Genomic DNA, 144,179 nt, shown 5'->3' with positions numbered 1-144,179 from the left:
TCATGGGTGCCTCCTGCGCTGGCGGAGCAGAGTCTCCCCCTTGCCCTGCCCCAGGGTCACGCACGGCGGTGGCACAGGACAGCTGTGAGGTATGGATAGACTCGGCTGCAATACACTGATCTCCATCTACGGAGGCTGAGGTTCGGGCAGTTCCCAGATTATTTTCGTCACCAAGACACAAAAATAAGCAAGCTCGTAGCAAGAGAAGAGGAACACATCTCTACTCTTCGAGCTGTGCCTTCCAAAGAGCTCCACACATCAATGCCGTGTGCCCAGGTGATGTTTCACACCAAACAGATATCTGTGTTCTCCTCCCACCTCCCCACCCTCTTTTTTTCGTGAGAGTTCTCTATTCAAGACGTTTGAATGTTTTGAATGAGCTTCGGAGAACATTGGAAGCTTTTATCTCTGCACACAGACACTTCGTTGTTTACCTATATTAAACAAAACATGAGCAGACAATTTAGAAACGGTAATAAAGTTCTGCTGGGAAAGGTTTAGTGTTATGGACACCCCCATTAAAGATGGCTGTGGCTGTTTTCCTGCTGTTCCTTATTCTGCAGCCTGTAATACCAGAACGTTCGCCGTACTGAAAGCGTGGCAGTCATGCATGGGAAATGGCCCTTGCAGGTTGGGATTGCAGCACACCTGCGTTTTCACGTGCCCGTGGAGACTCTATAAAACAGATTACCAAAACGTCCTGGTCATCTTGCACCAATTGCAGGCTTTAACGGTTTGTTTTCTGCAGACTGTGGGCTCACGTCCTCTTGCTGTGGCTCCCCTGGGCAGCATCCCCGGGGCGAGGACAGGCCGGGGTCACGGCAGGGCTGAGGGTGGGGGCATCCCCCAGGGCAGGATGCAGGCAGCGACCTCCTCGTAAGCAAAACCACAAGGATGCTCATCTTTCGTGAGGACGTGTCAATCGGCATTTGGAGAGAATTTGGAGACCCTCAAATTCACAGCACAGTATACCGTAAAACTCAATTACTACTGAGCAGTTTGTACTAAGTCTAATTTCAACGGCAGCATATAAAAAGTCAGTATCTTTTTTTAACACAATGCTTTGTATGCCCTTTAGAAAGCCATCAGGACCGAGCCTTGATAGATGATAAAGCAGAGCTGTATACGGCTTGTGTGGGAAAGAAATGGAGTAATGGGAGTAATTCCCACAAAGGGATAAGAATTACATTAATTGGAAGTCAAATGGTGCTATTCCAGGCTTACAGCAGACAACACACACCTTGGTCTTGCCTGGTTTTTAAGGTAATCAAAAAAGCAGCACACGAGAGCTGTGGGCAATTCGCTGTTGGAGGTTGCAAGGGATGCAATCGCACTGTCTGCACGTCAACTGAGTGCACAAGTGTGGCACCATCATGTTAACGTGACCAAAACGGCCCGTCCCTTGCAAAATGCTGTACAGAAACAGTGTTACACAAAGGCGGTAGAAAAAGAAATAATATTTCATGTCTTTTCATCAGATTCTGAGATAGCACGGCTTCTGGAGAACCGCATCCACAAGCGGCCTCCTCAGCAGCACGCTGCAGGGGCAGTCTCTGGTACTATTTAGTTATTCCAGGAAACCTGATGAGTCAGTGAATCCTGTAACTGCATCTCCTCACGGCTGTAAATCCCCGACTGGAGGCACAGTGAAATTTCCTGAGCTCCCAGGTTATTTCAAGAGCCAGCGCTCATTGCTGCCCGGATGGCATTCACTGATGCAATTATCAGTAATTACTCTCCTTCATTTGGGAGATTAACCAGAAATCGTGGCACTAGTTACACAGGAAAACAGAGATGACGCAGGAGCGCTGCCCGGGAGGGACGTGGTGTCATTCCCTGCACGTGCCATCACACTCCACCCCATGAGGGTTTTCTGCCAGGACGTGCTCTCCAGGAAGAGCTGGGCTGACGGAGAAGCTGGGGGCCTGATTCTTGGTGCCAATGCTGTCTAAAAAAGGTAGAATCTTAGAATCACAGAATTGCCCAGGCTGGAAGGGACCTTTCAGATCACCGAGTCCAACCATAACCCAACTCTGACAAAAGCCACCACTGACCCACGTCCCTCAGCCCCACGTCTGCCCGGCTGTCAAATCCCCCCAGGGATGGCGACTCCACCACTGCCCTGGGCAGCCTCTTCCATGGAAGAGAAAAGAGGGTGAAGCTTGTTGCGTGTCCAGAAAGTGCCTGCCTCCTGCTACGTCCATCCCCAAGCACTGCTCTGCTCAGAGCGACCAAAACCCTCAGCCGGGACTGAGCAAAACCGGGCTTATTTACAATTTCTGTCCAGCAGGAGACCTGCTATTTCTTCCGCCGGTACAAATGAGATGAGTAGCAAATATCCTTCCCACCCGCCTCTCCACACGCACCGCACCGTGGGAAGAATCTCTAATATATCCAGTTATTAAGGCACAATTTAGCAGGGGTTTTTGCTTTCTCAGGCTAACAAAACAGTATCAGAGAGCTTTTTTATGATGAATATAAACACGAATTGAAAGTGCTCTTGTAAAGTTTGAATCGAGTTCTCCTGAATAAAAGGGAAAAGCCAAATTGTCCCCAGTTGCTTAGTAACCAGCCAGAGCTCATTTCTCTTCAAGGGAAACCAATTAGGCCTTTTAACCTATTTTAATTGGGGGGGGGGATGATCTATAAAACTTAAATTTCCTGGCTGTCTTTCTGGTCTTGAGGGTGCCCTTTTCTAGGGGAACCCATACAGGTAATTTCAGGCACATGCTCCAGAGAAGGTGTTCCCAGACTCCTCTCTAGTTGACTTCTCCAAGGTCTGTCCACCTTCCCCTGCAGGCCACGAGACCGTTCTCTTCAAATACAGAATTGAAATAGAATCTTGAAATAGAATCTCTCTCTCTCTCCATAAAATATTGTAAAACTACAGACAACCACTCTACATAAAAAGCAACTATGATCAGGTACGTATACATCAGGAATCAATTAAATATTTGTAAATAGGTCTCTGAAGTACCTGGGAGCTGGAGCTGTGGATATGGCAAGGTAGACAACCACATTTTCGAGATTTTGGAGATGTTCCTTTTGGTTTGTGGGTGCGGGTGTGTTTCCACTTGTCTGCCAGGTGCTGATTTCCTGAAAACTAAGAAAGATCAGTGTACGTTTGCGGGTTAAATTTCTGAACTGAACTTTTTAGGTCGGGCTTGTGGTATCTAAGAGGATATTAGATGATTTATTAGGTCCTGTCCTGCTCAAGCTCAATATAGTGACAAATTTGCAATTCATCTTAATTCTCCCAAAAGTAACTATGCACAACGGTAACAGGAGACGTTGCTTTAACTCAGCCCTAATAGACGAGAATATTTGCCAGGCTGCCAGGAGCCAGTTCCTAACCCTGTGAGGTTTTCCTGCCGTCTCCATCAAATTCAACCAATCTGGGCTTGAGCAGTTTATTTATATAGAACATTTATAGATTTTGATTTCTATTTATTTTCTTGGAGAACGGCGGCTAGTAATCAGATAACTGGTTCTCGGGGCATTGTGCGTGTGCTGATGGTACCCGCAGCCGCGAGGAGCTCCCAGCTCCGGGGGCGGCCGCACCGCCATCGACAGCCCTCAGCAGGGACAACGCTGGAAAAGCAAATTCTTTGACACCAAATTGCAATGCCTGGAGCTCTCAGACGTTTTCCACACAACACCCAACTACCTCGACACACAGGCGGGAGGGCCTCACGGGGAAAGGATTTCTGCTTAGAAATCTCTAGAATTTGTCTAATTAAACGTATCGCTATTAATACGTGTTTTGAAGTCACAGAAGTACATCATTTTGTGTTCTGTTTGCTGGTCTGCAGCAGAAGATAAGGGAGCAGCTCTCTGGCGCCCACCCCGATGACATTAATCGCCCAGGTAGGTGTACACACACACCTCGTTAACCCCTTCCCTGCCCAGGGAGCACCAGCAGCAGCGTGGGGAAAGGAAATGACAATGGATGTAATTAATTGTGTTCATGAGCAGACTAGTACCCGCCGCTCTCTTTGTTAGAAGACAAAGCCACAGCTTGCGATGATTAGTAGCTCTTATTATTCATCCCGTTGTCACAGATCTGCTCAGTATTGCTGAACAGCGGCTGCAATATGAATATTTATGATTAACAATCCTGAAAAATTCTTATTTTGGCTGTGCTTTAAAATCAGCTCCAAGAGGACAACAAGTTATAGCACGGCCAGCCAAAACCCACACGTAATGCAGGAATTCTTTCAAAGCACGTCTTTAATGAACACTGGCCATGATTTTGAACTGAAATCCTGATCTTGGAAGCTTTTCCAAAGACACAGAAGATGCCCAGGAAGAATAGATGATGCGTGTGGGCATGAAGAAGAAGCTGGAGAAAAATCCTCCCCCACAAGTTGCCACACACATCTTCAGACTTCTACCGCAGGGACTACTTAACCTCTAGCAGAAGCTAAATTAATAGCGAGGGTCAAAACCCACTGATCATTGTCCAGGGATGCAGAAGAATATTTTTCATGAACAAACCCGAAATGGAGAGTGAATAGCTTCCTTACAGATAACTAAAACCGTAAATATAAAATGCATTAACCAGAAATCATGAACTCAATGCAAGAACAGGGCACGACATTCTGATGTTTTTCTGTAAGACGCTAGCCTGCGTACCTGTAAGGACCCCTTCTTACCTTAAATATCTATTAATAAACTGGACCTAGGCAGGAATTTTTCTAAATAATTTTTAATCTGGTCTCCCTCCTCTGCCACATACAGAGTCCATTTTCACATTCATCTCTAAACACTTACATTCTCTATACTGCTACTTTAAATCAGTTTCACTCATCTGAATTTCATGCTATGCTCTGAACACATCCTAAGACATTTATCTTTCAGTTCCTGGTCTGTACTGATGCTCTTTTTATTTATTCTATCTGATATTCTCAAATAAAGCAGTGGATCTTCAAAAGAAATCTTCAATCAAAGCGCAGTTCAAACTAAATCATGGTTCTGGCCAGGTTAAACATGTGACTCGCCGTCTCTAATGGAAAGATGGTGGTGGAATATTTCACTATCGGCCTCTAAAGGAAATTCTGGTGACTGGTAGTTTTCTATTTCATTTCTATTCCCTCTCATCTTCTCGGACTAAAATGTAACATTCTTCTTTTAATAGAGAGTACTTTGATGTTGCTGGGGACTTTGGGTTCAGCTAATTCTCGAAGATTTAACATTTATTTTTCCTGTTGTTATCATCGGCTTGGAGCCCTGAAATAATTAGGTGCTAATTCTGTTCCAGCAAAGCAACAAGTATGGGACATTTTTGGGGGAAGGGCGTGTGTGAAAGGAAACAGAAAACAGTCCTTCTAGCTTCCAAAGGTGATGAGACAAGGCAACATGGCCATCTCTGGCATGCCTTTCACATAAACTGCGGGTTAGCAGAGACTCAGATTTGGGGGAATTTTAGGAATATCGGTAGCCACACCAGGGGTTCATTGCTGCACATTAATTTATACACCGTAATAAGGAAATCCTCCAGGAAGACTTCAACTCTGCCTCCTGGGACGGGAGTTGGTGGCTACGGTGCCTGGAGGAATGATGGAATGCGTTCGCATGGGTTTGAACCCCGGATCCGAGCCCAAGCGTGTGTCCCTGGGTGCCCAGCCAGCCAGCATGCAGAGACTGCAACTCTCTCAAAGCCTCGCAGTAGTGGTTTTCTTTAAATGCCACTTATCTTTCACCACTAACTTCTTCCAAGAGTGACGCCGCAAGGGGAGCTGGACTCCCCCCGTCGCCGTACACCTGCCCTCCCAGATGGAGCGAATAGGTTGGGCCAATCTCCATTGAAAACTCTGAGTTTGGTAGAAACCAGCCGGGCAGACGACGGGCAGGAGAGGATCTGCTCTGTGGAGCGGGATTCAGCCAGAGTGACGGTGCCCTTCGCTTGAGACTGGCAGATGAAACACTTGGCCCACCATTCACCGTGTCAACAACCGCTCCAGAAGTAAAACACCTCCCCTGGAGCAGTTCGGTTGTAAAAGTTTAGACTCAAAAACGTATGAAATAAGTACAGTTTTGGAGTCTGGAGAAATCATTTGATAAAGTAACCACATAAGCTGTAGATATCAAGTAGATATCAAATACTTTCCACTCTCTGCACTCCAAGACTAAAGCATGGTTTATTTCAGTTCATGGACTATAAACACCCCCATGATATAATTACCATTGAAGGGACAGAGTCCCTGTGTGACCCCAGGGTGCTCCGCGGGACCAGGCACCTTTCCTTGTTGTCATACCTTGAAACCCTAGATAATTATTTGTTCTCAGAGACATCATCAACTGGGAGAAGTGTAAGCTCCCATCTTGCACTACTGAAACAAGTTTAACCTGATGTAGGAAAAAATTAGAGCTGCCAGTTTTCTTCCTCCTGAATGTCACTCTGAGCTGGAAAACCATTCTGAGACAAATGGAGATGGGAGAAAAACGTCCCATCCAGATTTTTCCAGCAGAGGATATTAAGAAATGGATGAAGCAGTTGGGTAGGAGGTGGTGCTAAAAGAATCGCCGGGTGATGGGCACTACTTGAGAGGAGAAAGCTGGTGAGAGGAAGGTCGTGGAAAGGATCATCTCCGTAGGATGTTCCTACCTGCATTTTTCCTTCTGGCTTTAGCATGGATAAGACCGTATCTGCCACTGCCACCTGCGAGATGAGCATTACCGTTACTCCACTATCTCAGGAGGTGCTGATAAGATAATCCTGTTACATTTCTGAGTTGCTAAAAATATGAGTTTTCTAGCTAAACGGTCATGAGTTTTCTAGTCAAAATAGCCGCTGACAACAAGAAGAAAATTGGAATAGGCCAATGTATCTGGGTTTGCTACATAGACCTTTACTGAACTCTCCGTATTTCTACCTTCTAAATGTGATAAATTTATTTCCTGAGATTTTAGGGCGTTGAGAATTTTTACTGATTTTTCATTTTGAGTAATTTATATGGTATAGCGGCAGCCTAATAGAAGTGGGTGTAAGTGGAATAATATCAACCATTCCTCCCCTGACGTTCAAAGAGTCCAAAAACCTCAGGAGGGCAGATTTTCAAAGCTTCAAGTCTGAAAGCAGTCAAATTATGGGGACGTCACCATGGCCTGGTCTCCCCATGACCAGGGCTTGGGCAGGAACATCACTGGGCATGCACAGACCATTTCCGGGGACACCACCCCGCAAGGCTTGGGCCGGTCTCCAGTACATCTTGAGTCAGAGCCTGACTAATCAGTTAAGAAGGAAGAGATCTTTTCATGTGTTTTTCCTGAAGGTCTCCTTTGAAGTGCTGATCCAGCCAGGGTCTGACCTCCCTAAGTTATGCAAGTACAAATTTACTTCCTTGACTTCAGTGAAGTCAATTCACTCTTCCACTATTTATCAGATTTAATAAGACTTTTTAACTTAGCAGAGTCATTCAACCTGAATAAAAACTCTTCAAAGGATTGATGCCAATTACCGTTCCCTCCTCACTGCAATTACCACGTTTGGGTGGGTTCAGGTTGCACGTCCCCCTCTGCACGTGCAGCTCTCGTGGAGCTCGTGCTCCTCTGTGCTTCCAAGGCCGCCAAATGAAAAGGCAGGACAACTGCGTCCAAACGAGAGAACGATGTGAGGTTTTATAAGACAGAGAAACCTGTGCTGCTTTAAGTCAGAAAAGGTCTTGCGTTCATTGCTGTTGCAATGAAAGCTTGGACATACCCCCAGGAGACTCTGGAGCTACAGCTGGACCTTCTGCAGCATCTGGGTGCAGAGGCAGAGCGTGGTCCCTTCTCCTCTAGCCAGGGGCACCCCAGGGGTGAGTCCGACCCCGGACAGACAGGGGGTGCTCACACCGACGCTCTACAACTCTTCTCTCTCACTGAAAATTGTTTGTGAGGTATTTAATTTAGAACTCAGATTTTTTGCAGAGATGCTGGAAGGCTGAAGGAAAGCCAACAGCTTAAATTTACATCCAGCTGTTTGTTTTGCCTTGCATCCCAGCACAGCTTTTGACCCTTCTTGGAGAAACCCCGACTTCCATCGTCAGGTTTCAGTCCTTTGAGACTTTGGTGGAGCTACTGATGTGCACCAACGCTTGCAAGCCTGAGGGCTCAGCTTCAGACCTCTTTAGTGCTGTTTGGAAGGTCAAGGCACTAAAATACTTGGATTGAAAAATGTTAATATTTTAAGTACTCACATTAAAATAGAAGACCTTTGCACTTGTCTGATTTTAAAAATTAATTTCAGTAGTTATTTTGCCCATAGTTTTTTCCAAAGTATAGACCCCCCGAGATTTACCCAACAAAATTTCCACGAGCCTTTCTTCTGCGTCCATTTTTACTGCTGTGTTTGCTGTTATAGATGGTGCTTCTTTTAACATGCTTTAATTAATTCATTGGTGATTTGGCAAAAACATAAAATGGAAGATTCAGGTTAATAACAGATTTAAAGAACGAAAGAGAAAGGGTCAAGTAACGTTAGGTATTTTGTTGAAAAGATCAAATCCATTATTCAGAGGACAGACACATTGCTCTAAAGGCGAGCTGAAAGCACGCACAACATGTACCCTGTCACTTTATGGTTAGAGGACTTGCAGAATATAATGTTGCCACATCAAAAAGGGTAAAAATGCTGCTTTTTCCTGTTTTTAAGAGAGCTTGTCTCCTTTCCGCTTGTTTCATGTTGTTCTGCTCAGAAGCATCCTCTGCAAAGGGTGCTCACATGCTACGTTGAGAGAAAAGCCTCTTTAAAATACCATATTTTTGTGGCTGATGATGTGCGTTTGTACAAAAATTGTAAAAGAGAGAGGGATAATTGGGATGCTGTAGAAGAAGAATTGGAAACGTTTTAGAAAAATTACTTACACAGAGTCAGTAAAACATCTCTGTTCTTTACAGGTGAAGAATCAAAATATTTTATCCAGACTTCTGTCAACCTGAGGAAAAGCCATTTCTTAGATAACATACATGAGGGGAAAATATGAAAATTGAAAGCGTATTTCAGAGGGCAGTATTCACTGCTTAGTTAAAAGAAGGGCATCAGACAATTAAAAAAAAATAATAAAAACTAAGGAGATAATTGTCTCTGGTTTGTACCCAGCATAACTCCACAGCCATTGCTGGAGTTGCAAGAACAGAAAAAGGGTGAAACCACACTTCATTCCTCCACTTGTGGTAGCGCAGGGATCTAAGACGTTGAAGAAACATCAGAACTTGGAGGAAGAGGATTCTAATGTCCAAGCAAGATCCAGAGCTTGTTTTGCCAAGGACTGTGGTCTACGGCAGAGCGAGTCCTGAGCACGTCTCCCCTCTGAGCGGCACCACGGCCAGCCTCGGGAACAGGGGACATTCCAGCCCCGGAAATATTTCATATTTCACTTCAATATTCACGAGAAAAGGAGCAAAAGGGTTTGCAGATACTGCTGAAGTGGGTGACCATACTTACTTCTAAAGATATTCCAAAAACATGTTTGGCTTTAGTCACGCATCTCGAAAAACGACTGACAACACTTGGCGACTAAAAACCATGGAAAAGTGTAACAGCAACTTACACAGAATTAGGACAAATTCTCCACGTTTTTTAAGTGTGCTACTATCCTCTTTGGTGGTATTTTTCTATGGCATGCAGCTCACCTCCTTGTGAGGCTGTCAGAAAGGTTACTATATGATTTTCTTTGTTTATTTTTAAGGCATATAAATTGCTCTACTAGAAATTAGCTTGAGACCAGTGTGCATCACAGACACACCTCACATATACGTCTCTACACTAAGCTACCTGAATTGTTCTCGTATTAGGAATGCAAGGCTTGAGTTATTTCAATTACAAAAAATATTGTTATCTATATCGAGGGCCCATTTCCCAGCCTTTCATCAGCAGAGGGCTTTTGTGAGGGGTGGGCAATGGACAGATGTCTGATCTGTTGACGATGATGACGATGGCAGTTTATTCACCTCTGGCTGTTTACACCCTATTTTTCAGCCCGGGACATCAATGGGCTGGTTAGCAGGGATCCAGCTTTGACGGACAAGCCCATCTAGGTTTATGATTTCATGATGTTAACCTGCTCAGCTCAATGCAGAAAGATTAAACTCCGTGCTACTTGTTTTTGATAAGGCAGGGTTTCTGCAAAGACGGACTGCGTTTGTACCCAGAGATATGAAATACAAGAATTTTGGCAAGGAATAGAAGGATTTCTGAAAAATTCTGATCAAATAGACAGCTTCAGTAAGCTTTGAGGGGAAAAGGAACAGTTTATATACAAGGTATGTGTTGAGAGGCCTTAATTAAGCATTTGAAAACCAGCTGATGACTGTCACAGGCAGCCTGACTATGCAAGGGTATTCGCAGGGAACGATCACAAGTTTTCCCTCAAACTATGTGAGATGAGATGCTGACAGGTGATGGGAATTTCATGCATTAGCCACAGAAAACAGAAGTATTTGCCTCCTGAATTGAAAAAAAAACCCAACCCACTAAACCTCGGAGAGCTGTTTTTCAATAACCTTGTCTTCCAACATCCACCCAGGAGTAACTCGCCAGCAAACACACAAGCCAATTAAGTCTGGACACATTGCAAAAAAGAAATATCAGCCAACAACCTTTTTCTGGTGACAGATTTCTACCATTTCAGTGGTATATAAAAAGGACAGCAATGCATATCTTTGTTTATCCAAAGCAACAGAAAGGGCCAACTCATTATACATCTTCTCCATCTTCATCCAAAGAGCAGCTGCTTGTCCTGCCCACGCTACGTTCTGCAACGGCGAGTCCATAAGCTGGAGCCAATTTGGACCAAACTCTGCTATTCTGTGCCCAAAGGCACACGTGAACCTTGGACTCCTCTTGCAACAAAAGCACCCGTTGCAACAGAAAGCATTTATTACTTTTGTCTGTTGTACGGAGGGGTTCTGAAAACTTATGAGCAACATGGATTATTCTCAGGAACTTTAAAGTTCAAGTCATTATTCATGTTCTTTTATACATTGTGTTGAGGCTCATACATTTTTTTGCAAAGCAGATGAATCTCTGCTCAAGGTTTACCCAGAGGCACAATGATCTCTGCCAGCCAGATACAGATGAGCACTCTGCGCATCAATAACACTTACCACGTCAGTTATGACTACAGAAGACAAAGTACTTATTCTAATATGGATCACAATAAAAAAGCATAGATCATAAAACTTGGTCAAGAAATTTGATCACTGAATAAGGCGATAGCTTTGAAATATATCTGCTCCATACACAACCTTAAAATCACTCCCAAGGCAGTTCAGGTTGCTAAATTGAAAGTCTCTGGCGAGTCCGTAAAGATTAACGTGGTAAGCTGTGCTAAATACCATTACGTGCCACCGTGATTGAGTTAAGCAGCACCGCTAAAATTTGGTTATGATAGTGAAGGAAAACTAGACCGTGATACAGATGTATGACAATTTTAATTTCAAATTTTGAAAAATAAATTTAAACTAATTTGCTGAAGACCATTTAACGACATGGGAAATTAGTTTCCCTGAATTAACTTATTATTGAATCCTTTTGTTTACGAACATAAGAACCCAACAGCGCACGAGAGCTCAACGCCTGAGCGTTTTGCTACCTTTGTGCTGCAAATTATACATTGCTACATAAGCCAGAGAGAGTCTGAAAGGCTGGGTATAAACTGGTCTGCAGCAGCTGCTCTTTGGCCGTTGAAACTGCTCAAAACAGTGGTATGGCGGTCTGTGGGTTGGGGTGTCCACCCCCAGGAGACCTTCCCTGGCACCAGACAGGGACCTCCCAGTGAGGACTGGGCAAGGCCAGGGCTCGCGGGGGGCGGGCAGGGCTCAGACTGGGAACGAGCCCGTCGGGAGGATGCTGGTGGTGACTTCCTTGTAGGCAAAAAACATGAGGTTGCTCATCTTCTGTTTCGTATTTGTTTGAAAAGATCAGGACTTCCAGCCCATCCTTTCACATCTCCAGTCCCTCTACCAGTAACATCCTACTCAGAGCAGAGTTCAGCATCTTGCGCTAAAGTGGTTTCTTCCCTGCTAGAGCGCAAACTCTCTGAATGAGACTAAACCCATTGAGATGATGGAGAGCCTGTGTCAGATACATGAGTGGGAAACCCACAGAGATCAGCGCGGAGCCCTCGTTTCAATCCAGGAGTGGTTCTGGGGAAGCCAGTAAGAGCCTCCACCGAACTGGGGTCCCAACACCACTCTGAAACGCCGTGGTGGGAAATGTCAGGGAGAATCCTGCGAAGTCGAGCACTCTCTTGACACGGGGCAGCATAAGAGCCATCCTCCGCATTAGTGAAAACCTGAACACAACAACAACAAGGCTGTTACGTGGCAGAAAGGGGCTGAAGTGGCCGCGGTGACCCCCCGCTGAGCGTCTGCACACAGTGGGGGCGAAGGGGGGCTCAGGAGGGATGCTGAAGAGCTGCCGGGCAGAGGGAGAAGCAGCAGGAGACACCCGCCGAGCAACAGGGGCCTTGGCAGCATCACCTATGCACAGAAACTGGAAAACACAAAGGCAGAAAAAGAAAGAGAGAAGTGGCGGATGAAAAGGGGTTTGAAGTATGAGCAAAGAAAGCCCGGCCGCTTGAGCCTGGCTGCGGGGAGGGAATCGGCGCCTCGTGCCGCCCGTACGAACAGACCTGCATCACAAAGCCTGACTCCGTCTCCGAATTTCTCTTCCTCAGAAACCTAATCTCGGCTAAATGCCGGAGTGACAAGTGTAATAAAAATAACACTATAAAATGCATGAAGAATTTCTTTTCCTAAATATCAGATTTTAAAAGCAAAATAAACATTAATTCTCTGCTGTCCTGCCAGCGACACTGATGTGATTCATGGCTATTCCGCTGCACAAGGCTATGTTCTTTTCTTTGAGAAGAAGAATATAAATCTTCAGATGAGCTATCAAATGGCTTTGTGATTAATTCTGTGTTATCCTTGAATTTAATGCCAATATGTGGGAGGAAAAGAGGAATATCCCACAGAAGAGGAAAGCAGCATCAGGCAAACTCGGAAGCTCCCCAAGGTTAGTCTGAAGGAGTTTCTTTCTGATCCCTCCTGGGAGTGGGACCAGGGAAGTGCTCATCCCCCTGTACGGGGCACTGGTGAGGCCCCACCTCGAGGGCTGGGTCCAGTTTTGGGCCCCTCACCACAAGACAGACCCCGAGGGGCCGGAGCGTGTCCAGGGAAGGGCAACGGAGCTGGTGAGGGGTCTGGAGCACAAGTCTGGTGAGGAGCGGCTGAGGGAGCTGGGGGCGTTCAGCCTGGAGAAAAGGGGGCTGAGGGGAGACCTTCTCGCTCTCTACAGCTCCCTGAGAGGAGGGGGCAGCCAGGGGGGGTCGGGCTCTTCTCCCAAGGAACAGGCCATGGGACAAGGGGAAACGGCCTCCAGTTGTGCCAGGGGAGGTTTAGGATGGATATTGGGAAAGGCTGTGCAGACCCAGGCCCTGCCTGCCCCACTCCTGAGAACCCCCATCGCTGTCTCGGGAAAGGCTGAACATTCTCTTTCATCGTCTGTGGAAATCTAGTAGGACTTTCCTAATTTCAATTTCAATAGGCATGGAAAATTCTTTTTATTAGGTGCGAGTTCAAAATTAAAGAAAAGAAATGAAGACATGCCTACGTGTCTGATATCAGCACGGAATTTAACGGAAAGTGGTAAAACATTTTACATCAGCTCTTACTTGCGCAGACCACAAATTAGCCACTGTCTGCTCGGCTCTCAGGGGGTTCACCTTCCTCTGATCGCTAGGTTGTACCCTGTTAAGAAGCACCATGTCAAGTAAAATGGATCAATAGCACTGACGATATGTGACTCCCCGGTAAAATTCACCCATAATTTTATTTTTGAAGTCCTTGCTCCTGTAAAAAGGCACTGACCAATGTGGGAAGTCGTCTTTACAGGAACAACAGCCCAAAGGGCAGCCCCTGTCCCGTCCCCAGGGGACCTGGGGCAGGGACCCCCCAGCCTCCAGCTGTGTGTGGGAAATGTCCCTCTTGCTGAGAGGGCTGGTGTGGGTTACAATTACCACGAGGATGGGGATTTTGTTTTTCATGTTGTCACCTGTGCGTTAGCAGCTGGAGAGAAGCTGCCAAGCCCTCCACCGAGCCAAGAAGCTGTCGGATCACGTTAAGGCGCATTGAATGCTACTGACAGATTGTGAATGAATATTCATGGCCATTATTCTGCAGTCTGCACCCTATATATGCATTATCTGTAAAAAATAAATAAATAAATAAATAAATAAAAGTCTGAACTGATCCCTCAAGCCTGAGTCACAAATTTTTATCAAAATCGAACGTGGTTAGAAATACCCGAGATGGCAGGCTGCATCGTCCTTGGCACGGTTTGCTGCATCCTCGGGCATCTTGGTCCCCAGCAGCGTAAAACACCCAGGTTCCCCAGGGAGAGGCTACAGATGGGTGTCACGGACAGAGCTCTTGTACGAAAAGAAATAGTTCCACGTTTCTGGGTATTTAGCGAACAGAAGAGTAGTGCTCAGGGCCCCTCTGCTCGTTTTTTACATCAGGAGGAGCAGCCACCCCCCGGGAGCTCCCCCCACAGCTTTCAGCCCTCTAGCCCCAGCAAGCTTTTAAGAAACTTCTGGGAATTTTCTCAGAAAGGTCAGGCTTTTTATTTGTCATGACTCAGAAACCAACAGAAATCAAGGTCAAAGCAAGAACGGCCAAGACTTCCTACAGTTTAAATTGGCGTCTTTTGCTGTCTGGGCTCCGGAAAAGAGACTGAGCAGTACAATGGGAAAATTGCTGAGGCCACAAATTACTCAAAACCAGTCAAAGGTCAAAAAAACCAAATAGACTGTGAGGACATTTAGTGGGTACCAAACCAGGTCAATTGGCAGGATGACGGTGGAGGAATCCTCATCTTGCCAAAGACACATTAGTATAAATTTTGGAAGATTTCTTGTGGTCGTGTAGGGATTAGACCTGGGAATCATTTGTAAGAGCAAGCTCATTTGCTTACTGCTTGCTATTGCTCCTTACAAGTAAAGTGGTAGGCAGCATAAAAACAGAGTAGAAATCAAACACTATGAAGAATACCTTAGTATCCTACCTGCTGCAGAATCTTTGTCCTAACCTAAATTTATCCTTTTCTAGACTAGACCCTGTACTTGGAAAATGCACTCAGTATTTCTCACTGTCTCAAAAGAGCTGGGCAGACATAGGAAGTTATCTGTGCCAATAATTAATCAACACATGAAAAACCAAAAAGATGGGATAACTGAATTCAAGAGGAAATAAATAAGAGGGTATCCTGTAGAGATTTATGGGATTAGAAAGAGAAGACTAAGAGACATTAAGTATGACACTTATCTGTCTCGCTGTATATAAAACACCAACAATTTCTAACACTAAATTAATTTTACTTTTGACTTATTTTGTTTTGCTCAAGAAAAAGCCTTTTCAGAATAAAGCATGCCATCCTACAATGAAAGCATTTGAGACATCCATGGAGGAGGACCTGACAGGAGTCATCCCTGCGAGCCCACGGGTGATGGCGCCAGGGCTTGTGCCTCCCATCTCCAGCACACCTCCCGTGCCCGGGGGATGTACGTGGCCTGCTCCCATGGTCAGATGCTTTGGAGCAGGGTGCCACTGAGGACCTGGGCTCCGCAGGATTAAAATAGTAAATATAATAAATAAAAATCAGCACTCCTCCTAGCAATGAAAATACCCCAAATGCTGTGTTAGGTTAGAGCAAATAAGGAAGACAGACCATAATTCATCATGGTAAAATTCAATGATTAACTATTTAGGTTTGTAAGAACTAATCCTAGTGGAGGTTTTTCTCCACGACACCTGAGCTGATGATCAGAAGAGAAAGGCAGAGTAATGGACAAACATGGGCCATTACCCAGAAAAGCAGGGCCTATACTCCAGGAGTTGGAAACCGAGAGTGGGTTTGGCCCCTGTAGGCAGATCAAGCAATAGTTAAGTTTTCATATTGATTAACTTGCCACAGTGCAAAGCGATAACGATACGGACACTTCTCTACGAGTCAGAAACCCATCTTACAAGGCCGGGGTCAAAGGACTGGAGCATGAGTATGTTGGGCGTTCATGTAAACTAACGAGCAGAAGGCGGCTTTAAAATGGGCCAGAACTGAGCTGAAACAGTCAGTGCAACTCTATGCAGCAGTCAAGAAAACTCCCTTTGCATCAAGCAAAAGTGAGAACAAAAAAAAGAGAGCAAAGCCCCCATGTTTTCCAAAAGAGCTTGTCCAGGCTGCTGTACAACCTCGAAGATTTAGAACCTCAATGTTTAGGAAGGTCCCAAGAGCGTCACAGGAGAAGAAGAATGACCAAAATATTCCACTTCCATCAATTTTTCAGCTAGGAGGCGTCAGCCACACATCTGCCATACCTGCCCTATCCGTCAAGGGGAGAGGAAACTTTAGATCCATGTAAGACCTGTCTCTTTAAATTCGATTTGTGCTTTTGAAAAACCTCCACAAAATTTTAAATGAAAAAGGAGAGGAGTCGTGGCTGGTATGCTCAGGAGTGACGCACATGAAGAGCAAAGAGACCCCCCCATAAACAACAGCTAAACTTCCCCATGGCGGGGGTCAAACAGCGATGGTACCGGTGAGCGCGTGCTGTTACTTGGCAGTTTGAAGATCGAATGCACCCTGAGGTGGAGGTTTACTGGAGAAGGCCGACATGTGGGATAGCGGCAGGAAGGGGTACGCTGTCCCTCAGGGTGCCAGGCGAAATCCTGCCACACACCTCTTCATCCATTCCTTGGAACACTATTCCCTTTCAGACAAAGGAACGTGAAACGGAAATTAGTGGCCGTGCTGCAGACGGCTAACGCGTGAGTCAGAATTACTTAAAACATCATTTAATTAGGTTTTAATGTTTATTCCATTTTGCTTATGATACAATTTTTCTACCTATTACAGTCACAGAAATAAATGATTTAATTTCTCCAGCCTGCACTCCGGATAAAGTATCGTACTTGGAAGCTATGGAATATATATGTTAATCAGCTCCGCTGCTGCCCATGCCATTACCAGCCCTAGTCATTTGTTTCCTGTTGTCATTCTTGATTACGCATTTTTAGAACAGATTACTGTAATAACAGGGGGCGGGCAGGCAGTTCCCCTGCCACAAGTGTCCTTGGATCAGTCTTCTGATCGCAGGTGAAATATATATTTCTAATCAATTCCCCGTCTGCTTTACGTTTTCTGTAACTTTTCGGTTTGGGGAATCAATTAGTGATTCCGAGGAGAGGTAGTTTGAGCTTTAAAAACAACATTAAGACACACTATTGAAAGAGCAGATGAAATAAAGCACCGGGACTGCTTGAAAGAGCAAACCGAGGAATCGAGTCACTTTTTTGTGCCTCCTAATTCAGCACCCTTTGAAAATAAACCTGCCCAACCTCGGAGCCAGGGACCTCAAGCGAGGTCCTGCGAACACCAGCCTTTTCCTGCTGCTTTGTTCTGGGACTGCTTCTTTGGGTTGCCTGTTTAGTTTGTTATCGATTTCTTTGTGTTTTAAAACCATCCTGAGCAGACCGTCCTCCTGAGCGAGTCTCTGTGCGGAGCCGGGCTGGACCCCGTGTGCGGCTCCGTACAGACGCACGCGCAAGCCAACGCGGCTGCCGAAACGGCTGTCCCTTTCTGCGCGTCTCTTCAGCAAAGCTAAACCCACGCTGTGTACTGAATGCAATACCCATGGGTTACAAATACACGCTCGTGTACAGTTCACAGCACAGCATGTGTAGCTGCCTCCTTTGAAGCAGAGTAATTTGGGGCTTTTGATCACGTACACCCTGTCAAACTCCCACAAAAGTCGGTACCTCACACGAAAAGCCAACTAGCAACTGCCATTGATGAGCGAGTACGTACCCCTGTGACTGTTAAACTTGTCAGAAAGTCACCAATTAATAACGCAGACCGAGACGAACGCACCGCTACCCAAAAGGCATCGTTACACTTGGATTTCCCTCTTCCTCTTGACCAGCCTTCAGACACCACCTCCTTCCATTTCTGCCACTGAGCAAACATCCAGCTGCTTCCCATGCCAACAGGCACTTTACGACCCAAACTGCCCGGGAAGTTTCCCCAGAGCCATGGGGAGCCCGGCCGCAGCCAGGCACCACGTTGCACAGCGCTCGCCTCGGCTGCGTTGCGTCTCAGCCTTTGCGGTTGTTGAGGCCGGAGCAACGAGAGACTTAATAGACACAGGGATGACTCGATGCTTTCCATCAGCTGAAACAAAATGGGATCGCAGGCAGTCAGAGCTGATAATTAGAGCATAAACCCAGACTCGGTAACAAAGAGCAGCAGAAAACCCTAGATAGATACAGCTGGAATAAGGGAATAGGATGTTTCATCCCATTTCTTTTATTCACACAGTAGAAAATGACTCACTCTCTCAAAACATTCTCTCCAACCTCTATTTTTGGAGCTGTGTGTCGGGGGGAGAATGGACCCCTTACATCCTTCTGAGGGCTGGCAACCACCGCACTAGGTCAAGACCTTGCCATAAGCCACTGCATGGACACAGGCGGCTGCTGCAGGTGGGACCGTGGTCACCCACCTGCCGAGGAGCCATGGCACCTCTCGGTGACACAGCACAGAGCAGCCTTGGCTCCGCTGCCACCGGAGGGGTGTCCCAAGGCACCGTCCAGACCTGCAAGGGCTGAGCCAGGGCAAACGCTGGGTCTCGTGTGATGAAGTGGGAGCTTCTCGTCCACTGAACAAGACAACCTGCTGGATTTGCACAGTTAAGTGGCCCCTAGGGCACTGTCTGAAGCCAGATTTTGGAATCAATCATAGAATTGTCTAGGTTGGAAGGGACATAGAATTGTCTAGGTCGGAAGGGATATAGAATCATAGAATTGTCTAGGTTGGACGCAACATCTCCCCACTCCGTTTCACCTCTTGAGGCACAGGCTGTCTTAAAGGTCTCTCTGGTGAGCTTTGCAGTCAACTCTAACAGCAGAATACTAAAGTATAAATTATTTTCTACTCAGATGTAAGCAACGCATCCCATAGCAGAAGCAGCCCGCTGGGTAGCCCCATGGTGGGTGGAGGCAGGCACCCCAGCAAGCAGCACTGGGAGCAAGCTGCCCCTCCGCGGCTCCTCCCACAGACCCACACCACCCCCTCTCCCCGAGTCCACACACCCCACGGGGCGAGGAGGGCACCAGCCCCACGGCTGACCCTTTCCAGTGACCTCACTTTGTAAACACCGCGATTTCCTTCATTTCCCCCACAATGCAATAAGCCCCCACGCACCTGCAAGAACAACTCGGCATTTATATTCAATAAAGGGCTTTACTGCAATTAATGACTTTCCTTCAATAATTACTTCACTTGTTTTGAATTAGGAACCGTGTATCCACTGATAAATTGACCGATTTGAAAGATTGATTCCCACTGTAGCTTCTGCAATCTGCTTTTCGTGCAGCAACGCATCTCGGTGATTCACACCCAGCAGCCCCTGAGCTGGTGGGGGGGGAGAAGCCCGGTCCCCCAGTTCCACCAGTGTCACCTTTTCCCCGCCATCCCCACCAGGGCGGCGTGGGGCACGGAGCAGCATGGGGACACTGCGCCCCAGGACGCAGCGCTGCACGTGGGAGAAACACGGTCTTGCTCCAAAAACTGCCTCTATACATCTGAGGCCAAAGCTTCTCACTTTTTCCAAAGTCGAGGGCTAGTTATTAATATCTAATTAATTTAGATATTAATCTAAACCCTGGCCCAGGTTGCCCAGAGCAGCTGTGGCTGCCCCATCCCTGGAGGGGTTCAAGGCCAGGTTGGACGGGGCTTTGACTAGCTGAAGATGTCCCTGCTCGTGCTAGGGGGTTGGACCCGATGGCCTTTAAAGGTCCCTTCCAGCCCAAACCATTCCACGATTCTGTGACTCTATGAACTTCTCAGCCCATTTCACCCTTGTAGATCATTCTGCCGGATGCTCCAGGTTTGCCTCATCCTCTGGCAACTATTGGGATGTCTGGGAGACGCCTGCCAGTGCTTCCCATTGCAAGGCTCCACGATCATTACCTAATTCCTTTTTCAAGTGCAATTATTGGAAACAAAATTTTCTGCGATCCATATTTACCTCTGGCGCTTCGCTACTTTTCAGTGTGGGTTTTTTTTGGTTTTTTTTTTTAAAAATCTTTTTGCTCAAAAATGGAAAGCCTCTTAGAGCAGCGGCAGAGCTGCAGGATCTCTGCGCTGGCCTGGGGACGCGCGAGCGGCCTGGGGCACCCAGGGGCTCTGGGAGAGCCAGCGCCCCACTGCCCCATGCTCGGACCCAGCTGGATTTGGGCGCTTGGGGTGGTCCAGCTGGAGGGCATGGGGCTCGTCTCCCTCTGCAATAGCTGCTCCTTGCAGGAGAAACACGCGTAAAAATAGTATGAGCGGTTAAAACACTCCATTTGTCAGTAAGACGACCTGTACTAACCAGATTTAGATTTACATCAATTTAATCATTTGAGATTAGCACGGACTGTTACTGAATGTGTGTTAAGTGCCCGTCTATAAAGGCATTTAACAACTGGAAAGTTTTACAGGGATCAGACAGCTTGCCACGCGTTTCCAGGCAGCGTCCCACCAGCTCGTGGCCGAGGCGCAGGGGTAAGGGGTCGATGCCAGACAGCCCTGGAAAGTGCTGCTGGATTTAAGGACACGCCTGCAGGCGTGCTTTACAGCGAATCCTTCTCCCATCCATTTGGTACAATCCTGCTCCATCAGAACAGTCTCATTTGAAGTGTGCTGTGGTGCAGATTTATGATGCACCAGGGTAAGTCTCTGAGTGTATTTAACACCTTCTGAGCAGCGCTTCCAGCTGGCCGGTCTCTAATGAAACGGCTTCACCCCTTAAGGCATTTGCTGTTACATTAAAAATATGTTATGCCATATAAGTGGCTTGCACAGCCACACATGCGCGTGCAAAGGCATTTTAAAAAAAAAAATCTCTTTTTAAACTTTTCCCAATTCTTAAGTCATCCCAGCCCTTGTCTGATCTGCCTCTTTGCATTTTCCTTCCCCCCCACCCTCCAACGTTTGCAGGAGATGTTATTATACGCCGGCTTCCTTGACAGGAGAAATAAAATCCTGACATAGAATATTTTCACAGAGCTTTTTTCAGGTTAAATGTAAGCAGATTTGGTATGGAGAAGCTAATCCTTTCAAGGCATATTTAGCCGTCTCCCCAAGGAGCGGATCAAGTGGTGCGTATTTCAGAGCTCGCCAATCACATTAAAAAACATTTCATTCCGCTGCGGATATCCCTAATGCCTCCCTGCATGACACGGGAGCCCACGCAGGGATTTCAGGCCCTTTGCCCCTCCTGACCGGTGCCATGGGCAAACCCGTCCCTCCTGGACGGGGCAGGGTGGGAGTGTGGGGCCTGAAACCACCCTCTGCCCGCCGGGAACCGGAGAAGGAAAGCACAATTCTGCCTCACACGTGTAGTCCGATCATTCGTGTGATCAGTTAAGCAATTTGCTGAGCTATTGAGAGGAAAGACCTTGCAGACATTCATTCCCTACTCTAAGCTACGCCGGTTTGCTGCCAGACTGCTTGCCAACTTTTCCAAGACACATGAAGGTTTGTCATCTCCATGTGGCCCTTTTCCACTGGTTTTGCTGAAGGCAAGGGATCCCAGGCTGGCCGGGGCTGGCAGGGCCCTCTGGAGCTCACCCAGTCCAAGCCCTGCCAGAGCAGGGTCACCCAGAGCAGTTGCACAGGAACGTGTCCAGGCGGGTTTGGGATGTCTCCAGAGACGGAGACTCCACACCTCTCTGGGCAGCCTGTGCCAGGGCTCTGCCGCCCTCACAGCAAAGAAGTTCCTCCTCATGTTGAGATGGAGTTTCCCATGTTCCAGTTTGTGCCCGTTGCCCCTCGTCCTGTCCCCGGGCACCACTGAGAAGAGTCTGGCCCCATCCTCTTGCCCCCTGCCCATTAGCTCTTGCTGAGCATTGATGAGATCCCTCTCGGTCTTCTCTTCTCCAGCAGAACAGCCCCAGGGCTGGATGAGCCGCTCCCTGCGAGCTCTGAGTCCTGGCAATGCCTTCCTTTGGGATGGACCTGGGTTTGGCCCCAGGGGAGGCAGCTCTGTCTCCTGCGAGTCCTTCATTGCTCTACAGCCTTTCCACTGCGACGCGTGTGTGGAGCTTTCTGCCTGGGAGAAGGGCTGTGTTTTAATTTTTCATTTCCCGTGGGAATTGGAAGGTGATTGAAGGCTTTCTCTTGAATGTTCACTTTCACTGAACCAAAATGCCTACCACCATGACCAAAGAGGTCTGTGAAAGAGGTGAACCTGGGCTTCCTAGCAGGGTCCCGCTGCTGCCCATGCCACCGCTGTGGAGCATCAAGCACTGCTTCTGCCAGGGGAGCTGGAAGCCAGGCTGGGGAGGGAGCCTGCCGGCACTGCCAGGAGCCAAAATGTTTCTTTTTTTTCATAATTCCATGTCCTAGAAAACTGATAGGGCTCTGTGGGTGGTGAGGAGAAACAGAGCAGAGTAAGGAACTCGTACGCAACTGTCCGCACTCAAACGATGCTCTGGAGGACTTTGCTGGCCAGTAAATGGAAAGGGCAACCAAATTACTCCCAAATACGCTCCAGTATTCTGACACAAAAAAACCGCCCAGTCTTCTTCTCTTTTCTCATTGAACCATATTAAAAGACTAATAAGGAAGATGTGATCTTCAGGAAAAGGGCATACGGGATTTCTATTAAGAAGTCTATAAGCCTAACCAGATCAGCAATACCAGCGGTAATAAAATATCTTTCTGTGATCCTCACAACTGAGATTAAAGCCTTCAAGCAGCCCACAAGATTAAGGAAATTAATTCCATAAAGCATGATCTGTTACCCTTTCTGGACTTGGCTTAGGCACACAGTCAATCAGGGACAAATATTCTCTCCTACTAAGAAAAAAATTTTTTTTACAGTGACGCTTCTTTGCAAAAATGAGAATTTTTAGTGATAACAAAATCCAATTTTCTTTGACCTGGTTTCTGCAGGACAGCGACTACAGGCTGGCTGTTGTAGATCACCCCTCAAACCCCCGAGCCCAGGGTTAGCTCAATCGCTGCCTTCTGGCTTCTGCTGCAGGCTGGAGGAGCGAGTCCCTCCCTGGCATCAGGACACCCATGTCCTGCTCGTTCCACTCACACCACATCGGAGTGCACGGCGCCGAGCACGCCTTGGGGGACAAACCCTGCGCTTTCCAACCAGCTACAGAGAAAAACAATTTTTCTGGCATGAAACAAACTCCATTTTGGTTTGACTGAAAAAGCACGAAATCTACCCGGAGATGCTTTCAGGCGACTTCAAGCCAGATCGTGTTTTCCACTTTATCCACGTGTGCGCAAGGCGTCCAGAGCCTTCTCCAAGCCACCGCTTTTCACCAAGACCTGTCCCTGGGCATCGGCCACAGCCCATGGGCCAAGTGGCCACCACCGCTGCCCTCGGGCTTTGGGTGTCCCAGGGCAAGGGCCAGAACTGGAGCAGGAGGGACAACAAACCAGGAGAGTCCGTTCCAATCATAGTTTAAATATTTCTTCTGAGGGTTATTAGAAAGATTAATGCTTGTGCACAAACTTGTTGAATTAGTCCCCAAGTTAATTGAGGATTGGATAATTGTACAATTTCTATATACATAGTTAAGTATATATATCATGTAAATGAATAATAATAGAGTAATATTTCTTCTATTCCTAAACAGCAAACTTGTTATTAATGCAGTTTTAATGTAAAATGCCATGTACAAAAGTGTCATCCAATAAAACAGTGGTGCCCAGCCAGAGAACAGGTTGTGCCACGTCGTCCCCGCCACTGCCGGGGCTGCCAGGGGCAGAAATGCGTCTGGAGAGCTCGGGGGGAAGGGGGGTTGGGGCCAAAATTTAGATTTTTGAATGTACCTTTCATCCACGCTTCGCCCTTCTTGCAACCTCCCATCTCAACCAGAAGGGCACGGCTTCAAACACCTCTGCTACCAGGTTTGGATGTTTTTAAATTATTGCGGCAAAGTTGAACAAGAAAAAAAAAAATTAAAAAGAGGGATGTCGGGCACTGAAGAGACACCGGAATGTGCAAAGCCTAACGGGAAGGAGCAGCGGGGCCGCGGGCCCCATCCAGCACAGGGCACCGCCTCCGCTTGAGACACTGCCAGTGTTGAAGGCAAATTAAGAGCACATTAGGAGGAATCTCAACGTTTTCGACAAAAGGTTACGGAGGAGTGATGCAGGGCAAATGGTTTCACTTAATACACACTTACAAGTATTGCAGAGGCATGTAAGCATCAATTTGACAAAATTATCACAGGAGTAAAAGACCCCGGGGAGCCAGCGCAGCTGGGAGGGAGCACAGCTGATAGGAGCAATGCAGATGGTAATGGAGATTTTGCTTCGCTAAGTGACACGGTGTCAATAAAAGTGGGAATTATAGGAGAGCGATGCAAATTTTAACACCCAAAGCGATGGAAAACCCTTGCCTGGCCCATGGGGATGCTGCTCCTGCCTGGCGCTGCGGGAGTTCGTGTACCAGCCTCCACGGGAAGACGGGGAGGCCAAGAGATGAACCTGCACCAAGGAGACTTTCCACTTGCGCTAGGGTAGGAAACAGAAAAGACAGTAATTCCAGTAGGTGCGAGAGGATAACGAGCAATGGCTGCGTGCACAGACAGCAGGGTCTCGGCTTGCCCTTTTGCTGGGTCAGGAGCAAGGAAGCTGAAATTTTGAACTGGAAACCACAGTCCAACTGAAATGAGAAGCAGCATCTTAAAACCAGGGAGTTTTTCCCCAGGAATGTGGCGCTTTCCCACCCTGCGCCAGTGCAGAGAGGAGCAGGGGCAGCAGCTGCGGGAAGCGGCACATCTCCATCGCTCCCCACTTTGCCTCCCTGCTTAATTGGTCGTAACGGCGGCTATTTCTTGTCTGGAATAAATGAGGTGTCACTTTTCTGGGACAGCGCTGTGGAAGCAGCTGTGTGCTCACCCTCCCAGCATCAGCCGGTGAAAAAAAAAATAAAAAAGCTCTGAAAGCGCTACGGGAAAGGAGACCAAAGGCGAAATCTAATTTGCCTTGTACCTCCAACGCCCTCCTAGAACAGCTGGGAACTTCTCCCCGAGCATCCTCTGGTTTGACACTTAACTATTCCCAAACCAGGCAGCCCAAAAGCCCAACAGAGTCGGTAACTGGAGACGTGGCACTGGGGGAGGTGGCGGGGGTTGGTCAGAGAGCGGAGCTCCTCGGAGCACCCACAAGAGAAAGGACAGTGGGGGATGCCCCGATGCCAGGTTTAGTCCACGCCTGCTGAACAACCGGCTCTCCCTCACCCGCCAGAGATGCGAAATCTACACCAGCTATGCTTGCAAATGGAATTAATTGTTCTCAGCACACCGTTTCCAAGGCTCTTCGAGCATGTGTTAGCTCCGGCCATGCGAGGGACGTGCCCAGGCAGTAGCACAGGAGACGGCACATCCCTCCTCTACTCGGCAGATCGTGGTAAAACACCCCCGGCACGGCGGGATGGGGCTGGGCGGTCAAAACTTCCCACCCCCGGGGAATCGCCCCACCAGGGCACCCGGCGTCCGCGCCGGGAACGCAGAGTTCTCCAAGTTAACACGGCGAGGAGCAGGTTTTTGGCAAGAGCTCTCGCGCTCGCTCTCTCTCTCTCAAAGAGCAAAAGTAGCTTAAATGGCAAGTCTAAAAAGACCTTCCTCATTAAACGGGTTTATTATTTCCTGAGCTCTGCTTAATCACCCTTTTAAAGCCTCCGTTTGCTAATTGAATGCTTCCCCTTTTATCAGGCGATAAAAAGGAACGAGGAGTAGTTGGAAAAGGTTGATTATACATATGTACAAGTACACTGGGTTGCTTAATGAATCTGGTAGATGAGAAATTTCTATTTACCTGAAACCAATCAGCTGCTTTGTTACCCCTGTTTTCTGGGCGCTTTTCACAGTTTCCTTTGCAAAAGGCCTTACGCATCAAACGGGCTCCTCGTGGCCGTCAGCCGCTCGCGGTGGCCGCAGCTCGGGGACACCCTGCAGCCACAGGGCCGGTACCCGCTGCCTCCCAGCGCCTCTGCGCCCACGCAGGTGACAGAGGGTGGGACGGGGACAACCGCAGCGAGCCACAAAGGCAGGGCAGCAGCAGGACGCCCCACACCCAAGCGGCTGGGACATTTCTCTGTGTCTGAGGGTTGACACTTGCCGTCTTGTGGAGTATCTCAACCCATGCAACGGGGAGCTCACTTCGCCTCCGTCTCTAACAAGCCAGATGTAGCAAGTGTCACTGGGGATCGAATGAAAAGAAACACAAACATTTGGCAAATACACCCATAATATTTACAAGTTATGTGCTCTGACCCCGTTCTTTCCCTGTTTTATTTGCTCTGAGAGTATTTGCATGAACTCACCTATACAACTGTTTGCAAAAAGCTGACTCCAAAAGATGCCTGTGTGTCATAGCTGCCGGAGAAGAGAATTTAAGGTCGCGTGCCCCGGCGCTGCCATCACAGCCGCGCTCTCCTCTCCGCACAGCAGCGGAGAACTGCTCAGCCCCCCCGCAACAACCAAGAGAGGGAAACCAAACCCAAAGTCTGCGTGACTGCAGCTTTGAGAGCTACTGAAGACGTTCACAGGAGGGTCACGGCACAACCCATGAGGCGGGAGCTGAGCCGCGCGGCGCGTGTGCCGAGAGGGCAAGGCGAGCCGGGCGACCCCCCTGCCCTGCCCCAGCCGCCGCGAGCAGAGCTGGCCTCGAACTACCGAAGGAAGGGATTTTTCCAGCGCATCATGGGAGAGAAATTAAGTAAAAGCGCATCTGGGCGCAGGGACAGGCAGCCCCACGGCGTGCTGCGGTCATGCTGTGACCCAGAGACAGGGCGCGGGGGGGCGGCAGCCGGCGGAGCCAAGAGCAGCCGTCAAAGCCCAGCTCCCGGCTCTCCACGGCCAGCTCTGTGCCACCACGTGCAACCATGTCCTCGTGCCATGCACTGCACTGTGCTTTTAAAGGTACCAAACGCCTTTATTGCCAGAAATATTTTGATTGCAAATGCAATTCAGCGCCTGCGTGTTTGAAAATTATGAAGTAGGAAACCCAAACCAGACATGCTGCAGTAAGGAGCGCTACCTGGGGCGTGGGACTAACTTGGAGGAACAGGGAGGCGAGCAGGGAAAAAGCCCCTCCTCTCAGTTAACAACAATAATTTGGGATGGCTGCCCCATCCCTGGAGGGGTTCAAGGCCAGGCTGGATGGGGCTTGGAGCAACCCGGGCTGGTGGGAGGTGTCCCTGCCCAGGGCAGGGGGGTAGGAACAAGATGATCTTCAATGTCCTTTCCAACCCCATCCATTCCGTGATTCCGCTGCTGCTGCCAGTAGGGCGCAGGAACGGAGACAGGCCTGCAGGCTCAGGCATCCCTTTGCACCACCATCACCATGGTATGGCTTCTAAATCAAGCCCGGATATAATTAAAAAAATATTATCCCTTTTATACGAAAGGATGCCCCAAATCCGGGCTGCAGATATTGGCCCAGCCGGGGGACGTCTGCAGGATTTGCCAGAGATTTACCAGCGGTGGAGAGCGCTTCGGAAGGAGCTGGCTTTGCTAAATAGCTAGGCGGTTTTGAATAAAGTATCCCTTTTTTTATCCCGCCGAGCATAAATTATCAGTTATAACACATAATTGCAGCGAGAGAGAGAGAGAGGAAAACAAAAGTTAAACGAGCTAAACTGTAAACAGAGACCCTTTTTGAAAAAGATAAGTACGAACTAAGTGAACCAAAACTGGTTTAAACACAGGGGAGAGTGGATAATCGAGTTCAGGAATTAAAGTGAAAAAAACCACAGGAGATGGAGTTTAGAAGGACGTCTATCGAGCAGCATACCAAAAGATCAGGAAAGTCAAGCCAAGGATAATCCGATCCCAGCAGGATTTGTGCAAAGTGCTGTTCTCTGACTACAAACGCTCTGCTCGGACCTGTTTACGACTCTTACTGTTATTTTGGCTTGTTGATAAATGCTGCTGCACTTAGAATCATAGAATTGTTGAGGTTGGAAGGGACCTTTAAGATCATCGAGTCCAACCTTTAGCCTACCCTGACAAGAGCCACTTCTAAACCATGTCCCTCAGTGCCCCATCTACCCTTTTTTTAAACACCTCCAGAGATGGTGAATCCACCACCTCCCTGGGCAGCCTATTCCAATGTTTAATAACCCTTTCAGTGAAAAAATGTCTCCTAATATCTAATCTAAACCTCCCCTGACGTAACTTGAACCCGTTTCCCCTCGTCCTATCACTTGTCACCAGGGAGAAGAGGTCAGCCCCCATCTCTCTACAACCTCCTTTCAGGGAGTTGTAGAGGGTGATAAGGTCTCCCCTCAGCCTCCTCTTCTCCAGGCTAAACAACCCCAACTTCCCTGCGTGGTGACCGGTTTGTGGAAGAATGGGAACTTATGATGGATTATGGCGGACCGACCAGATGCTTTTGCGTGGTGGGATCCTGCCCTGAGCCCACACAGGAACCCACCAGCTTCCAGCCGCCCACCAACAGCTTGTCCAACCCCAACGAGTGTTTCAGCTCCAGCCTTTAAACCGAATTATACGTTTAATGGGGGCGCTTCAGCTCGGCAGCGTTCAGGGCGGCATGGGCAACGGTGACCGAGAGACACGACCAAAAAGATGTCACTGCCGGCCCCGTTCCTGCTGTGGGTTGGGAGCAAGGGGGCACAGGCTCTCGCTTCCCTGTGCCGTTTCTCCTGTGGCTAACGCAGTGCTGCCGCTCGCCCGGGAGCATCCTGAGGGGAGGAGATGGTAGAGGTAACAGCCGTTTTTCTGCTGGTCTCCATAAAGCAGTACGATGGCCAATTTGTTAGCGCTCCTTTCCAAGCGTGTTGCCTTGACAAGGCTGTACCCACACGCTAATGCGTTGCAGGTGGGGCTCGTGCTGGATTGCAAAATGGTTTTACACCAGCCTGAGCTCAGCGGGGGACTAGGCCACCCGCTAAATGCTTTTTATATTTGCCGTTTTGGAGGACAGGAGCTTTGTCAGTATGTGTTTCATCACGGCAGCCGTGCCAAAAAACACCCGGGGGAAGGCGTAGAGCCCAGCACGGGCTTTCTCCTGCAGCAACGCCATGGCTGCTGTCTGCCGAGGGGAGAGGAACCAGATCAGGGTCTGAGGGACCACGGCTGGAGCCCTGCCTACCGCAGACCCGCCTGCCAGGCCTTCCAGCATCCCGTGTTAACGTGGGACATGCATTTCCACAGGTAGGGCTCAGCCAGCTCGTCACCTGAGGACGCGCTCTCTGCTATGGTGTCCTCTGGTAACACCGCTACCAAACGACACGCCGATTTGTGAAATAATTTGCTTAAAGACAAAACTAGTTGTCCCGTAGTAAAGCTTGGACAATTCAGGTATGGCTGGGAAAAACACTGGTGCGCAGCCCAATGGCTGCACAGAAAAACGGGGAGTCTCTAATTCCAAGGGCTCAAGGGGCAGCGCGTCCAACAACCCCGGCGCTCGCACAAACTGAACCATCACCTTGGGGCAACGTGTCCAACATCCCCATCCCTCCCACAAACTGAACCACCGCCTCGGCCCCCGGAGAGGAGAAAGGGTGCTGAGGGAACCGGTGGATGAAGTTGCCAAGCCACTACCCATCACATTTGGGAAGTCATGGCAGTCCAGTGAATAGCAGCGATAGGACGAGGGGGAACAATTTTTACGCTGGAAGAGGGGAGACTGAGATGAGATGTGAGGCAGAAATTGTTTGCTGTGAGGGGGGTGAGCCCCTGGCCCAGGGTGCCCAGAGCAGCTGTGGCTGCCCCATCCCTGGAGGGGTTCAAGGCCAGGTTGGACGGGGCTTGGAGCAACCTGGGCTGGTGGGAGGTGTCCCTGCCCAGGGCAGGGGGTGCCACTGGATGGCCTTTAAGGTCCTTTCCCACCCAAACCGTTCTGTGATTCTATGATGAAACCTATGGTGTGGGGAAACGGGTTATTTCTTGAAGACTTTGGAAATGCTGAACTGCCTCCAGCCCCTTGCTTAGCAGAGGTGGCTCAGGCAGTGGACGTTCACTGCTCCATGTTTTCATCTTCTACGGGGAGCAGCAGAGCCAGGGCCAAGCACACTCACCCTGGTTAACAAAGGAAGCTAAGGGAAACCATCCCAGTCACTGGGGGTTTTCCTTGTTTTTCAGGCCCTGCTGATGCAGCGCGTGGAGGCTACGCTGTCGGCAAAGCATTTGCCCGGCCTTCAGGCTTTACACGCATTCGGTTGCTTGGTCTCCCTCCCAGTCCCTGATTATCTGATTTTCTGTGGCTAGATGGAAGAGAAGAGCATCTTGTTTAATTAAAAAAATTTCCCTGAATTGCTGGGAAGATGCAGGGATGCGGTGTGAAGGTATACTGTATATTTTCTTATTAAAAGCATCATGTCAGAAGTACAAGAACTAGAGCTATTGCATATTTCATATTAGACTACCCTTAGCAGCATGCAAGACAGCCACGAAGATTGCTTTAGAAATTATTCCGGCTATGGAGCATCAACTAAAGGTGGCTCAATTTATTATTTTTTTTTTAAACTTTGGAGTGATGTCACTATATTCATAGATATATATATGATATATATATCATATACTCATTTGCTGTAAAGCAGGCATCAGACTCCAGCTGTAAACCTAACACACGGGTTGGGTAATTACCGTTACTCACGGTAGCGGCTAAGACCATTTAATAAAGTATATACATTTAGCATAGCAGTCAGAATAAATGTTTGTTTATAGAAATGGAAATAAAACCCATGTGCAAAACCATCTGCTTCTGTCATTACTGTCAGAAAGATCTGAGTTACTACCAGCCACCGAACCATCAGCTTTACCACGGGTTTGCATCGGTGCGATTGAAATTGCCAAGGGCATCAGCCGCAACAGGTTCCCCAGTGTGTTTTGCTTTGCTTGGCTCTTTTTCATTTAATTGGGAATCAGGTTGGAGCTGGCTGGACTGAAAAACCGTGTTTATGATACGCTTCAACCAAAGTCACCCTTTTGTTAGGCTTTTGCAGGTTCCCACAGTAGCCCTTGAGGATGCTCGTACGGGAGCGGGGTCCTCGGTGCCCCGCTCTTTCTCCCCTACACCAGGGCCAATCCCACAACATGCCTCAGTAAAGGAATACATGGATTTTTGCCTCTTCCTGCTGGCAGACAGTCTGCTAAATACACATCAAAGAGCCACCAAGAGAAAATAAGTGAGATTCAAAACAGAACGTTTTTCTCTTCCTGAGAAGTGCAGACAGACCAGTGGAATAAGACTTATCATCTTGTCTGCTGTTTCAAAATAAATATATTAAAGAACGAACCAATAACCCCACCTCCTCCTCATTCTATCCAACACCACCAAATACCAGTTGGAAGACACAACGGGTTTATCACCATGAAGATTTTGTCATGGAAAAATAATCACAAGCTACTTCTACGCCCCGAGAAATAGCTGACAGCTCCGCCCAAGGAAACAAAATTCTTTTTTTCCCTCGTAGCTAAAGCCTAACAACCAAGATTAAAGACATCCAGAAACACGGCTAGAGATCTAGAAGCGTGTATTCCATGCAATGAGAATTCCCACCCGAGGAGCGACGGGCACCAGGAGGCGCGGTGGGATCCCGCCTGGCAGCACGGTCTGGGGTTGCGACGAGCGGCGGCAGCCACCGGCGCGGGCACGAATAAATCAGCGCTGGGACGTAAACGCACCATTCCTTCTCCTGAATGCGTTTCAGCTTACTTCTGGCATTCTGCATAATTTGTGTTATAATTCCCAGCATATAAAGTAAACAATCTTGCGGCTTTTCTGTTTTGTTTTGTTTTTCCCTAGGATCTCTCCTGCGGCAAAACTTTTCTCCTAACAGAGGACAAGTGCGGAATACTTAAAGAGACCAGCAACGCGGAGAGGAAAAAGTTGCCTTTTCTCTTCCCGATCATCACTTGGGAGAACGACACACACACTCACGGCACAGGCGACCCCCACGACGAGCGCGGCAGGGCACAGCCAAGGCTGCAGACCTTTGCTGGAAAGGGCAACCGCGTCTTTTAATGGAAATATTCTGCACTGGGTAGAATAGCTCTTTGGAAAGAGCCGAGGCCACGGTCCCGGATAACACGGGTCCCCGGAGAGCCGCTCTTTCACGGCACGGCCCCGGGGTCACGCTGGGAAACCCACAGGGTCTACGTGCTCGAGAGCGGCGCAGGTGCTCACTGGTCCTTTCCATTTTAACATTTTCCTACCCGCAATTAAATAAACGTGTGGCCGTAAATCAGACGTATGACTGACACCCGACGTCAGCACCGACTTCGAGATCCTCGGCAGTTAAAAACTTATTCCTGCGTTGATGCTGTGACAATAAGAGAAAGCAGGGGACAAATGATAGGAACAGGGGATTAATGAAATTACCCGATGGCATTTCCAAAGTGAAATTTTAAAATCAAAATGAAAAAATTTTAAGTTCTGATACCGTGGGCTGGTATTGCCTCCCCTTCCTCCGACATCTCACCCAAGCCCCACGGACCCACTCCAACATCAGCAACGACCCTCCGGCACAAGGTACAAGGAAGACCCTTTGGCAGGTTATAATTCAATCAGTTTGTGTTTTATTTACTGCACTGTATTTTGTGAGTCTTGCTTAAATTTAAAAAAAAAAAAAATTGTCAGAAAAAAAAAAGAGTCGCTCATGCAGTTCATGGAAACAGCGAGCAGAATATTCATGCTCTTAATTTCAGTACTGAAATTAGCAGCTTGCATTTTATTTTAAATTAAAAAGTCAAAATAGATTTTTTTTTTTTTAATTTAATTGCCTAAAGCAAATGCTTTAAAATTAAAGCAGAGCACTGATCTGCTTCTTCCAAAGCAACCCAGGGCAGCAGCGATTTTGGTGTAACAGTTTCGAAAGCTGACGTTCTAGAAAACTCCCCTCATCCATGGAAAATGCAGAGACTTCAGCAACATAAAGAGATGGCAGAGACTTGAAAGATTTAACGCTTTTTCGTTAGCTAATATTGGTGCTAATGGGCACTGACGAAGGCGTCACCTGTAGGTGCATCTGCCACCCGTAGTCCTCCCCTGCGAAAAGCCAAACCCCCCCAGCGCTTCGCCCCAGCCGGTCTGCGCTGAACGCCAGGCTCAGGACCATCAGTTCTGCTTTGCTGGGACCTTTCATTGCTCATCAACGACGCCAATTTATTACTCGCTCAACCAACGCCTGCCTAAGTGATGCCAATACAAAGACATTAGTTTACGTTTTGGTCGGCAGCGGGGGAGGAGCCCTGCGGGGGCTGCGCCCCGACACAGCGTCCCCGCAGGGACCACGGGGGCGAGCTCCACGTGCACGGGCCCCGCTCCCCAGACACGGGAGGAGAGTCAGCGGAAAGGCTCAGCGGGCAGATGAGACCCGATGAGCATCCACGCGGCCTTGCAAAGGGAAACAAGGGCAAGCGTAGGGTGCTGCACCTGGGGAGGAACAACCCCCTGCACCAGGACAGGCTGGGGCTGACCTGCTGGAGAGCAGCTCTGTGGAAAGAGACCTGGGAGTCCTGGTGGACAACAGGATGACCATGAGTCAGCAATGTGCCCTTGTGGCCAAGAAGGCCAATGGCATCCTGGGGGGCATCAAGAAGAGCGTGGCCAGCAGGTGGAGGGAGGTCATCCTCCCACTCTACTCTGCCTTGGTGAGGCCGCACCTGGAGTACTGTGTCCAGTTCTGGGCTCCCCGGTTCAAGAGGGACAGGGAACTGCTGGAAAGGGTGCAGCAGAGGGCTACAAAGATGATTAGGGGGCTGGAACACCTCTCTTATGAGGAAAGGCTGAGGGATTTGGGTCTCTTCAGTCTGGAAAAAAGACAACTGAGGGGTGACCTTATCAACACTTATAAATACTTAAAGGGTGGGTGTCAGGACGATGGGGCGAGGCTCTTTTCAGTGGTGCCCGGGGACAGGACAAGAGGCAATGGGCACAAACTTGAACATAGGAAGTTCCACCTAAACATGAGGAGGAACTTCTTTACCCTGAGGGTGGCAGAGCACTGGAACAGCCTGCCCAGAGAGGTGGTGGAGTCTCCAACTCTGGAGACATTCAAAACCCACCTGGACGTGTTCCTGTGTAACCTGCTCTAGGTGACCCTGCTCTGGCAGGGGGGTTGGACTAGATGATCTCCAGAGGTCCCTTCCAACCCTATGATTCTATGATTCTATGAAATGCAAGGCAGCCCTCTCCCACATCCCCCGCAGCCCCGAAGGGCCGCCGTCCCCGGGGGTCGTCAGTCCAACTGCACGGATGGAAAGTTGTCCTGGGGGGAGAAGTTACAGCATCCCTCATAAGCAACGCTTTCAGGCCAGAATAATATGTGGAGATTGCCACGGTGGAGAACAACATCTGCTTAGCATCATAGAATCCTCCAGGTTGGAAAAGACCTTTAAGATCATTGAGTCCAACTATTAACCCTCACACTGCCAAGCCCACCACTGACCCACGTCCCTCAGCACCGCGTCTGCCCGGCTTTTAGATCCCTCCAGGGATGGCGACTCCACCACTGCCCTGGGCAGCCTCTTCCAATGCTTGACAACCCTTTCTGTGAAGTTTTTCCCACTATCCATCCTAAATCTCCCCCTCAAAAAGCAGCAGAGGGCGAGGGCTGGCTTTGTACCATTTTTGCAGACACCACACAGATACTCAGTGACCCAAAGAAGTAAACGTGCCAGCCCCACCATCGCCACAGGACGCTATGTCCCCAGATGTCAGATGAAGGCTCCTTTTGGGCTATTCCCCAGCTCGGCACGAAGCCCGGGGGTATGTTCTCCAAAAACTATCTCCAGGATAAATATGGATGGAGTACATCATCTGTCTTATCTGTGCCGAATTCAGCTGTGCGTGTTTGGAGTTCCCAGGTGATTATATATTTGGATGTTTCAGTGCTGAAAGTTATCTTATCTTTCTGGTAAGGAGGCCAAACACTCGTGAAAGCTGTGGCTTTTCCGATAGAGAAAGGAGAAGAATTTATAACTCGCAAGAATTAAACACCGTAAGGATGTCTCATAAGACAGCATCCCACCCCAGGAGACTGGTGCTACAGTTAACAAGCAGTAACTGCCCCCACTACTTGCTGCAAGCTAATTAAACACAAAGAAACTGCCTAGGGAATGTATTTTTTCAGGATTTTCACACACACACCCACCCCGCCTCTACTGCTTGTCAGCAGGGGATGGAGGGATGGCCAGGTTCCAAAGATGCAGTAACACACTCAAAAAGAAGCGCAAGCCCCAGCAGAAGCAGTTCAGGTAGCCAGCCTAGCTTTTGGCTTCTCGCGGGTCGAAGGAGGACAGGAGGGACCTTCCAGAGGAGCTCATCCCACCCAGAAAGGTGTTTGCTGGAGGTGGTGGGCAGCAGGAGGCACGGCCTGGATGGCCACCAGCACTGACCGACCCGACCCTCGTGCAGTAACACCGTTCTGATGCTGCTCCCCTCCAGCAAACAGTCACACGCAACTCAAGAAGAGAGAGGCCTTCCTCCCCGTTACTGCCCATCACCACCTCTCGCCGCCACGCGCACATCAGCGTCTTGTGCCGCGCTGAGCGGGACGGGGGCTGAAACGACACGGGTCCTCCCTCTGGAAGGTATTAGATGAGGACAAGGAAGAGAGAGCTCTCCAGTGGCCTGTAAGTAACACATTTTAATTAAGGCCTGAATTTCACCTTAGGCCACTTACAAAAGCTTATGAATGAATTAAATGCCTTAAATCTCCTCTAGGATTATAAGTATTAAGCGGCAACAGAGTGGAAAGAAGAAACATCGCACATGGCGCTGCCAACACCAGCTCATCCGCATCGCTCCAGTTCTGAAGTTTCTATTGTAGTTATTTTATGACCTTCCTCAACAAAACACCCAAACCCATTTCCTCGGAGCAGGGACAGGTTGTGGCAGGTCCCTGTGCCTCTTGGCACCCGTCACCCTGCTCCCAGCAGCATCGTCGCCCTGTCACGGGCTGCAGGGAAGGGGATCTCCCCCACTTTGTAACACAACAGCTAGTCTGATTATTCTTGAGAAAATATCAGCAGCTTTTGTTTATTAAATAAAAACATACTGTTGCAGTTTGTAAGAAGATGTGTGCAGGTTAGACGTATCAACCTCCAGTTGACTACGTTTGAATTATTAAATCAATATTTTATTCTTTTAGGAGGAAAAATATCACGTCTTATGGAAAATTACTTTTCATACCAACAAAACACAGGCCTTGAACATCTCAGCCTACTGTGCTTACAATCACAGCCTTCTCAGATGTAGAAGGTCGTTATTAAAAATGCTCTTTAAAGTTAAATATATTCTTGTTTTTCATGCGGTGCCTGTTCCAACTGGAAACACTGCTTTCCTGTGATGCCAGGGAAAAAGTTTTTCTCTCCAAAGTAGGAAAAGGAGAAATATATAATAGAAAAAAAAATAAAAATAAAGACTTTTTGCTTCATGAGGCAAAGCCTGATGTAAGAGCACAGCAACCCCAGGCTGGCAGCTTGGCTTGCAGACTTTGGGCTGGGCTACCTGGGGTGTCCCAGCACTCGCCTCTCCCTCCCTTGCCGAGTTGTTCCACTGCTTTTTGGGCAGTTACGACTTGATTTAGCGTCAGTAGCTATTTACAGTGCCCCCAAAGCTGGGGGAAGGCGGCGAAGAACGGAGCCTCCAACAAGAGCTCTTGGAAGTTCTTGTTTTGTTGTATGTATTCAAGGAGGAGACGAGACACTGCGGAAGGAGTTTGAGGAAGGGTCAGTGGAGGTTTTCCTATCAGGAAGGACAACATTGGGATGTAAATCTCACTGCAGTCATGCTCTGCCATGAAAGCAACAACAGAGAGGATTTAATAGAAGAGCTGCTCTAGCTCAATACATAATAGAATAATTACTGACACAAGATGATGCTGCGTTAAGAGTAGGTTTGATAAACACTGGGAATTGCATAAAAGAGCTAGTTTTATATAAGGAAAAAAACCCAAATAATTTTGATTGGTTAACCCCGAAGTGGCTTGGTTCAAAGTCAATGACACCTAAAGAAAAACAGATTCCAACAGGCAAATGTGGAAAAAATTAATTTAGAAAGATACAGACTGGTCCTTACAGCACAGTGACTCATGCGTAGAGTAGAACTGGAGCCTCTTCAGTTGAAATGGCATCTGAAATTTGCATCTCAAGACAGAACGAGAACTCACAAGGACAGGTTTGCTTTCTCTCTCCAAAAATAACAAGCTCACAAAGATGGGGCAGTGTTCAGAGCCTGCAAATAATGAAAAGGCTGAATCAGCAAAGCTTACCTTTTTTATCAGAAGCTCTCTCAAAAGAAATCAACTACAGAAGACGTTGCGATATCTATCTTGAAAATCGTTTTCAGAGTTAAATACTGACAAATTATTCAGTTTTGTAAGCAGAAAGAGAAGAAAAGGGGGATGTGTTGTGATCTTCAGTGAAGATGAGAGGACAGGAACAGCTGTCTAACCCTAGTTTAAAAAAAGATAAAAACCTGCGTTTTTCTCCCCCAAGGTAAATGCTGCTGAACACCGGGCTATGGAAATACAAGGGATCAGAAAGGAGTTGTAAGCAAACCCGGACACTTCTGATATGATCGCAATCTAAAGTTCTTCAATGGGGAGAAGCAGCAGGAAACAGGTGGAGAACACCCGGTGGTCTGAATTCACGGCAGGGGAGGTTTAGGTTAGACATTAGGAGGAATTACTTTACTGACAGAGTGGTCAGGCACTGGAACAGCCTGCCCAGGGAGGGGGCTGAGTCACCATCCCTAGAGGTGTTTAAGAAACGTCGAGATGTGGCACTTCAGGGCATGCTCTAGTGGCAGAGACTGTAGGGTTTTTTTGTGGGGGTGTGTATGGTTGGACTCGATGATCTCAAGGGTCCCTTCCAACCATGAAGATTCTATGAACAATACGAATGGAACAGCTCACAGCTCCATGGCTGAAGCAGGGCAGAACACCAATTTTTTTTTTTTTTTTTTTTTTTGGCAATTTGTAGGCAAACACAGTCTATGCAATGCATCTGGGCTTCAGAAGAGCTTTTGAGGAGGACATGACACCGGCAGCTGCCGGGTTAGATGGAGGCGTTGGAGTCCATGAGAGGTGGGAAGGAATTGGAAGAAGCATCACGGGACAGAAACGGCAGGATGTGCTGCAGGAGAAACCCTGGGGTACACGGCATCGGCATCAAGGCTTTGCACAACCTCCACCACCTGGTCAGGAACCCGACTCAAATGTCAAACAGCAGAAAGCGATAACCTGGCGGGTAGGATGGATAGCAGTGGGAAACATTTAACAACCAGAAGTGTGAGATCCAGCACCTGGGGATTAACTTCTGCTAAAACAAAGGGGATCATCAAGCAGAAACTTGAAAGACTTAGAGTTACTTTACACCTGTGCGGTAACTGCATCTAATTACCATGTTTTGCTGTGATCACTGGGAAAACCTCCATCGTTATGGACTGTGGTAGGTACAAAGAGAAGCTACAACACAATTGCAAAACTGAGCGTCTAACCCAAGAGGCTGGCAGGAATCTGCCCGGTGAGCGATGGCGGGGCAGGACACCTACCAACGCACCGGGCAAACGACCACTAAAGGAGGGAAAGAACAATTGCTACGTGTTTTCTATGGTTGCATTTGTACTGGAAATTAGATAAAAAAATAATTTCGTTGGCATGAAAGGACCGAAGTCTGGGAAGGCGTCAGGTACGTCTGCAGGGATGCAGGAGAACAGGACAGAGCTGAGAAGCGCAGACCAGAGTCCCTGCTTCCTTTGCTGCTTTCCAAATCTAAGCATTTATGCCCCAAGAGGTGAAGCTTCAATCTGCTGATGTCAGCAGGAACTTCAACAAAACCTTTTATCTACGCGTTAATTCCAGGTTATCAGTTATTAGGAGATTCGGATGCTTAGAAAAAATGTAAGCCTACTGTTCTCAGTGTCACGTACATGCAGCGCCCACCGGGGCCCACGTGCTGACACGCCGAAGTTGGGTTCCCAACACTCGTTTCCTACATCCGCCTATTGCATTTACACGGCTACATGTTTTAACTTGCACCTTGAAAAGACAGCTTAACGCACACCAAAACTACAGACCGCAGGGTTCGGCATTAATATCTCCTCCCGCGCCCCCCCAGTACAGGATGCTTGAGGAAAAATAAAAAAAAAAAAAAGTCCAATTTATAGCGATTTTGATAAACCATAAAGAATTCAGTCAGGGGTAACCTGAGTGTCCGGTTTACTGTCTCAAGGCAACTTTTCAGAAACTCTTCAGAACTCTTCAGGTCTCGCCCTGAAGAAAGGTGCAAAACTCGGTCCCATTTTTGAGAAGCATTTTTCTGCGTGTCTAGGGCATTTGAGAAGCATTTTTCTGCGTGTTTTCTTTCCCAATGTGAAGACATTATTAAACGTTACAAATTCAAGACAAGTAAATGGAAGAAAGCCACGAAAAACTGTCTGGATACAAAACAGCTCCGATGATACAAGCAAACTTGCCAGAAGTGTATTCATTATGAAAAGCGTGTGGAGAGGCAACAATTCCGGATGTCACAGCCACTGCTGAAGAAATACAATATATAGATATTTCATTGACGGTTGGAAGGATAAATCAAGTTAAATTGCTCGCAGAAGCAAACCCAAAGCATCTTGCTGTGAATCTAGAAAAGTAAATTCGTAGTCTCTTGGGAGCATTGCCATCATTTGTTTTCATTTCTTTGACTTCTCTTCATTTATGCTAGAGATTAGCTCTCCCAACAATGATCACAGCAATATAAAAACGTGTTCCCAGGGGAATGGGACGAAAGTAATATTTACTAAAGTAAACGCAAGTGAAGAAATCAAAATAGGAAGAACAAAGTTTTTGTTTTTTTTTTTTTTTAAAAAAAAGCCACAAACTACTTAGGAAAGAGAAACAAAATGACTTTAACTGGTGCTGAACCACTAAACATCCACCCAAAAATCTGTAGCATTGTTAGGAGGCCAAAAAGCAGAGAAAAAAACCAAGGCAAAATCCATAAAAACTTGCCATCAACAGTCTTTTTTATGTTTTTCACGTTACCCACATTTTTCAGAATTTATTCGCTATTTTTCATTTTTTCCTAAAGAAAACAGACGAATAAGATTATCACCTTTGTTTTTCCCCTCCTATTTATCCCATTTTTAGCCAAATCCAGTCCTGCTAAGGATGTAAACAAACAAATTACTCTTGAAATAGCATTATACAAACGAGGTGATTATTACTGTTTTATCAGCATGCGAAGCTAATACGCAACAGGCCCCAGCCTCTGGCAGGCCATTTCACCTCAACTTAGCCTCAAATTACAACTTCCTTAATTTTTAGCATTTCGTTCATAGGGGAGGCAAAATCAGAGCTCCCTTTGGACATGCACCAGCACAAACTCATTCTTCTTCCTTCAGCAGTTTCCCGATGACCCAACCTACTCACAAACACATCGGCTCTACGTGTCCCGTTTGGTTTTTGGTTTGTGTTTTGAGGTTTCAGGGCTGTTCTCTCTATGCTGTTGGTGGAGCCAGGAACCATTACACGCTTTGTAATTACTTTTTTTTTTTTTTAACCAACTGAACATTGAGAAAGAGCAGATATCCAAAACCCCAAGGCGCTTACCTGAGCAGAAGAACACCAAGTCCACCGCAGATACGGAATCCCAGAGTAACTGAAGGAAGACACGGAGCAACCAGAGACTCCGACAAGAAGCAACAAACCCAGTACCCAGACGAGCATCGCCGTGGGAGCGCAGGGCAGGCACCACACGTGTCCAGCCCAGGCGGCCGGGCAGGGGCGAGGGCCCATTTCCTCCTCCTGGGCCAAGACTGGGAATTGCTCTGACAAAAGAGCCAACGTTTTCAAATATCTAAAGTTTCCAGGCAAATTCAAAAGTATATACATTGCTTTCCATGCCCACGGGGGTCAAGCCATAATGGACTTAAATTGCAGCAAGAGAAGGTCACTTTGGAAGAGTAAAACCCTTTCTGCTAAGAGCAGTCAAACACAGGAATCCACAGCCTGGGAATCACCAAAACCTCTGTTTCTGCAGCTTTAGAGCACCAAAACAGCCAATGACCTGCCAGGAGCGATTATACACAGCTGAGGCTCCTGCACACAGGGAATGGCTTAAAGGAACAGCACGGTGTTGGGTTTGGGGTTTTTTTCCCTAAAATATTCCAAGTTTAATTTCCGTAACTCCTTCACCAAAGCAGACCAGGATCTGGTTTACTGAAACACGGCAGAGCTGAACAAGTGCTCTAGGATCAAAGTATTTTCATTTTGATAAAAGTTTTCCTGTTCCTAAGAAGTTCAATAAGCTGAAAGTTTCACCAAGACCACCAGCTCGTTTCTGAAGGCGTTTCGGCTCATTCTTGATGCCGCATTCCCAAACTCATTTTTAGTTCCGGCCTTTGCTGCTGCGGCAGGCTTGGGCTCTGCTGCAGACTGCATTTCAGTTTCTTGGTACTTTAAAACACAGCAAAGGCTTTCTTCCTCTTCTGACAAAGAAAGACTGTACTTATTAAAAATCTTGTTGACTGTTCAGTTTTCGTTATTTTTTCACGTTTCAGCCCCCACAGAAATAGCAAATTCAAGGCCATTATGCAGCTTTATTGGCTCCTTTAGGACCACTTAGGTTCTTTCTAGATTTTTTTTCCCCCCCCAACTTTACCAACAACAGAAAAGGCAAGCCTCCCTCACACACACCTTTTTTTCTTTCTTATTTTCAGAAATTCGGAGTAATTTGACCTTTTCCTACTTTCAACAGCCAGAGCACGGCTGCTCATCACAGGCTCAGGAGAGGTGGCCCCAGCACGCCCACACCAGAAGCCCCGAGTCTCCTCTTGGCCAGCCCCGGCCCAGGTGGTTCCAGGCTGGGGCTGGGACCGGGGCAGGGCAGGTGGGACTCAGCTGAGCCCATGACTCCAAAGATGGATTGCACTTGTTTGAATGGGGCAGGTATTAGGAAACATGGTGGTCCCTGGAGAGCTGAAGATGAACAAAATGTGTAAAAAAATAATTTGAACGACTCAATCACAATCCACCCAGAGCGCTGCTCTCTTGAAACCGCTCTAGAAAAAAAGTCAATGGGTTACTCAAGTCAGGAATAATTAGATTTTCCTCTTGGTTACCCAGATAAAAGGAAGAGTGCCCTCATTTTAGAAGGTAAAAAGAGAGTCCTGGAAATTGACTCCTAACTCATGAAAATCAGTTTATTCTCATTTGCTCTCGTGGAGCTGTTCAGGTCTAGTAAACATCACGTCCCGCTGTGCTCACCCCCTCCCGGTGTGATCCTGCAGAATAATGATCTCTCTTTCTAGACTTAACTGCACTGGGCTTTTAGGGTTTTTTTTTTCAGTCTTACGTTAGCATCTCCTCCTCTCCTTGGTGTACTCTACTGATGGGGGCTGACTCCTCTGGTCTGGCACAGGTGAGCTCCATTCCAAGCTATTTTCGATGAGGTTTTGGGGATGATGCAATGGTGGGCAGGTCGGTTTGTCTGTCCTTGCTGCGTCTTGGGCAAGGCACTTTGAGGTGCGCATCCCAGCATATGAAAATTTAGATATATCGCAGGAAAGAAAGAACTAATTCTGGAAAAACTGTATTTCCTGAGAAAAAATAACCAACTCTGACCGTCTAATGGGGCCTGGCACTTTTCACCGTTTCCCAAAGGAGCTCAAAGCTGTGTGTGTGCTCTCTAAGGGAGCTGCGCGGATCCACGCTGCCGCCAAAGCTGCACCCAACACCCGGGAGTGCTCTGCAGTGGCGCTGGGGCATCGTGCGTGACTCCACAGGTGACCTCCCCCGGCCTTCGATAGCTACAATTTCCTGACACCCACTGTATGCCCTTAATGTACGATGGTCACACGTCTGTGGCCATCATTTGTGTGCGATTTCCAAATCAGCCATGAAGTTATCCCCAGAGACAGACTGAGCCTCCTGCACCTCCCCGGTCACACTGCGCAGGTCCTCCCTGGGAAAACACAACCAAACCAAGCTTCAGGCGTCCTTTTTCGCTAAGAGTTGCTGGATTTGCTAAGAGGGACAGCCTCATTTTTCAGTGCCTGGAGGCCAGACCAACATCACCTCTAGCCGGGACAAAAAAGGCCTCGCCCACCCGTCTGCAGGACAAATGGACGGACATGGAGCCAAGCTTTTGGACGCACCAAAGCCACCTGCAACCTTCAAAGCCTTCCTGACTGTAGAGTAGTTATATTTTATTAGAGTAATATATAAACAATAATCATTAGAATATTAAGAGCTATTCTGTGCTCTATGCTATACCAACTGAAAGGATGATGTGCGCATATCTACTCATCTCCGAATGCACTAAAAGGTTGTAATAGGTTTTCTTTGACATATTAGACATAGAATCATAGGATAGTTTGGGTGGGAAGGGCCCTTTAAAGGCCATCTAGTCCAACCCCCTGCCATGAGCAGGGACATCTTCAACTAGACCAGGTTGCTCAAAGGCCAGAGCGGACGAGGAGCAGCGTCCCCACCACCACCGATAGGAACAAATAACGGCATCCCGAACAAGGTGCTCTGTGATTTAAGCTAAAATCTAAAACGGTTTTGTTGTCTCTCATTGTTATCCAGGTTTCTCTTTCAGCTTAGCAAAACTATCTCTACAGATGAACAGCAGAAGGTAACATGGAGGACGGGCTCTGCTGTCATCTTAGGAGACTTCTGATGAACAGTGAAAAGCAGTCACTCCCAAGAAAGTAATTTTTCTCATGTATTAGTAACAAGAGAGGAGAATATTTTAATTTGAGGCACGTGAAGTGAGATCAGGATTTGTTAAGGGCATTGTGAAATGAACAGGCCATAAAAATATTATTTGGGATGAGATCAGACACTTCCACAAACTTGAAGAGCTTCTGTCAACGTATTTTACCGTGATGACTATGATTATTTTGCACTACAATGTGCCTTAATATACCCATTTCCTTCTGTTGTACCACGGGGATGGTTGTGTTTACTTTAATATTCCTCCATTTTAAAGATAAGAAAACAGAAATGAACTTGGAGCTTTCTGACAAATACGGCTCGCCACCGGCACTGAGCACTTCTGTGTTTCACAGAATTTCCCAAGAAAATCAGAGAGATTATACACTTATTATGATACTTACATCATGACGAGGATTTCTGACATTGTCAGGAAATGCTAAAATCAAGGAGAATCCCCAGAATATTACTACCCCATTTTATTCATATTTGGAATAAGGGATGGCAGCACACGGCCTAGATATGCACATACATTTGAAACAACAACAAGGGGTACAAGCCACTGAAACAGAGGAGTTTTCACTCATAAAAGCAAGATCTCATCCGTTTTCTGCACCTTACTTTTGTTTTGTTTTGTTTTGTTTTTTAAACAGGAACATTTGCAAAACCTTATGAAAACCCCTATGAAGTCTGCCTTCAGGTCTACCAAAAAACCTGCGTCTTTTTTCTGGGTCACTACTGCCTCGTCCGACCACACGTACCAGCGAACAGCATCGGCCTCTACGTAAGTCGTGACAGATTCCTAAACCACATGGGAGCGGGAGCAAACCCGGCTCTTCCAGAGAGGTAAAAATAATTGTTAAATAAAGGTGTGAAAGTGGCTATCACAAGACTTGCAAGCCATGTAAAAGCAAATCGCATCTACCAGCTTGCACGCCAGCTCGCGCGGTCCCGAATACAGCCCTTGCGTGCAGAGGTGAGAAAAACTGTCAGCATGGTTTGAGCTGGGCATTCCGACACAGCATCGCGTTTCCTCACTCACACCAACAGCAACTCTGGGGCAGGTCTTGCTCTCATAGAAATAAATTACAATATTTTTCATATAGAAGTTCGAAACTCTACATCCTTTCTAAAGCATATCTTATGTTAAATACCCTTCTTTGAATTCTTCTGAGTTCATTTTTCCAAAGCAGTATAAAATACCCTTTATTTCCTCGATTATAAAAAATATCCAGCACACATCTAAAGAAAAATTACCATCATTTGGAGAAAATATCAAAACCACTCCTACCAAATAGAAATCTACAAAACTAATGAGTAATAACTTAAAAATTAGGTCAACTGAAAAAAACGATTATGATCAGAGAGAGGAGAGTGTGTCTCTCCCGTAGCGTAACGGAAGGGATACAGTGATGTCCAGCGGAGCTGTGCTGACCTCCTCCAGCCGCGATAGCCTGCCTTCGCAGCCAGAGCGACCCCTTTGCTCTCAATAGGCTCAGAACTCCAACTGATATTAGTGGAATTTGCATACAAATCATGAGCGGTACAACTCCCGCTGCTTTTCCACCTCTCCAGTAAACACCAGGAGACCTGCGCTACTTTACCAATATCTCAAAAAGTTTAGAAACTTAACATCCCCCCCCGAAAACTGGCTTAAAATATTTATTAATTAAAAAAGTTAAATATTTATTTATACAAATATGATGAGAAAAATCTCATGCAGACTTTTCACATACAGTAACACAACTGAAATCAAAGGGTGATGGTTTTACAAAAGAACTTCTGTCTGGGAACTGGGAGGGAGAAGTGTTGCTATCGCCCGTGTGCCCGAACGCACCACTCACGGTAAGGAGGAAGCAATTTCTGAAACTTAAGAGTTTTCCTATGGAACATATGCCAAGATTTTCACACTCTTCACTAAGATTAACAATTAATATCTTATTACTACTACTCAGAGAACGGGACAGAGACGTATGAACAGCGGGAGATGAATTCCTGCGTACCACCGTACCTCTAAACACTTTATGGTAATGCATAAAGTTGCCAAAAGATTGCTTTAGATAATTCCCCTAAATGATGAAAATATCTTGAGATTGTTATGGATGGCATCTGCGTCTGCTTAATTACAAATCTGCATCGGATTCATAATTTGTGTATATTACAAGTAATTTGCATAATTAAAACAATTAAGGGATTGACATATCATGGCAATTAGAAATGCATCAAACTCTGGATGTTGTACAAAAAAGAGCTTCAATATGAAACATTAATTCTTTGAGAACAAAATATCCTTCAGATTCCTGCAGAACAACCTTCACAAATTCAATATATGTCCAATAAACTCTGTTTAGAGAAAGTTTTTCTCCGGGATCTCCGCTCCCTCGCCAAGCTGTCGCAAGTTGAACCCCCAACGCTTTAGCCTTTGTTTGAATCTCCTACTGCACTCCCAGCACGGACTTGTGTACTTATTGCCAGTTTCAGGAGGTTTTATCTCATTTTCCGTAGCCTTATCCTGTTTTCTTTGTCCCTCTTTTTAAGTAGAAGTATGAACTGATTGAAAAAATGCTCTTGGTCCTTCTTCTTCTGAACGAGGCGAAACCGCTGATCTCTTCCGTATTTCTCCGCAAATTCCTTAAACGTTGTTCTGCAGAAAAGAGAGACATTTTACAGCTGCGACCTTGCCAATCCCCTCTCGGTCTCTTCACCTGGGTCTCGCTTCACTTTTCACACAGACACTAAAAGAGGGTGTTCTGGGGAATATTGGCTAGGAACGTGCCGGTAACCCCCAGGATGAGGGAGGCGAGACCATGCCAGAGCTGCCCGGGCTTCGGATTCACGGATCAGCCGGCAATACTTAACTTCCAGTTTTTGGTTTAGAAAAACCTGGGTGATAGCCGACAGGGCAATTTTGAGTCATTAACGCAGTATTCGCTGCAGCCCAGGTTACTGTGGCTTTAATCTATGCCTTATGGCCAGTATTTCAATAATTAGCTTCTAATAGAGCAGAAAACCACACCCGCGTCTCGTTGCAAACAAATGCATTTCGACTGTCAGTAGTACACGAGGCCTCATGAAATACCTCGCTCGTTTGAGCTTTTCTAAAAATAGCAAACAATTAATTGTAACTTTGAGTGACGGGCACAATGCAATTGAAACGCGCAGGCAGCTCTGCCATCTCAGTTTTGTTCTAAAAATCTTCTTATAATTATCACTTCCATAGAGCCTGATGTGTTGTTTGTATCTATGTGTCTAGGTAGGTCGGGCTGTACAATTACCTGCATATTTTAGTAGAAAAAAAATGATATTTCTTAGTTTCAACAATTTAACCAGACTTCTACTACATAAATCCCTTTATTTTCATATAATATACAAATGATCGAGTGCTATCCTAAGCACTACATTCGCCACTGTGCAGTTTTGGATCCATCACTGAAAAATCAATGTAGAAAAATGGCATTGCATTGCACGCTTTATTTAAATTTAGCAATGTGGTATTAATACTAACTTCGTTAAATTATGTTTCCCTTCCATCAAAATCAAACCTACCCAGAGTTTTTCACTAGTTACAGCTGTATGCCTAATATAAATGAGATTTAACATTCAGGTACTGATTTTATATAGCTAATGTATGTGTGTGTTCTATAATTATACCATATATATGCATATAAAATAAATGTGTTATGCAAAATATTACACATTCTTAATGACAGAGAGAGAGAGAAAAAGGAAGAGAGAGAGAAACGGTACGTTCCCTTTTGCAGTAATATAAGAAAATATTGTAAAATATTAGGGCAGAAATGTCAATGCAGCATTTTAACAATGGATGTAGACGCCTGCTATGAAGAGTAGGTTCAGTGTTACGGCATCCCAGGGCCGATAACACAGGCAAAATGAGAAAGTTTATCTTAATGAATCTTCGTAAGGCAATGCCATACCTTGGCGATAACTTGGATTCTTCAAGGAGCTTTTTAAATTCTTCTTTGGCTAACAACAATTTATTTTTCTTTTCTTTGTACTCTTCTCTGATCCTGGTCTTGACAAACTGTTCAAATATCTTTCCAAGAATAAGGAAACAAGATAGAGCATTTATTAATAAAGCTTTTATGGTATTTATGCTTGATCAAAGGGCTGGCAATCTCACGACCTACAGTTCTTATCTGCCCTCAGTATAGGCTGACTCGCAGGCAGCGCAATCTGCTTCGTGTAGCACTGATCGTGTTCTCACAAAATAAGTAGCTGGAAAAGGTATAATTTGGACAGATAACATCTTCATTCAAACATCAAGTGCAACATAAATCAAGATTTCCCGACTTGAGTGTCTTGCTCGCATTTTCATGCCTATAGCACTACTGTCGTACATCTGTACAACTGACTGCATTTATTTAGTTTGGCTCTCGCATCCTTCCCAACTTGCTGGAATTCCTGAAAACGTCTATATTGCTAAACACCAACATTCTGTAGGTTACCCCCAAAAAGCCCGAAGACCTTTCAAATCAGTTGTCAGAAACCGCGAGCTTACACATGATCCCCTGTACTCCTACACCCGAAAGCTTTCATGTGTTTGGAAGGGTCGACAACCTCCCTCTAACAGTATTTGGCAGCTAAATATGCAGCAGGGTGCTCAGCATCAGGATTTTTGGTGTCTTGGAAAGGAGTTAAGGAGTTCGCTATGTCACAAAAGTCTGCCAACTGCTTGAATCACATTTTTAACACCAAAAGTCTGGCCCTGCTGGTTTCACGCTCTAAAAACTGTGGCATACTAAGTCGTTGAATAAAAGGAGCTGCTCCCCAAAATGCTATTAGTTTTCCATATTCACCATCTTTTCCATCTCAAATTACATACATTAAATATGATTGCTACGGTTACTACCACGGTTGCTTTCTCATCAGCCATGAGGATGCACAGGTGCAAATCTACATGTCATGAAAGGTAAAGTAACCAAATTACAACTGGCATTTAGTATAATATGTGGAAAAGGGAAGAAATAGCACTGGAAAAGTAAACATCAACAAATGGCCATGAAAGAAGTACTACAAAAAACCTCGGAAATCTGAATATATTATACTGTCTGCAATTGCACAGGTTGAATGTAAGAGGAGATGGAAGAAATGGAACAAAGAAAGCAGGCGACACTGTTATTGCTCGCCTTTCTGCTACCAGTGAAGCTATGATGAAGGTAATAAATCAAAATTAACAGGTAGCTCATTATTTTAATACAGCTGGTCCTTTACCCTTCATTGTTCCTTGCTTAAACATAGTAGCATCTTTCAACTGTTAACAACCCCTTGGAAAATATTGGTAAGTAAGCAGAGCGAACCACTGATGTTCAATACAGATCGTTAAGGTCCTCGGGCAGCGTAAGGGCACCCACCAACAGCAGGGCTTCCACTCCTGGAAGTCAAACTCACCTCGACACAAGCTCAAGTCAAGAGGAAGTTCCCTCAGATGTTTGGAGATCACAGTCAGAACGCTCGCCGTGCCCGTCCCAACCCACCCGCCTGACCGTGGAGGGAAGAAAACTGCGGTACAACCAGCCATGCTCTGGTACTCACTCCCTCCTTCCTTCCCTCCTTCCCTCCTTCCCTCCTTCCTTCCCTCCCTCCTTCCTTCCTTCCTTCCTTCCTTCCTTCCTTCCTTCCTTCCTTCCTTCCTTCCTTCCTTCTTCCCCTTCCCTCCTTCCCTCCTTCCTTCGCTCCTTCCTTCCCTCCTTCACACCTTCCCTTCCTTCCTTCACTCCTTTCACTCCTTCATTCCTTCCTTTCACTGTGAGCCACTTCTCACCTCTAGCCCCCTCCACCATAAATTCATTTGCATAATTTAAGCAGCACTCAGACGCTCGCTATTCAGGTCACACAGTCAGTATCCGTGAAGGTAAATGCTTCCATAAACCTAAATAATGTCTTCTACTAATTTGAGTTGCACTCCAAGAAGTACTTTCATTAAATCAGGCATCTACTCTTGTCCGAGTCTAACTTTCTTCTTAAACTACTTCTTAGAGAAAATGGGGGCTAATTAAACGGCACTACTCATAATGAACGTCTAGAAGTCTTAATTACAAGTGTAGTATCTAAAATATATTAGAGACCCGGCCCGCGCTCCCAAGCTTACTGGTTTTTTAACCCTCTTTTGCAGAAGAGCACCTGACCATCACCCTCTTCCGCTTGGCTCTGAGCCTGAATTACTGTCACTCACGGAGCCAACCTCCACCTGACGATGGGCTTCTACCTACAGCACTGCCAACCACTTGCTTGTCATAACTCCTTTCCTTGAGTATTAAATACATCCCACACACGAGGTCCCCCCTCAGCAGTGCTTCAAGCACATTATATTATGTGTATTCATGATGTATTTTTATTATCTCCAGGGCTGATAAAATGAAAGAAGTAATATAGCTTGACTGACTCATCAAGGTCTAGGTTTTGTCCTTGCCGATTACCCGAAATAAATACAAAACTCCCTGCTTAGTCTTTTGTTTAGAGGTATTTTCTGTTCTAGCAGTTTCTCTTACATTTTCATTCCCATATTTCCATATTATTTTCTTGCAATTTTTTCTTAGGAAAGAAAATACTGGAAAGGTAGAAAATGAAGATGTATGTGGCCAGTCCCTCAGTAAATACCTACGGGAAGCTCTCTGGAGAATCACAAGACAATATGGGCCCCAGTGCAATGGAACAGGAATAAGTCCATTTTTCATTGTGTTCATTTAAATAATGGACAATTCCATATTCAAAATTCTTCCCTCTGCGGGATGACAAAAGAGCGGTAAGGAAGAGAAATCACTACAGAACAGAAGTGTTCGCCTTCTCCACAACATCCTTGCATCTCTCCTAAATCTTTTAGACTTATTTGCAGCCCACAGGCCCTTTTAGATCCCCAGTGATAATTAATGCCCAAATAAACGAGGCAGCAAAAGCCCACTTCCCCGTGCAGCTTGCCAGGAAAACAAAACCCATTCAAGCAGGTACCAGCGTCGCCACAGTGCTCTATCCATTTATGTCTAGCAAGTTTAGTTATTGCAAAATACAGCAGTAAATACTGCCAAACTCCCAGAAGATATTCCAAGCAATAAAAATGAAGTAGCCTCTCTACAATATTTCAATAATCCAGAGTGGAAACATTGCCTTGTGGCCATTTCCCTTCCCGCTTCCCAGTCTCCGGGGTTCAGCAGGGGTTGGTCCTACAACCCAGGAGCCGGCAGCGCACCTCTACAAGCAAAACCACTTGTTACCACTCGCTTTTCAAAGGCGAGAGCACTTTCTTATGAGCAGCGCCGACATTACGAGTCTTACTGAAAAACTCAAGACAGAAATTTTAATTTTATGCAATTCTTTTTATCCTATCAAGATAATTACTCTGTTATTACGGTTAATCTGGGAGATGTTCGCTGCCAATCAGAAGCTACGCTGGAGGTAACGCTCACCTGTTTACGTTCTTCTGGATTTAGCAGAAGGTAGCGTGGATCAAATACTATTTTGTGCAACTCTTTTTCCCATGTAGAAAATGCTGAAACCTGTGAAGTACACAAACACAGTTGCATTAAGGAATTTTAATAAGGATGTGAAAGAAGGAAATGTTCCAAGGTGAAGCAAAAGAGTAGTTCAGAAAGCTAATGAACCCTCTAAAGGATGCCTCAGAGCGGTTGGAAGTTGAATTTTAATCTGTTTCTGGCAATGCTCTGGTCGCCCCCACACCATTAGTATTGATTTGCTCTAGGACATCTCAGCGAGTAACTGGGAGACGCTCATTCCATATTTTTGATGGAAAGAATCTGCAGCAGAATGGAAAATTCCCATTTTATCATCCCCTTTGCACAACAGCAGCATCAATTTCCATTTAAGCAATTATCTCAGCTTTAACTCCCTTCCTCTCCAAAACTTAAATTATAACCCAAACGAGGCCGTCAGTGCACGCACACACTCCAAATCTGCAAAATCCCCTGGTTTTGCAGTAAATGCGCCGCTTTTGGGCGGCCGCCCAAGCACAGGGAAGTGTCCTCTCCTGCGGAGGCTCTTCCACCTTCTCCAGAACCTCCTTGTGGTGAGTGAGCTGGGAGGACCACCAGGAACCCACACAGGTCCCTCGCTCTCCCAGACCCCTTTGCCCGGGATTTTATGGAACAACATTCTGGGAGCACAAGACTGAAACCCCCAGCCTGATTTCGGTTCCTCGCACAACATCACTGTTAATTAGATTGCTACGGAAAACTCTGGAATAACATGAAATATTCTCATCACTCCATCTAATAATAAAGAGTAAATTCACTAAAACAAGTATGCGAAGTATGATTAAAATAGAGTAATTAACACTCAAACAGGAAAGCTCCAATGAAGTACCTCTCATGCTGCCTTCTCACAGCTCGCAAGTCATCTCTGTGCCCATGCAGGTGCCCAACCCCTGAGGTTTGGGGTTTCCCCCACCAGGAGGATCAGCAGCAGGAATTCTCTTTTTTTCAGGATGCCTTTTATACTCTCCCTTGGCCATCAGCTTTGTTTCTAGTACAAAGGCCAGTTTGGTGACAAAGCTACTTCAGCTTGGGCTAATCTATCATGTAATCATTTAATTATGTAATTATCATGTAATTATCATGTAATTATTTAACTTCACATGTTGCAGACATACACCTAAATTCAGTGTTGGCTACAGATATTTGTAATTTAATTCTAGCTACACCCGTCATATGCTGTTCAGGATACTCATTTTTGAGCTCTCAAAACGCATATAAAATATTAGTATTCTGACTAATCTTCCAATGTGTATTGTATCGTGGTCTTCTTCCCCACGATGGGACATGTGTCCGGGGGATGGTGGGGGTGGCATCTCTCCCCAGAATAAATAATGATTTCTGTGGCCTCGTATCACCGCAGAGGAAAAGGGAGAGAGATCTGAGCTTGCCGTGGGCTTCCAGTTCTCAGCTCCTGCTCCTAACCAGAGTGCAAAGAACAGGGGAAAAAATCAGATGGGAAGGGGGCGTTAGGGACCCTTGGCCCCTCTTTTTTTTCCCCAGTATTAAGAAGGTAAAATCTCGAGAAAAAATATCATTTCGAGTCCTTAAAAAAGTCTTGTTTCACTGGCAGCACCCTAGCAAAGAGACGACTCTCCTAGAAATGCAGCCTGGAGAACTCGGGTATTCTGATGCCGGGGCTGTGAGGGAGCCAGGAAAAGGCTTGGATTTGCTCAGGATTTCGTGAAAATTTTTGAACTTCCAGGAGGATATCCGAGATTACATCGTTACATGGGAAAACTTCCCACGACTTACGAACAGTGCTGTTGTCTTGGAGCTACACCAAAATCATGCTTTATTTTCAAAATGTTACAACGTCCTTCTGTTGATATAATTTATGTAGGAAGAATCGGAAGTACATGGAAGAACCCCATCTAGTTCAAGCTCTTTGTAACGCCATCAAGTAACTTCTTGAGAAATAACATTACACGGAAATGGCACGAGATGTTTGTTTAAATAATCAGTTTAAAATAACAGTAATGGCCTCACTGCATTTCAAGCAATGCCAACCAGCTAGTGCCAACCAGCGGCTTGTCTGGGCATCGAAAATGCTCAGGGCAAAAGCACAGTAACCTATTATCTATACATTTGTAAATAATAGCCGAAGCAAACAGTAAATTCCCTGACTTCCTTATTTTTATGAGCAAGTCTGACTCTCCCACTTGAAACGCTTGAGGAACCCTATTACAGAGCATCCCTAATACTTTCAAATTTTGACTTACTGCCCCCTGACTTAAAATATGCCAGCAGGAGTCTTCAACCAGTATTCATTTATGGTGCTTCTGCATCTTTTAAGCATAAATAACAAAATATATTAAAAAGCACATCTGACGGGGAGATAATTTACTGTTTAGCTTCCAAAGCTCTAATTGTCTACCTTTAAAGTCTGCTGATTATTAGTGATAAATTTTATAGGCTTTACTGCCTAACAACAGGCACCTTGGATGTTTTTTTCTTTACAGAAACTACACGAACTTCTATAGAACAGATACTTGCAGAGTGTTGGAGGGAGGTATAAAACCTGCATAGACTGCTCCATTATACACCCATTTACGTGGGCAGGATCAGGGCCTAAGCGTGTGACGCTGATTAATTCCATTCACACTCAAAATCATCAGTTCTCTGGAAAAAGGGACACCATGAGAGGAACTTCTGCAGCGGTGATTTTATGTCTATACATAAGGGTATCCTAAATTCCTCATACTGATGGTAGTCTTTACGTGGCGAGTTCAGCACAGGTTTGTGTGTGCTGCCACAAGAAAACACTGGTCCGTGCTGGAAGAGCTACTGCCTCTGGTTGTCTTTGGGTCTGTCTGTAGGAATTTAATTAGAACTGCACCTGCAAAGGGCTTTCAGTTCTGCAGAGCCACGTTTGAGTGGATGGCATGGGAGGAAAAATCACAGTATCACCAAACCGACACGGTTAGCAGACAGAAAACCCCTCTCAATAATTGTTCATTTGCCTGCTAAGCGATAGGTATGAAATGAGTCCGGTCGTGGTCCTGGATGATGCCCTGTTTTCATAAATGGGATGCATCAAAGCAAGCCCGCACGCTTCTCACCCCTCTCTCCAGCAGCATGTCTCGGAAATGCGTGATGCGCTCCTCCAGGGGAGGCGTCACCTGCCGCCCCGACGTCTCCTCGTTCTTCTCCTCCCTCTCAGCCTTCCCCTGGTCGGCAGCTTGGGAATCTTCTGTTCTTTAACAAGGCAAGAGAGAAAATAGTTCAGTAACTGTCAACTCAGGAGGGGATTTTTAAGCCTCTCTAGAAAATCCTCCCTGCCGGCAGGACATCTCCAAGTGCAGAGCAGCCAGGGAGCAGCCGCTGAGAACTGACCCAGACCCGCAGCTCATTATTAACCCGCGGGGCCCTGCGACAGCTCCTCGAGTGGAAGGATGGTCTGTCGGGGAGATCAAGGAGGAACTCAGCAGCCAAATACTACGCTATATTTCAAGCTACAGAAAAGTGACAGCTTTATATAAAATTTGTCAAGGAGTGGAGACTCTAAAGGAGTGACTGAAGAGACTCATCTTGTCTTATTTTTCTTTCCTCGGTTTTTCTGCCCCCAAAACTTGAAAGGCAACACTAATCTTTATTTTATGTTCCCATGCAGCCCACGAGCTCGCTCCTAAGGGAAGTAATTGGGCAACGCATCGCATGCACAAACCTGCAATAAAGCAGCAGCGAAGAACCTGCCCTGTGTCGGTGCCTGAAGGTCTGCGTTTATCCCAACAGCCTTTTTCCAAGACTGCATCTGCTTAGAATAAATAGGCGTTTCTGAGAAAATACTTCCTACTGATGGCCTGAGCCCCTTTGCTTACAAGACCCCCTGGATAAAGGCACGCAGGCAGCACCGCTCTGCCCATCACGGGACAGGAGGAGAGTTTACTGCTGGATGCAGCCATGAAGTAGCAGCAGCGTTAGAGGGATGCTCTCCTCAGGCGCAACCCCACAGAGTCGGTGTCACCACTGGAGAGTAACTGCTTCACACCAGATGAATATCTACATAAGTTTCTCAGTTACAGACCATTAACACTGCGCTCTCACAGGGCTGGAAGCCAACACCTATCTCCCCATGGTTTGGAGGGCTGGAGATTTGTCCCCGTGGGCCATCATCATCTGCAAGGAGAGGTGAACAAGGGAGGAACCGGGCAGGAGGGGAGGGCATGGGAGATGGGGATACAGACCTCCCCCCTTCAGAGAAGGTGGCCCACCCAGACCTCCAAATCGGACTTCTGCGCTGGGTCCATCCTGCTCTTCCCTCATGCTTTAAGCAAAAATATTAAGGCTCTTTCTGGAAAGATCGGGAGCCTTAGAATGATCACAAGGTTCAAGTGAGGATAATGAAATAAGGCGATTTGATTTTTAGCCTCCCGCTACGCATGACTGCATTTTCCACTGATGTAATTTTCACCACTACGGAATAATACTTAGTTTGAAATTTCAACAGGAAAACACTTTTTTGTTTCCAAGCAAATGAATTAGATCAGCATGTAATGCGAGCCCTCGTGTATTATCTTCCTTCTACAAATAATTGCATTACACTTACATTTATCCTAAAATGATGCTGTGTTCCTAGTGATTTGAGAGAGATCAAATTGGTGTTCTTCACAGAATGACTCTGACTTTTATATCGTAATAGCAAATTTTATTCTGTGACATGATCCATGAAAGGCCCAACTCAGTTTCTAGTACACACAAAGGCCTTTTTCAAGCTGAAACTGCGAGAAATACAGCGCGTTCCTCCACCAGCCGAGCACCGAAAGAGCCCCTCTTTCCGTCAGCCTTTCTTACGCTATTGAAAATGATGCGGAAAATCACACAGACTGCTTTCTCCTGCCAAAAAGTGCCAATAAAGAATACAATTTTCTTTAGCCAATAATACTAAAATCCGCATAACAAACTATGTGACTTCCTCCTCAGAAGGACAGACACGGGCATCCTTCCAGCACGAGCTCGGCAGCCTGCAAATCTCAACACGGACAGGGCGGTGAGGCGTTTGTGCATCACTGGTACCCAGGGAAGGGGGAAGAGGCAATGGGCACAAACTGCAATACAGGGAAACCCATCTAAGCATAAGCAAAACTTTTTTACTGTGAGGATGGTCAGACAGTGGGGCAGGCGGCCGGGGAGGCTGTGGGGCTCCATCCTTGGAGATGGTCAACCCCCCTAGATACATCCCTGAGCGACCTGCGGGAGCCGGTGGCACAGAGACCCCCCAGCCCTTCTGTCATTCTGTGAAGAAAACCCAGAAGGCCTAAGTTTCTCTTAACATTTGTTTTCTTTTGTACGGAGTCCAATCAGAGGAAGAATTTGACTTCAGTATCTTTAATCAGTTCCATTATGTCCCAACGAAGCGTAAATGAACGTGCAACAGGAGGCTGTGGAGCCCAAAGCTCCTACACCTGCAGATGCAGGTTCTGGCTTGAAGCCCCGGACAGCAGTTGGGCAAACGTCCCCAGTGAAAGCCGGGAGCCCTGCTGGCTTCTCCACTGGCCTTGGGCCCGGTCCTCTGCCAGCCCGGCCACCAAACAGCAGGAGAAGAGAAATGGCAGATCTGTTCTTACCGACACGAACTGGTGATCCACTGCAAACCTCCGTGTGGTGACCCTCTAGCTGAATTACAAAGAATTGTGCTGGAACTTTTATAGAATAAGATCTTATCACTAGCACCAAGCTCTCTGTATAGCAGACGATTTACTGTATGTCAAAGGAACAATATGATTTACTAAGTGACTTGACTTAAGTATCTCCCAACAGCGTTCCCTGTTCAATGTAGGAAAACATTCACTCCCTTCACATGCAATTATTAACGTGGATATGACAGCAATATGAACAGTTCTTCTGTCCGTCCAGCACCAAAATGAAAATTTGTTTAGTTTCCTGTAAGGACAAATCTGGATTCAGGCTGGAGTGAGCAGCAGTTTGTTCACTCCCAAGTAAAACAAAGCAGAGGAAACAGAAATACAGATTTGGACCTTGTACATGCAAGTTGGAGGATGAAAAGCTGGTGATGCATGTCCTCTTATCCAAAACTCAGAGCTTAACCAGCACTTTAACAGACCCTACATCTTGAGAATTCCCCTTCTGCCAAGTAACTCGGCTGCTTTTCTTATGAGGAATTATGGGCCACATTTTTTAACTCAGTTCTGCTCTTGGCTGAGTAATTCAGAGACACACAGATGGAGGCAAACGAGACCCACAGCACTTAGAAACAATAATATCAGTTCCAAACACTGATGGCAGCAGCAATTTTAATCGCTGTGCAAACAACCATGGCTCGGTCTCCACTGCGGCGCCGGGAGGTTGTTGCCCGCTGCAGTGGGTACCCAGCGGGGGACGGGACCGTCCCAGCTCCAGTGGGATGTCACAACTGCACTAGCAACAACTCTTAGTATAGCAAGAGTTTGTACCTGATTTTCGTCTTGAGGATAACTAAATTCTAGTTTGATGTGAAAATCCTACAATATTTTCCTTTTTTATGTCATGAACTGTTAGCTACACTCCAATATTAATACATTTATACAAGCACTTAGACTGCATTTCTTTAGTGTAAGGTCAGTATTTTAAAGGTCCATCCATGAACCTCTACCTTCTGCCGTTGTTTCAGGGTACAAAGCAAAATGTCAAGAAATCTTTATATGTTACAAAAAAGAATTTAAAAATCAAAACAGCTGTAGAAATCATGTAGTAGTTTGGGGATGCATGTTCTACTGACAGGAAAATAAACGCTTTAGGGCTTTTTGGTGACAGGTCAAACTTCTGGGGAACTGGGATCATCACAACAAAGTCGGACAAAATGCTGCACTGTCAACCCAAATCTTATTTGTTTCTTATGTGAATGTTGCCCTTGACTTTCATAGGACTAATTGTCCAAATACAGCAAGTAAGAATTGCTTCCTCCTAAGCTAAGGATTTATTTTAACAGTTAAGCAAAGACAGAACTTAAGATAAGGTTCTCTGAGCTTTAAATATCCTCTCAATGAGTATCTTGCCATGAATTTACAGTATGATAAAGGTTGGGTTATTTCTTACACCATAGATACGTGTAGCCCAATATAAAGACTTATGATGACATCAACAGCAGGTGATACATACATTTATGATCATGTGCTATTTAACTTTGGAGGCATAAAGTCACAGCTCAGAGTCGTTTGTGTTGCCTATGCCTCCAGTGACCTCTTCAAGACCCCAGGGACAAGTCCCCATCCCAGGAACACTCCTCTCCATGCCAGACGCCTTTGCCACACGGGCGGACACAGCAGCAGACACTGCCACCACGCTGTGGGACTTCTGACATGGTCGCACCTTCAGCTGCACGATTTATGCTTGTCCATGTATATACGTGTATCTATGGATGGATAAATATATACCACAAGAAAGATGCTACAACGCATAAGGGCAGGAGAGTCATGCAGCAACTCTGCCACAGGCTGACATTGCCCTGTATTTACCTATTTGCTTTGGGGAGAAATAAAATTATATCAAAATGTATTTCTGCAAGTAAATAAAAATAATAAAAGACAAATTCTGCAAATATATAGAAGAAGATGGTCCATATTTGGATTTTAACAATTTTGACAATATCCTTTTGAGTGTAAGGAAAATAAGAGATTAAAACCCTCAAGTTAGCCTCTCAGGAGTAAGCCACGGAACTCCGATGACGATGAGGCGATATTCCTTATCCTCGAGCAGAGAGCGGGAGAGGCACTGCCTGTCCTCGCGCCACGCTGCGCAGTACGCCCCAGCCTACTTGGATACACTCACCTTTCAATAAGCACGTTTCTCTTGAGTTTACGAACAAGCTTTTGGAGTTTCAGAATTCCATTTATGAACATTAATGGAAAGACGTTTCACATTTTCTCAACCAATCACTAAAGGGAATCACCTTAATAGCACGTGGCAAACATCCGCTTCTACACACAGGTCATAATACTGGCCCATTTCGTTAGACCCACTGATGGCATTAAAATATTCTTAAATACTTTTATACTAAATATAAACTTTTATACTAGTTTATATATACTAAATATTGTGTACATTGGAAAAGTACGTTTACTATATAGAAAGTATAAATATACCCTTTTGTACCAAACGTTAAATGCACAATAGTCTTGGAGTTTATGTTTATACCAAACATTAAATGCACAATTATACCCCGAGTATCTGATTCTTCCCTTCAGAGTTAAACAAATCCACAGAAACCCTTAAGGAGGTCAAAAGAACCATCCAATGTAGTAGGATAAGAATGGCAATATAAGACAGAGTACGACTATTTTCAATATATTCACTTGAAAAATACAGAAATTTGTTGTGGTTACCGGTCAAAATGCCCCAAGTATAATACACTATCTATGCAGATTTATTTTACAGATTAATTTTTTTAATGGTCCAAACCATTACAGCCAGACGCATGAATAGCTAACGCTGTACGCAGTCACTGGCCAAAGGTTAAGTGGAATGAAATGTCTCTAAGGTACTTCTTAAAACAGGAGTGTTTACTTCATTTTCTTGTTGGCAAAGGCTCAGGGAGTTGTTTATTTGGCACATTGTTTTTTTGCCTGTTACTTCATGAGAATTTGAAATACACATGGTAATAAAGGTCAAATAAAAGCAGAGTAACAGAAATACCTCCGGATATTTTGGAGCCGGTAGCCTGGAAACCCTGACACCAGTGAAAAAAGTCTCCTTCACTTTAATGAAATAAAGCTTTTATCCAATGTCTTTGAAAGAACTACATATCCTTACAGTCTTCCTTTAACCATTTCAAAGTAAGAAAGAGTTACTCAGACAAAAATGGATAACGTCATGGGAAACACAGATTACCAAGAATCATGGAGTTTGATGAAGATCGGATACCTTAATAATGACTCTCACAAGAAAAGAATTGTATTTCTCTTTGCACTTATTTGTACCAGACGTTACCTTCCCAACATTACATATAGATAAGTAAACTTTAGAACTTACTTATTTCTCTTAGTTTTGATGCTAAGATCATCGTTTTCATCCCCTGGACAAGAACTAACACATTTATCTGCTAAAAAGAAATAAATAGTTATTAGATTTGAACTAGATAAATGGGAATACAAATTCCTCAAATTAACCTTTCATTTCGTGTCTTTGGCCGCTGCTCAGGTATTTACTATTTTTCACTTTCCACAGAGCATTTTAAAAATAACACGTATTTCATCAGATCTTCAGAACTGCCTTCACCCAAATGAAAGTAATGGCGATAAACCCGACCATTTTCATTCTGAAAAAATACTCATTGTTCGTTCATGACAGGATTATTTTAAATCTCGTTATTGTTTCAAGCTGATACTCCCTCCTCCCTTCCCTTAAAAATGCGACTACAAAGACATTTCTGCAAAATTATTTCAGTCCTGGCAGCCTGAAGGATTCAATTGTGCTAACTTATTCCAGAATCTCCCTCCTTAGCCCACTTATTCTTATATAGGCAAAAATAATGCTGCTTTTCCATAAATTCAACGACCGGTATGGCAAGGCTGTGGAGATACCAACAACCTCCTCGCTCCTGATGTCGTAGAGTAACTCCAAGGCTCCTGGTGGGGCCTGGACACTCGCCCTTGAAGGATGCTGAGGCTGCATCATCACTCATAACGAACGTGAAGCATACGGAACAGATATTTACTTCTGGAATTTTTTCTTTTTTTCCACTACAGTTTTCATCAAAATTCAAACGGACAGAGCACCAGAAGTCCTGTCCATCCAGTGCTCGGTTTGTGTGCGGGGTCTTCAGTAGTTCCCCTTCCCCACCAATTAGTTGAGAAATATAAAAATCAAACTGTATGTGGTTAGCTTGGGAATATCCGAAACACCAAACCTCAGCCCTTTTGTACTGGACTGGTAACGAAGACACCTCTTGCTATTTAGTAAACTATGTAAAAATAAATGTAAAATAAATATAAAATTGAATTTAGGTTATGGACATAAAAGGTTTGAATAATTTGATGTGGGGAGATCTGATCTCACTGAAATCAGATGAAACTCCAAGACTAGAAAATGGGTCCAATCTTTGTATCATTGAAGCTAACAGAAATGTGGCCATTTATTTCAAGTTTCAATTTAAGAATCTTCTCCTTACTTCATTTTGTTTCCCTATTTTAGGGAAATTGCATGTTTATTGGTGTGCTCTCTTCAAATGTTACCTTTTATTTATATTAAGTGCATGAACGTGGCATACACTGCAAAAGGACCAATACAAATCCCAGAGCAGCTGTACCGTTGCGGCGTGGGCAGAGCGGGAGCAGGGACCACGTCAGAAGGGAATACACAGCAAGTACAAATGGACGTTTTACGAACTACAACTTAAAATGATAAGAAGCAGCAATGAATGGCATTCCGAAATAAGGAGCTTGACCTCAACATTCCTGCCAACATACGAGCATTATGAATATGTAAATAAATTTAATCATGTTTTAAATAAACATAAATTCACTGGAACTATTACCTCTTCTTGGTAACTTCTTCTTTGGGACACCCAATTCAAAATATAAAGAAATAGGAAAAACAACCTGTAAATTCAGAAGGTGGAACGCAATTCGACAGAGATATCATAAAGCTATTAATGAGGAGTTGAACAACCCGCGGAGGCCGCAGTGATCTGAACTGTAACGAATGCTGAAAGCAGTAACACGAAACGAGAGCGTACCTGGTGGTGTTCTCCAGGAGAGCTGAAGCTAAAGGTGAGTGGGCAAGCACAATGCTATCCCTACCAAATGTCACCACGACAAAGACAAGGAAAAGCCATGCCCATGGGGCACCTCCTGCATTTGTCCCATGCCACAGCCAGCCCCTCCCGAGCGGCCGAAGGACCGACGCTGTGCCACGCTCGGACGTGACGGACCCCAACGGGACGTTCTTTTAGCAAAGGGAGCACGTGGTGGCAAGTCCTTTCTATTCCACATCCCCACGGGACACGAGCAAACTCACTGGGGATGGCAAACCACTATAGGAAGTTCTGCAGCTACTTGAAGGTGAACTCAAATTTGAAGTCATCTTATGACAAGACCTTTCATAGATTTCTGAAAAGGATGTACAATTTTTGAATTTTGTTGTGAAAAATACATGAGCGTGGCATTTATAAAAATAACCTTCAATGACCATATAGCTTCCAGCTAAAAGAATTCTGACGCAATAGACCTTGATTGCAGAGTTTGGTTCCAGCGAGCAATGGGGGGACACCAAATCCCCCTCCCTTCGCCTGTGGGACTGCCTGCTCTGGGCAGAGTGTCTCAGGGAAATGGATTAGAGTCAGCATCCTCCCTTAACATTTCAGTGCAATGGAAAACTCAGTGAGACATGACAAACGGTGTCCACCTCTCCCTCGGGGACCTCCTGCACCACACGGCACCGCTGGACCTCTGGTAAGATCACAGACTGACTTCGCAAGGGAAGCAGCCGAGCACAAAACCGAATAATTGATTTAAAGCTTTGAGGAAGAATATTACTTGACAATCATCTTTCCATGAAATCATGAAGCAGAGCACAGCCCCAATCCGACGGTCTATCAAGCTTAGTGCTGATTAATTAAATCATTCAGCTAATCCCAGCCATGTCACGAATTCTGGTTCATTTTCCAGAGCCAAGAGGAAAGACCAGCGTTTACCAGGTGAGTGAAAGCGGCGTCAATCCACCGGCCACAACGCAAAAATCTGATTTGCAGTTTTGTAAAGAGACCTGGTGCCCACGTGTCGCACCAGGAGCCGACCCAGGCTGTTCCTAGGGACCGCGCTTCATGGTTTTGTCTGAACGGGGCCAAAATATTTGTGGGAACAGAGTAAACCAAATCACAACTGGTTTTGAATAGGGACCATGCCAACTATGAATCGGCACGCCATGTTCTGTAGGCAGAATGTCAGTTTTCTTTTAATTAGATGAAAAAATAATGTCCTCAGCCCAAACACCCAGACAACCCACTTGAGCAGGTGAAGGAACAGGAACAGATAAAAATGTTTTTCTCCGTTGCAATAAAACAGAAACACTTCAAGGAATCTTTGGGGGGAAATAGGGATATTACGGTCAGTCTGTGACTGCACTGAGACAGAGGAGTAATGATTCCATGGGACGGCCTGATGGGAACCCATTAGAAAAGAGCCGTGACACCTTCATAAATCTCCCTAAGAACTAATACTTTGTGGAGGCGGAGTAATTGATAAATGAGTAATTTTTCATTTATGCCTAAATTATAAATGCACTTGATCTTTCAGTGGAGCGATGTGCAGATAACCTATAGCACCCCATGAATAACGATGCTTGCCAAATTTTTCGTGCCTTTGATTTAAAAATTCTAATTAAAACTCAGCAGCAGCAACTAAACTAAATAAATTTGGCAACCATTGTTGCAAACACAGAGCTCATTTGTGTTATTTATTTACTTGAGATTACAGCCTAAGAGAAATGGTAACAAATAATTCCTTTCACCTCAGCAGCTAATATATACTAATTATAACCTGACTGTCTCAAATACTGAGCAACCACAAGTCCCAATTATATCAAGGAAGATTAAGACTATTAGCAACAATGAAAACCGTGGTCATAAAGAAACTGGTGCATGAATCAAATCTTGGTGGTACATATAGATATTAAATAAATAAAGAGGATGGAAAGGATGGAGCACACAGAAAAAAATAGATTTTTGAAGTGGCACACATCAGCAATGACTTTAGACTCTTCTTCTTAAGGAATTATAGGCCATGAATAATGACCCTCAGTTTTGTCTTTGGCCATCGTTTCCCTTGCCAGTAATTAATTGATCTTTCAATATATTCTGTAATAAAAAATGTATGGTGTATTCTTCTCCTGAAGAACAAACTTCAGCAGAAACGCTTTGGAATGATTAGATATACAGCTAAAGTTATCCAAGCCATGTACAAAAATGATATGTACACAAGCATCTGACGATTGAAATTTATACTGAAAAATGTAATGACATTATATGTTGACAAGGACTACATTAATAGAAAACCATTCCTTGTAGCTTTTTTTCAGTAAAATTCTGCTAGCATAAATCCTGATTATCTCTCACTTTTATCTACCTGCAGACATCGTGTTTCAAGTCCACAAAGGCACACTCTCAGCCCCTCGTTGGCAGCAGTTCAGCAGGAGCTGCGCGTGCACCGCAGCCCCGGATGGCCGGAGCGTAAAAGGCAGGTCATCACTTCACGAGACCAGCAGTCCGACCTTACTTTTAGTTACAAAATACTACACTTTGAAAGAATGAAAAAAGTCTCATTCCCCCCTGCTTCCATTTTTCTAGACTTCACCACTAAAGGACAGCCATCGGCTGGAGGAGGCTCTCCACTCAACCTGCTGTAAAGCAGAACATTCAAGAATTGCAAGCAGCACATCAAGACAAGCAGCATTTCAAACGCCTGCTGTGCACCTTGATGTCCTCCCAGCAACGGCAGGTCTTACTGACACCGCTCCCATGCGAGAGAGCGAACGTAGAGCGTCAGGCAATGAAAGGAGCATTGACACGGCACAGGGCGGCACCCGGTAACAGGGAGTCCACAAAAACTGGTGAACCCTAATCTTTGGAGAGAAATGTGGTGGGACAAGCACCGGCAAGCACAGGCTGGCATGCTGGGCTGCTCCTGGATTGGTCACCAGCACAGACAACACCTGGACTGAAGAATGAAGGTACGGAGAGCAGAAAAAAAGACGGTATGGCAAGGAGCATGGGATGGGAAAGCTGGGCTGGGAAAAATGCCTCCGCGACCTGTCCGTCTGGGGAGGACCACACAGCGAACACCTCGGGTGACTGACAAGCCAAGGGGTGTCTTCTCAGCTGTATCTGGAGCCCCCGAACATGGATTTCTGCAGATCAGCAGGTTGTTCTTCAGCCACACTCTGAGGGATCTGCGGTTTTCAGAAAGGGACTGGCAGAGTCATGTTTAGATGGAAGCACCCACGTTTCCACCAAACCTTTTAGCGCTCATTAGGGGTTTATTACTGGGATTTTTTTCTCCCCTCTACAACTTGGCTGGATAATCATTAGCTATGGAGTATCTGCTTTTGTCTAACAGCTGAATAATGCATTGGCAACGCATTCCTAATGTACATCTTGGAAATAAGTGCAATAAAACATAAAGACAGCGGCTTCCGAGATGTGTTTCATACATCAAAGATTCATCCAGTATAAGAAGCCACCTGTTTCTTCACTGCCAATAACGAGAACGTTCTATCCCCCAGCTCAGCACGTCAGTGAAAATACAGGTTTTGCAATAAACATCAATTTCAACGCAACACTTCATATGAAACCTCAAAAGGAAAACCATTCTAATTACAGTTATCAAACTTTGACTTGAATGTATTTAGCGACCAAATTTCATTCGACATTTGAGTTTAAATAGAGGCAAATAATCACAGGGCTGTAGTTACTTGCTGCAGCTTCCAGCTTGCGCTTGTGGGGAGGATCCTCGATGATCCGGTTTATGTCGCCGCGGTGCTTCAGGTCCACCGGCTTCTCCCAGACGGACAGCTGCATTGTAGGGTTGAAGAAGAAGACCCGGTCATCTCCAGTCCAGACTACACACCTATTCCAAGTGATAAACTAGGCTTAGGTAATGGCAGATACGCCCACAAACAAGAAATTCACCCGCAGTTGGATTATTACATCTCCGTTCCAGCGCGTGGGTGAGACTGAGTGCCTGCCCCAGGCCCTGCCAGCCCACGCCACTCACCTCGGGTACAGTAACTCTCTCCTTGTCAATAAAATGCCATAGAAATGGTCTAAACATGCCCAAAGAGCAGCAGGTGAAATATTCTATCACGGATGGGGAAAAGAACCAGGTGAGGAGGAACCCCGTGGTGCTCAAAGCAAAAGAAGCCACAGGAAAACGCATTTCATGTTCAAAAGCTGTGGCTGAGAGCAGCAAGTGGCATCCCCATGGCATTCCCCGTGGCATCCCCACGGCATCCCTGTGGCATCCCCACAGAATCCCTGTGGCATCCCCGACAGCTCCCATGCCACTCTGCCCTGGACGGGCACACGCAGCCACCGCAGAAGTCTGCCGCAAAGGTTTAACTCGATTTTTGTGGGCTCTGTTTCAAATTTGAAAACTGTGACCAAGTGCTGCCGTGCAAATCACAGATTCTTGACTTGGTCAGTTAAAATATGCCTGACAGCAGTTCAACTTTTTGTCCTGACATTCATTTTAAATCAGCTAAAATAATACGAAAATAAGTATCGCACCACCCTTAACAGATGCTCCAAAACCTCAAGTTGTACTTCAAATCTATATGTAAATAAACAAACAGAATATCAATCTCAAGCCCACACTTTCTGAATCGTAATGAAAACTAAGTAACCTTATACACACACTCTGACTTCCTCACACACACACACACACACGTAATAGAAAAATGTTTGTCTCTCTGAAACATAAATACCTGGAAGGGACAAATCTTATCATTAGAATCTCTGAGACTTAACTGTTATTAAAACCAGGGAACAAAACTGGTTCAAAAAAAAGTCTAGTCTGGGTAAAAGACTGCAAATATGAAAAATGCTCCATCACTGCAGAGTACTGTAATAAGATAATCCACCACACTGTGTGTACCACTGGTAGGACATCACCATTGATCCTGCCCAAACACATCATGAAAAATACATAACCTCCGGGAGAAACCGTCGCGGGAGCCGTGGGGCACCGGGAGCAGTGCAGTGTGAGTGTGTGACCGAGCCCCAGCATCACAGTAATTATGTTCCATGGAGTTAAATGTTCTCCCGATGAACAGCAGCACAAAATTGGTTGAACAAACCCAGCCGTGGAGTTCAGTCACACTTACACCCCACGCAAGCTTTAGCATCCTGAATTCAGTGACAAGGACGTGACAAATACTTTAATACCTTTCTGGTTTTTTAATACACCAATGTTTTGGATCACAAGAGAGCCTCACAAAACAGATGCTCTAATCCTCTGTTCCGCAATGATTAGGTGTAATTACTACTTCTTACTTCGTACCTTGGAGGTACGGGAACCTCCCAAAACACCGACCCACCAGCCCTGAGCCTCTTCGGCAGGACACACCAAGAGGGACTTCCATGGGAACGTCTCACACCAAGGCTCCATGCTCCCAGAAATACCACGGTTGGCCCAGAAGGAAGGCAAAAAAATCTTGGGATTTAGGTGAGGAGGACAGATGTAGCTGATTAATACAAATGGGTTATTGTTATCCTTTTATAAATATTCAAATTATGGTCCAATCGTGCCCAGGAGTAGACGCCTGCTCCGAAATGCCCCTTGCTGTGATTTCTTTCATCGGCAAGTAGCTCACTGCAGGATTTGAACTGCCTGGGGAACTAGTTGCAAATGATGGTCGACTGGAAACCAGCATCTTCTTTGGGGCGTGCGATGCTACCACATGCACGCGGGACTGTCGAAGCCGTTATTTGACAGAGATTATAACCAGCAGGTTTGGAAACGTGTGTTTTGCCTCTGCCAGGACGCTGCTGTGCTCGCTGCTCCTCTGGCCACGCACGCAGACCCTGATGGTGCTCATTAATCACCAGGTATCATCAGGGCTCACGTGCCATCACCCCAGGTTAGAAACTCTGGGGTCCCTCGTGACACATCTTCGCTTTTCCATGACTAATATAATTTGACATTTCATTTAAAATTAATGTCCTTTTCCCCATGTAACATGTCACCTGTTCCTCTTTGGTGTAATAACGGTTTCAATTATCCACAGGGGACGCATGGTATTTTGTTTCAGTCACAGAGCATGAACTGGAAATGCAGATATTGTTATGTTCATGTTTCCCTTTAGAAAATTGTAATTTAAGAATGACTAAGGGCACAAGATGATGATATTAGGGTTTTTTATTATTTCATAAGGGAGGTAAGGTTTGGTAACACTGCTGAAAATTTTTCTGCCATTAAAAATGATGGTCTGGCTGCTCCTGACAGGGGCTTGGTGATGTCACATCAACCATGGGTCCCGCAGAAGCAAGGAGTCAACCTACGGGTGCAGAGTGGTTGAAGTAAATTCAGAATGTGTTGAATTTGTGTTGCACATCTAGTTTCAACCTATCAAAAAAAATTGTAAATTGTGATTGAAGCACCCTACGGGCATGCTTCATGTTCCACCATGAGCCGTGGGACAGACAAGATGTTCTCACCTCAGAACATGGCACAACTGTCAGCATGAGGAGTATGCCCCCTCCCTCTGGTCCCAGGGACCAGGTTCTTATGCCTTTTCTCACACCCGGAGTACTCTCTGGGCCACTAAACTGTCCTCTGGAAACTTAGAAATGGAAGTTTTCTCCCCAGAGATTGAAATATCCCAAACTTGGATCTGGGAGTGGTGCAATTCAGTGGAGGTACCAGATGCCCGTCCACTGCTCAGCAGACACTGCTGGAGATGAGGGGGTGCAGTGAGATCCCTCTGCGGATACCACGGCTCTCCCCCTCTACTCCACTCTCATGAGACCCCACCTGGAGTACTGCGTCCAGTGCTGGAGCCCCTACTACAAGAGAGATATGGACGTGCTGGAGCGTGTCCAGAGAAGGGCCACGAGGATGATCCGAGGGCTGGAGCACCTCTCCTATGAGGACAGACTGAGAGAGTTGGGGTTGTTCCGTCTGGAGAAAAGAAGGCTCCGAGGAGACCTTACAGTGGCCTACCAGTATCTTAAGGGGGCCTCCAAGAAAGCTGGGGAGGGACTTTTTAGGATGTCGGGTAATGGTAGGACTAGAGGGAATGGATTAAAACTAGAGATGGGTCGATTCAGACTGGACGTTAGGAAGAAGTTCTTCACCACGAGGGTGGTGAGACACTGGAACAGGTTGCCCAGAGAGGTGGTGGAAGCCCCATCCCTGGAAGTTTTTAAGGCCAGGCTGGACGGGGCTCTGAGCAACCTGATCTAGTGGGAGGTGTCCCTGCCCAGGGCAGGGGGTTGGAACTGGATGATCTTTAAGGCTCCTTCCAACCCTAACAATTCGATGATTCTACGATTCTCTGCAAGAACAGATGAAACCATAACTGCCTATGACACTGATGGACTCAAACGGTTCCTCTGCACTACACCACAGAGTAGCAACTGTCAGGAAGAGAAACAATTGATGTAAACCACATATTTATGATGCTGAGATTAAGTAGGACATCAGACTGCGCCTACAACACTGGTTTGCAAAATGGCACAATATGATAATAACAAATAACAGCTGATGTCTATGTGGGATGCCTTAGCCAAAAATGTCAGCCACTGAGTATAACCTGATTATTTCATCCAGCATAAGCATGAATATGGGTAAAGGAGGTAAAAAATCCTTTAGTCAGCCACTGGGTACAGAAAGTGAAGAAAGCTTTTATCCATTTAAAAATGACACGAGAGATTTTGCTACCCAACATGTAGTTACCTGAATGGGAACGTGGTCAGGAAATCTGGGTCATTAGACACAACCTGTTTTCATTGATGCAACCTGAAATCAGCCCCATTCTTGCAAGACAGTAAGAGTCATCCACTGCCAATGAAATAACTGGGAGAGAAAGAGGATCTGGCCCTAAAAAGCTGGAACATTTCTTGCGGATCTTGTGTTTCCTCTCTGATCCACCCAAGCACCATCCAGGCATTTTCCTGAAGTACACGATTAATGAGGAGAAGCTCCCGCAGAACCCAGCATTGCTACTTAACACCCAGGGTAGCGTATTTTCCCCACGTACCAGACCACTAATGCATATCTGGCGAGGGAAACGGCACTGATGAATGGCTTCTAGCAGGTCTAATTGCATTTGCTTACCATGGTGATCCTGGCACGGGAGTGGATGCCACAGGTTTGTTGCCGTTTGATGTGCTGTCATCCTCATTTACTAGTTTAAAAGAATGATCCTTGAAAGACAGACAGAGATTAGTTAACAAATAAAGCCAATGCAGAAGACTCTTATTGTTACACAAATCCCTCACTTTAACGTGAAGTGGATTACCCTTATTGCCATTATTCCTCCAGCAGCTTTATGAACAACCAGCTACCTTGAGAATAGCCCAGATAAACGGGAAATAATAAAAATGTCGCCCCACTTACAGCAATACAAATGAAAAACCAGCAGACGTGCTTTTGACCAGGCCAACAGCTCACTTGGGACGACAGCGGGTATAACTCTGTGTACTGCAGTAACGAGGACAGCTGCCTTGTCAGAAACGAGCGTCCATCCTAACGAGGGGCAGGGACAGGCAGGAGGGTGCTCCCACCGCCACTGGCCCCTGGGACCGTGCATGAAGCAGCAGCGCATGCAAGGGACCGGTATTGAAATGCCATCCTTGGCTGCTGGCTTCCAAGTAGTTTTTATGGTGCTTTCGAAAGACATAACAACACCAGCAAGAGCAATTGTCCCTGACTTTGATGGAGTGACTACGTCAGTGGACAAGGGAAGAGCTACAGATGTCATCTGTCTGGACTTATGTAAGGCCTTTGACATGGTCCCCCACAGCATCCTTCTCTCTAAATTGGAGAGGTGTGGATTTGATGGATGGACTGTTTGGTGGATGAGGAATTGGTTGGATGGTCACATCCAGAAGGTAGTGGTCAACGGCTCAGTGTCCAGATGGAGACTGGTGACAAGCAATGTCCCTCAGTGGTCCATATTGGGACCAGTACTGTTTAATATTTTCATCAATGACACAGACAGTGGGATCAAGTGCATCCTCAGCAGATCTGCGGGTGACACCAAGCTGAGTGGTGAAGTTTACATGCTGGAGGGAAGGGATGCCATCCAGAGGGACCTGGACAGGCTTGAGAAGTTGGTCAGTGTGAACCTCATGAGGTTCAACAAGGCCAAGTGCAGGGTCCTGCACCTGGGTCGGGTCAACCCCTGATATCAGCACAGGCTGGGTGATGAAGGGATGGAGAGCAGCCCTGAGGAGAAGGACCTGGGGGTGCTGGGGGATGAGAAGCTCAACATGAGCCAGCAACGTGCGCTGGCAGCCCAGAAACCCCCCGCAGCCTGGGCTCATCCCCAGCAGCGTGGGCAGCAGGGCCAGGGGGGGATCCTGCCCCTCTGCTCCGCTCTGTGAGACCCCCCTGCAGTGCTGCCTCCAGCGCTGGGGCACCAACAGCAGAAGGACACGGAGCTGTTGGAGCGGGGCCAGAGGAGGCCCCGGAGATGCTGGGAGGGCTGGAGCCCCTCTGCTGTGGGGACAGGCTGAGAGAGCTGGGGGGGTTCAGCCTGGAGAAGAGAAGGCTCTGGGGAGACCTTCCAGCCCCTTCCAGGCCCTAAAGGGGCTCCAGGAAAGCTGGGGAGGGACTCTGGAGCAGGGAGGGGAGCCATAGGACGAGGGGGAAGGGTTTTACACTGCAAGAGGGGAGATTTAGATGAGATCTGAGGCAGAAACTCTTTGCTGTGAGGGCGGTGAGCCCCTGGCCCAGGTTGCCCAGAGCAGCTGTGGCTGCCCCATCCCTGGAGGGGTTCAAGGCCAGGTTGGACGGGGCTTGGAGCAACCTGGGCTGGTGGGAGGTGTCCCTGCCCAGGGCAGGGGGTGCCACTGGGTGGCCTTTAAGGTTCCTTCCCACCCAAACCATTCCAGGATTCTGTGAAACCCAGCCACGAGCATCTCTCCTCTGACACTGACACCACAGTGCAGACCTCCTATAAAGCGCCGAGATAAATTAAATAGATAGCTCTTTATAATGGACTGTAGGAAACAATCCCCTATCACCAGCACAGCTTCCGCCACAGGACAGTCCTTTATCCTGACTCTGATTTGTGCAGCTCGATAGTTTAAAGATGTTTTTAAAAGAAGAAACGCCATCACAGACCTTATTGCCATCGCTCTCCATGGGGGAACTCTTCCTCTCCGCATGTAAAATCAAGGTTGGTGGGCAGGAGGATCTACTCGATTCTTTGCCATTATCTGTGAGAGGAAAGGATTCTTTTTAATGCACAATAAATACATTCCCTGCAAGCCAAAACTGGCAAAGAGAAACCAAACAACTTCCTGTGGCTCCGAGACTCCTCTCCTCCTCCTGCAGTCCTCTGCGGCACACGCGTGCCAAGGACCACATCACCTTCCTAAGTATCGTGCTGGATTTTAGTGGGACACATTCACATACTTTAGAGACTTTTATTGCGTCAAGCTTTTTTGTCCTGCTATCCCTGAATCCAAACCTTTTTTCCATGGGCCATGTCCACTTCCCTGGGGGCACGGCCACCCCTGAGGGGCTCAGGGCCGGGAGCCCCCTCTCCCCCAAGCCAGGGGACACTGCGGTGCTGGGGTCAATCTCCACAGGAACCCCCCGAGCGTTTCAGTGCATTTCCAATGGAAGCAGCTGTAATAACACATTACTCTCCTTTACAAACAGCCGTCTCTATCCCAAAATGCCGAACACTAAAGTGTTTCCACTGGCTACAAATTCCGTACGTCTCAGTAACAGAGAGGGCAAAAGGGACAGTGAGGAAAGGCGAAAAGGCAGCAGGTATGAGACAGAGAGCTAACAATGAGTAAAAAGTCGTTTTCACAGTAAGAAATATTAAACAGACATTGTTTTTTCTATTTGGTTGTCTTTTTCGTTGTCTTGTCCTTTCACTTCTTTTAAAACACACAATCAAGCATTGACCGGGGTAATTGTTTCAAACTGCAAGAGGGGAGACTGAGATGAGATCTGCGGCAGAAATTCCTTGCTGTGAGGGGGGTGAGCCCCTGGCCCAGGTTGCCCAGAGCAGCTGTGGCTGCCCCATCCCTGGAGGGGTTCAAGGCCAGGTTGGACGGGGCTTGGAGCAACCTGGGCTGGTGGGAGGTGTCCCTGCCCAGGGCAGGGGGTGCCACTGAGTGGCCTTTAAGGTCCCTTCCCACCCAAACCATTCTCTGATTCTATGATTCCCTTGCACATATGCCTGAAGAGTTCCAGCACAGCAGTAAAACTGCCAGAGGAGACTCAAACCTCTCGGGAGCAGGGACTGTGGGGATCCATCCCCGTGCATGGCTCTCATCCACCCCCCCGGCTCTGTGGGGAGACCCCCACCAACACCCTGCCATCATGGGCTCCCTGGGGAGCTCCAGCGCAGCCATACACTGCAAACATGGGCTGGTACTACCCATGTTAAGAGTGCCATAACCAAGGGAAGCCACGACATACCGCTCCCCTTATCCGTCTCAAGACGTACGGAGCACCTTCTGTCTGCCAAAGAGACTAAAACTTTGGTACAGTCACTTCAAGAAACTATTTGTAAGCACTGCTCTTCTAGGACTGCATATTATATAGCAGATTCACATGTCAAAATACTATTCAACTGATTTTCAAATTATTCAGACTACAGAATGGGCACAGGTGTAACAGGAGCTACGCCGAGGAAAAGGCTGGAGTCTGCCATTTGACTCTGCTTCGCCGTGGAATACATCACAATAATAAAAATTTAAATATATGCCATTTTTCTCAGAAGACAACTTACTCTATTTTTATGGGTAGTGAAAAAGAAGATTTACAAACCATATCAATTAATTTCCATGCTAAAGGATCAAGGAGTAGGGAGCAGCTAATACACATCAAAAGGGTCTCTAAATTTATCTTCCTTCATGAGGCATCTGTTAACGGGGCGTCAAAGCAGTACCAGGCACCTTGGTCTTTGAGTGCAATAAAGTCACACCTGGCTCCAGCCTGCCCACGAGCTGCTGGGCTGCTGGGAAGGTGACGAAATCCCAGCAGAGAGCTGAGGATGGTCAGGGACACTGGAGGGACAACGCGGGGACACCACGGGGACAGGCCCTACCAGCAGCAGTGCCACGTGCCAGCGCCTGGAGAGGCAGGAGGCAGCTGCTGGCACTGGTAAACGGCGGCACCAGCCACCATAAAGCCCCACGAGAGGGAAGCCAACACCGGGAGAGCACACCGAGGAGCGGGGGTGCTTCTTGCAGGCTGAGATCCAAAGGCACAAATAGGGCACCTCGCTTAAATTAACTCTGCTAATGCATTCTCCAGCTCTAAAACACGGCAGAAGAAAGATGACGTGCTGTTTCTTAACCACTTCGCTGTCTTGCCCTGTGTCTTCCCATCACTCCGACTCTCCCACTGCTGTTCCCCTCGGATATGCTCGGCAGCTGGTTCTCCGCTCCCATGGCATGCTACGAGCCAGCCCCACATGGCACGGCAGGCACAATATGCCTGTACAGCCTCCGCCCAACGAGGGTTTTAAACCAAAACATTGCCATGCCTCTACGAAATACGTTCAGAGAGGATGAAAGGAACCTTGAGACATCCCCTCTGCAGCAAACCTTCCTTCGCAAGTCACTGATTTTGCAGCAATTTGAGGCAGCCGGAACAGCCCAGGTTTGGGACGGCTTTTGCAGGGGCACAGCTGGCACTGGCCACGTTCTGTGGGCACACATCTGACACTGGCCACCTCCTGCGGGCGCACAGCTGGGCTCAGGGCACCACAGTTGACCACGTGTTGGGAGCCTTTGAGGGCAACACTGCTGAGAGGTGTCAGTACGTCTCAGCATCTCCAGCTCTCGACCCTTCTGCTCTTGCCCTGAAATAATCCCTGAAGCAACAACTGTGGAAGGCCAATCGGCTGCTGATGAAACGGCCCCAAACACATTGCTGGTCGGGTTCTGTCACTCGAACACGGAGCAGCTGGACACGGAGCAGCACGCTTGGGAAACGGTGCTTAATGTACCTCGGATTTATTTTTTCTTTTAATAAGGAAATTAAATCAACCCTTCTTCCAGCTCTGCTTCTTTCTCTTCTTAATTATTTCTCTAATCCTAGAAAGAAGGCTTTTTATTATTATTAGAATTTTGATTCTTTTGTAGCCTTCATTATGACGCTGGTTTAAGAAGTAGCCAAGATCTTTCATTCATGTCTATGCATATGCACACGTCCATGAGGAACAAGAAGACACATTTACCTAGCTGATGTCAACTTGTACTTGAACATTACAAGCATTAATACAAATATCTAAATGTCAATTGGCAGATTTAAACAAACTGTTGCACATGTGGAGTTCGGCAGAGGAGTTTCCCACAGCTGATGCTGAAAAAAATGAAACAGGCGTGAGAGCCTAAACCACTCGCACAGCTCCGGGAGCTCTGCTTTGATGCAAAGAAAGGTACGAAATATGGCATAATTGGTTTTCTCATGGCTGCCCTGACCCTGCTCCTTCATAACTGAGGATTGGCTTGAAGTACAGAGTGTGGACGTGCTGGTGCAGACCAAATCATGACACTCTTGTGCACAGGTAGCCATTCCCACACCCGTTTGAACCTTCAGTGCGGAGATACTCTGCGCTGCCAATGCCCAAGGCAATCTGTCTTTTTTTCCCCCTTTGAAAAGCTCCCTCACAGCATCCAAACAGGAAAGCTGACCTCCAGGGAGGGACTCGGGTGCTCAAAATAGAGCATCACCGGCGCAGCGCTCGTAGGTGAACTTCTGCAGCACACAGTTCATTAGCTGTTCACACGTGAAATATACTTCCAGAAGATCTTGGACCATCAGCACATATAAAATAAGATGGAAATAAAAAAACAATTTAAAACAAAATAAAAAAATAAAGTCCTGAAAGTCACTGTGCACGTCAGGAGTCATTTATTTTTATATCTATAGTTGAACATTGTGACCATTTTCGGTAAGAATAATGTCAAGAGAAGAATAATTCAGGCTCGTGCTTGCCCCACGCTGCAGAAGGACAGCCAGCAAGATGCACAGCTACCCCCCATCGGCAGCTGCCACACGGTTTCACTCAGGTTTACTCTTTTCTCAATCAATCGACCTTTTCTCCCCCCCTCTTTAACTCAAGTGCACAAAATAAACTGCAGTCTGACAATTAAGCCACCACGACATATTTCCAACATAATCACGCAGCTTTTTTTGCCCCTAAACTTAGCAGCATAATTACTAACGATGTGCTCCCGCACTTGCTGTAACGCTGGCGAAGGATGCGCTGGAGACGGAAGGATAAAGATACCTGATTAAAGAGACTTGGAGGCACCGCGGCAGGTAGAGAGACATGAATAATTCACAGTATTGAAAAGTAAAGGTGAAGTAGCAAAACTGTCTTGGGTATATCACAGAGGATGTAGGTGTATGATCATCAACATCTTATTAAAAGCAGAACTGGAGAGGGAGAGGAAGGGTAAGGCGGAAGAGAGAAGAGGGGAGAGGGAAGAGGGATTCACTCTAGAAGTATCTATGGAGAATAGATTGAAAAAAAATTGGTTTGCAAAGGTATTTAGAGGCCAAACCTCTGTTAATCCCAAAGGAAGTTTAAAATTTTGATTCTAAATGTCTCAGAGAATCGTATTTACTTCAAGTGCACACATCTAAACACTTTTATTATCTCACCAGCATCTCTGCCAGTCAGTTCTGTCTCTCCCCACAACCTCACTGCTTCTGTTTCTTGAGATTAGCCTAAAATCCATACCTGATTGACCCCCGAATTCCTCCTCTGTTGGTTCTGGCTCAAGCTAAGCATGGGATTTCAGTGCCGGCCACATCAGCCGGGTCGGTGCCCTGCTCCACAGGCGGGGATCCCACCTTCAGCCCATCACCATGGCTTTGGGGAGACAGACCCTGCTCCCGCTCCCGCCTGCACGCTGTATCTCACCCTGCAATTTGTGTCTATTTTCTGCTTTCACCGGTTTCTCTGTGCCCTGCCAAGTGCTCTGTCTCCCCTCTTAGCACAAGTCTCCTGCAGCAATGCTTTTTTCCTTCTGCAGCCATCTCTTCCCACTCACCCCTTGATTCTTCTGGAGGTTTGCAGTGGGAACAGTAGAGGACAAATCCTCTGTCTGCTGTCCCATACCATGGGCTGTACGCCCGCTGCAGAGGTCAAGGACAAACTCCTTTCATTGCTGGACTTTTCAGGCACACCGCTGACACTGCCCAAGAGATGCTGTTTGCTGCTACCCTGAAAATAGTTTCTTTGTTAAAGCAGGAAAAGGTTAAAACCCCTGTTCAGTATATTCCCTCGGACAGCGTGCAAGGCGGGCAGCATCCCATCCCCACCTCCCAGGCTGGCTCCGTGCACGTGTTTCCCACAGAGCTGCGCAGGAAGGGCCATCGCTACAAGCATCGCTACAAACATCACTAGGACCATCGCTACGAGCATCGCTACGAGCATTGCTATGAGCATCGCCACAAGCAACACCATGAGCATCACATCCCACAGAGCAGCTCCAGCTCCCGCCAGCGCCAGGCACAGCACGGTGCCCCCATTCATTTGCCTCCTCCCTCCCTGAGCACGAGCTGGACGCCCATCGCAGGGGGTTTCCACCTGCTTTTGCAGTTCCCCCTCGTTTAAGCCGCTGTACCATTTCTCAGCCTCTCTCTCTGCACCCCTGCAAGCTGGCCCAGGCAAAGCCGGGCTCTGAGTGATAGAATCATAGATTCTATGATCATAGAGTCAAAGACCTTCGCTGAGTCTTGCTGACCTTCCTTCCTCTGCTCTTTACATGTGATTCTTTTTAAATATCAAGATCTCGGCCCTGATCTTCAAGGCACTTAATGATCTGAGCTCTGAATATCTATAAAATCATGCAGAGCGCTGGGAGGGTGGTAGCTAGAGCTCCACCTCACTTGTACCTACTGTAATGCAAAAAAGCCAGATTTCTACTTGAGACTGGACTTTTCCAGCTTCCAATACAAAAATAAATGCTTACTGGAAGCCAGGACCATCGTGAAGTTTACTCCTTCCACTCCAGAAATAGAGAAAATTTTATTAATTTTGGCTTCAGAGAAAGAGGGATTTGGTGTTGTGATGAGCAAAATCCAGCTGTGCCAAGCCTTGCTGAACACACAATTTTCTCTTTAGAAACCAAGTCAAAGGCTTACCTATATTGCAAAACAAAAGCATGGCTGTAACGTCATAGCGAATCTGTACGTTGGCTCAATGCTGCCCCTGCAGCAGGTGGCAAAGCACGGTGGCACAGGCCTGGTGTGTACCTTAAGGTGCTTTACACACTAGATGTAAGATTCACGGCTCAACGTGTTGGTATTCCAGTTGTCTGCCCCAGTCCTCTCTTAGAAACAAGTACCCCTCTGCTTCAGTGCTCCTGGCCTGGACACACTCAATGAACACTTCTTTCAAGGTCCTGAGCTTTTAAAAATAATAATAATAATAAAAAAAAACCCAACACCAAAACCTCTCCCAAAAAATAAACGAAAAAAAAAACCAAACTTGGAGGACGCTATCTTCTTAAACCATCTCTCCACCCTAACCATCCACCCGGCCGATGCAGAGCAGGCTGCCTGCTTGACTTTGCCCCCAGGACAAGAAGGTCCCAGTACCAGGTCCTGGTGGGGACACCAGGTGGCTCAGTCCTGGCCCCCACCACCCGGTGACGCAGGGACAGGTCACCATGGGACTTGGTCAGGTTCTCAGCATCTCCAACAGCTTCCTAAAGGGCAGGTTTGCTTTTCTGTAGCACTTTGAGGCTGATTTGGGAAAAACCTTTATTACTGTTATTTGCTTTTAATTGTGATTCCTACTTTGATCATTTTTCCACTGGAGGTAACAATAGTTTGTAACAACCTATAGAAAAGAGTGTGATCTCCTCAAAAGCATTAAAGAAAAATTCATACTATACTCGAGTGAAATTACCGTTTTTCTCTTAAATGTAGCTGGCAGCAAATCAAAGATGACAGAAGGAGGAAGAAGAAGGTATTTTGTATTTTCAGGAGAAAGCTGGAAACAAAATTATACCGATCATCTGATTTAAATTACTTGTATGCATATAAAAATGTAACGATTGCTCTCCCAAAGTGATGGCCTCCCAACAGTACAGACGTTTGATTTAGGCAACCTATTGACCAAATGTCAGGCTGGCCTTTATCAAAAGTCATCTAGTCAACAAAAGGCTTCACACAGAATCCTTATTCAGCACAACAGATAAAATCAGGAGTGGCTGTGTTTTCAAATCTGCCAAGAAGAAGATTATGAAATATACTTGATATAAAATATATTAGAAACCACGATTTCAGTTTTCAACATGCAACAAGCTGCAGATCAGCACGACCCTTGCACAAATCTTCATCTTCTCTCCCTGCATCCTTCAAACAGTTTTAACGTTTCCTTCGTCTCACTCGCTTCTGAGAAGAAAGTGAGTCAATACAACTCTTGGTGACTAAGGAGGAGTTTGCAGGTCTTCAAGCGCAATAACTGTACAGAGGATAAAAGAAGTAGGGGTTTACCAAAAGCAAACCAAACCAGACAAGAAACTTTAAAGTGCCGTATGTTGAAAGAGACGTGTATGAACTTTCCTTCAGTTTTAAGGTGTCTGTGTCATAAAATTTTCAGCAATTTCCAGACAGAGCCGGAATACTCAGCAACATAAATTCAATCAGAGGATCTTATTCAAGCCAGGTACGGCAGCAGGCAGACCTGCTTCAAAGGGAGCCTCCAGCTCCACTTATGGATTTCCCCAGCTCAGCTGACCGCAAAGTATTTCATGAAACTTTTATCTTAGCTGTGGGTAGAGCCGGTGAGCTTGAGGTACCCACGGAGGAACCGGCTTAGCGGGACAAGTGAGAGTTTCTATATCAAAACAGTGCTAACTCCTAGGTGTGAAGGATCAGAGAAATCACGCCTGGGATGATATCTAGTAATTCCCGATAAACGCCAGTTTTTCCCATGGAACCTAGTTGGGAAGGTGGGTTCGGGACCCCACGGTGCCTCTCCATAGCTGCGTGTGTGCAGGTCGGGCAGAGGAGCAGCCCCTCCGGCCCCATCGCAGCATCTCAGCTTCATTAACAGGACTCCTGACTTCACAGGGACATAAGAGGGATTCCACCTTATTAGGAAAGAAGTCCCCAGTTTCCTATCACAATCTGACCGCTTTTTGATTGTGATTTGCAATGGGTATATGTGAATCTAAATAAAGCCACACGACTTCCTCCAGCCTTTGGGAACAGCATTGCCCCTCCGCTCACAACACACACGCATTTACATGACAGTGAATAAACCGGCTTTATCACAGGGTGCAGCACAAAGCACCCTCGGAGGCTGCCGCCAACGAGGCTTCCTGGAGCCACTATCCAAGAGATAACCACGTTATCACTGTAATGCTTGTGAATACCACCCGCGTGGGAAATCAAAAGCCCAAGGACGTTTCAGAAACTTGCCTTTTGTATCATCAAAGGCAAAGCTACGGCCAACTGCCAGACCAAGTAAACAGGATCCAAAACACTCTGAAGACGCTCACAATTAGCTAAAGCAAATGTCATAAAATTTGAGCCAGTCTTTTAAGGGTCCCCCATTTCTATGCGGCATGGGAAGCACGGCTCGGTTGGGAAATACGCAAATATACAACATGTGCTCCAGCAACACAAGCAGTATCTAGAGACGTGAACTCACCTGGCAATGTCTGATCCATCAGGTTGGTTGCCATGAAGGTCACCGCCGGTGCAGACAGAGCAGTTACCCGGGTGACTTGCGTTGGCATCAAAGGACCGACATGAGCATCCATTCTGGAGGCAGAACCTGCATTCAGAACCATAAGGAAACCTTTTTTTTTTCCCCCAGTAAACAAAAACACCTTTAAAAAACTCACTTTTTTTCCCAGCCATATTTCCCAGAATGCTCTTTTAACCTCCTGCTGAACATTTCCCTGTACCCATTCGCACGATTAAAACAATAGGTTTTGTGTTCAGTTGAATTACTGGTCTACTCTAGCCACGATGTCCAGTGACTCTTAGCAAATAAGCATCAGTGGAAATTTTAAATTAATAAAATATGGCACTCAAAATAAGAATTTGCAAGGATATATTAATACTTTCAGAACAGATTACATTAAAATCAGTTTTCTTTTTTAAGATTAACTAACACACCACCAGTTTCTACTGTTACTCATCACAAACTCTGTGTCCCACTCCATCCATGGGAAGTTATTTTGCCAATAATTTAAAAGAGCAGGTTTATCTAAGGGAATCAGTCTGCTCAGACAATTCACAAAACAGAAAATTGCTAAATTGTTTATATATGTTATTCATGATAAAGTAGTAATCCAGGTCTGCTGCTAAAACTATGCTAATTAAACCCGGCTACTTAATCCTTCAGAATGCGTGGCTATTGCCGAATTTGAGCACCAGTTTCCCATTAACTGTACATTTAGACACAAAATCATTTTTCAGAAGCTGGAAGACCGATACCGCATCGTCTCATCTCTGACGTAAATCCAGGTGTCCCACCAGCAGGCTCCATGCCCTGTTTAGAAGCCCCCAGTTCAAAACTGAACGGGCAGTAGGGACGTATCCCTGGGTTTAAGGCAGACTCTGGGAATAACATTGTATTTCCCAAGCATGACCCAAGCTGTGGAATTCACTACCCTTTCCTTTTACTAACTCCTCTTGTGCTGTCAAACACTTCTCATCCCAACTCCTCTGCATTTCACAGTAACAGGGATCATTTCTGGTACCTTCACTCTGTGAGAAAAACTCACTCGCACGCTATAAACGTCTTCATCGATTTTTGTTTCTCAGACTCCAGGTGCCAAGGCAGATTATTAAACATACCTTTCACCAACATGGGGACACTGGTTGCTTTTTTGAATGCAACTATAACATCATTTTACCATTAAAAAGGACAATTTTTCTTACTGAAAACTGGAGTCTTGGGTATCGCGATAACACGAGGGGTACCTCCTCCCATAAAGGGTTAACACAGCTAAAGAACCATCCAGGGAAAAGTAAAGCTTTGTCAAAAAATAATCTTTGGAAAAAGTAGGAGGTTCATGAAACTTTAGGAGTTAGGGCCAGAACGCCAGGTTCATTCAATGATCAACAATGCTTTTGCATGATACCAGCTTGCCGTTAGCCAGGGCGTCTCACAGACATTACTTGCTAAGCGATGATTTATTAATTTTAAAAGCAAATGAAACACCTCTGACAACCATGACCCCCATCCAGCAAGGAAAAAAGAAACGAGTTTCCAGATGTGCTGCATGGAAGAAGCGGGAGGACAACTGCGATTTTTCCATATGCCCAGAGGATGGTTACCATCCCCCCATGAGCCCCCTCTTCTCCTCCTGCCTCCGGGGAGCTCCAGCCCAGGGCTGGGAGCTTTGTATGAGCACAGGATCCTCTCCCTTTGGCAGCTGGCACATTTAATATTTTTATGGGTTTCCTCCCACTCTTGAAGCTTCACCCGCGCCTGGCGTACAGCCCTCCGAGGACAGGGTTAATTAGCGAGCCACCGTCCTGCCAGCCAGCTAGTGCAAGGGGAGGAGAAGAGGGAATGAGAGGACAGTGCCAGCATGATTTTAACCTCCCAGGTCTGGCAGAGGATCATACAGGATAGACAGTGGAGAAGACCACACAGAATCATAGCATCATCTAGGTTGGACATGTCTCAAGGCACATACAAACATATATGCACAAAGTACAGATTTTCTTAAGCATAACTCAGGCGTTCATGTACACGCGTGGTGCCCCGTCTGAACTGGTGAGAGCCCTCCAGGGACCTGCAGCAGTCTAGGACAAAGCACACGGGTACCGAGAGATGCTCCTGGATCGTTAACGTCAAGGGAGCGAGGGGAGAGGGGAGTCAGCACCGAGACCTCTGCGATGCACTACCTGCCCCACAGCGTGGCCCCGCGCCGTTCTCCCGGCAGTCCCCTCCCTGGGAGGGCTACGGGGAAGACGAATTGCAAGTAGCTGCGGGAAAAACACCAGAAAAGGAAACCTTTTTTTTTATTATTTTTACCACTAAGAAAGAGTGAGAGAAATTCCTGCAAGACATGATCAGTAGCATGATAAAGAAATTACCCTGCAAGGTACCGCGATACATTTAATCCATATTTCCTTTGAAGAAAGAATGATAAATAAGGCATTTATGGAAGAGGAACAGGTCGGTGTGATGTTTCGTGTGCTACCTACAGCACAATAACGTAACTGGAGGCACTTGTACCTTGGCCATCTCTAACAAGCCAGTGAACCATTTTCGAGCCCGAGACGATGTTAGAAACCTCAGGCAGTGACAGCTTCTTTTTTTCTGCTTCTGTCAAAGCCCCTGGCAAAACTATTAACTTTGATGAGCTCTCTGGATATAAAGCAAGGCTGAGGAACCATCAATTCCAGCACTGAAGTCTAAGGTGCCTCTGCCTGCATGGGGCAATCCGGGCAGCAGCAGACTGACAACAGCCCCCCCGGTTTGACAGAGATGCCCAGCAGGACACACGCGTGAACAGACGGAAGCTCTGGTTTCCATATCCTTGGAGACCATTTCTTAAGCTGGGATTTCCATCTGTAACTTAGACACACATGGCTACACCATTAATTCCACGAGTAATATTTTATAGGGCAAGAGTTGTTTGGTTTTCTTTGGCTTTTCAAATTAATTTTAATGACAACAAAAAGGACACTTCCATCCTATCGCTTCCAGAGTCATCAGAGGCAGATTAAGATGGTACTTCATTGTCTGGTCTCTTCTGATTGGGGTGAGGGATGTGCACGTGGCTGCCTTGCTACCTACACCAATATCCTTGGAAAAGGCCATGCAGCTGCTCTCAATTTATCCATCCCTAAATTCTGAGGTTTATAGGGACACCAGGTAGATGTAAGCTCACGTTAAGTTATGCACGTGAATTTCAGTACAGAAGCAACTCTCTACACCCAAAACTGGAATAATTTTCATGACGTGCTTAATTATCTCCCCATAATTAGCCATACACCACTTGAGATGGCGTCTCTGCTCGCTTCCTCCACAGCGCACACTGCATGTTGAAAGGTGACTTTCCAGTACATAATTTCAACTGCTTCTTTATGTTGATTTATGTTCACATCCAGGAACAATAAAATTATCAGTGCATCTTTTGATGTGGTGGAAGCAATTAGCTCACAGCTTCCATCCATATTGGAGGCGAGTATATACATATATATACACACATATATGTATTATTTCATACATGCAGATCGAGTTCAAGCGCTTAGTTTAATTATATGTGATGCTCACCAAATAAGCTTGAATGATTTAAGGCAATCATAACCTTTAAGGAATAAATATGTATGCTTTCTAGTTCTCCGTGCTCATGAAAAGCAGTCTTTGCAATAGATGGATTTGGAATGCAAATAAACTCTGTGGATTGAGCTTAATGTCATGATGCAATATAAGCTCTCAGTATGAACTGAACATAACCCGGGCTGGAATAATACCTCAACATGAGCCTACCACCCCCACAAACGCGCTCTGTGCATTTTATGATTAAGTTTAGGCAAATTGTACTATAAAACTATACTGAGGAGGAGGAGGATGAAAGTGATCTTTTCTATGAAGTTTCTGGCTATTGTTAGAGCCAAGGAGCCCTGACGAGCAAGCCGTGCATTTTGAGAACATCTGTCCATTTTTAAGATTATTTCAGTGCAGAGGCATTTTACTGTCGCTTACGAACACAAGCCACCTACGCCTCAACTCAACTGCAGCGGGGACACTGCAAGGACAAAGGAGGACACCAGTAGATGAGGACATCCGAGATCTGAAGACCCTCTGCAAGTGACATGCCGCCCTGATTTGCACCCCTGGTGAGCAGACGCTGATTTGCATCCCTGGCCGAGGATGAGAGAAGAGCAGCCCCAGCCCCGGGAACGTCCACTCTCCCTCTGCGCCCAGCAAGGGCAGCTCGGGGAGGACAAGTCCCACAGCCGCACTGGCCAAGCTGGGAATGGCCATAACAGACAATCCCGTCACCCAGCGTGTCTGAACTGGCATTTTTACCCTGTTGCTTCAGCACCTGAAGAAGAGAATGGGCAATTGCAATTCCCCATCACACAACGGAATGACTGCGCCTCACCTCCAGCAGGAACCACCCCCGGCACGCACCAGGAGTCAAATTAAATTACACAATAGATTTTTCCTGGAAGACACAACTAACTTTTCCACCTTTGTTATTTCTAGCACACAGTATTTAAAGCCTATTTCTTGTTTTACCGTGCCCCGGACAGACAGATCACTGTCGCTACCTCCCTCCTCTACTTGCTCATGGCCAAAACAGACCCAGGAGAAGGGGCAGATACATTACTGACAAACGTGACCCGGTTGAAAGGGATAGGGCAGATTTTCAGGGCAAAACTGTTCTTTGTGACTGTTCACTCTGTGCCTCAGCAGACCCATCGGCTCTCATCATTCCATTGCACGGCACGTGGATGTCAACAACCCACGTTAAGGGGAGTCGTGCTGCCCACGGCAAAATAACGTGGTCCTGGACTGCACTGCAGCCGGCTACAGCAGTGGAGTTCTCCTGCTGCTGCTGTTCAGTTTTAGTTCTTCTCTTTTCCAATTAAACCATGGAACTTCCGACATTATCTCAAAGCTAGGTTAGCAGTTCAGCAAGGGTTTAAGCCTAATTTTTCTCACTGTGGTTCAAAGAGCCTTTAACAGCGCTGCCTCCAAAAGAAAAGCACCCAACACCTTCTCTGTCAGCGCAGCCTGCCATGATCCACGCTTGGGAAATTAAGTGAATGCCACCGGGCCAGTAGCCCAAGGATGGCATGAACCTGCCAGAGCTGCTCTTCCAATGGCTTAGTAGCCCTCGTTGTAACTTTCTGAAACAGTGAAGCACAGAATCATGGAATGCTGGAATGGTTTGGGTGGGAAGGGACCTTAAAGGCCACCCAGTGGCACCCCCTGCCCTGGGCAGGGACACCTCCCACCAGCCCAGGTTGCTCCAAGCCCCGTCCAACCTGGCCTTGAACCCCTCCAGGGATGGGGCAGCCACAGCTGCTCTGGGCAACCTGGGCCAGGGGCTCACTGCCCTCAGTGTAAAACATTTCTTCCTTACGACTCGTCTGTACCCGTATCTGTGCTGATGCAGCGCCAGGAATCCCCCGGCTCGTCGGTGCTGCTCCCCTCGGCCACGGTACCAGCCCAGCAGCTGGATCTCAGCCACCAGGAAAGGGGCGGGTGGTGTTTGGCAGAGGGCAGCAGCGGGATGGAGCCGAGGGCGAGAGCACCGTCCTGCCCCGGGAGGGCTCGCAGCAGGAACCCACGCTAAAACATATGCAACATCCCCCCATCTTATCACAAACTGGCTTTTAAGCACAAAAGCTTCACTGCCTTGGTGCATTTCAAATTAATTCTACGATATTTCAACAAAATCAAGACATACTATTAATATAGTTATTTAAAATACATCTTTAAATCAGATAGATTATTTTTCAACTGGAGACTACTGTCCAAATGTCTCCAAATGGCACCAAATGGCATGAAGTTCACTGCCTTAAAGTAAGAAAAAACGCTGTGCCTCCGCTGCTGAGAGATGGAGATTGCACAGGGGCGGCCACTTGTTACCGAAAAGCTCTCGTCAGAGCCCACTGGAGCTGACGGGAAGACATCAACAGCCTTGGAAAGCGGACAGGAATACTTAATGCTTATTCACACCTTAAATAGCTCAGAAACAGGACAACAAATGGAAAATATGCTTTAGCACCCTTTTATATAGTTAATCCGTGCATGCACTTATGCACTCCACCGATTACGTCCCGGTAGGTGCCACCAGCCAGATCTTCCCCGGAGCGGACACCAGGCCTGCCTGGCCATCGGGATTATCCCCTCCAGTCTGCAGGGATTTCCATGCCCAGGAAAATCCCCGGGTCTCCGCTCCTGCTGGTTCCCAGCTTCATCTTTTGACCCAGGCGAAGGGCCAGAAGATTTATGTTGCTTAACCAGCTGAAGAGCAGAGCTGCTGGGCTGAAAGCCATACAAATCCAGGCTTCCTGACAGGGCAGCTGGGCTCAGGCGTGGGAAAATGGGAATCTTGCTTCCTTTCCTACACTATTTTAATCTATTCCAGCACCTTGTTTTGTTCCTGGCACACCCGTGTCTTAATTCCTCTGCTTTGTCAGAAATTTTATCCTTGCTTGTTTGCATATATTCATTACATTCTGCTGTGTGCAGACAGGATCACCCTTGGTTTCTAAAGACAGTGAAAATTTTCAGCAGTAAAAGCCCAAGAAAGTAATTTTCAAAAGTGTGCCCATGACCAAAGAATAGAAAACCTATTAACAGTATAATTTTGTTGACTTTCAAGTCACTGATGCAACACTGAAAATCCCACACTCAATAAGAAGCCCAGCAGGTACTCCAAGATATGCTTATTTCTAAGTCAAATGTGAGCCACAATGATTCTTTTTTTATATCCAAATTGAAATGTAATGAGAATGTATTAACAAAGAGTATTAAATATTCAATGGCCTGGCTCTGCTCGGGAAAGGCTTTACCTTACCCTTCCCGAGGGACGGCAGAGCAACACTGATGTACGGCGGGCTTTGGGCTTTGCCCTTTTGATACCATCTAGAGGAATTCCACTCCTGCATGGAAAAAAACAAACAAAACCCAATCAATCCGCCCCAGAAAGGCCTAAAGCAGGAGACGACCTATCCATATGAAATAAAATGCTAATATTGATTCTAAACACTCAGAAGAGCTTTCCTCACGGCGGCAGATACAGCTGCGGTTTCCCTTTGTGGTGAGTACCTACAGAAAGCAAGTTTTGGGAGCAGAGCACACCACTCACAAACTTGCCATCAATTCCTTATTTCTTGCTGATAATACTCCTGAATGCATACAAATTCATGGAGCGGATGAACATAGTACTGTAAAAGCTGTTCCAGAGAGGAGGAGGGGGAGGAATTCTGACACTGAGCACACCAAACCTTCCCTTCTCTGCCAGGGGTTGGAGTTTTACTCAAAATTTTCCTGGCTTCTGTGGATATTTCAGACTAAGATCTGTGCTCAGCAAAGGGTGGAGCAGCTATTCATAATCTAATAGGATATAACGTCCAATTAAGAGAAACCATAACAAACCAAAGAAGCAACCCTTGCGCATACCTGAAAAATAGCCACAAGGGCAGCAGGGCGCCGCAGATGGGCAGCTCCCATGGACCGCACGGAGACCCCTGGTCTGAAACACGGACTGAATTCACAAACAGGAAAAAAGTGTGTTGCAGAACCGTATCCAAGAGAACACTCAGTGTAGGATGGACACGCTGCAAAGGTCCTTCCCAACCAGCTCCCAGCCACAGCTAATTGCAAATGCTGCAGGAAGATGTAGGAATGGAGCGAGGATGTAGTGATAGGCAGGGAAAAGGTCTAAGAAAAAAGCACGGAGATAGCACGATATTTGAATAGGATACTCTTCCAACCCTCCAAATACCTATGGCTCAAAGAACTGAATAAACCTTAATGGGCTTTTTTTGCCCAGAAATGTCTCTAGTAACTCTTTATCACCCGTCAAGATAAAACCACACAGAGGCTTTTGCATTGACAAAACTCCTTAGGAAGGACTTCCAAATATTCTGTGTCCTGTTTGTTCAACATCTGGTAACTCTGTGCCTTTGTGAGAAGCTGATACTCCCACGGCCTTACAGACCACGTCCTCTCCCACCCTGCCCACCGCGTCCCTGCTCCAGCTGAAGGGCACAATGTTGCTTATCTCTTCTTCTGGCACTGCCCTCACCACTCTGCAGCCAAAGGGGCATCAACAAACAGGAGTCGAGACCCGTATTTTTATTTATGTACATATATATATGGCCCATTCAGAAACAATCGAACTCTTGTAACACTGACAAATTACAAAGCTTGTTTAAAGAAAGGCATTAAACTGCGAAGAAATCTCACCCAAATTCCTGGAAACTGCTGGAAGGAACAGAAAATTGAAGAGCAGGTGAGCGAAGCCATGCAGTAATCAATTCCTCAGCAGCAGCTAACGAGCAGGTGCACATCGCCAGGCAGGCACATGCCAGCCTCATCCCGCCCCTGGAAGCTGCTGCCCTCCCGTGTAGGCAGAGCCATCCCAACACAGACACCGTGAGAGGCAAGAGGGAAAGGAGCCTGTGCCCAGTGCAGCTCCTACACCACCTTCTCGCTGACTAATTTTACAAAATACTCCTCGCCATCTGAGGCACTGAGCTTGAGGCATTAAGCCTGAAAGGGATTTAGTAGATTGAGATGAGATGTGAGGCAGAAATTGTTGGCTGTGAGGGCGGTGAGCCCCTGGCCCAGGTTGCCCAGAGCAGCTGTGGCTGCCCCATCCCTGGAGGGGTTCAAGGCCAGGTTGGACGGGGCTTGGAGCAACCTGGGCTGGTGGGAGGTGTCCCTGCCCAGGGCAGGGGGTGCCACTGGGTGGCCTTTAAGGTCCCTTCCAGCTCTAACCATTCTGTGATTCCATGATCTGATACTGGGCACTACACACAGCCCTTGTCCGATTTGAGAAATGCACATAATACCCCACTGCTGCCGCGGTAGCTCCGTAGTTTGGAGCTAACTACCGGGAATGAAAATCCAATGCACGACGCTGCAGGGAAACCACAGCTTGCTTATAAAAATCATTGACAACATTTCACATTTAACTCATTTCTGTTGTCTCTCTAATGCCTCCTGTGGGATTTGGACTTGAATTGAGAGAAAGAAAGAAAGAAAGGTAAAGTTCAAAAATCTTGAAAAAGGAGATAATAACCTAAAGAACTGCGCAACCAGGATTAAGCAGGTCGGGCAAGAAGCATCACAAGGAACCCACTACCCGATATAAACCAAGCCCACAGAGGAACGCAGCCTTTTTGCTGGTGAGGAAGGTCACAGGCAGAAGAGCCCGCTGCGGGACGGTTCGGTAATAAGGAAACAGAATAAATCCGTATCTGGTCCAGTTCTTTCATTCCTGAAATACTACTCGGGAGGACTCTGCCCGTTCCCAGCCCCAAGGGCGCTCACCCGGGCGAGGGACATCGCACCAGCCGCGCCAGGACAAGGTGATGCGGACACTTGTCATCCTGCTCCCCCCCGAGGGCCCCCTCTGCTCATCTTGGCCTGGCCAGACTTGTCAGCGACAGGGACGATTCGTTTGTAAAAATTCCTGGAACATAAACACGTAGTTTCCTACTGAAAAGAGGACAGCGATTAAATTAGTAATTTCAACCACTGTGTCTAATAGCCAGGAACAGAGTTAGACACAGAAACGCACCAAATTACTTTTGTTATTGCTGTTATCATTTTATGACCCCAGCAATTAGTGAAGATCAGGGCCCAGGGACTTGCTTCATTTCGAAGCAACATCTATCACGATTAAGTAATTTAGGGCAATCCTGCTTATTTGCAAAGAACAAGAGACGTCTCTCTGCTTGACCAAAGGAAGAATTGATCAGCAACAAAAAAAATAAATCGGTTTTTACAAACCATGCACATTCAGCCCCTCAGCTCCGCTTCTCCCCGCTCCTCAGGGTCACCCCACGCTCCTCCTCAGGGCCACTTCCAGCTGGCCTGGAAGCCACCTTTGCTCAATTCTCCTTCCTTACTCCGTGTCTTCGGAAGGCCCAGATACATTCAGTAAAAATATTCAGCACTTTCTGAATCTGATTATCTTCCCTCTGCTTCAGATCGCAAAACGTGTTGGGGTTTCTGAGCAGCAGCTGGCCTCACCGGGCTGCGAAGGTGCTGCTGGGCCAGTCCTTCCAGGAACGGCCTTGGGCACAGCTGGCACGGACATTTTGCATAGCAAACCACAGCCACCCCAAAACCACCCAAAGCCAAGGAGGAGGTGGAAACAGCACTCACTGTTTAGAATTTTCCCACTGGAGCACCTCCCTTATGAGGAAAGGCTGAAAGAGCTGGGACTCTTTAGCCTGGAGAAGAGAAGGTTGAGGGGGGACCTGATTAATGTTTACAAGTATCTAAAGGGTGGGTTCAAGGAGGACGGAGCCAGGCTCTTTTCAATGGTTCCCAGCGACAGGACAGGGGCAATGGGCACAAGCTGGAACATAGGAAGTTCCGTTCAAATACACGGAAAAACTTCTTTACAGTGAGGGTGACAGAGCCCTGGAACAGGCTGCCCAGGGAGGCTGTGGAGTCCCCTTCTCTGGAGATTTTCAAGACCCGCCTGGATGCAGCCCTGAGGGATGTGCTTTAGGCAATCCTGCTTTGGCAGGGGAGTTGGACTAGATGATCTCTAGAGGTCCCTTCCAACTCTGAAGATTCCATGATTCCGTGATTCTACCATGGAAGTAGTTACAGAGGGTAACGATGATTTGTGGTGCGCACCTGCTGTCCTGGTTTGAGCTAAAACGCAACCAATTTTCTGTTCAATAATTCTACTCTGCAGTTAAGTCTCTTCTAGCTAACTGAACTCTCTGAAATTATTTTCACAGTATTTTCCCAACAGAGATGGCATTTCATAGAATCAGAGAATGGTTAGAGTCGGAAGGGACCTTAAAGGCCACCCAGTGGCACCCCCTGCCCTGGGCAGGGACACCTCCCACCAGCCCATGTTGCTCCAAGCCCCGTCCAACCTGGCCTTGAACCCCTCCAGGGATGGGGCAGCCACAGCTGCTCTGGGCAACCTGGGCCAGGGGCTCACCGCCCTCACAGCAAACAATTTTTGCCTCACATCTCATCTCAGTCTCCCCTCTTGCAATGTAAAACCCTTCCCCCTCGTCCCATGGCTCCCCTCCCTGCTCCAGAGTCCCTGCCCAGCTTTCCTGGAGCCCCTTGAGGGACTGGAAGGGGCTGGAAGGTCTCCCCGGAGCCTTCTCTTCTCCAGGCTGAACCCCCCCAGCTCTCTCAGCCTGTCCCCACAGCAGAGGGGCTATGAGAAATGAAGACTTTCCTTGTTTCCCATTTCAGTAGAAACAACACTTTAAATTTTGGCAGCATCGTTGCTTTTGGCAGAATTACCCTGATTGCTTTGCAGTTCTTTGTCCAGGTTTCCTGAGGTTTTATTTTTGTTTGAGCTTTCCTATTTTTAAATTTAAAAATAAAAAAAAAAAAAAAGGAAATTGCTGTTGAAGATCTATTTTGCTCCTGTACTGGAAAGTAATACATGTAACATATTCAGTGACCTGGGATGGAAAATAGAAGAATGGCAATGAGATGGAGGGGTGAAGGGTGATACCCAAATGAATGTACGTCTCTAGAAAGGAAGAGCTCTCGGCAGGTTACGGTACCGCCTGGCACAGACACAAGGGACTCGAGGGCATCACAGCAAGCTGGAAAAAGCATTAGCTGGCTTATGAATTTTGACACAGACATTATTTATTTTTTTTTAGTTAAAAATGGATAGTGTAGAAGCACAGTCACCTCATTGCTATTCCATCAGATTAATAAATTGTCCTATAAGGAGGTTAGAAAATTAGTATATGACTTTCACTCTTTGGTTAAATAGTAGCGTGACACACATAACTGCAGAGAGATAGATAGATATTCACACACACATGTATAACTGTACAGCAGAAAGACAACATGGGGAACTATCACCACTCTTTTCTAAAGGATAGACCCATTTTTCCACCTTTACGCTGGAATTCTGTGAAATGGTACCAACAATAACCATTTGATTAATACGAAAACACCAAATTCCTACTTTGTAATTACAATTGTTTGACTAGGAATGGCTTTAGAAGGTAAACGTGGCAGAAAGCTCTTCCCCAGAGCAGCACCAGCAGCCCCTCCGAAGCACCCCTGCCCTGCATCCCACCATCCCTGTATTCCTGAATCCCTGCATCCCAGCATCCCTGACTGAGAGGCAGGCGATGCCGATGGCACAGCACTACCGAGAGGCACGGCAGCGGCTGGGCTGCTCTGGGGGCTCAACAGCCCTCCTCAAGGCCGACTTACAGCGTACCTAGGGACTGTACAGACAGGCGTATATAGCTTTGAACAGAAGCCCAGACTGATGGTACCTTTCAAAAGGCAGGCGCAGAAATGCAACCGCCACACTGAGGACCCAGCTGCCAACAGCATCAGCCCAAAGCCCTTCATCTCCCACTCGTCACGAAACTTTTGGAGGTAACGAGTTTTTTAGTGATGAGCGTTCATTGCCCGGAGCTGCCCCAGCACAGTGCCAGGCTCCGTAGCCTGGCTCCTACAGAAAAAAGTTTTTTCATCACACCTTCTTTGTTAGGGGATATTTGCCCAAACATACCTGTGCTCCTCCACAAACACATTTGAAACTGCTAGTAGCCTTTGTACAAAACTGAAAAGCAACGTCGATCTTCCACAGACTGAACGAATACCCCTGTTGTCATGACCAGCAGGGCAGGGAGAAGAGAGACGCTGTAAGCGCTCAGAGTGAAAGAAGGCGATGGCAAAACCTCATCTTTTCTTAAGTGCCCGAGCATCCACGAGAACGCAAAGTGCTCTGAATATCAAAAAAGCTTCAATTGAAGTTTGCACTTATTTAAATACCAGGAGGCGTAAATCTGTAGGAAACTAGCCCTCATTAGGTCAGGGAATTACTTAAGGAGGTAATTGCCCATCTCCTTACAGGCTCGCTGGCCAGCAGACACGGCTGTCTTGGCAATCGAGTGCGAGTCATCCCCTCCAACCCCCACTGCATTGCCCAGCTTTTGGAAAACCCTGTTTTATCATCCTTTACCACCGAGGAATTAAGGGCCGTTTGGCCTCAGCTGCGAGGGCTCTGCCCAGGTTTAATTCCCGGGCACAAGGAAAGGGGTGAGTGATGCTCCCTGCCACGAGCCCCACCGTGCCACTAGCCCCCAGGCACACAGAGTATCCCCGAGGCAACCGAGCCAGCGTGCCGGTGGACGGCCCTGCCAGCAGAAAAGGCCCTGTGTTTGGAAAATATTTACATTTCATTACAATGATGCTCTGTTATGTGTCGGAGTGCCAGGCTGGCAAGTGAATTCTGCATACAAAACCAGATTGTTGGAAAATATTTTCCCATACGTTTTCAGCAGTCTTACACGGACTGAGAGGTCTCGGGGCGCAGGTCCAGCGCAGCTGCGTCCCAAGGACTGGGGGGGGACACTCACAGGTGGATGGAGAGCAGCAGCACAGGCAGCACCCTTCTGCTTAATGCAGGAACGGGGAATTTTCATGATAATCTACACAGGAAACGGCTGTGATGCCTGAAAAAGGCACTTCAGAAGATAGATTCAGCTCTCAAAACACAGTTAAAGTAGAGAAAATGAATAACTGTTTGTTTTGAATGAGAATATCCTTACTTAGGATGAGTACAAATGTGTATATTTACTGTGGTGGCTCACAAAACAAACAATATTTCTTTTGTTTAGTTCTTACAATTCAGTCCTCTGACTGTGGCAGCATTTCAACTCAGAATCTGCCAAAGCCCTCCACCACTTTCCAACGACCAGACAGACAGCAACTCTACCACACAGCCTGATTCCTCCCTGCATCCCACAGGAAAGTTCAATAGTATCTTTCCTATGTGGATTTTCAAGGGAAGTGGTTTGGGGGTCTTTGATCGGCAAGTCCCAGAAGACACAGAATCATAGAATCCCGGAATGGTTTGGGTGGGAAGGGACCTTAAAGGCCACCCAGTGGCACCCCCTGCCCTGGGCAGGGACACCTCCCACCAGCCCAGGTTGCTCCAAGCCCCGTCCAACCTGGCCTTGAACCCCTCCAGGGATGGGGCAGCCACAGCTGCTCTGGGCAACCTGGGCCAGGGGCTCACCACCATCACAGCAAACAATTTCTGCCTCACATCTCATCTCAATCTCCCCTCTTTCAGTTTAAAACCCTTCCCCCTCGTCCCATGGCTCCCCTCCCTGCTCCAGAGTCCCTCCCCAGCTTTCCTGGAGCCCCTTTAGGGACTGGCAGGGGCTGGAAGGTCTCCCCGGAGCCTTCTCTTCTCCAGGCTGAACCCCCCCAGCTCTCTCAGCCTGTCCCCACAGCAGAGGGGCTCCAGCCCTCCCAGCATCTTCTCCCCAGTGGAGACCTGGCCATCTGCACAGCAGATCCATTGACAGAACGGTGACGTTTCAGGGTCCCTGAATAAGTCTTCAGGCACCCTAAGATCCGAAAATGACCTCCTGCCAGTTACTCTCAGCACTTCTATAGAGATGCAGTACTTCAGCCCAATAAAAAGCAGCCCACCCTTCTCTAACCTTGGCAAACACAACTGGTGGATCCGCGGCACCACTGTGCTTAAAGTTAAAATCAACTCTCCAACTCTCACATCGTCCTAGACGATAATTTAGATTTCCTTGAAAAACTTCAATCCACATGGGATTTTCAGACAGAACTATCATCTCAGATTCTTCCTCACTTGTGGAAAAGCCTCTTATGATAAAGTCTCCCTTAGACACAATTCTACTACATGGACTAAGGTTTAAGGACTTGTAGCATTTTCAGACACACTTAGCAAAGAAACAAATTGTTTGATCTTCCGTTTCCCCTAGACTTTCTTTTGGGAAAGGGTTATTTTAAAACATGGGAAAACGTTGGCTCATAATATGGCTCGACACATGTTTCTGTGCTTCTATCAGCCACGACCGAGCCCTCGTGTATACATTTCTCAAAATCTTAATGAAATCCACACTTAGATGCAAAATAAAACACAAGACACAGAACCCCTGAACCTCATTCCCACTTTCCATAGTTTTATGCAGATCCTCCCTGACGTCCTCCCCAACGTCAACACGAGCAAGCACTCGGGGAACACTCAGAAGATCCAACACCAGTGTCACCAGAGCACTGGGTGGACATGGGTCAGGATTGGGTGGCCATTCCCTGCTTGCCACGCAACCCCTCGGCAGGGGATGCTCCCCCTCACCTGCTCTTCCGAGTCCTTCTACAACGGAAATCTGGGGAAATCTCTGCAGAGGGAATTCTTGCAGAGTTACTTTGATCTCAGCTTTGGTCTGCTCTGAACATGTTTCTGTCTGTTTCCCGTATCTGGAAATACTGGAAATCTCCCAGGTTTTTGGAACAGATCGATTAATTGGCAATGCCTATGGAAATGCGTTGGCTCCCTTGCGAACGCGCAGCGGCCGCTCTCCTCAGACTGAACTCATGATTTCTTAAATATCTGTCTGAAGAAACGAATCGGCAACAGAAAACAAATGAAAGAGGGCACCATCTAAGGTGCCAAAAAAGGATAAAACAAAAGGGCTCCTTCTAGAGCCAAACCAATCCACAGTAATGCAAACTTACTGGAGTGTCACGCTTCGGATTTTCTGCCAGCTACACAAACAATAGCTGTTCTGTGCTGGAAGCATTTTCTATCATGAAATTTTAAAGGAACCAGAACATTGCGCCAGATCCAGATCAGCTGGGAGGTATGGGCAACAGCTACACGTTTTCTTCTGCAAAAATGCATTTTAAAAATACGCAAAATGTGTGCTTAAAATTACACATGATATTATAGTTCATTAGAGAGAAATTAGGTTTCCTAAGAAAACAAATTTCTTTGGCATCTTTTTCTTTTTCTCACCAGCTCCCTTTGTTTTCAGTGATTCTCAGGTCCGGCTAAGCACAGAAATGGGAACACGGGCTAGTTACAACTGCAAAGAGAAATTAAACAAGGCGTATTTCACCTGATATCAAAATTGAAATCAAGTATGAGGTCACTGTTGATGAATATCCTCTCCCAAAGGAATGAAGGCTTACAAGAGTTGAAAAACTCCCTATTTAAAGGGCACAACTTGGGATTCTCATAAGTGCCATTTTCCCAGGTCACGATTTTATTGCCTGAGGTGTCCTCTCTCTGGAAATGTGCCACAGTGAATGTCAGACTGGTCTCCAGAAGGGCACAGGGTCAATAACTTTGATCTGGTAACAGAGACGTGCACAACCCACTCAGCTCAGATTTACAGACACATTTGGGAACTTGAATATTTAATTTCCATCAACTCTTTAAGGCCAAAAGTGGAAGCAACACTGGTTTTCTGGGATTTTTTTTTTTCAAAACCAAAGGGAGACGTGAAATGCAAACCTGTCTTCACGGTAAAGACAGGAATGCACATCCAGCAGTGCTCCGTGCATCAGAACTGAACAGCATCTCCCACTCCACCCGCTGCCCTCCAGCCGGCTCCATGGCTCGTAAACCCCATCCGGAATTCAGCCTTTCATTCATCCCCCTGTAAAGCTGAAAAAAAGAAACGTACATCGAGAGTCTGACCATCCTGAGGAATAACCCCCCACCCCGAGCACGGCGGGCGGGTCAGCCCTCGCAGCCCAGCTCAGCGGCAGAGGGCTCAACGGACAAGGCAGTGTTAAACGCCCGCTAGTAACTTATGACGGAACTCAGTGCTTCTACTATTGCAGTCGCTTGACAGAAAACCCTGGGAGCATTTTAATATTTTCCAGCTGTATTTTCATTGTCCAGGAACCACCGGGTTACACTGAATCTCAATCAGTGTTTGTTTTCTTCAGGGAAGAAGTACACAAAATTTAACAGAAAAACAGTATGATGAGGTGCTAAGAGAACCTGATATAATTTTTATAAAACAACATTTGTGAGTTTATCGTTTTTATATTTCTATATGCAATGATCCCTTGTTCCCTTACAGATAAAATAAAAAATCATCATGTCAATAATTGGCAAGCTGTGTGTCACTGTCAGTTTCAGATAATTAAGTGAGATGTATTCTGGCGCAGAGCCAAACCCCGATAAGATGGGAATTACTCCTATAGAGCCCAGTCATGATCACACAGCACTCCCCTTCTGCATCTTCATCACTGTCTTGTTTGAAACTTGGGTCTCAAACTATCTAAAGAGCTTTCAGAAAAACAAAACCGCTGCTTTCACATCGCTGCTTAGTAACGGCGATGTTACTTCGGCGTCATCCTTCCAAAGCCAAAATTTGCAGGGCGTTTCTGGATGACTCCTTGAATGTGCGACACCAGCACGGACCAACCCAGCCCAGCCCACCAAGGTGGAGGCACCAACAGCCCTTCCCATCCAGGAGGCTCCCAGAGAAAGTCTCCCACCTCGGGATGCTCTCAGGCCCCATGCGATGGTGCACAGAAGGGAAGTTATTCTTCCTATACCTCATCTTTTTAAAATGTTTGCTAGTTCTGCAGGAGCCAGGCTGGGGCTCAGGAGACCAGGAGAAGTTCGAGAACCTCAGTTTGGGTTCCCAGCTCCAACATCCTGGCATTGCATTTCCTCCCGTACTCCAACAGCGGGTTCCCCACTTTGTACAAACCAGCTTTGTACAAACCATTACTCCACAAACAGCCACTGAACCGTGGTTTGAGTAGCAGAAAGCTCAAGGTTTATTGATGTATCTCGGCTCCGGCACGTGCTATGGACACAAGCGCTGGGTCCCTGCTTGCCCAGGGTGGGCAGCTGGAGACATGCCAAGCTTTGAGTGTGTCCCCCAGCCCCACCATGGTACAAAACCATGCCCACCTGACCTTAACTACATCCTACATAGAATCATAGAACTGTTTGGGTGGGAAGGGACCTCAAAGCTCACCCAGTTCCAAGCCCCTGCCCCAGGCAGGGACACCTCCCACTAGACCAGGTTGCTCAACATCCTTTGTCCTTTATAAAGGAAGGACGGAGATGACTCTTCATATCCACGAACAGACCAGAAAAAAGGTCAGACTGCCCTACATGATTGCAAATTATGATACTGCTCTGCAACGTATAATTTTTATTCACCATGATTTTAACAGGACAATTGATTTTTAGGGATGAAGAGAAAATATGATTTCATCTCATTTCACGCAGGCGGATATTTACAAGATACAAATCATAAAGACAACATGGCTACAAATATTAGATTACAATCTGTGCTACACTGGCATGGTTTTAAATTACTTCGCTTCTACTAAAGCTTACACCAGAAGATTTTTCCTTCAAAATGATCTGTTGATATCTATTGATATAAGTATATATTGTAGACACACACACAAAAATAGTAATTTGAGGGAAGGAGAGCAAAATCAGCCACTTCACTTTTGTGCTGAGACATATTTAGCAAATTATTGGTGGTCTCCAGCTTCCCCATCACCCTGGGCCTTACACAATGACCATACAATGTGCGGACAGACAGACAGACAGCGATAGCATTTAAGGAAACTGGGCACTCATCTGAGACATACGGAGGAACCTTCCATAACATGCTGCCATGACTTCCCTTATAAAAAAAAGGAAAAAAAATTGCTTCAACATATACCCTATCAAAACATTATTGATGGAGTCTACAGGATAAGTGGGAAATAAACAGCTGCTTAACCAGAGATAAAATTTGTCACCTGTAATCAAAAGAAACCAGGCACACAGGTCCTTAACTGCAAAATAAGAGGCTCCATCCGCAGCCACTTGATGCCGCACCAGGTCCGTGGGCAACTCCTTGGCCTTTCCTCAAGAGAGCCAAGTGCTCTCAGCATCACCACATCTGGGCTGTACTTAAGAGCATGAAAAAATTCTCCGGCTCAAATGCGGCCACTGCAGGGCACGATTAGCAGTGCAACACATCTCATGTTGACCTTAAAATCCTGCAAAAGAGCGTGCACGTGCTCAAGTAGGTGCTTTCATCAGTCCACGATCCACACGGGATCCGCACATTCACAGCCAGCTCCAAACTCTGAACCAGGGCTTGCTGCTACACCTTCACTCATGTCCTTCACTCCTAACAAATGCCGCAGCAGCAGCTGCAAACCCAAGTGATGCCAATTCATCCAAATGCCAAAATTCCCTCAGAAACCCCAGAGCAGTAACTGGACATCTCCAGGCAGAATCTGGCTTTTCAGCAAAGCTGAATCAGGAAGTTTTCTGAACTTTCCGACTACCCATGTATGTCAATTTATGCAACTAAAATGAACTTGCCAGAAACCTGGGAGTATAAAAGGTTCAAAAATTCCACAGCCACCTGGGCACTCAGGGCACCCTTACCTCCAGCCAGGTTTTAATTTCCTAGTAGATTTTAATTTCTCCTTGTAGAAAACAGAACCTGGGTAAATACCAATATGAAAGAGAAAACTGAGACATGTTTTGTTAGTTCTTCTCAGAATTATTTTGGCAAATAGGAGCCGTGACCTGAGGAAAGACACCAAATTCTCCTCGGTAGGACAGGTTTGGGTGGCAGAAGGGATCAGATGGACAGAGATGGTGGCACAGCAGCCTGGCAGAAGAGCTGCCCTAAAAAAGAACCGTGAGGATATAACTTCATCAGATGTAGGATCATAGAAAATCAAGAGCTGACTATACCAAGCTCTTCAGAAAATGCAAGCACAAGCACTAACTGGATAGCTGGAGAAAACTGTCTGGACATGAAGGTGGCAAATCACGGGCAGAAGAAACATCTGTGTGTCACGGGCAGCTGACCCTGCCCAGTACTTTAAAAAAAAAAAATTAAAAAGAGCCCCAAAAACTTCTGCAAAACTCTGAAAGTAAATTCAGACATCTTTGTGTCAAGAGAGGAAGCTCCTAGAGCCCATTCTTGTCTGTCGGTTGGAAGGAAGATGGGTTTCAGCCCTTTCCCTGAGAGCTCCCCGCGCCGTTGCTCCTCATGTCAAATGGTTTTCCTCCATCCTCCACCACCACGTGCTGCAACCCAGTCCTGCCCCACCACCTCCCAAACCTCTTCTGTCTGTCTCTCTGCAGGTAAGCCACCAACTGGTTGGCTAGTTATGTTCTCCCTACCTACATCCAGTGCAGCAAGTCATAGAATCACAGAATTGCTGAGGTTGGAAGGGACCTTTAAGATCACCAAGTCCAACCATTAACCTACCCTGACAAAAGCCACTTCTAAACCATGTCCCTCAGTGCCCCATCTACCCTTTTTTTAAACACCTCCAGGGATGGTGAATCCACCACCTCCCTGGGCAGCCTATTCCATTTTTTCAGTGAAAAAATGTTTCCTAATATCCAATCCAAACCTCCCCTGACATAACTTGAACCCGTTTCCTCTCGTCCTATCACTCGTCACCAGGGAGAAGAGGCCAACACCCAGCTCTCTCCAACCTCCTTTCAGGGAGTTGTAGAGGGTGATAAGGTCTCCCCTCAGCCTCCTCTTCTCCAGGCTAAACAACCCCAGCTCCCTCAGTCGTTCTTCATAAGGTTTGTCCTCCAGACCCCTCACCAGCTTTGTAGCCCTTCTCTGGACACGCTCCAACACCTCAGTGTCCCTCTTGTAGCGAGGGGCCCAAAACTGAACGCAGTACTCAAGGTGGGGCCTCACCAGTGCCGGGTACAGGGGGATGATCACTTCCCTAGTCCGGCTCACCACACTATTCCTGATACAGGCTAGGATGCTGTTGGCCTTCTTGGCCACCTGGGCACACTGCTGGCTCATATTCAGCTGGCTGTCCACCAACATCCCCAGGTCCTTTTCTGCTGGGCAGCTTTTGAGCCACTCTGCCCCCAGCCTGTAGCACTGCATGGGGTTGTTGTGACCCAAGTGCAGGACCCGGCACTTGGCCTTGTTGAACCTCACATCATTGGCCTCAGCCCATGGGTCCAGCCTGTCCAGATCCCTCTGCAGAGCCAACCTACCCTCAAGCAGATCAACACGCCCGCCCAGTTTAGTGTCATCTGCGAACTTACTGAGGGTGCATTCGATACCCTCATCCAGATCATTGATAAAGATATTAAAGAGAACCGGCCCCAGCACCGAGCCCTGGGGGACACCACTTGGGACCAGAAACCAACTGGATTTAACTCCATTTACCACCACTCTCTGGGCACGGCCATCCAGCCAGTTTTTTACCCAGCAAAGAGTACACCTGTCCAGGCCACGAGCAGCCAGTTTCTCCAGGAGAATGCTGTGGGAAATGGTGTCAAAAGCTTTGCAAAAATCCTACAGCCTTTCTCAAAATTTTCCTTTTTTTCTTTACCCAGGCTGTATGCATTGCCCTGGTGTTCCCCAGGGGTCACTATGGGACCAGTACTATTTAATACCTTTGTTGGCAACATGCATGCTGGGTTTGAATGCACCCTCAGCAATTTTGCTGATGACATCAGTATGTGCGGCACAGTCAACATGCTGGAGGGAGGAGATGCCATCCAGAGGGACCTGGACAGGCCAAGAGGTGGGCCCACACAAACTTCATGAAGTTCAACCAGGCCAAGTGCAGGGTCCTGCACCTGGGTCAGGGCAATCCCAGCACAAATCCAGGCTGGGCGGAGAATGGATGGAGAGCAGCCCTGAGGAGAAGGACCTGGGGGTGCTGGGGGATGAGAAGCTCAACATGAGCCAGCAACGTGCGCTGGCAGCCCAGAAACCCCCCGCAGCCTGGGCTCATCCCCAGCAGCGTGGGCAGCAGGGCCAGGGGGGGATTCTGCCCCTCTGCTCCGCTCTGGGAGACCCCCCTGCAGTGCTGCCTCCAGCGCTGGGGCACCAACAGCAGAAGGACACGGAGCTGTTGGAGCGGGGCCAGAGGAGGCCCCGGAGATGCTGGGAGGGCTGGAGCCCCTCTGCTGTGGGGACAGGCTGAGAGAGCTGGGGGGGTTCAGCCTGTAGGAGAGAAGGCTCCGGTTAGACCTTCCAGCCCCTTCCAGGCCCTAAATGGGCTCCAGGAAAGCTGGGGAGGGACTTTCTGCAAGGGCATGTAGTGATAGGATGAAGACAAAAGGTTTTAAACTAAAAGAGGGAAGATTTAGACTAGATCTCAGGAAGAAATTTTTTATTCTGAGGGTGGTGAGCCCCTGGCCCAGGTTGCCCAGAGCAGCTGTGGCTGCCCCATCCCTGGAGGGGTTCAAGGCCAGGTTGGACGGGGCTTGGAGCAACCTGGGCTGGTGGGAGGTGTCCCTGCCCAGGGCAGGGGGTGCCACTGGGTGGCCTTTAAGGTCCCTTCCAAACCTAAACCATTCTAGGAGTCTATGATTCTATGTATTTGTTCCTACTACAAAAACTCGTGGCTTTGCCCTTGCTCTCCCCTGAAGGTAGGAAATGTTGGAGTCACGTACCTCCAACAGCAAATGCACAATCCCGGCTGGCACGGAGCTGAGCATGCCCCAACCCCGCACCCTCCAAGCACAGGCAGTGGCTGCACTTTTGTTTCTGCAGGATAATTTTAAGCTTTCATTTCAGTATGCATTGTCACAACCACTTTAGGAACATGTAACTGCTGAAGTAAATTGCTCGTTGGAGTGGGAACTGAAGATGTGCAGATAGAAAGTCAGCAAAAATTTCTGTGAATCTGCAGAGTAAGTACTAAGTGTCAATGAGCATCTCCTGCCAACGAGCCGGGCTGGGTGAGATTCTCCTATCCACTTTCTCTTCTTTTAACAACCTGTTTTTTTGCGATTTCCAACAGAAATGCAGAGAAACAAGTGAAGTCAAAGCGGCTTCAAAACCAAAATGAAGTCAAAACTAGTCAAAGTCCTTTAAAAGCTAACAACTGTAGTGCCACACTCGGCCTTTTCTAAAAATTGTGTACTGTGATATTGATGCTTGTAAATACCATTGGTTAGAAAACAACCAAAACCCTCCGTCTGCCGTGAGGGAGGGGGAAAGGACGACAGAAGCCACCTCAATGTGTATGAAACAACCCCGAAAGAAAGCTCTTGTCCTCCAGGCTCCTCTCTGCCATGGTTTTGCCACTCAATGGCATTAATTGCAGGCAGTTACAACTGTGATTGCTTTTCCAAAGTCTTGTTGCCACCTTTGGGAAAGGAGAAGCTTCTCCAGGTAAAAAATTTTTCAAGAGGAACTATTTTTAGATGGGTTTTTAGCTTCCCCATTTCTTGCCTTTTGGAGAGAAACAGTTTTCCAGGTCCGTTCTTCCTCCCCGAGACATCCCTTGCCCAGCCCCGACATCGCTCTGCTCCTCCTCTGGTGCTGCCGTTAGGCCTCCGGGATCTGGGGCGGGAATTAATCCCCCCCTGCACCACATCAGCTCTGGCTGCTGTCGCTGGCGTTTAATTGAAGAAAAAGTCCAAATCTAAGCGAGAGCTCTGTGACCGGCAAAAGTTAAAACGAACCATTTCCCAACTTTCAGTGAGATTTCTCATCGCAATAGCCATAAAAGCAAGAATCATAATAATGGTATTAAAAATGGCATATTTAATAACAGAAATAACAAGACCATTAAACACCGCTTTAAGCCCCGTAGTTAGAAAAGCAAATGATGCAAATCCCCAGAGCCTCAGCTGGTGGCCCCGTGTTACTGCTCAGCTGCCTGGACTTCTGCTGACCTAATGCCAGAGACGCTTTGCTCGGGGTTAGATTCCACATCTTCAGAAGACTGAAAATACAAATCCTGTCCGGAAGTTTTTTCTCACCCTTTTTATTTTTAAAGATGAATAGCACAACCTAGAACGTACCCAGGTTCTGAGGCATCAAACACCGATTCCCCACCTGAAGTCATACAGGTGAAATTCCCCTCTAATATGTCAGGTTTTCCTGCAGTGTTGCGGGTCGGGCAGCCACAGAAGGGAACGGAGAGACGCCCCAAAGATTTCAACCCCGGGAAAGATCTTGATATATTTAGTAACAGAGAAGTTTAGCACCATTTACAGCGAGCTTCCTAACAGCTGCATACATCAAGTGTGAAATGAGATTCCCTCCTTTTGCTCTCATTAATTAACTCCCGGAATCCATCTCAGCAATTACTGGCTGTGCGACAACCATGGCTGGAGCTCCAGCTCTCCCCCTCCCTGGGGGTTCCTCCTCCTCCTTCTTCTCCTCCTCTTCCTCCTGGCGAGGAGGCTGTCCTTACCAACAAACTCCTTCAACCCCACCACCACCCAGCCTACTTACTCATTTCTCTGTATTAATCATGGAATCACAGAAAGGTTTGGGTGGGAAGGGACCTTAAAGGCCACCCAGTGGCACCCCCTGCCCTGGGCAGGGACACCTCCCACCAGCCCAGGTTGCTCCAAGCCCCGGCCAACCTGGCCTTGAACCCCTCCAGGGATGGGGCAGCCACAGCTGCTCTGGGCAACCTGGGCCAGGGGCTCACCGCCCTCACAGCAAAGAATTTCTTCCTTATATCTAGAAACCAAAGGTCTGTTCCTTCTTTCAAAAGCAACAGCATTAGAAACGAGCAATTCCACCTAACTGTGCCTGCTGTGACTAGAGAGGGAAGGCAACTCCATAGAAAAGAAAAAAAGGAAAAAAAAAAAAAAAAAGGTCAAGTATCAGACTAGAGGAATCTCATATATTTTACACCAGTAACCCAAGTGGACTTCTCCAAAAAGCATCCCCCAAGTCTCTCAATTTCATGACCACTATGTCAGACGAGGCTGAGCCTCCGCAGCACTGAGGGCCCGGAGGAGACAGCCCAGCGAAATCCCTCCCATGAAAACCCGTGTGACAACACCACTGCTCCTGGATTAGCTGTTAACAAGGAAATCAAATATTTGCCGCAACTCTAGTCAACAGAGAAAATTAGCCCCGAGTCTTCGCTCTCTGCCTCGCACCGTGCGATTCCAGCTCCTGGCACCAGCCGGGAAAGATGCCAGTGCCAGAGCGAGCTGCCAGCGCCGTCCCCATGTCCCCATTCACACCGCTACGCACACACACACTACCAATACAACGAGGCACGGTACAGAAAAAACATCACTTTAATGCACTTTTTCTTCTCTTTTTTTTCCTGCATCACTATTGTTAAGCCGAACCGCGAGACCCTTCCCTGCGCTGGGTGCCCAGGGAAAACCAGAGTGTCCCCGGGGAGTGCCGGTCCTCCGGCTTTTCTGTGGGAACGGGGGACAGGACACCAACAGACACCAAAATATATACTGGGAACCACGAACAATTCCATAAGGCACACATCTCCCTGTTATTCTGAATTATGACAAATTTCTCTGAGTTACTGTTTTGGCAATGTGGGCGATGGCACCGTGCCCCACGCTTCCCGGGATAAACTTCTGCCATTTATCACCACTTACCATCACAGAGACCCTGGCCTGGATCAGCTGTTCTTACATTAATACCTTTCTGGCTGAATATTCTCCTGATTTTCAAAATACTACCCTGAGAGAAAAAGTATCAAGGTGGCACTACTGATTAAACAGAATCTTGCCAGAATTGTGCCAGAAAATGAGGCACCTAAGAGCTGGATCCCACTATGAGGCGGTAACGACAGCCATGCTGGAGGCAGCGTCATTCCGTACGAAAACGAAAATTACTGAAAACTTTTCTAGCTGAGCCGGGCTGCGAGGCAGGAGAGGGAAAAGGCACAAGAAAAGGCAGAAGAAAAGGCAGAAGGGAAGGGGGAAAATAATAAAAAAGGGGAACGCTGTACCCAGAGCCCACCGTGGGCACTGGTAGACCTGAGATGCCACCAGAACCCGGGAGGAAGGGTCTGGACATCTCAGCACCCGCGACCTGCACATGGGGACCACGCAGGATTAACAAAGTTCCCTGTGCCCCTGGGTGGTAGCACAGATATTCATTTGCATCTCCGTGAGTGGTATGAGCTCACCCACATACAATAATTAGATTAATTCCTGTAACACGCCTTGGGAACGCGTGGCCAGCACCGTCCGTTTGCAGAAGAAACGTACACAACAGCACCGAGTCCTCCTACAGCGAAAGGACGGTTACCTTTATCCTTCCCAAAGCGACTACAGCCTCATAAACCCAAACAGCCTGGTGAATATCATCCTCTGGAAAGCAAACAACATGCTAATTCAGAAAAAAAATAAGTATTTCAAACACTCCCATTCCCCCAGCAAAAGCATCTTTGCCCGCAGTAAGCAGAGCGCGCCTGCCGGGCACGCCAAGAGCCGGAGCTGGATTTGTGCCGCACTGCACAGAACGTCAGATTGTTCGTTCGTTAAAAGCGAATGAAATCCGTGTGCTTAGTTTGTGTGATTTACAAAGCCCATGGAATTAAATCATCCTCCAGATTTACCATCGAAATAAGCCATGTGTGAAGCGAAACCAAGCTCTTCTGCTTACTTAAAAAGAAAAAAAAATAATTGTTTACCCTTTTATTTTAAAAGACCGTTTCTCTTCTGTGCTTCGTTTTAATAGCGAGTAAAACGAAAGGCATCTGACAGAAGATGACACCATGTAGGTTGTCACTCCTGCAGTGACTTATGGAATGTAGGGATGAGCAGCAGCTGCGACGGGCTCTGGGTCCCTGCTTTGTCTCCAGCCCACGCTTTATGGCTGTTGAGGATGGATGGATGGATGGATGGATGGATGGATGGATGGATAGACGGACAGACGGACAGCCACCACAGGAGCATCTCCTGACTGTCTCCTCTTTGGGCTGGGCTGGAGAGAGGACGGCACCGTGTCCTCTGGACCACGTGCCCCCCGCCGGGACCCACCTGTAACAAAGCAGCACACTGAACTCTTCTACATTCTGCCATCCCGTCTCACAGGTCCAGAACTGAACCAGTACGTTCTCAGCATTTGAATTATTTATTGCTATTTAAAATAATGTCATTATTAACATTGGTATTAAAGTATCAATAATTTAAATTTTTCTGGACTCTCATTTTAAAGATTACTTCCTCCTAACTCCCTTTTATAAAGGGCACGATTGTGGCACCGCTATTTTACCCTTCAGTAAAACACAAATGAGATGTAACTGATGGCTCAGAAGCGGCGTTTGAGCCGCTGTGTTTTTCTAGCCGTGGTTCCTCTGCGTTTCTAGGGACACACGTCTAAACCTCCACCGAGATCACTGTAGGCACCGCTGGCTCCTGCTGCGTTACAGAGCGTTAGCGCAGGCCCCTCAAACAGCACGAAAAGTTAATATTAGATTTTTGGCAAGTTTCTCAGTGCAGTAGGACCTAACCCAGTGCTAGACCTCCCCAACGCAGGAAGGTGACGGCGGTATCGGATGAAAGGCTCTGTTTGAATTATTCAGGCGATCCATCATATAAAGTTGGAAGATGAGGATGCAGGTCCCCAAACCCAAGAGCTGTGATTTCTGCCGAGCACGTGCCGCAGGTAACAGAGTCCCCGAGGCTGTAAGCGGGGCTGTTCCCCGAGCAGAGGGGACACGGAGGGGGGCTGCGGGGTGTCCGTCCTGCACCCGTCCACACCGGGGACAATGATGATCACCCCAGCCCGTTCATCTCCTCTAATGCTTCTCGCTGCTCCTTAGTATGGTCCCATTGGCAAAACTTCTACGATTTTTTTTCCCCAGCCTTATGAAAATTAACTCCAGCATAAAATTTCAATCTCTTCGTCTAATAGGATGTAATTCTGAGAGAATACACTAAATTATGCAGCACCAAACCTTCCGTACTTCCACTTTCTCTCCGTCATATCAGAGTAATTATTTCTGCATGAACTAATCCTTTGTATTTCAGAGTAAAATCTTCAAATACTTATTTCTAGGAGGATTTGAGCTACAAAGTAGGTTTGGAATTTTAAAACCAGTAGAGTAGAAACTAGAAATGTGATTTTCTCTTTTTTCAACTCTTGCACGACTCCTTATGATGGCATCTGAGCTGAGATTTTTTTCAAAAATAACTGGTATGTGAGATGGCAGTGGGGAAGTCGATGCGATGGGGCTGTCAGGAGGGTTTGGGTTTTTTTTGCTGGAACTCTGGGGGTCTGCTCAGCCTTTTCTGTGCTGCTGCATCCATTCCGCAAAGCCAACCCCAAGACAGACAGACGCTTGGCCTTGGGCTATTTGCTGCCAGCTCCTCAAGCCCCTCCACATCAGGGTTTGCCGGTCAGAGGAACCCCTTTGTCCATCCCCCCATGTGTTTGCCCCCTACGCGGAGCCGGCGCTGGCCCTTCCCCGGCTGCCAGAGCTCCCCCCGGCGCAGCAAAAACACCATCGGAACACTTTGCATGCGGGAAACAGAACTAAATTTGCAATAAAAATCAATGAAATTCTATTTAGCTACTCTAGGGAAGCATCTATGGCACACTTAAAATTGTGGAATTTAATTAATTTTCCTTATTTATATTCTGGCCAACGAACTAAGATTCATTTTACCTCGTTAAATTTATTTACACTTACATAGTGGGGCCTGATTGAGAAACACATGAAGTCAACCAGAAAACGTCCACTGACTCCTAACCGTAACTGCCTAAAAATACCATGAAAATTGCTATAAATTTATTTCCCATCACCTAAGAGGTTGAACAGGCATAGCAGTTTTAATGGATAAATTAAAATAATGACAACAGCAACCCTCCCCCCCATCCCCTGTGTGCCCCCTCAGGACAGACGGCCACCCACGCGTCCCAGGGGCTGGAGGACCAAAGCCACCAGCAGAAGGAACGGCAGGGAACCACCCGGAGGTCTCACCCTTGCAGACCCCCCACCCGCTCCGAACTGCTCATGGGCAAGAGCATGTAACTGCTACAGTTCCCTGAAATTTATATTTACTTTTGGGTTTCCTTAAAATAATCTTCCAAACAGGTATTTCCACATTATTTTTAATTCCCACGATTAAATGTAAGGGCATTCTTAAATTATCTGAAGGACACTTTCGTGGCACAGGGTTTACTCAGCTCACAAATACATTAGACAAACCGTTAGGAGAAAATTAACAAACTATTAGCCTTTCGAGAACCCGCTCTATTTCAGGGAATGCTGCGGAATCGTTTCCTTGTCTAACACATCATACTGAGAATTTTCCACCAGAAGGTACGAGATTCTGCAGATGCAAATTCTGCAAGAAGTGATCAATCCACTGAGGCCACAGAATTTCTTCCTCCATCCGACGTTGGTTTTGCACTAACTTTACATTACCTACAGACCTGATTCAGTACCACAAATTCAGGTCAAATATTGAGAGTGTGTTGGTTGAAGCCCACGCTACGCCTTCATTTCACAATATGAAAATAAGACAGAAAAAAAATATTCTGAAAAATAAAGTTGGCTGCACATATTATGAAAAATAATTTTTAAAAGCAGCACGCGTTTCTCTTCTCACTGATAACATAAAACTGTCTTAGTGCAAGAGAAACGCACACAAAGTAACGTCACTCACGTTGCAGCTTTCTGTCTTTTACGCGGACCTTAGCAAAATTTGGTGCTTTGTACCACTCTCAAAATCTTCACAGTACTTTTGGGGGGTACCAATAAGCAGTTCAGAAACGACGGCTTTGCGGCATCGTACCTTGAGTTATTTTGCGTTGCAGCAACATTACAACGTAACCGTATTAAGCCTCGGCAACGCATGCAAAGTTCCTAATGGTTTAATTGCATAAATAAATTTAAGGAAACAAAAAATTTAAGGGAGCCACCAAAACAATGCGTTCCTTCAGCTCTGATTTAAAACTCATGATTGCAAACAGTAATTCTTGTCCGTTCACCTTCTCCAGGAGGGGTGCAATCTAATGGCTATTCTTGAAACTATTCCGTTATCCTTGCAAGGCCTATTTCTTCATTTCAGACAATTTTTTTTCCTTCTAAGATTTCTGCTCCACTTACAATATATCAAGTTTAGCTAAGACTCTGCTTTAAGCTACAAATTTGAGTTTGCAACAGTAAAAAGACACGACGCAGGAGAATTCCTCATTGAAAAGTCTTCCCAGCGGAAAAGAGGGGTCTCCTGTAGGTAAGGAGGAGCTGAACTGATTTGCAATGAACTGTGCGAGGAAGGGTGTGAAACACCCCGACATGCGAAACTGCCCCAGCCTGGGGGTCATGCTTCAGGAGTGCTGGTGAGCAGGCTGGCAGCTCCGGAGCCCTGCGGAAACAGAGACCTTTCCCCTGTGGATCCCCAGCGGTCCCATTTGCCACGGTGGGAGGAATTCAGCCCACAGAGCAGTGAATGAGACCTGCAGGGATCCCACCAGTCCTGTCCCCATTGAAACCCCTTGTCTTGATGGTGAGATCTAGAGTTAGGGCATCCATGTCCCGCCAAGGCAGGAGTTCAACACTCCCAAGACAGAGACTAAAATATTATGAGGCTGGCCAAATAATCGCAAAGCTCTGGAACAATTCGAGCACTGGAACAGGCTGCCCGGGGATGTGGTGGCATCACCATCCATGGAGGGATTTAAAAGACAGGTAGACGTGGTGCTGAGGCACTTGGGCTAGTGGTAACTTGGCAGTGCTGGGTTAATGGCTGGACTCGATGATCTTAACGGTCTCTTCCAACCGAAACAATTCTATGATTCTAAAGCGTAAAAGAGGAAGAAGAGTGATATGTAGTGTGTTTTTAGCTGACTCTCCATGCGCCACAGCAAGGGGAGCTGGCAGCATCGTGGACCACCACAGCCCAGGAGGCCCATCCTGCTGGGGAAAGGGCAAAATGTCACCTATTCAAAGTTCCTTCAAGCGCCCGTGCTTGCTGCAGGGAAAATTGCGACCTGCTGCATCAGTATTACTCTTCCAGGCATCAGCAGTAATAACGTGCAGGTCTGAACCACCCGCTCGTCTCTTGAATGGGGAAAAAACACCCCGCAGGTATTTTAACAGTGTAAATGCTATTACTAACACGTGAAATTGGATTTAAACTCTCTCTACAGCAGTGCACTGGCATTTTTTGAAGGAAAAAACCTACTCCTTGTTTTAACAAGCAGTTAAACATATAGTAAATTTAGTCTGACTTTCATGACATTTACCAAGCAAACAGTTGGGCATGAATGAAAAGATTTGGGTTGTTTGTCTTTTCTAACCACTACACGAAATATTTAATTAAGTTTTTGCTATTGCCAATATCTTGATATTACATTCAAGACATTGAACCAGTTTCTTCTGGTTCCCACTAGAGAAAATAGCTGTTTACCCAAGAACGTGGCATAAATGAAGCAGGACTAATTCGTAACGGAAACCAGCTCGGCCGTAGGATTCTTGCAAGAGATAAGATGAAGTACCACAGCAGTACATTCCCTCTGCAGGTGTATTTTTATCCCACCAGAAGATCTTCCCTTCTACTTCTAGTCACGTCACTGATGTTCCAGGAAAAGGAGGATTAGAGATGTCTTTTCCCTATAGATACATACGATAGGCTCAGACAGACACCATCTTAATGCCTTAGAAATCACCGTCTACTCGTATAGACCGATGATCCATAAAGCCACTTTAGTCAATCCACATATTTGCATCAATAAATGCTCCAAGACTGACTTCATTTTTCAATGTGGATGGCGTAAAAAATTTGCAATATCACCAAATTCTGCCTGGTGTCACTCTGCCTCTCCTTCTGATGCATACGTTTGCCTTGGAAACCTAAAGAAATGGCTCAATTTTCACACAAACAATAAGAACCATCTTAGGAACAATCATCCCGTTTCTTAGAGAGTCTTCATCGGCAGCTGAGCACTTGCGGTTTCCAGCAGAGATTTACTGCCCAACAGTAGAAGAAAATTGCTACTCATTTCAAGGTGATCTCTGGCATTATTTTAGCTCAGACACCCACTGTACATGCATGCCTTCCTCCCATGTGCCAACACAGATACGAAACAGAAAAGTAATTTTGTGCTGAATATTAGCTCGAGCAGGAAGTTATCACTTTAATAACTATAAACATTCATTTGCTTGCTTCGTTACACAGCATTAAAGCTGGGCAGATCATTTACAACAAGCTTGTTAGAACTACTCAGTATTCAAAGTCAAGCCTGTTTCACCGCGAGGCACCAGGGCGCCCCAGGCAGGGAAAAAAGAGCTTCCCGAGTACGTGAACATCACATTGCTGGTCGGAATATTTGGAATTGTCATGTGATTTTCCAAAATCATTATTCCTTGCTCACCTAACATCTCGGAATTCCAGCACATGTAATGGCTACGCTATTTTAGATAAGAAACGCACAAGGAAAATCCCCGTGGAGTGAATGGTGTCAATGATGGGAATGAGGAATGAGCACCTGGGGACGCAGCCCTGCGGAGCACACCAAGACCGGTGGAAAAGGGAGAAACATCCAAGTGCCCAGAATTGCCCAGCCTCTCCAAGTATTTACTCACTCAATTACATTTTTTAATTAATTTTGTTAAGAAAGGAAAGAAAAGCGTTTGTAGTTTCCGCAGAGGTTGAACAAACTTCCTCAGCCCCGCAGCTTGCCGGACCACCCCAACCCCACCAGCTGGGCAGGGGGAGAAGATGCGCAGAACAAACCTCCGGGTAACTGGAAGGTGTTAGAGATGTCCAACCTCACTCCTTAACTTCTTTAATCCCTTTTCCCAGCAGCAATATTTCTTACAGACAAATTTCATCTCGCCTCTCTCCTTCCGCCTCAGCTGGGACGGCAGCGAGGAACCGGGGAGGGCAGAGGCCAGGCCGAGCTTAGGGGTTTCCCAGGAATAACTCTGCTGTCCCACCGCCTCCCCCCCAGCGTGCGGGGACCACTTTGAACCAGCCATCACGGGGGTTGGCCGCAGAAGAGAAGCTGTTTCTTCCAAAAACCCACCATAAAAATAATTGAGTAATTGTTTTTATGAAAACGTGTTTTCTATCAGCAGAATTCGGTAATGAAGCAAGCTGACAGACACATGAAAGAGCATGTAGAAAAACGCTGGCATTAAGAGCTGTTTTTAACATATAATGTTGCTTGGCCGTTAAGGTACTGATAGGAAAAATACTTAGTCACTTCCCAGCTGTTCTGTGGCAGGCTAAAACATTAAATTTAAACCATTAAATAATTCTGAAAGCAAGGGAACAGGTGGTAAATGGTTTATATGGCAGATGGTGCCTTTTTTAATATTTGTACTCACTGCTAATTTACAGAGTCCATAACCACAGACTCATATCTTTACCTTTTTCACTCGAATAATTAAGAAGTCATATGTGAGAGTAAGAAAATAAATACCCCAATTCTTAATACAGTAGCCATAAAAATGGTATTAGAGATTACAACATAACCCATACCTGAGTTACTCCACATAACTGTTTATATTCCCAAAGTTTATTGCCCTTTTTTTTTTTTTCAGATAGAGTCCTCTTCAAAGACTTGGCTTGATAACGCTGGAAAATTGAGTTTTCTCTTTACCAGCAGAGCAAATAAGCGTGAAGATGCAGCCCCGATCACCACGTAGCTGCATCTCCACAAGCTCCTATTTAGTCTTTATGTTAAATCTGGCACAAACCCTAAGTTAACAGCAAGGCTGACATTAAATATTTAAGGGAACATTTTGCCTGGTACATGTATGAGCAGAACCATCAGTGGATGAAAAAAAAAAAAAGAAGAAAGGAAAAAAAGGAACAAATAACCCCAAACAGAGCTCTAATATCACTGCTGGAACCTTCTCCGTTTTAACTCATGGATGTGAAAACAAAGTCAGGCAACGAAACATGATTTTTTTTCAAAGACGCATTGCTTATAACACACTTCCTGCTTGCGAACAATTTAACTTATATCACAAGGTTCTCTAGAAAAGAGGATGAGCAGAAGAATCATTTAACAAAAGAGACAGAAAAGGTCCAACACTTTTTGGGGATGCAAAACTCTCAGAAAGCAAAAGCTGCATCCCGAAGGTCACGGTGCCACGTATCAATGTCACATTCACCCAGCTGGCTGCCCACTGCTTAAGGATGATTTTTACTTTATTTTTCCAGGGATAAGGGTATTTGCTAGTATTGAAAATTTGGTATTTTTCCCCACCAGGCACTAAGGACTGAAGCCCACTGAAGCGAGCGTTCACACGGCTACAGCAGACACAGAACAGCTCAGGAATGACTCCGCTGCCAACATTCCCACATTTGTTTAGCCAACAGGATCCATATTGTATCTCCAGCAAGGCTGAGGCTTGCCTCAAGCCATCATAGATAAAATATAAGGTAAAATAATTACATCTTATCCTCCAGAAGCTGCCAGACGATAATTGCAGGGCAAAGCACCGTGGGTTCCACACCACCATCCTGAACATCCCTCTCTCCAGGAGGGAAGGCTGGCTGACCACACCACCAACCTCCCTCAAAACCACCGCAGGAGGCTTCACAGTGGTTAAAAGAAAGCAAAAGTGGTGTCAAAGAATTAATTTTATCATTGCAGAAGGTCCTAATAAACGCAGCTTTACCCCCTTTCAGAGGGAAGTCTAGTTATAATATTCAGGATACTCCTCATTAGAAGATGGCTACAGCAGCACTTTATCTGGCGTTGCTCTCTATGGTATGGAAGACACCATATAGATCTTGTTTCTTACCAGCTTAAACCTCAAAAAGCTGCTCTAACCAAGTTGTCCAAGGGGCTGCTGCCGCTACTCCGCGTTTTAGCATGGCAGAAGCAGAGCCCACCAAAAGGGAACGGCACCAGACACTGTGTGAAACCCAATCAAACCTCAGTAAAAGAGAGCAAGCACATCAAAGACTCCGGCAACGAAGGAAAACTGAAATGTTTAACTTTGTTTAAAAAATATCGGGGAAAAGAGGGACTTTTGTAAACAAAAATGGCATCAACGCAGCACGCTCGGAGTTTGTGGGGAAAAATGCCACAATGAATTAGACAGAATTCTACATTCTGGCCGACAGAAAACAGAATCTGGCAACGGTACAAACACCTTACAACTATATTACAAGCCTGACAGCCACAGGCCTTGACTTGAATGGTTTGAGATGGGAATGGCTGAAAATCTGGAATTCAAGTCTAAGGGGCATCAGTTTTTCATCTACAAAAATTTCAAATTCCTACAAAAATATTGAGCTGCTCTCCAGAACCGAATTCTGTGATTTTCCCCAGGTATTTCCACACCATTTGGTTTGGGGTTTTTTTTGTTTGTTTGTTTGTTTTAAAGGAACAACCAAGTGAGGAATGCCTAACCAAACCAAACCAGTCTAGAAAAGTGGAGATCAGAAGGAGAACACTTTCTTCCAGCTGTTGGAAACAGAAGCCCAGACCCCTGCAACCTCCCATTGCATCTCCCTGGGGCACAGCCGGAGCGGCCAACCATCGGCTGCCATAGTTCAAACAGACTTTTGACTTTCCAGTCTATTCTTATTTCAATTTCTTTTTTTTTTTTTTTCTTCTCAATTTCAACTTTTCCTGTAATATCCTGGAGCCTCACTGTTTCCGGGCACCATTAGCTTTCCACATCACATTTGCTCTGCATTTAGCTTTATCCTTCAGCAACGCCACATACAAGGATTTCAACATTTTTCAGACTTATCAAACACCTACTCCCTTATTAGTCCACGTGACCCTACGACCAGCCAAGTCACCAGCAAAGTCCCCGCAGACTTTACTGAGCTGGAGTGAGGGCACCAGGCACTCGGTGGCCTTCTCAGACTCCAGCCCATGAAGAACATGACCACTGACGTGGTTTTTGAAGGGTAGGGACTGAACCCCTACATGAACTGCACCACGCGTCCACACGGCTCTGAACCAGGGCAATGGCAGAACCCAACTTCTATACATCAGAAATGACCGCTGCTAACCACGTGAGCAGAAAACGAACCCAAACACACCAGGAGAACGATGCCGGTATTCCACTTCAACCCCTCCACAGCACCAAGACAAGCATTAGTAATACACATTTATTCAAATGACCACATCACACGGAAATTCCATCGGTTTTCTGATTTTTAATGGATATTAAGTATTTAAACCTCAACTCCAGAAGCATTAAGAGCAGAAGATTCATGCCCTATAGAAGGAGGGTCTGCAGCGACAGTGGGCTCTTGGGCCAAAGGAAACATCTCATGGCTGGAAAACAGGAATATTCCCAGGCCGCTGCCCCCAGCACGGCTGGTCCCGGTAACGCCTGGTCCAGCGGGGATGCTGCACTCTGAGCGGGCATTTAGCCTCAGTACACAGGTGCCGGGTCCTCAACCTGAAACCTCGACCAGGGGGCATACAAACACCCGAGCACGAATTTCCAAGGGTGAGAAAAAGTTGCGTTACCTCTGGCTTTGTTGCTGTTGGTGACGGCTCGCTGGTGCTCAGAGCCCTGCTTCCATTTTCGGTTTGCGCTACGTTGTAACACGCAGCCCCAGCCCCCCAGCAGATCACAGACCACTTCACGTAGAGACAAATAGTTCCCTCAGCCTTAAATACCAGGTATTTTATATTTCTTCTTTTCCACAAATTTATTTCATGGTTAAACGTTTCCAAGATCAGCATGGTGCCAAACCAATACCCAAAGGCAAATCCGCTTACAGAAGCTTTTCCCATCGGAAGCAAGGGCACAGCAAACCCTGTGCCACCCTCTTGGCTAGCACATCCCCCCCTCCTCGGCTCATCCCCGGGGCCAGAGACCCAGCGGGACCCTTCACAGCGTCCACACGGGGACAGGCTAAAAAGGGTTCCAAATTCCCCGAATATCCTGTTCTCTATTACAGCTCTACTTCTGGTTCTCCTTTACAAAATGTAAGATAAATTCTTTTAAAATTAACTAAAAATTACCACCACATTCTGCATACCTCAAGTTCTCCTAAATTCATGGAACCTGGTGATTTGCTTCAAGGAAGCTCCAAGAAATTCCCTTTGTGAGGCTGGACAAGCACCAGAGCCCGGGTCCTTCCCCCGCCAGCGCCCGCTGCCACATCGCACCGACACCTCGTGCCACCAACCTGCCAGTTCTCACCGACTCACCAAGTTTACTAATTAGCTGGCAGAAAGTAACACAGCTGAACAGTAAGGCTGCAAAACTAATTATATTAAAAGGCCTCCTTAAAAGTAAATATTAAATTATAAGATTATTGATTGAACAAACCGCTGTGATTGGAAACACGGTAGTGCACGAGGTAGCATTATAATACCAATCTCCAGCATAATCAATTAACAGCGTATAACTAAGCATGCAATGTTCAGCCTTACAGGCACCAATACACAGGTAGATTTAAGTTAGAAATAATTTAATCTTTTGTTCCCTAAATTCATTCCTATTATGTGAACACTGCCTTGCATAAAGTTTAAAAAAGGAGAACACGGAAAGTTCATTAATTTCCATATTACTTTATAAATCACACGTGGATCAAAAAAAAAAACCCACGCAGCTGCCCCCAGGCTCCACAGATTATGCTCTCCCCTAGATGTACTTCTCTTTGAAAACAATAAGTCATCTTTAATAAACGTCAATGCACGGATGTTTTTAATTGAGAGGCCGCCAGGGTTATAAAGCATGCTCCGCACTCGGGATTACCCGGACACTGGATTACGCTTTCTTCATCCTTTCCCAGCCACTAATTTATGGGGCAATAGAGACATTTATTTTCGGCAGCAGAGAGCCGCCAACGGAGCATTTCTTCCCCTGTAAGTTAAGGAAAAGCATCCCAGGCAGGGATGCAGCCCGGCCGCAGAGCAGTCCCTGCCCCAGAGGCACCCTAAGGCTCCTTCCCACCCACCCCACACCAGTGCCTGCGGGGGAAGCTCCTCATCCAGCCCGTCCTGACAAAGATCATCTAAACCCAAGGCCTCCGAGTCCCCTTCTCCGTCAGCACAATAAAAAAGGAATTTCATAAAAGTGTTTTATGCAAGCCTTTGCAAAGGCTTCCCTCCAGAGATGGTGATTAATAGGGAAAAACGGTGAGCTGGATCTCAACTTCATCGTGCACGGACTGGGCATCTTCAAGCTTTCTTTTCTAAAAAGCTACTATATATTCTGTAGGAGAAAACACCCAGAAGTGTGTGGTTTACTGAGAATGATTGATAATAGAATGATTGCTCAGGCACTCAGAGCGTGGTATTTGGTAGCCTATCATACACTCCTTCCAAGAGAAAGCAACAATTATCATGGCCTGACATGTTTATCCTCGCCGAGCTGAGCCCCTTAGCGAGGGCGCAGAGCTTCCCAGCGTTATCGGATCATGATATGATCACCCTCCCTGCAGCTGCCCTGCGCCGGCTCCTTCCCGCACCGCCCCGGCATCTCGATGCAGGGAAGAACACTTCTGGTACACAGGTCTGCCTCTCGGCGCAAAGAATGAGGGTTTTTTTTCCCCCCTTTGGATTCTCCTCTCAGACACTCACTTACAAACAGGCAAAATGGTTTCTGTGGGTCACCCTCAGCAAGTTTGCGGATGACACCAAGCTGTGTGGGGCAGTCGACAGGCTGGAGGGAAGGGATGCCATCCAGAGGGACCTGGACAGGCCAAGAGGTGGGACTGTGTGAACCTCAGGAGGTTCAACCAGGCCAAGTGCAGGGTCCTGCACCTGGGTCGGGGCAATCCCAGCTCAAATCCAGGCTGGGCGGAGAACGGCTGGAGAGCAGCCCTGAGGAGAAGGACCTGGGGGTGCTGGGGGATGAGAAGCTCAACATGAGCCACCAACGTGCGCTGGCAGCCCAGAAACCCCCCGCAGCCTGGGCTCATCCCCAGCAGCGTGGGCAGCAGGGCCAGGGGGGGATTCTGCCCCTCTGCTCCGCTCTGGGAGACCCCCCTGCAGCGCTGCCTCCAGCGCTGGGGCACCAACAGCAGAAGGACACGGAGCTGTTGGAGCGGGGCCAGAGGAGGCCCCGGAGATGCTGGGAGGGCTGGAGCCCCTCTGCTGTGGGGACAGGCTGAGAGAGCTGGGGGGGTTCAGCCTGGAGAAGAGAAGGCTCCGGGGAGACCTTCCAGCCCCTTCCAGGCCCTAAACGGGCTCCAGGAAAGCTGGGGAGGGACTCTGGAGCAGGGAGGGGAGCCATGGGACCAGGGGGAAGGGTTTTACACTGACAGAGGGGAGATTGAGATGAGATCTGAGGCAGAAATTGTTTGCTGTGAGGGGGGTGAGCCCCTGGCCCAGGGTGCCCAGAGCAGCTGTGGCTGCCCCATCCCTGGAGGGGTTCAAGGCCAGGTTGGCCGGGGCTTGGAGCAACCTGGGCTGGTGGGAGGTGTCCCTGCCCAGGGCAGGGGGTGCCACTGGGTGGCCTTTAAGGTCCCTTCCCACCCAAACTGTTCCATGATTCCATGATAAACAACACCACGTGGAGGACACCCCCTGCTCCCCGCCCTACAGCAGCCATGCACTCAGCTTCCCGTTCTCATCCCAGTACCGTCCTCTCAACAAAGTTGAAAGGACTTGTCCCTCTATTCCTACGGGCCACTTTGCTCTTCAGACTCCCTAAACTCAAACCTGCTGCCAAACACCCTTGGCAGGCATTTATCCGGGGGAATTCTAATGGCTGCTCAAGAGGAACAATAATTACCAGGACACAACGCTCATAAAAAGATTTCATCTGAACACAGAAAATCATAACTGCAGGCCTTATGTGAAGTTCAATCTCGCTGTGTTACACTTCAAGTACCAAAAAAATGGAAAATGCACCCTAATTTAAATTTTAACTTAATTTGTAGATAACTTTTCTAAATATAGCCTTAAGCCTTCAAAGTACAAACAGTTTCAAAAACTGCCCTGAAGACTTCAAAGCGGCCAGAGTCGCACAGCGAGTCAGGGATGCCATCGGACACCCCCAGCTGCCACACTGAGAAACTTGTTACACAAAGCCATGCTAAGAAAACAGCATTTCTTCCAGTAAGCGACCACATCCAAACCTACCGGAAACCACACAAAACCAGGGCTATGTTTTTCCAGCATATTTTATAAACTCCCCAACAATCTACTTAAGTCTTAATCAAATATCACCGTACGTCGAGCAGACACTTTCCAACTCCCGAGCCTGCAACCTGAGGATCGGCTCCAAAGCCTTGGTGACGCTGAGGTCCTCTTTTCTCACGGGGAGGACAGGACACGGCGCAGTTCATGCAGAGCTGCAAACACCACAGCGACACACACGCTGCAAACGCAGGTGGGGTTTTGAACTCACTTTCAACACACAATTTCAGAGAGCACCTACGCAGCACCATAGAAAATAACTTGAATTCTGGATTACAGTAGTGACACCTATATCCCCTCAACATTTAATTTACCAAAGCTCACCGACAACAAAACTCGCGCTCAGCAGCCCCTCTCTGTTGCAAAGTCAATATAAAAAGCTGCTCATTAGTGCCACCAGGAGCAACCTTACCTGGAAAAGGTGATGCCAGGACTGGAATTTTGATGGGGGAGAAGGTCAGGACGTGGCAGGGCTGAACGCTCGGCGCCGAAGGTCCCTGGGGGGCTTCAGGCTCCACTGACACCATCGCGGCAGTGGCCAACGCCAGGCTCTGATTGCCAGTGACTGGTTTAAGGCTGTTCTGGCAACCACCTGTGGAAGGGTGAGATACAGCATGTTTTATTTTTAATTGGAAGGCAGTGGATTTATGTAGGATGATGTTTTCAGCATTCCAAATTTCAATGCACGATGGAACAGAAGTCTGCTACGTTTCCCACCCGGCCTCGCTGTTTGCACGTCCACCTTAGTGAGACACTAGATTTCAAGTATATTATACAACATATCTTCTAAGGACTCTTAGAAGCATTCTCCTGGAGAAACTGGCTGCTCGTGGCCTGGACAGGTGTACTCTTTGCTGGGTAAAAAACTGGCTGGATGGCCGTGCCCAGAGAGTGGTGGTAAATGGAGTTAAATCCAGTTGGTTTCTGGTCCCAAGTGGTGCCCCCCAGGGCTCGGTGCTGGGGCTGGTTCTCTTTAATATCTTTATCAATGATCTGGATGAGGGTATCGAATGCACCCTCAGTAAGTTCGCAGATGACACTAAACTGGGCGGGCGTGTTGATCTGCTTGAGGGTAGGTTGGCTCTGCAGAGGGATCTGGACAGGCTGGACCCATGGGCTGAGACCAATGATGTGAGGTTCAACAAGGCCAAGTGCCGGGTCCTGCACTTGGGTCACAACAACCCCATGCAGCGCTACAGGCTGGGGGCAGAATGGCTTGAAAGCAGCTCGACAGAAAAGGACTTGGGAGTGTTGGTTGACAGCCGGCTGAATATGAGCCAGCAGTGTGCCCAGGTGGCCAAGAAGGCCAACAGCATCCTGGCCTGTATCAGGAATAGTGTGGTGAGCCGGACTAGGGAAGTGATCATCCCCCTGTACCCGGCACTGGTGAGGCCCCACCTTGAGTACTGCGTTCAGTTTTGGGCCCCTCGCTACAAGAGGGACACTGAGGTGTTGGAGCGTGTCCAGAGAAGGGCTACAAAGCTGGTGAGGGGTCTGGAGGACAAACCTTATGAAGAACGACTGAGGGAGCTGGGGTTGTTTAGCCTGGAGAAGAGGAGGCTGAGGGGAGACCTTATCACCCTCTACAACTACCTGAAAGGAGGTTGGAGAGAGCTGGGTGTTGGCCTCTTCTCCCTGGTGACAAGTGATAGGACGAGGGGAAACGGGTTCAAGTTACGTCAGGGGAGGTTTAGATTAGATATTAGGAGACATTTTTTCACTGAAAGGGTTATTAAGCATTGGAACAGGCTGCCCAGGGAGGTGGTGGATTCACCATCTCTGGAGGTGTTTAAAAAAAGGGGTAGATAGGGCACTGAGGGACATGGTTTAGAAGTGGCTCTTGTCAGGGTAGGCTAAAGGTTGGACTCGATGATCTTAAAGGTCCCTTCCAACCTCAACAATTCTATGATTCTATGATTCTTAAAGTCCCTTTCCTAACCGTTATTCTTAAAGGTCTAGTTTTTGGTTGATGCATTTTTAGATATTAAACCCCCACATATGTGAAGATACCACTATAGCCCAGAGGGACAAGACAGTAGCGAGTCATAAATAAACTGTGCAGAGTTATTAAATTCAAATGAAAAACCTCAATAAAAAAGTCAAATGTTTGGACAGATTGGTCGGCATTTTCTTCAGCTCCCACAGCTCCATAACAGCTCACAACCACCCTTACTCGGACCTTTCCTCAATAGCACTTGTCTGATTTCAGATCTGAACTTCTTGGTTACTTGCTCTACTCACCATCCAACGTCACTGTTACCTGCCCGGCTGTTCTCCTGGAACATGCACGCAAATGTCTGGGTTTTACTAGTTTTATGTACTAGTGCCCTTCATCTTGAACGCACACCATGCGGGAAACTTCAAACGGTTTCACACAGGAGCTCAGGAGTGCCTCAAATCTAGGCTCAAAAGCACTTCGGACTGTGCAACATTCACCTGTAAGTCTAACAAGCTTTGGGGGAAGACCTTCAGAGCTCAATCTTGGCTAAATATGTTAAATAAACAGGAAAATGAGTAGTAAAAATCTTAAGGAGAAAACCTAATTTGACAAACACCAGCTGTTACTCCCTCTACACGGAGCTATGTATTCAAAAATTAAGCAATCATTAGCTTATTATGTCATTTAGCAAATGTTTTCGGTTCATGTGGAAATCCTTCAGGCACTAAGAGCCAACTGCAGCTCTGCAAAAAAAACCCAAACACTATTTGCTCAGACTGCTCGCCCCAGGCGTCCCGGGGGTTTGCAGGAGCTTCTTCCCTGCCCGCCTCCCTGCGAGGGGCTGGGCCAGCGGCCAAGGGAATGGTGGCCATCGGGGCACCGGGGGTGACGCAGGGCATATTCCCCACACGGCTCCGTAGCCCAGGCACCTCATCCAGGCTTCTCCATCCCGCTCTGGCTCCAGACACAGAAAAAGTTCTGATTTTCAGTTCCGCTCTCAGCTGGCTTTGGGTAGGAGCGGGCCAGTGGTTTTTTGGAAATGGCCCTGCTTTGGTTGCAGCTAATTGGGGCTCCTGAGGCTATCCATTATACTAACTGCTGGCAGCTTCGCTCCCGACTCTTTATAAACAATTATTTGCCAACAAAATAAGCTCTACATTAACAAAACAGAAGTCAAATATTTTCAGTAAGCACCACAAAAGAACCTTCTATTATTTCTACTGCATTTCTCAATTCCAAGAGAATTCATTTAAAACACCTGCATGTGCACTAATTAACAGGCACACGGGCAAAAAACCCGCAAATGTTACAGTTTTGATGATTCAGCCATGGACAGACGAATAACCAATTATTCTGCCACAGTCACAATGGAAAGTAAAATAAGAAAAGAATCAGTGTCCAACTAATCCAACTGTTTAATACAAATTTATTGTTTGTTCACAGGCCGTTGGGTTAGGTTAAACATCTGGCCTCCGAGAGCCTGCACTCATTCCTGATTCCGGCTGTTGGCAGTTGGGAAAAATCCACAAAACATCTTCTGTAAATCTTATGAAAACTAATGTTGTCTAGAAAAATGACTTTTCTACTGGTTTCCTACAGGGTACAGGAGCAGAAAGGTTGTTTGCTTCTCATTTGATTCTTTTATTTTGGAGAAGAAGATGCAATTTCCCCAAAGAGCCCAGGAAAGCAGCAAAATAACGTACGCCTTAGTTGCTGGGATAGCTGAAGTCTTCCACCAGCACAGATGAGTAACATTCCTGAAGCAGGGCTTCCTTATTAAAGTTTCATCAATTCCCTTATTAAAGTTTCATCAGTTAGTTGAAAGAGAAGTTTTGGTGATTTCCCCGCCTTTGATGAAGTTCTCTCTCCCTCTCTCTTGCTAAATAATTCCATGAAGAAAGGACTACCCCTATAACTGCTAATACTTGAGAGGAGAGCATGGGTAGAGTATCCAGGGCTCATCAAACCCACCCTCCCGCTTTGCGGTCAACTGAACAATCATCCCCACAATTTATCCACCTCTAACATAGCATATGGTTTGACAAAGCAACTGGAAGCTGGCCCAGGCCTTGAGGAGCACCAGGGACTCTCATCTGCACGCAGCATAGCTGGAGAGAACTTCTTCTCAGAAACAAAACAGATTTTGCTGTATTTCCAAAAACTTCTTGAAATGGCTTTTTAGAATCATTATTAATCACCCCACATTTACACGGAATCACAGAACGGTTTGGGTGGGAAGGGACCTTAAAGGCCACCCAGTGGCACCCCCTGCCCTGGGCAGGGACACCTCCCACCAGCCCAGGTTGCTCCAAGCCCCGTCCAACCTGGCCTTGAACCCCTCCAGGGATGGGGCAGCCACAGCTGCTCTGGGCAACCTGGGCCAGGGGCTCACCCCCCTCACAGCAAACAATTTCTTCCTAATATCTCACCTAAATCTCCCCTCTTCCAGTGTAAAACCCTTCCCCCTCGTCCCATGGCTCCCCTCCCTGATCCAGAGTCCCTCCCCAGCTTTCCTGGAGCCCCTTTAGGGACTGGAAGGGGCTGGAAGGTCTCCCCGGAGCCTTCTCTTCTCCAGGCTGAACCCCCCCAGCTCTCTCAGCCTGTCCTCCCAGCTCCAGCCCTTGAATCATCACTGCAGGCTCCTCTTGGCCCCACTCCAACAGGTCCACGAATTTCAAGAGTCAAATGCCTTGAAAATAGTAGTAAAATATTATCATCAATATACCCTTGAGGAGAAAAACTGCAGTTTTTTTTTCCCTAGTGGTATGGTTTCCCCAAATCTGTTTTTGCCAAGTCCCGCTACATCCTGGGTAGAAAGGTAGTACTTGTCTGCGGAGATACCAAACCCCATTCCAACGTCCTTCCCCAGCCTGCCAGCTCTTCCCAAGCAAACAGACGGGGGGAAACATCTGAGATGGGCAGCACGTTTCTCCGCAGCCAGAGCACACCAAAACTGCCTTTTGGCTACTGACATTCCCCAACACATTAGCGACTCAAACCATGAGTTTTTCCTCAAGTAAGAAACGCCCAAAAGAACAGAAATTACTTAACAAGACAGAAGTAAAGACCACTAACACTTGCGAGACATGAAGACCCACTTCTGCCCAAAAAGGGCAATTCAAGACCTTCCCTTGCAGATAAAAAAAAGTTATCGGTATTGTGAGGACTTACTGCACAGACAATGTAATGAATTTTAAATTGCACTTGATACTCGGTTATTATAGCTTTTCAGTCTTTGTCTTCAGTTTTGCCTACAGAAGAACATCTTTACCAAAGGGTTATGAATATCTTTCCCAAAAGACCCACATTAAAAAAATAGGACAGGAAAAAATTTCAAGCAGGTTATAGACCTTTTGAACCTTTCATCTCTCTTGGAGAAAAAGGAATTAATACACATGAGCGTAATGTTCCCTCTAACTTTTTTTAACGATCCGATGCGTCGCTGGGTTTTGCTTATCCTTTCAGCCCGTGAGTGACTGCAGGTGCCCCACGGCCCTGTGAGAGCTCCTGCGGTAGCAGGTCCTCCTTCGGGCGAGGACCGAAGGACCCCAGCGCAGACGCTGACCTGGCCGTCTCTTCTTTCTCGCCTGGAACAGCCCAAAGACACAGTTATAACACAAACAGATTTCCGCTGCCACGGGCTGGTCTGTCTGTCCCGGTGAGCACACTCCACGCCTACGGAACCACACAGCGCCCGATTTCTATCCGAGCTGTTCCCCATGCACACCTGGGGTGGCTCAGCGTGGGAAAAGGACACCAGAACTCAACGTTACCATGAAAAAAAGAAAAAAAAAAAAAAAATCACACCAAGTATTGAACGGCTTCCTAAGGGATCTGAAATGTTTTCCATGTATATTTAAAATAAAATATATATATATATATATTTTGAAGGCTTTTGATTTAAACATGTATGCTATGGCAGTCATATAAAATTAAACACCAATTCAATTAAATAGAAGTTAAATACTTTGACTCCAGAGTTAATAAGAGTTAGTAATGGTGAGGTCCCAAACCTCCCCCATAGAAGGATGGATATACCACTCACTCCTTTTCAAAGCCATATGCAAGCTCCTTATCTTTATTCCTAAACCAACAGGTCCCTAACACCCCGACTGCCCGTACCCCTGGGGTTTGGGGTTTCCCCACCACCCGCCCCAGCGCTGGGGGGACGCGCGCGGCTGCACAGCCCCTCCGCCACCCGGTTCACTGCATCCGTGCACTGCACAGTCCCAGCTATTATTTAAAGATAAAAAGTTCAAAGTCCGTCATTTGTGATTACAAAGCCATTTCAGAAGCATTCACCAAATCTCCGCTACGCAGCCCAAATGAGCTCCAGGCTGAGGGATAACTGGGGTCCAGCCCGATGCTGGGGACTCGCCTGAAGCCGAGACGTTTTGACACGGGGTGCACGCTCGTCACACAACGAATTCCCTCCTCAGCCGTCGCTGCCAGGCGGGTGGCGAGGAGGGAGCGACAACAAAGAGCCGAGGTGGCAGCTCCACCGCATCCCCTGCACCACCCGCTCGGGAAACGGAGGACGCCGTCCCGGCACCGCGGCTGGTTCAGCTCTACGGCAACAGCCATCACAAAATAGTTAACGCTGCTTCCAAAGACATATGAAAAACAGCTCCAAAAGAAAGGGAAAAAAATTGAAATGTGAATTATTATTTATTAGCCCTTATTCCCTTTCCTTTCATCTGTAGGGTCTGTAAACTAAAGTCTTTTAGATGACAGCTCTTTATTAGACTGTTACCAGAATTAAAACTGACACCTGTGCTTTGATGGAGAGCAAAAAAAAAAAAAAAAAAAAAAAAGGCAGGTAGTTGAAAGAGGCTAAATATAGCCAGCTACAGCCCAGCACGGGCCAGGGTCCCTCCAGAGCAGGACAAAAACATCACTTTCTTCCCCAGCAAAGCACATCCTTGAAAAACGTGCTTGAGCTTTGACGGGTGCTGCTCGGCTAATCCCCTCCCATCATTTCTCACACAGCCCGGACTTCGCTGAACGGCAACTCATAAACGGCCCCAGCCCCACCTGGAATTTCACTCCGGTTCCTGCCCCCCCATTGCAATGTCCCCCCCATTGCCATTCCCATCCTCTGTAGCCCAAAGGGAGGGGCAAAAAGCCCGTTGTCTTTTCCAATTGTAAACTCCAGCTGTTCACGGGTCTGCTGTGAGAGCATCGCTAACAGCGCTCTCTTTTGCTGATACGCAATAAATAACAACACCCGGCTCCTCGCAAACCGCAGCGGCCGCTGCAACTCACTGAAAGATCCGGATTTCTTTATAACGAGGTCTTGGGGCCGGGGAGGACAATATTACGAAAGGGTCAGAGCTACAGGCCTTTCCCACAAACACACCACTTGTAGTTTTATTTCTATAACTTAAGTGGGGAAGAAACAAACTTAATTGGGCCAAAGGTTGCACTTGATTTGGGTAGATAACAGGAAAAGCACCAAAAAAGCACAAACTTAATAAGCAAAACAAAAACTTGGTAAAGGCTATGACTAAAGTCAAGCATTCCCCGAGACTTCATAAAATGCTCGTCTCCGCAGTGCCCGAGGGCTCCGCAAATACAGAGGGTTTTCATGGCATTTCAGGAATATCCAGGTTCCTGCAGTGCTATTCTATTTTTCAAGGAGGAGCCTGAGCACAGGAACATTAAATATAAGAGAATCCAATTTGAAAGGCCCCAAACCTGGCTACGCGTACACACGCACGTGCTTCAGGGATAAAGCTTCTGCGTGGGAAATGCAGAAGGTCGGAGGTTCTGTGTCATGTACTTCAAAACTGCCGAAAACCACAAGCGAATGGAACCCAAATTTAACACGGAGCAACCACATTTCTTCGCAGGTTTGTAATGCCTGAAATTTAAACTGAAATCACCTAGAAAATTGCACCTGTACATATATGTCTATACGCATAGAAATCCTAATACTGACACTTGCTAGGAAAAATACCGGCTCAGTTCCGTAAAGGTTAGTGGGATTAAAAGAAAGGAAAGGAAAATAAGAAGGATCAACATTTTAATCTACACATAGGCTTGGTAATGCCAAAGCAATTTGGTGAAAGAACATACATGAACTCTTCATTCTGGGATTTCTGATCTCAACACCAACGGACGAAAGAGCAAGAAGATTGCTTTGGAGCAAAGAGACGCTGCGGAAATGGAGAGGCAGCGATGGAACAGAAAGTATTTTCTACTGAAAAATTATTAGACCAAAAAAATAAAAATAAAATATCTGATTTAAGAAGACTTTTTCTTAAAGGAAAACACCACAAAGTCTTCGTTCCAGGTTAGATTGCTCCTGTTACAAATGCAAAAAAAATATTCTGAGCATTTTGTTAACGATGCAAACCCTGAGGGGGCTTTCACCCCCTCAGGGCCTCCCCCCCGCACCCCGAGCCCTGCAGGAGACGCGGGACAACGCAGAGGGTTTGCCACGCGCGTCCTGCTGCTCACACCCGGTACCGAGGCCACTCAAGATCGGTAAGAAAATGCAGTTTATGTTGAAATGTGTAAAAAAAAAAAAAGTTTTCCCTTTGAGGACTGTCAAACACTTCAAAATGAAAGGAGATGTTCAAATGCTGGATTGTACTTTGAGTAGAAGTGCAGAAGGCAGCATCCAGGTTCCATGTACCCAACACCCTGCCCGAAGCTCCTGTACCATAAACACTCTGTTTGCCAGGTCATGCACGTCCCCAAATTGCTGCTGAGCAACTGCCCACGACTTCTACCCCTAGAAGCTCCTGAGGGCATTCAATTCAATAAGCCTTTGGCAACATTAACAGAAGGGACCTTCATTTCTCTGCGCCTGCAGCACAGGACGGGACCAGGACCTGGTCCAGGTGTGGATGGAAGCCCTCGCTGCGGGCTGGCGTCTCCCTGCAGAATTCCCGGGTCTGTACCCAGACCATCTGCTCACAGCGCGATACCCCGGAAGGAGCTGCAGGGCGCCATGGTCTGCGGTAAGGAGCCCACCAACGCCATCCCACCACTGGTTCTACTGGAGCCCCAACACCCCGTTGATTTGGCGGAGCCGTACCGCATCGTGCTGGGCTCTCCTGCCGAGCCAGCCGGCTTTCCGCCCCTGCAGCTGCCCGAGCCCACGGGACTGTGCTCACAACTACAGGAGACACTGGATCACTAACCTTGTGTTTCACCATCACCCTCCAGCAAGAAGGTGGTTACGAGTCAAGAGCCACCATCTCACCATAACGAAACCACCGCATTCCTGATGGCCTCTGTCGGGACGCTCCCCTGGTTGCTCAGCCCAGCCGCGGGCTCTGCTCAGCGCTCGCCACCGGCGGCTCGTCAAGCTTTCCTGGGGAGCTTCCCTTCCTGAAGGGACACCACCACCCTTCCATCTGCATCTCCTGCTCCCTCCCTCACAGGAGGGCGGATGAAAGGCTGCTTCCAAGGTTTCCTGGGCAAACCTTCTCGAACACACCAATAAGAACACCTGCTTTACAAGGAACCACTGCTGGCGATGCCCTCGAGAGCCAGCAATGCCAAGTGGTAAGAATGTACCTTCAAACATTTAAAAAAGTGTCACTAATAGTAAAAACACTGAACAGGACATACCAGAGGGCTACAGCTTTCCTCTAACGGGTGCCACCAAGGGTCCTCCTGGTGGTCCCTCACCCCACGTCCAGTGGCCACCGGCTGCCCGGGGATGCGCAGAACACAGAGGTGCCATAGGGGCACCCCGGCTCGGGACCAAACCATCCCGGCTGCACCCCCACGGCACAGAGCCCAACGCAGGGGACCAAAATATCAGCCCTTTCTCTGCAACAACATCCAGCTGCTGCTTTACTCCCAAAAAAATGCACTCTCCAGTAGACATAAAACAAGCTATCATTCCTAGGTGGGAAAATAAAATGTCACTATTCGCTTTAGATACACAAAATGGTAAGTACATAAATTCATGTTTTGCAATATGCGCAAGAATAATAGCTGCTTCCTTTTCTTACAGAAAATAACACCTTCTAGTAGCTGGAGCTCGCAGCTGCTAAATTATGTGCATTACCATTCACCAAACTCCAGTGCCTCATTCCTTTATCTTTGTAACATTGCTGATACATTGAGAAAACAATTATATCATTACTGATAACTGTGGCAGACAAACCTGCCCTAAGACAGGCTTGCAAAATGAACGCAGCCACATAGCCTGCAAAAAGCTTATTAACTTCGCAGTTTAAACCACTTAACTAAGCAATTTGCTCTCAGTATTTTTATTACTCCTCATAGTAAGTGTAAAGATCACATACGAAATACTTCAAGTGCTACCGTAATGCTGCGGGGCACCGACACGGCCGTCCTGCAGCAATGCCATCCCCGCGCGCGCTGCCCTGCGCCTCTCTGGAGCTCACCCACGGCCAGGGATGGACGAGCATTGATGGCATCAACCAGAATTAGGATTGCAAGAGGGATGGGAAGACTCAGAGAGGTGGTTGGGAGTCTTCATGCTCCCCCCTGCACCGCTCCCAACCGGAGGGATGCTCCGGGGGTGGCAGCCAATGCGGAGAACAGTGCTGGAGGAGGAGCTGGGGCCACCTGAAGGGCTCCTGGGCAAACAGGCTGCAGCGTCCGCATATTGTCCAGGGGGAAGAAAACCTTCTCTGCGCTACTGACAGAGCACAGTGGGGCCCTCACCACAAGACAGACCCCGAGGGGCCGGAGCGTGTCCAGAGAAGGGCAACGGAGCTGGTGAGGGGTCTGGAGCACAAGTCTGGTGAGGAGCGGCTGAGGGAGCTGGGGGTGTTCAGCCTGGAGAAAAGGGGGCTGAGGGGAGACCTTCTCGCTCTCTACAGCTCCCTGAAAGGAGGGGGCAGCCAGGGGGGGTCGGGCTCTTCTCCCAAGGAACAGGCCATGGGACAAGGGGAAACGGCCTCCAGTTGTGCCAGGGGAGGTTTAGGATGGATATTGGGAACAATTTCTTCATGGAAAGGGTTGTCAAGCGTTGGAAGAGGCTGCCCAGGGCAGTGGTGGAGTCGCCATCCCTGGAGGGATTTAACAGCCGGGCAGACGTGGGGCTGAGGGACGTGGGTCAGTGGTGGGTTTGTCAGAGTTGGGTTGATGGTTGGACTTGGTGATCTGGAAGGTCCCTTCCAACCTGGGCAATTCTATGATTTTGTGACATGCCGTCAGGCTGGGGATGCCCCTGCTCTGCCAGGCGCGCTTCCCTGACCACTGCTTTATGTCTGAAGTATCGCATGTGATAAAATATGTTTGCTTAAAAATATTGAAATATTTTAAACATACATAAACAGACAGCAGGCCCTCACTCTCCCATGCAGAATATCTCCCTCGCCATCACGCCTGTCCTTACAAATGGGCTTGGAACGGTGCCTCCTGGCCAGGAGCACAGCTGGACCAGGAGCACCACATCCATGGGACGGGTCCGCCAGGGCCATCCCCGCTGCCGAGCAGGACCCCAGTTGAGCATCGGGGGATTCTGGCAGGAGGGGAAGGCAGCTGCCTGCACCGGCTGCTAAAACAGCTAAATACGGAACCCATTTGGGCGGTTCGACATGTTTCAATACAGAACAATATTCACTGCTAATTAATCAGGCTGGCAAACGAACCCAAACAGCGAGGATCTCTTCCAGCACACGCTCACTGAATCTCTGCGTTTCTGGCAAAATACAAGGAAACTTCCTGCGTCTGCACAGCTGCAAAAGTAGAAATAACTTTATAGTCATTATTTACAGGTAAGAGGGCTCTGCTGCCAACCGGACAGACATCACCTTCGATCTAAGGCAGGAAGAAAGACTGACAGCAAGCCATTAAGAATATCCTAATTCTGAACTAAAGAATATATGTTAGGGGTTTAAACATCAGTAGCATTTTACTTCTTAACCTTTTCTATGAGACAACTGCTACTTCAAATTACTACTGTAGCAGCAAAACAGAGAGATTCAGCTTTACTGCAACGTATCTGCCCTTTTCCAAATATAAAGCTTAGCCCGTCTGTCACCAGCTCTGACATACCTGAGTTACGCAGATTAATGGAATTTATTTCACAAATATCATTGTGCAGAACTGAGCCGTAAGGAGATGATGGATCAATTGCTTTTCTCTGCTGATGGCTGTGTACAGAGACCTCTCCAAACTCTTAAAATTAGCAGCCAATGGGAGAATTATACATGAACTGTGTCGGCAACTTCTTGTTTGAAAATAAGCCACGTACGGTGGGAGAGGCTGGCCCCTTCGCTCCAGAAGTCAACAGCCAGTTACAGAGTAATCTATTTACAATCTTCACTAATTACCCATGGTCTTTTCTTTCTTTAAAAGTAATTTAGAGGATGAAATGCACTTTGCCATCAAGGTTCAGATCAAGCAAGAGATTTTCAGCTGAATGGAATGAAACCCTCACTTTAGAAAATGGCTTATGCATCTTTGGGAAGATGCATTAAATTAAAAAAAAAAAAAAAAAAGAAGAAGAAAAAGTAAATACTTAATTATTTATGTCCTACTGACCTGGTATCAGCTGAGGTGCCAGCACCACAGTGGGAAGAGGCCTGGAGGCAGCAGCCGGCCTGGCGATAGCCATCGCCACTTGATTGGTCATTAGCAGAGGTTTCTCGTTGCCCTGGAAGAGCCTCGATTCCTCAGGATGTATCCACGCCGAATCCAGAGCAAATGCATTATTCAAGTATATCTGTCCAACATAAGTAAATAAAAGCACGTTAAGGTTTAAGATACAAAACTCAGAAATAAAAGTGAGAATAAAGTAGCTTTAACTCAGTATTACAATACAGGTAGTACCTCAAGTTGGGGACAAACTTGCAAAAATAGATTGATTCCTGCTCCATCAGTGCCGCAGGCTGGGTTTAGCTGACTGTTCAAAAATTAACCAGCTTTTAACACGACTAATGGGTCAATGCAGCATCACAAAAAGAAAAGAACAGCTGAAAGTAACTGTGTCCCAGCCACGGCTACCCTGGAGCGAGCCACCCGCAGCTCAGGGACCGCAGCCGCCTCCCGAGCTGGAGAGATGGGGATGCGGGAGGGAAATGGGATAAAGTCATCAAGCCATGATTTAATTGTTCAGGTAGGTAAATATAAGGATGTAGGTAACTGTGGGCAGGCCGAGGGTGAGGGACCGCGAGTGACACCCTGGCGCCGGGGAGGTGGCAGCGCTCACTGCTTCCCTTCTGGGGAAAAACGGTGGAAGCGCCAAGAAGAAAGGGAGGATGGAAAACTCTCATACCAAGACGAAAGGGAGGACGAAAAAATCCCATAATCACATCCCATAGTAAAATTAAAATATTCTATTCAATGTAGTGAAGATTAACATTAGAAATATTTTAGTCTTTTTAAAAATTCAGAAAAGGGAAGAGCTGCAACTGCTAAGCAGCCCCCCCATTAACTGTCCCTTACAACATTCCTCCTCCGTAGGGTTTTGCCTGAACTTCCGCACGCCTTCACCATTCATAAAACCCATAACGTTTTTCAGCTTATACACTTTAGCCTTAAAAATACTTTAGCATAGCAAGATCAGACTTACTTTGCAGCTCGGTAGCCTTTTATCGATCCAGTTTTTCCCAGCGTGAGGCGGAACCGTAGATGTGTATACAGGTGGAAAAACAGGAACAAATTCCACGCTTGAAGAAGGTGAAAATCCTATGACTGGAGAATGAGCTCCAAATATCCACTTGGGGGGGGGGGGGGGGAACAAAACCAAACCAAAAAAAAAAAAAAAATAAAAAAAAAACAAAAACCAAGAGGCCAAGTTAACAAAAGGATTTTACCCTGAGTAAAGTGATGCTTTTCATCATTTCCCAATTACATAAAAGATGAGTACAGAAAATTTCAAACCCGTCTCTTCAGTCCAACACCCATTTGTGTTTCTTCAGGTGTTACACATGGCACTGACATTACAAACTGCTTTAGAAAGCCACAAATCAGTAGCCCGGCAGCAAAACCACAGCACTGGGCTAATGGCTGCTAGGTGCCAGGAAAGCTTGGTTTTCCTCTGCTCAAACAGAATCGCACATGCAAAATAAAAACATCATAGAAAGTGGTTTTAAAATTCACCTCGAGGCAAACAAGAACCAAAGGAAACGTCGGAAGCATATTTTCTCTGGACTTAAATTCGTTTGGCAAGTGGGTTCCCACAGTAAAACCACCTCTGCAGTTTATTTAAGTGGTCTCACACTGGGGAATAATTGATGTTACTGTTTCATTAGACCCAGCACTACCTATTTTCTCCCTCCCACTCACTCTGCTCCCAAACCACAAGAGACGCTCGTGCTCGAAAAGGCTGGAAATTTTCACATGAAATCGAGTGGATACCACAGTGCTCAAATCTCCGTCTTATTTTTACTTCTTTCTCGTAAAAAATATGAAGACAAGGCAAAACTACAAGTGGAGCTTCCGACATCTCCACTGTAACAGGACAAAGTTGTAACTAGATGATCTTTAAGGTCCCTTCCAATTTAAACCGTTCTGTGATTCGATGATTCAAGCAGCCTTACGACAGCAATTAATAATTGAAATGTTCAGCAGGCAAAGCAGTGACGAGACAGATTGGTTCGACTGACATGACTCAAAACTTTAGCCTTTATGAATATTGGAAAAAAAACCAAAAACCAAACAAACAAACAAAAAAAGAACCCAAAAAACAACCACCAAACCCAAAACACTTGACGCTACATACGACTGCTGTTCTTCCTTTCTGGTCCCTGTCTGCAGAACGCGCACCCCGCAGCCGCCGCGCACCGCCTCACGGAGACGAGCCCGGCCGGAGAGACCGGCAGCCCCAACCCAGCCCCTCTGCAGCCCCCTTCCCAGCCCCTCTCCCCCGGGAATCCCTCTTCCAGCCCCTCCATCCCGCTGGAAGCTCCGCAGGGCGGCGGGCAGCGCAGCCGAGCCCGCAGCATCCCCCGCCGCCCCGCTCCGTCCCGCCGCTCCCCCGGAGGCTCCGTCCCCGGGGCTGCCGATGATGCTCCGGACGGGGGCGACGGGAAACTTCTGTCCCCCCCCGCCACCCAACAACCCTCCCCTTAATCCCCCACCACGGTGCGGTCCGAGCCGCCCTCACCTGCCCGTGGCGGAGCGCGGCGGCGTGCGGGTCGCCGGTGGCGAGCAGCGGCAGGAGCGGCTCGCCGGGGAGGCGCCAGCCCGGGGCGGCCCGCAGCAGGGCGGCGGCAGGGGGGGGGGGCGCCGGCAGTAGCAGCGGCGGCGGCGGGGGGGGACCCCCGGCGGCACCGACCCTGAGGAGCCCCGGCAGGACCCAGGCCCAGGCGGGCGGCGGGGGCTCGGCGGCGGGGGGCGGCCAGAGCAGGGGCGGCGGCCGCTGGGCTGCGGGAGCCGGCAGCATCCTACATGGCACGGGGGGGGGTGGGGGGGAAGGCGGCGGAGCCCCGCGGTCCGCGCCGCCGCCGAGTGAAACTCCAGTCGGCGGCGGGGCCCCGCCGGTAAAGCTCCGCCCGGCGTGGGGGGAGCGGGGCGGGGGCTGCGCTGGGGCCGCCCCGGGGGGGGCGGGGGGCAGCCGGGCTGGGCAGCCGCCGGGGCCGCCCGCCCCCCCCCCCCCGCCCCGCAGCCGGAGCAGCGCTGGGCTTGCCGCGCTCTTCATTTAGCGGGGAAAAGGGTTTTCGGCAGCGTATCGCGTTATGGTTTTTCAGCAGCGCCGGGCGTCGCAGGGGTCCCGCTGCCCGGGTGGGGGGGACATTGCCACTGCCCCCGGGTGACTTACGGTTCCCACGGCGGGGGGAGGGGGGAAGTGGGGGGAGGCGCCGGGGTGTCCAGGAGGTGGGGGGCGATGCCAGGGCTGGGCACGGCCCCGCTGCCACCCCCCACCGGCCCCGGGGCGCGGAGCGCTGGTCCCGTCAGCGTCAGGCCCGAACGTCCGTGTCCCGCCCTGCGCGGCACCGGCTTCATTTCTGTGTCAGTAAGGTCTCCGCTAATGCTCGGGAAAACTGCACTTTTAGAAGACTCCGGTGTCAGAATTTGTGAAAATATTTCCTTTACAGCCGTCTCTGGGGTGCGGGTTTCAAGGTCTCGGTGTTTCGAGCTCGCCAGGTGCGAGGACGAGGAGGAGCCAGACCCCGGCGCTTGCCCCAAGCTCCCAACAGGGTCGTTTCATCCCGTGAACAGCACATTCGATATCAATTCGAAAGTTTGCTGCGTAGTGCAGTCTCTCGCGCTCTCTCCCTTGCTGGCTGCCATCCCGAGCACTCCTCGCCCGGTGCCGAAGCCGCAGCGCTCGCAGGGTCCCACCTTGGCTGTCCCCGCAGGGAGGGCACGGCTTCTGCTGATGGAATGGACTGGGTATAGTCCTCGTGTATTTTATATTGGTATTGGGATCAATATTGGTCCTTTAGTGTTATTAATGTTAATTATTTAGTCTTATTCTATTAAATCTGTTTATAGTCCAACCCTCAGGTTTCCTTGTTTTTCCTGATTCCCCTTCCCCATGGGGAGGGGTCATCGAGTGAGAGAATAATTGTCTAAACAACAATAAATTGTGGTGTGTTCTTCAAACCATAGCAATCCCCTGCACACCCCCTCGAATGAGGGCCTTCTCCTGTCTTCAGTCGAAGTAACATGAATGACCCGTACCCAGAAGGAGACGAGCCCGTTACCATTGCTGCTGCCGGGGAAGGGTGTTTTGGGAAGCGGGTGCCCAGCGCGGTGCTGGGACCTCTGTGGGTGACGCTGCGGAGAAGGTGGGAAGAGTCCCGCTGCCCCGGACCCCGCCACCAGCCCTACCACACACCCGCTGCTCCTGCCGGGCCATGGAAGAAGCCGGTTTTAGCTCCTAATTAAGAATTAAGCCTTTGACACTTGGTCACAGGTGACCTCTAGCAGTTAGGAGTGAGTCATCGCGCTCTCTGTAATGAGGGGAGGGCGGTAGATGTGGTCTACCTTGACTTCAGCAAGGCGTTTGACACGGTCTCCCACAGCATCCTCATAGGGAAGCTTAGGAAGTGTGGGTTAGATGAATGGACAGTGGGGTGGATAGAAAACTGGTTGAAAGATAGAGCTCAGAGGGTTGTGATTAGGGGCACAGAGTCTAGTTGGAGACCAGTGACGAGTGGTGTTCCCCAGGGGTCAGTACTGGGTCCAGTCCTGTTCAACATATTCATCAATGACCTGGATGAGGGGACACAGTGCACCCTCAGCAAGTTTGCTGATGACACCAAGCTGGGTGGGGTGGCTGACACACCGGAAGGCTGTGCCGCCATACAGAGAGACCTGGACAGGTTGGAGATCTGGGCAGAGAGAAACCTTATGAAGTTCAACAAGGGCAAGTGTAGGGTGCTGCACCTGGGGAGGAACAACCCCATGCACCAGTACAGGTTGGGTGCTGACCTGCTGGAGAGCAGCTCTGTGGAAAGAGACCTGGGAGTCCTGGTGGACAACAGGATGACCATGAGTCAGCAATGTGCCCTTGTGGCCAAGAAGGCCAATGGCATCCTGGGGTGCATCAAGAGGAGCGTGGCCAGCAGGTCAAGGGAGGTCATCCTCCCCCTCTACTCTGCCTTGGTGAGGCCGCACCTGGAGTACTGTGTCCAGTTCTGGGCTCCCTGGTTCAAGAGGGACAGGGAACTGCTGGAAAGGGTGCAGCGGAGGGCTACGAGGATGATTAGGGGACTGGAACACCTCTCTTATGAGGAAAGGCTGAGGGATTTGGGTCTCTTCAGTCTGGAAAAAAGACGTCTGAGGGGTGACCTTATCAACGCTTATAAATACTTAAAGGGTGGGTGTCAGGACGATGGGGCGAGGCTCTTTTCAGTGGTGCCCGGGGACAGGACAAGAGGCAATGGGCACAAACTGGAACATAGGAAGTTCCACCTAAACATGAGGAGGAACTTCTTTACCCTGAGGGTGGCAGAGCACTGGAACAGGCTGCCCAGAGAGGTGGTGGAGTCTCCATCTCTGGAGACATTCAAAACCCACCTGGACGTGTTCCTGTGTAACCTGCTCTAGGTGACCCTGCTCTGGCAGGGGGGTTGGACTAGATGATCTCCAGAGGTCCCTTCCAACCCTATGATTCTATGATTCTATGATTCTATGATTCTATGATTCTATGATTTGAGGAAAAACAAGCACCGACCCCCACAAAAGCCTGAGAGCATCCCCCTTCCCTGGCCCGGGTCAGGCAGTCCCCGGGCTGAGCAACTTCTCTGGGCTTATTCCTCTTCCCTTCTCCTCCGTCCCTCCCATGGCCCCCAGGAGAGAGGAGCTGCGCGAGCCTCTTCCAGCCACCGACAGCGTCACAGCCTCCAGCCCCTTCAGCAAAAAAGGGATGAATAACAGAAAAATGGGCAGAGCCTGAGCTCACAGGACATACGAACGCTTCAACTTTACGGTTTAAAATCATTGCTTACGTTTCCCTGCGCACAAACCACCAGCGCTGCTCCGGCTCTCCGTCGCTGAGAAAAGGGGAATATCCCGCTGCTGCGGTCCTGAGCTGGGGAATCACCACAGCCCGGACCGCCAGAGCCAAACGGAAAACTTGCCACATCGGGGTGATGCAGCTGCACGGGGGCAAAGCAGCGGCTCCTTAAAACTGCACTGAAGAAAGTCAAAGGTCTCAGAAATTAATCTTTCCTCCTCAGCCTCTAGTTGTGTTCGGTGCGCAGAGGAATTGGATCTCCCGTGGCAGTGAATAACCTTAATAAAGGTGTAATCCCCGAGAAGTTTTGAAATCAAACTATTACGATCTGTGGCTAAACACGAGATCAGGGAAATACACTGCTTACAATTATCCTCAGAGGGATACTGGGAAATACAGATTTGAGTAATCTACAAAGTGACAGAAATCAGATAAAGAGAAGCTCACCTCTAAATGTTTTAGTGCTTGGCTATTTGTTAAACTCAAAAATCACTTCCTGGTAATTGTAAGTGAACAGAGAAACAGAAACATAACGACAACAACAACAAGGGGAAAAAAGAAAAAGGTTGTTTCCTGTGAAGTGCAGTGGCCCTTGAGTAGAAGAAAGAGTGTTTCTTAGAGGACTTTTTTCCCTGCGTTGAAACCATGACTAACATCAGCCCACTAAAATCACCAATGGCCAGCCTAGATCCACCATCTGTGTAACTATTCAAAGCACAAATCAGTGCTGGTATTTAGACCACCAAAAAATGCTGATTAATAGATCAAAATCGCTATAATTTCTTACCAGTGGGCAGTCTTACCTAACGCTTCCCTAATATGAGACGGGAAACCTGTATATGCAACGTGGCGTCAGAAAGTCCCGGCTCTCTCAGGTCGGGGGGATCAGGGGGGAGTTTCTTGTCTGCCAGACACGTTTTAGCCGGGCTGAAGGATGCACTCACGGGCATCATCTGCCTCTTTGCTTAGGCTTCCTTTTCCTACGCTGTAAAAAAGGTAATACAACTATCCTTGCCTTCCTGCCGGGAGCTGGGGAGGCGTTGGGGTGTTTCCCAGGCTGGCCGTGCAGCGGGGGGTGACGAGCCTGAACGCAAGAGGCTCAGCGCGGTCCGAGCTCAGCGCTCCCACGCTGCAGCCCGGACGGCCGGGGGTGACAGCGGGAGCGAAGGGTGACAGCAGGAGTGAGGGGTGACAGTGGGAGACAGGGATAATGGCAGGAACAAGAGGCAACAGCAGGAATGAGGGGTGATGGTGGGAGACAGGGATAATGGCAGGAGCGAGGGGTGATGGCAGGAGATGGGGATGATGGCAGAGTGATGGGTGACGGCAGGAGACAGGGATAATGGCAGGAGCAAGGGGTGATGGCAGGAGCAAGAGACGACGGCGGGAGCAAGGGACGACAGCAGGAGGTAGGGACGATGGCAGGAGCGAGGGACGATGGCAGGAGCGAGGGGTGACGGCAGGAGACAGGGATAATGGCAGGAGCAAGGGGAGATGGCAGGAGATAAGGGGTGATGGCAGGAGCAAGGGGTCACGGCAGGAGATAGGGATGATGGCGGGAGATAGGGACGGTGGCAGGGGTGAGGGGTGACGGCAGGACCGAGAGGTGACAGCAGGAGCGAGGGGCTGCCTCCCCACCAGAGCCCGGCGAGAGTCGCTGCCGGGGCTGTGCTTTTCCCAGCCAGCCCGGAGCGCGGCAGCGATGGCGAGGCCAGGGCGGGCGCGGGGGTGAAGCCCGGGCGGCAGCGAGCGCTCGGCAGCGATGGCGTCTGCCGGGCAGGAGCCCCGGCAGCGGGGCCTGGGGCAGAGGACAGACCCCGCGCGCCCCGGCCGGGCGATGGGTGACGAATGGGCGCTCGCTGCCTCGGGAGCCACGCTTTGCAAAGGGAAAAGGGTCAGGGAAAGGTTTCACGTTCTGGACTCGCCCACATGCGCAGGATCTGCATCGCGTCCATCTTCAGAGCAGGAGGTGGCCTCCTAATCTAAATTATACGCTTTCCTTACTGAGGATGTTCTAAACCATTTTCCTTCAAGCCGAGGTTGTCTTGTGAGGCAATGTCGGGTAACGACCAAACTTTCTGATGGCAATGTACAAAACTATTTTACAGAATAGGGGATGTAACTCTCCGTTCTAGCACAGCAGCCATCTGTAGGGATAAATTTAATTTGGTACGGTAAACGCGTCCAGAAGAGTAACCTGTACCACGGCCCAGAAGAACCCCCCGCACACAGGTGTATCTGTAGCCGTGGATATACGAACGTGCTGACGCTGCCCGTAGATGATCGCACCAGCCGGAATCTCGGCAGAATTACGCGCTTCAGCGAATTCCTAATAAATGAATTCCTCCCCGTTTCTGTGCTGCGTAAGCTCCGCGTGCCGGGGAGCGAGGTTTGCAGCAATCTCTGCCAGCCTCTGCCTCGCGGGTTGAACTGCTGCTTTCACACCGCGCGGAGGGGCTGGAGCCAGAAAAGGGAATCTCCTCTGCCATCTTTCGGCATCTGGTGCTGTGTGAGAAAGCAAGCCTGAACATAAGCACGTTTTTATGTCATTTTTTTGAGGTGCTAACCCACCCGATTGGCTGTGTCACAGCAGCGCGGCAACCGGGAACCCCGTCCCAGCGGCTCTCACTCCTTCCCAAGCCGCGCTGTCAAAATACCCAGCCGAAGAAATGCCCTGGCTGGCTGATTATTCTGTTGAGTTTTCTCATAACAGCATAGACTAATAGTCTGTCCCTTGGGTTAATCCTTATCTCCGCGTTAGTCCTTTGTTTCCAACAGCGGTAAATAGCAGATATTTCAGAAACGTACCAAATAAAACCACTGTGCACCTAACTGTGCAATACAATACTACAAAGAGAAACGAGCTGGAGTCCAGGTAGCGACAAGCATAGTCCGTAGCATGAGGACGGATTGTCCCTACGTCTTTTATTCTAGCCAGCCGCATCCCAGATGCTATTTTTATTCTCCCATGCAGCTCATCTGAAGCTTGGAAAAATCCCCCTTTTTGGAAACGGTGGCTACCAAGCAGTAGCCCCTCTGTACCTGGCCAGAGGGATTAAATGCCGATGGCTAGACCAGCCGGGCTCTCCCGTGGTTTAGCTGCCAATGCCTGTGCCGAGGAGGAGCCACGTGTGAGCGGTGGATGGTGGGACTGGTGCCGCCGCTCCTCAGAGCACAAGTCAATCCTCCGCTGAACGGAGTCCCCAAGGCAAACACATCGGATGAGAAATCCCGAAGTAAAATGACCTTTTGCGTCTATTCCTGTAATGTGAAACACCTGATCTCTGATCTGATTTTTGCTAAATTCCATTGATTTCCATGAGCCCTGTTTCAATCCCATTAAGAGAAATCAAAGAAATAGGAGTCGAATGAACAGTAGCTTCTGTGCAATAAAAAAATCAGTGCAGGAAAACAAGCCCAATACGTAACTTCAGCCTCCCTGGGAGCCCTTTCTCCATCTCTGGGGATGATGAGAATTGCCTGGAGACACCCAGCTCCCCGGGAGGCTGCCCGGCTCTGGCAGGGGGTGATCCATGGCAAAGCGTGTCGGACGGTCAGACCGGCACTGCCGGGCACCCAGGGGACACGGACACCCTGAACAGGAGACAGGCACGGAGAATGAAAAGTCAAACAGCAGAGAGGAGCGGTTAAACAAGGGGAGGCGCTTCAGGAAACTACGGGGAGATCGTCTGAACTGCTTTGGGTTGAAGCCCCGCAGTAAGAGGTTATAGATATTGAAATGAGCCGGTGCGAGAATGAGCGGTGGATGAGCAACCGTCAGGATTTGGCCATGGCCTGGAGACCTGACAGAGCAGCTGAGGCTTTGCAGATGGTCCCATCATGCCGGGGACTGTCCTGCAGGTCGGCTGAGCCCTCCACCGGCCGGGGAGATACGGCTCACAGAAAGGTGAGCTAGAAAATCACCTCCGGCTGGGGAAACGGGTGGAACAGCATTCCTCCGTCCCAGCAGACCATCCCAGCAGACATCAACACCTTCTGCCGGTGGGAATGTCGGAGTCCTCCTAACGCTGCTGGTGAGTTCTGGAGCTGCTCTGCCATTGACACTTTTCCATTTCGCAGTTAGCCATTTGTTCCTTTTTCACTCTGCCTTCAAACTTGCCAGCCTTCAGGTTTCTTGGTGGTCCCACCAGGAGATCAGGGCTAATCTTCACCTTGCTGGGTGCTAGATTAACCCAACGGCAGTTTGAGCAGCTGTCAGAGAAGGATGTGATTGCACAAAGATGATTGTTTGGCAAGTTAAATTGTAAAATATTAATTTCCTTTCCATTATGCTTCCATTGATTTGTTTTCCAAATTCTTATACAATATTCTTAATATTTTTTTATACAAAGATGGAGTTATCAAAAACAAAATTTCAAATTCTGGTTATTTAGGAAGGGAAAACAAATGAGAGCACGTGGCCCTTCGGTTGCATGGTCAACTGAAAGCAGGAGCATGGAGGGGACAGACAAACATCTCCTGCCAGGACGGCTGGGACGGCTAAACCCATTTGCTGCAATCCTCATTTATTCTAATCCTGCTGGATGCAGAAGTCAACACGCCTTTTTTCTTTCAAAACAGAACCACTAAGGCATAGTCCAGAGTAAAGCTCTGCGGGGTTTTGCATATAGGAAGATCAATTCAGGCAGCTAAGAAAAGAAACAGAAAGGTGTTCAAGCCACAAGAAATATAAAAAATGGCATATTTTGTATGCTTACGCAGAGACTAAATTGCTGGAAGCATTTCCCTTTTGAATCGAAGAGTAAGGAGCAGAGTCATTTGAGGGAAGTGTGCTTTTTAACTAGTCAGATGGAATACATCTCTGGTCTAGTTTTAATCCTCTTTGGTAGCCATTCCCAGTTCCACCCCGCAGTGGCGGAAGGATAAAAACCCCCGTGATAAAGATCTCTACCTCTGGCCACGCTCTGTCCCACAGCACTCCTAAGAACGCCCACAGCTCACTTTGATCGGGACCTTCCTTTAAAAGACTCCAAAAAGTTTCCACGCTAGTTTGGGATGAAACAATCCATAGATGCATCAACCCGTCTCCCCTCCACCCCCAGACAGAGGAGGGGCGGGTGCCTAAAGCCCACGCGAGAGGAATCCTCAATATGGCCCTGGACTTGGCGTAGTGAGGTCAGGGCCGCCATGCCCACCACGTCTCAGCTTGGGAAGTTTAGAAGCGCAGCAGCTGCTTTTGGGAAGCACTGCGTGAAGGGAAGGGAGCTTCTCCCTGGTCTCAGGGAACAGATATGAGCAGGTCTCTCCCAGCCACGTGTGCTCACCTCCTCCTAAGTACGAGCATTGCTGAAGCACATGTGTTGACCCGGTGCTGGTCTACGTGCTCAAGAAGGACCCCAGGGGTTCTCCATGGGAGATACTCCTGGTAGACCACAAATTTCCTTATTCCCTCCTGCCTTTCAGAGCCTACAGATTGTCTGGAAGGAATCTGCGGATCTCAGATGAGACACACTGCAGAAAGGTAGCCTTCTCAGAATCAGATTTGCACCTTCTTCATCCTCCAAAATACTGAGGCACATGCTTAGCAGTGAGGGTTTGAAGAGAAGATGCTGGATCGCAGCTGGTACGCCCCAGAAGAGAATCAGTAGGAGTCTTTTATTTTTAACTTTTCAAAAGAGGGATGCTTTCCCAATTTACATTCTTCAGCCACCACTGAAAGCCTGGAGATCTGGTCCTCTGCATCACCAAGTGTCTCAC

At 47.4% G+C, this 144,179-nt stretch overlaps 1 protein-coding gene across 1 annotated transcript; it reads right to left on the bottom strand.

Moving 5' to 3' along the window:
* Window positions 1-44,107: 44,107 nt before the first annotated feature.
* TCERG1L (transcription elongation regulator 1 like) lies at window positions 44,108-135,440 on the bottom strand. Its single transcript, XM_063338524.1, has 13 exons — window positions 135,162-135,440; window positions 133,626-133,772; window positions 132,596-132,776; window positions 120,587-120,766; window positions 80,558-80,683; window positions 72,031-72,125; window positions 70,018-70,106; window positions 65,654-65,808; window positions 60,218-60,287; window positions 54,313-54,448; window positions 51,170-51,259; window positions 47,684-47,802; window positions 44,108-46,392 (listed from the first exon to the last, which is right to left on the bottom strand). The coding sequence occupies exons 1-13, from the start codon at window positions 135,438-135,440 to the stop codon at window positions 46,236-46,238; spliced, it is 1,824 nt and encodes a 607-aa protein (XP_063194594.1). The 3' UTR covers window positions 44,108-46,235.
* Window positions 135,441-144,179: the final 8,739 nt, after the last annotated feature.

This window comes from Chroicocephalus ridibundus, chromosome 6, assembly GCF_963924245.1.
Source record: "Chroicocephalus ridibundus chromosome 6, bChrRid1.1, whole genome shotgun sequence".
NCBI classification, from domain to species: Eukaryota; Metazoa; Chordata; class Aves; order Charadriiformes; family Laridae; genus Chroicocephalus; species Chroicocephalus ridibundus.
Note: the sequence above shows the minus strand (reverse complement) of the source record. Positions and strands in the feature narration are given on the sequence as shown.

Coding starts and splice junctions, on each gene's coding strand:
- TCERG1L (XM_063338524.1), bottom strand. CDS start 135,440: ATGCTGCCGGCTCCCGCAGCCCAGCGGCCGCCGCCCCTGCTCTGGCCG. Junction 120,767..132,595: donor GGCACCTCAGCTGATACCAG/GTCAGTAGGACA, acceptor ACCCTTCCACAG/GTGGTTGCCAGAACAGCCTT. Junction 51,260..54,312: donor ACATGCTGCTGGAGAGAGGG/GTGAGAAGCGTG, acceptor TGTACTTCACAG/GTTTCAGCATTTTCTACATG.